We start from the raw sequence: 118,650 nt of genomic DNA, 5'->3' as shown, positions 1-118,650 counted from the left end.
CAAATGCAAAGAGTCTAACTCATTAGTGAGGAAGTAAGATATGGAAGAAATTTGCAGATAAGCAGTATTAGAAAAATGAAGGCAGAACTGAGTTCTTTCATAGTTCAGGTATGAGACAGGACAGAATTACATTCCAATAGACAAGTCATTTTGTTACTGATTACATGTAGCGGTATTGCTCAGAGACAATGGAAGACTAGCATTGGATCAAGAGAATGGTAAGGATGCTCACACCGCCTGAGGACGGTGCTGGGTTTCTCGTGAATTTTTGTCCCCTCAAAATTCTCATGCAATTTTTTTCATATAGTACAGAGAAAAATCAAGAGTCATGCCTCAGCTATGATGGTCACGTTCATATATACCTTTCAAAAAACATGGGACGATATCAGAGGACAACTTAAACTGGTTCTCTCCTTCAGATATGTGGATACCAGGGATGGAACTCAATTGGTTGACAGCAATGAATTTGGCCCACCTTATTGAAATGAATCTGTACATTTATTAAAACTCACTGAGCCAGGGCTGGAGAGATGGCTCAATGTTTAAGACTTCTCTTCCAGAGGTCCTGAGTTCAAATCCCACATGGTGGCTTACAACCCTCTAATGAGATCTGATGCCCTCTTCTAGTATGTCTGTAGAATAAATCTTTTTTTTTAATTAAAAAACCAAACCACAAAAAACTCACTGAGCCATACCGTAAAAATGGATATATTACTTTAATTTTATCTATGTACCTGCATGCATGTCTGTGCACCATGTGCATGCCTAGTGCCCGTTGCAGACCAGAAACGGGTGTCAGATTCCCTAAAATCAGACTTCCAGATGGTTGTATTAGTTTTCTGTCGCTGTGATAAAATACCATGACCAAATTATAGAAGAGTTAAGTTTCTTTGGGGCTTGAAGTTTCAGAGGGATAAGAGTCCACCCTGGCAGGGCACATAGCGGAAGACAGGCTTGGTGCTTCAGCCGCCACTGAGAGATCACATCCTAACCCACAAACAGGAAACAGCACACTGGGAATGCCTTGAGTCTTTTGAAACCTCAAAGCTCTCCGGCAGTAACATACCTCCAAATGCTTTCCAAGTAATTCCGCCAACTAAGGACAAACATGTGCTTGTGACACCAGGTACGAGACCAATGCCTTTAATCTTTGAACTAGAGGTGTAGAGTAGGTGAGAAGGGTGGGGGGAATGGGGTGGTTGTCTCTGTGAGTTCCAGGACAACCAGAGCTACATAGTGAGACCCTATCTCAAAAATAAACAAATAAAAAGAAAAAACACTACAGCTGTGGGTGCTGGTAAGGACAACTGGCACTCTTAACCACTGACTCACCACTCCAGCCCTAAAAATTGATATATTTTATTATATGTAAGCTGTGCCTCAATAAGATTGGTCAAAATAGAAAAGATATCATTTCATGGCAGTGGAAGATGGGAGTAATATGAGATTAGAAGTGGGTGCAGCAAAACCCGTTTGGTTAATACGTCCAGACCAGGGGGAGTGGCTTGGAGTGTAGTAGCAGTTATTGACATGGAGAATGAATGAATGAATGAATGAATGAATGAATGAATGAATGAATGACCGAACAAGCTCTTTAGCTTCAAAATCGCATTTAATCTGGTAGAAAGTGTCAAAAGTATGGCTAAGCCGCAAAATATTGGCGGTAGACGTGAAAAAAAATTAGTCTAGTAAATTTAGCTTGATTTAGAAGCTGCTCACAGGCTAAAATTCTGTTCTCTAACATTTGAGTATTTATTGCATACCAGGCAGGCATCTTAGTTGGATCGTGCGAAATTACCAATATTCAATCCCTTTGACCGGACCTCAGACCCTGGCTGTGACTCAATGCGTCACCATTCAATTCTGCTGCTGTGGAGAGCAGAAGTGACTTCAAAACAAGATGAAATAAAAACAAAACAAGAACAAAACCCAGTGCAGCTCTAAGAGCTCACTCTGCTTCAGGCAGAGAGCAGTTGTAGACCGCAGCTTGGGCATACTGGCCACCCTCTCCTCTGCCCACGGGTTCGCTTCCAGGCTCCCTCCGGCGTCCATCCCAGGTGGGTATCACCTTGATTGCCTTCGGTCCTCCTCGCATCCCTCCACCATTAGGATTCCTGGTCTAAGCCACAACTCCGATATTCTAGCTGCCCAGAGGTCGCCGCTCAGTGGCTTGCTGTGAAGACCCAACCCGAAGGTCTGGCAGAAGGGGCTGGGCCGTCCCAGTGATCAGCGACACCAGCTGCAGGACAGAGCCTCAGACCCCTGCACTCAGGCTTACCCCACCACAACCCACCCGCTGTTCTGGGACTGTGGTTTGCGTGGTCTCCTGGTTCTGACAGAGCTGAAAGGGGACCGGGAGTGGGATCGCAATGTGGCGGCCCGCTCCTCATCCCAGGCAACGCTGAGATCTTGCAAAGCCCCCTCGCAAACCTACCAGGCGGCACGCACGCTTCTGCCTAGGTTCCAAAGATTCCCGCCGCTCGCCGCCGGTCGGTCGCACGTCCCCGCCGGTGAGGCCCCGGCTAGTTTTGACGGCTGTCGCCGCGCCGTCGAGGAGCGCTCCTGTGGCGCCGCAGCCTCCTCGCCCCTCAGCAGTGGCCCGCGCGGGGCGCGCCTCGCGGGGTGGCAACTTCCCCGGACAGGAATTCGCTTGGGGCCGCGACGGCGACAGCGGCGGGGACAGAGGGCGGGGTGACCTCCAGATCAAAGGAGCCGCCCCGCGGAGCCGGGACGAGTCCGCGAGCGCCGAGGGGCCCCTTGGGGAGGGGTGGGGGGAGAGACATCGGGGCCACTGACCACGCTCGCCGACCCATGCTCACCGGCCGCGCGCACCCGAGCGCGCGCTCACGCCGCTCCTCGCGAGCTCCCCGCGCGGCTCGACGGAGCCTGCGCCGCAGCCCGCGCTCCCGCCCCTGGAGGAGACGAGGCCAGGCGCAAACGCGCTCCGGAGCCCCGAGGCTCCGCCAGAGCAAGGCTCGCAGAGACACGATGCGGCCACCGCCGGGCCGAGCGCGGCTCCCGCGCGCCTTGATGCTGCTGGCCGCGCTGCTGGCCGCCGGCCGAGGTCTTCCACTGAAGAAGCGAGGTCCCGGGCCCCACGGCCACTCGAAGATGGTGGAGGTGAGTGATGAGCGGGACTGGAGGGACGGAGCGGGGCGGGCGCCGGACGATGGCCAGGAGCACTGAGCCCACAGGAGTTTATACTCTCCACGCGTGGCCGCGAGCCCTGGCGGTGCTTGTAACGTACTGGCTGCAGAGGGAAAAGTTGAATTTGGTGCCTTGCTCCGCAGTGGCCCGGCTTCCTGCGTCCTACCCACCCCTTCCTCGCCCTGAGCGAATCTCACCTGTTGCGGCGCACCCCTGAGAAATCACGCTAGGGTGGAGGAGAAAGGAGATACCAGAGCTCTGTGGAGTAGTGGCCTGGGGCTACCGACTTGGGCCAGGTGATTCCCCTGCAGCAGCCCCTTAATTCTAACCAACCAAGGATTCCAGTTTTCATTGGGAGTTGAAGCAGGCTGAGGTACTCGAGAACATTCTGCACCTTGCTGGGTGTTGAGCCGTCAGCCAGCATTCTTTCAAAGAATGTGGGGCTTGAGAGGGAAGAGCAAGGTGAAAGAGTGCTGGCTGTGTAAGAAACACCGTTTTAGTCACCAATCTCTGCGCTCCAGCCTAACGGCTGTAGTGGACATTCCCCATCCCGGTCCACATTTCCATGGAGGCTTGTTTGAATGCGAGAACCAGCCTGATTCTTCTTGCCCAGAGCTGTTCTGGAGGAAGACCCCCCCCCCCACATTTCCAAGATGGGGAAACTGAGGGACCAGGACCTGTAGGAAACAGGAGATACTAAATGCAAGACTTGAGCAGGAGTTTGGGACATATTGTTAGAGCCCAGGCTTCTAAAGCCCTTCAGAGGATGGGAAGGCTCCCTTAAGTTTATCCTGTGGCCCTTTTTTCCTTTTTCTCCTCACGTTCCCAGCTTTCCCCCAGTAGGAATGCGTACTGTAAATTATAGGGCTGAAGTAGAGCTGCTGTCATTCTGGGGCCTGGAATTTGTAGTCCTGGGGGCAGTTGTCCTGTGCTTTGCAAGGTGCCTATCACTGTTCCTAGCCACTGCCATCTGGCCAGATGCTGCCAAATGTTTCCTGAGGGATGTGCATCTACCTGGCCATTGTTGAGAAACACCAACGTGGACAAATGCAGGGACTGCTGAACTGGATGTACTATTAAACGCCTGGATTTCTAGCCTTCGGGAGTCCAAAGCAGGACCCCTCATTTGAGGCCAGTATGTGCCAGGTCTCAGGCTAGTCTGAGCTATACAGCCACATTTGTCTCAAAGAAAAAGCAAACAGAACAAAACAATGAAATAACTAGAAACAGCTACCATAGCAACAAGGACAAAACAAAACACCCAAAACTCGGAGGCTTTTAGTCAGTCTCACTACTAACCTGAGGGTAATGATAGTGGTCAAGTTAAATTGGCTTGGTAGGGCATGGTGACACGGGCTTGTAATCCCAGCACTGGGGGGCTTTAGGCATGAGGACAAGCTCAAGGTCACTGTCACTTACATAACAAGTCTGAGGCCAGCCTGGCCCCGTGAGACCCTGTCTCAGAATAAGATAAAATTAATAAAAAAGATAGATTGGCTTCATTTCTGTTCCTTGGCATTAATATTCACTTTAGTGCTCACCCCTTTGTGCTGTAATTATTTTTAGTATATTTTAGTATGAGAGAAAGAGTTACTTTACAGTCAGAACCGTGTCCTTAGGCCCAGGATGGACCCTGGCTGAGAACATGGCTGAGCCCTAAAAAACATATATCTAAACGTAGCTGGGCATGGTGTGTACTTTTAATCAAAGCAGTCAGGAGACAGAGTTGCCTCAAGTTCAAGACCAACTTGGTTTGTATAACTAGTCCTAGACCAGCCAGGGCTACAAAATGAGACTCTGTAACAAAAAAATACCAAAATATGTGGGTCCATGATTTTAATTCCAGTACTCAGGAGTCACAGGCAGAGTGACTTCCAGGACACAGACAAATCCTGTCTCATGGGGAAAAAAAAAAAAAAAAAAAAAAAAAAACAAAGCAATGAATAAATTAAGATTGAAAATTTAAAAAGGGGCTACATCATCTGTTGGGACACATTGATATGTTTCCAAATCTGTGACTTCAAGTCAAGGGTCATATTGAGAAAACGCAGACAGCTATCCCTGGGACCAGGGTGCTAAGTTCAAAATAACTGACCCTCCCAACAACTAGCTCCTTAGTGGATCCTTATAACTAAAACCGGAGGGTATAAACTGAGGCAGGGGAATCATGAATTCAAGGTTATTCCTGGCTATGTGGCAAGATTCCATCTACAACAACAAAAACCAAATCAGAGAGATGCTAAACATATATGGGCTCAAGGTGGGCTACAAAGAGCTGTTCCAGAAAGGTTAGCACACCTTTACATGGTATGGCCCCCAGCTGCTTATCTGATGCTGGCCAGATGTTGTAATGCCAGATGTTACCAAATTGGTTTCTGAAATATATCAAACCCCATGCTTGTATCAGTTTGTTTTGTTTGATGTGGTTATTTCTGGGGATGGGGGTGGGAGGTTGCTTTCTGAGACAAGCTTTTACCCCAAAGTCTAGGCTAGCCTGGAGCTCACTAGCCTAGACAATCCTACCCCAGCCTTTCAACTGCTGGGGTGGTAGATGTGGGCCAGCACACCTGATTTCCCCTGGCCATTATTAAGAAACCCCACTCTTGGCAAATCCAGAGGCCCTTGAGACAGATGTGGTTGAACATTCCTGTGATCCTAACAGTGAGAAGAATCAGGAGCTCTGTGAACCAACTGTGTCACCCTGGACTCCAGCAGGTCTGATGCTGAGCCTCACTGTAATGTCCCTGGCAAAAATAAGTTCAAGAATCTGTTTTGTGAACTGTAGTGCTGAGTAAGAAACCTTGGGACTCAAAGTTACAATTATTCCCAAGGCAGAGGCCAAGCGTGTTGAGAGCTTAGGCACAGTATGACATGGCTCTACTTCCTGCCCCATTGAGACAAAAATGTCACCCACTGAGCCTGGCCTCTCTTGGGCATTGTTTTATTCTCATGTATTGATGCAGCAATGGTTAGTGGATCCAGTAACACACCCAGGAACCAAATTCAACTTTGTGTCTGGGGGGCTGAGGGGGATGAGGACTATTCTAGGCTCAGAGTTCTTGGGAGTGTCCCCAGGACATGGGCAGCGGGTATCTTGTCCCTGTAGTAGGGAGCATTCTGAAGGGCTGGGCTGACAAGGAATTGCTGTGTACAGAGGAAAGACAAACCTGCAGTGTTGTTTACCTGGCAGGAGGCATAATCAGCAGGAGCTCCTCATCCCTTGTCCATAAAATTACAGAAAAGCAAACCCACATGGGCAGGGAGGAGAGAGGATGGGGGGGCAGCCTGGAGATGCAGGTGTTGTCCTAGAGGTGACCCTTCTGTGCCTGCAGCCTTTCTGTTGGGCCAGTCAGGGAGGGAACTATGTGGAACCTCTGTAATACCAAACCTAGGGCTTGTCTTGGCTGCCTCCTCCTGCAGCTAGCTGCCCACCTCCCTGAGCCTTCCTGACCCTCCAGGTTTCCCCTCCCCCTCAGTGGGGAACAAAGGGAGTATGGTTAAGGGAGAGAAGGGGCCTGGGGGATGAGGGGATGGAGGCCTGGATGTGGATCTCAGCAGACTAACCTCAGTAGGTTCCTTTCCCCCTTCCCCCGTCAAGTACTCTTTCAAGGGTCAGAAGCAAGCCTGGAGATATAGCTCAGTTGGTAGAGTTCTTGCTTAGAATGCACAAAACCCTAGATTTCATCCCTAACATAAAGCCGAACGGGGTGCCGAGTGCTAGAGGTTTATGGCTATAAGGGAGAGGCAGCCAGATCTCTGACTTCAAGGCCAGCCTGGTCTACAGAGAGAGTTCCAGGACAGCAAGAACTATACAGAGAAGAGGCCTTGTCTTGAAAGACCAAAAACCAATCAAACAGAAAAACAGACATGGTGATGCATACTTGGCTTTTAATTTTTTTAACTTATGTTTTTGTTTATTTTACGTATTTTATGTATGATTACTCTGCTTCATGTACACCTGCAAGCCAGAAGACGGCATCAGATCCCTTCATAGACGGTCATGAACCATGTGTGTGATGGGAATTGAACTCAGGACTTTTGGTAAGAGCAGGCAGTGCTCTTAACCACTGAACTAACTCCCCAGCCTGTGGTGCATATTTCTAATCTCAATAGCTCTAAAAGCAGAGGCAGGAAGATGAAAAGTTCACTCATTTTTTTTTCTTACATATTGAGTTTGAGGTCTGCCCAGACTACACAAGACCCTTTCTCCAAATAATAATAATAATTGTTATTATTATAATAACCAAAAAGTGACAAGAGATATAAAAGGAGACTATGACAGTGTCCTAATGTCTTGTTCATTCAGCATATAGTGTAGCACACCTGAGGTATAACCCTGTCTGACGTTGGCAAGGCACTAAAGTTCAGAGGACAGACTCCTGCCTGACCTGACGTCTCAGATGCCACTCCCCAGCTTCTTCTCCTTGGCACAGAGTGATGGATGTAGGATCTGCCCAATTGAGGAGACTCGGAGACCCAGGCCATGTAGCTGCTCAGCAGGCCCGACCGCATAGCTGTGAGCCTTGGAATCTCAACAGCAGCAAGAGCAGAGCAGTCAACCCAAGTGGGCCTGTGAGGTACACCATGAGGCCTGACCTGTACTGAGAACACTGCTTTGCCAGCGGTACTCACATGATGCTGAGGAGCTCTGAGTTCCCACCTAGGTGCCAGGGTGCGTGGTAGAACAATCTGTACTAATCAGGAGGGGAGCAGAGAGGGGAAACCTAGTCCCATGCTCCTACCCATAGCATCACGACTAGGTGTCTAGACTTTTTGCAAGGCCAAAGCAACTGAGTGTACAGTCAGGCTCTGTATACATGGGCCTGGGCCTTAGCAGCTGGGGCTTCAAGGAGGGACAGCAGCGACCTACACCTGGGTCCAGATTTGGTATGGGACAAGCTCCTGATCCCTGAGGCACAGAGGAAGTAGAGGGTGGAAACAGGCCAGTGGCCAAGTGTGGCCCTGTGGCAGGGAAGGGGATCAGAATACTGATCCCATCTGGAAGCACTTGGTTCAGTGCTGCCAGGACAAGCCAGGGAACAAGTGAGTGTGTGTGTGTGTGTGTGTGTGTGTGTGTGTGTGTGTGTGTGTGTGTTCGTGTGTGTGAAAGAGAAAGAACTTGCAGCATAGACAGAAAAGGTTTGACGTTGTCTATCAAGAGAATGGAGCTGTGTATTTTGAACATTCACTATGAAAGCAATATGGGAACTTAGCAGAGAAGGGAGGGTATCTTGTAGGGAAGGGCAGGTGATTTATTTGTTTATTGATTGTTGGGATTTTTTCTTCACTAGTGGAGTGTGTCCAAAGCTGTTCCGAGCTATCCTGAAATCTACCAATGCCGGTAGAATTGGTACATAGATACTCCAACTCTTCCCCTATGGAAAACAGGCTCCACCCCTGGACCCCAAGTTGCCAGCTAAGACAGAGCTCCTGATGCCCACTGTGGTCCCAGCTCAGTGATACTTTATTAACCTCCTCCCTTCCCCAGTCCTTCTCTTCCAGTCCCTGCCGTGTCTCCTGGGGGTCACCTTCCAAAAGAACCACCTACATCTAGCTCTTTTTAGGGTAGGCACCTAAAGGACCCCCACATGGGATTTCTCTGTCCCTCTCCAACCCCACAGTGCCCCAGAGGCTGCTTTTCAGTCCAAGAGGTCCCTGGGGTATGTAGGGAAGGAAGGGCAGCGTGGGCAGCTAGGACTCAAGGTTAGAGCTTTCCCTGGCTTTAATTGTCCTTGGGGTTGGCAGAGAAGATGGTGGGGAGGGATGAGAAGCAATTTTCTGTGTGTCTTCAGGATAGCAGGGTCTTAGCTAGGCTATCTGCCATTATTGTTCCCATGTTGTAGGTAAAGGTCAAAGGTCAGAGTTCACATCTGGTAGTTACTGTTCTTTCACTGGTCACTAGGTGCCACCTTTCCTCACCCAACAGTCACTCCAGACTTAGCAAGCTTTTCCCAGTTGAAAACCTGTAGCTTCACCACTGTAACCCACCACCTCCTACTTGTGACAAGGGCATCCACAGCAGCCACTAAAGCCACCCAAGGCCACCTGTATGTGGCTGAGGCTGCAGCAGAGTGGGGGCTCTAAGTAGGGAGTCAGGACAGTCAGGCTATGGTGATGTGCTACAGGGAGGCAGTACCAGAGATGCTCCGGTCTCCAGATGAGTCAGCAGAGGGATGTCTCCACTCTGTACCATCTGTGTGTCCCATGTTGCTTTGACCCATCAAGAGGCTGATCCCAAGGTTGAGAGGGCAGAAGGGTGACCTAGGCTCAAGCGTTTGGTGTCAGAGCCTTGGAAGCAGACATCTCTGAGTCACAGAAAGGGATATCCAAGAGGAAGAGGCAGAGTTTGCATCTCTCTTTGCAACTTTGCAAGAGAAGAAGACTGAGAGAGAAAATATCTAGACTGATTGAGCAGCTAGACTGAGAAAGGAATAGACTCGGTATCCTTAACCTGTAGTTATATCGAACGAAGGCAGAGAGTAGAAACCTGGTCCCAGATGGCCCGGGGTTCAAACCCCGGCTCTGCCGCCCAACGTGTGACTTCAGGAAGGGCATTTGCCTCTCTTTACCTTCATTGTTATTGTTTAGAAAGGCGCAGTGGGAGCTAGTACCTGCCTGTAGACATTGTCAGGAGATGCGTGCATGATGGAGTGTTTAGAATAAGAAACTGGAGGTATGGCTCAGGTAGTGGAGTGCTCAGCTAGCATACATGAAGCCCTGGGATGGATCCCTGGCACCATGTAAAAACAGGTATGGTGGCACACATTTATTAGGTAGAATTAGGAAGGTCAGGTGTTTGAGGCCAGCCTCAGCTACATGAGACCCTCATAGACAAACAAGTATATGTAGAATAATGCCCGGTCGATTGGCAAAGAACTTTATAGGGCTGGGCATGGTGGCATATGCCTTTAATCCCAGCACTCAGGCAGAGGCAGGCAAAACACTCATACTCATAAAATAGAATTTTAATTTTCTTTTTTTTTTCTTTCTGTATTTTTGAGACAGAGTATATCTGTGTGGCTGTCCTGGAATTTACTCTGTAGACCAGGCTGGCCTTGGACTCACAGAGATCTGTCTGCCTCTGCCTCTTGAGTGCTGGGATTAAAGATGCGTGCCACCACTGCCTTGCCTAAAAGCAATTTTTTAAAAGGTGGATGGTATTTGAAGAAGGACAACCAAAGCTGTACTGTAGCCTCCACAGGCATGCGCACATGTGAGTCTGCACACGCAAGCACACGCACACACACACACAAATAGTGTCTGCTACACAGTGCATGCTGTGGACGTGTCTAGTAAGAAAACGATAAGTTTCCTTTTAAGTAGGACAGGGCTCTCACCTCACTGAAGGCCTAGGTAGGAAGCGGAACTGGCCTCTGGGGCCATTCTTACCTGACTCTTCATAAGAAGTTGTCCCGTGCTACACCAGAGATTAGGTGGGAAGGGGCAAGGCTGGGGCCTGGGGAGGACCCACCAAGGTGTCCCTGGAAGGAGCTTCTCCTCCTGCCTTGCTATGGGTACCCAGGGAACAGAAATAGGTAGTGGGCATGGTGCCCAGTGTCTACCATCTGAGGTGAATGCTGAGGAGCTGCTAGGAATACCCAGGGGCTTTTTCCCCTCACCATCTCAGCTGACAAAGGACAATCCTGGCTTAGGCACTGAGGTGATTTGAATAAGAATGTCCCCCCCATAGGCCACATATTTGAATGCTTAGTCATCAGGGAGAAAGATTAGAAAGTGTGGCCTTGTTAGAGGAAGTGTGTCACTGGAGGTGGGCTTTGAGGTTTCAAAAGTCTAAGCCAGGCCCAGTTTCTCTTTCTCTCAGCTTGTGGATTAGGATGTCAGTTCTCAGCTCCTTCTCCAGCACCATGCCTGCCTGGATGCTGCCATGTTCCCTGACATGATGACAATGGACTGAGCCTCTGAAACTGTGAGCCAGCCCCTAGTTAAATGTTTTCCTTTATAAGAGTTGCCTTGGCCCTGGTGTCTCTGCACAGCAATAGAACAGTGACTAAGACAGATACCACGTACAACCTGTGGAGGAGCAGACTAGCTATCAGACAGTCACAAGAGCAGACAAGAAGAACTGAGGCGTAAGGCCCAAGCAGACCAGAGGAGAATTTGCCTTTGAGTAGATTCTGAGGACAGGGCCATATGTCTGGGTTATGTAGAGGGGATGGGAACAGGCCTGCTGCCCACACCCCAATATGACCAGGTTCTTTCCGTGTGTGTGTGTGTGTGTGTGTGTGTGTGTGTGTGTGTGTGTGTGTGTGTAGGATAAGGGGACAAGGACCTGGGATGGGAGGCTAAAAACAGCACTTTGGAGCTACTGGTGCAAGTAGCCGTTTCTTTCTTCTGGGTCTCTTTATCTGTAAGATGAGTAAGCTGGGCTGTGCTGTGTGCGTCCTGGCTTCTGCTGTCAATGCTTTGTGGGCTGGCAAGATGCTCAGTAGATAAGGGCATTGCTGTCAGGCCTGATAATCTGAGCTTCATCCCTCAAACCCATGTGGAAAAGAGAAAGTTCCACATGTTAACTAGAGCCCTATGTGGCATACACAGACACAGGGGGAAAACGGTTTGAAAAAAGACCACTTAGTGAACACAGTTCATTTCTTCTGCTTAGCTGCACCCCTCCTACCCACTAGAGCCATTAAAACCTTCTAAACATATACTCCAGATGCTCACAGTAACAGGCAGGAGTATGGTACAACCAGGCCCAGGCTTCCTGCCTCCAGAAGGTCACTCGCCTTTCCTTCTTCCTAGGCCTCACCTGCCCCAGACCTCAGCTCCCCCAAGGATAAGGAGACAACATCAGGATTCCCTGGAAACCATCTGCTGGCAGACTCATGTCAACCCAGGTGCCAGACAGTCCCTGAGCCAGCAGCTATGAGTCTGGGTACAGCCATTCCTCCCAGAACTCTGGAAAACACCCCTCTGCTGCTGGAGCTGCAGAAGCTGCCAGGGTTGGCTAACACAGACTTGAGCGCACCAAACCCTAATATCCAGGTGAGACTGTAGAATGGTCAATTGTCTAGGGGACCTCTAGGAGGTGCTAGGCTGGCAACTGAGCCTCACTCTTACTCTTCTGCTGGCCATGTGAAGACAGAGGACTCCCAATGCATTGTGGGAAGGGTATCTACCCTTCTACTTGCCAGAAAGTCTCTTGGCTCTAGAGCCTTGACTCTAGATATAGCAGGGGACAAAGGCAGCAGCCTTGTAAGGCTATTGTGAGTACCAAGTACTGGACACCCTGTCCCTGACTCTGCCATGGGTACTAGAATGTGGTGGAGACCTGCTGGAATGTCCCACAGGTGTGACCCCCTGGCCCAAAAAACCTATTGTGAGGAGGAAAAGGGTTCAGTTTGAAATGGGGAGGGCTGGAGCATGAGAAAGCCTACAAAAAATGTTCCAGGAAAGCCAGCCATGAGTCCTGTACTGCCTATCCCAAACCTTCAAGGATAACAGATCTGCCTGTTCATATACTTTTCATGCAAAAGTACAGGACAGTCTGCAGTTGTTTAAAATCTGTCTGCTTGTATTTAAAAAAAAAAAGTGCACATACGCAGACAAGTTGCAAGTGTCCGTCTAGTGATGCTAGTCATTCAGGGGGTGCTCAGCTTCCTTCTCTGGTTTTGTTGTTATTGTTGATGTTGTTGTTTCAAGACAGGGTTTCTCTGTATAGTCTTGTCTGTCCTGGAACTTACTCTGTAGACCAGGCTGGCCTCAAACTCACAGAGATCTGCCTGCCTCTGTGCCCCAAGTGCTGGGATTGAAAGTGAAAGTATCCCCACCACACTCACGTTTCTCTTTGTAGTTTGCTGTCCCCCACCCCAAGCCCTCCTGCCCCTGAATTTTGTCCTGTGACCTCTTCTTATTTGAAAGTGCCTGAGAATAATGTTAAAAGTCACATCCACAGAGATGATTCCATGTACGTGGTCAGTGCAGTTGGAATACTCCTGAGGGTGATCTGGGCATCTGACACAGGACCTTACCTCTCATTCCCACCCCTGCCCTGCTCTGGGCTGATTCTGGATCCTGAGGCCAGACAGCTCATGGATGGCAGTGGCAGAATTCCAAACAGCTTCTCCTAAACCATTGGGTCTGGAACCTGCTGGATTTGCCTCAATGAGTCTACGTTTGGGTGATTCTGAAAGTCCTACCCAGTGTCCCTTGCTCACTGAGAGGCCATGTTGAGGCTTGGTGGCAATGGTGGGACTTGGCTTCTGGTTCATCTTCTCTCTGGAGTCCTCTGCTGAGCCTGCTGCCCTCTCTGGCACATGTCTGTCCTTCCCACAGGTGACCATTGAGGTGGTAGAGGACCCTCAGGCTGAGGTAGAGATGGACCTGCCTTCTGAGCCCAGCAATCTCTGGCCCCTGCATGCCCCTAGCTGGTTGCCCACCAGGGAATTCTTTTGGCCCCTCTTCTGGGGTTACCAGGAAGGTGAAGAAGGAGCCACCAGCTTCAAAGACAAGGCTCCAGGGGAAGCAGAGGAGGAAGAAGGAAAGGACTATGCTACAGAGTATGGCGAGGGTGAGGACCAAGGGGGCACTGAAGAAGATGAGGATGAGGAGCCTTGGTCCAGTGGGGCCGTAGACAACTGGGACTATGGCTGGTTTGGTTCTCAGGACCAGGACTTCCAGGAACCAGACAGCTATGGTGAGTAGTCTGGCTTGGTATCTCCAGCTGCTGCCCTACGAGGTCCAGAGTGGGAGTGAGTTGGAGAGAAGGAGGAGAGCCTCCCAGGCAGGGAGCACTGGGCAGGCCAGCAGCCTAGACCTGTGCAGATTCCACTGAACGTTCAAAAGCGACTCTCGGCATTAAGGGTTAATTTTTCTGCAATATTTGACTTGCACAGCAGCCCCGAGCTCTCACAACGAATCTCATTTTTGGATTGTGAGTGTGAATACCTACTCAGCCCGCTGCTCAGCAGCTGAGTGTTCTCAGGCAAGTCACATACCCTCTTTGTATCTCAGTTCACTCCTTTCTTTTTCTGTTTTTTAAGATTTATTTATTTTATGTATGTGAGTACTGTCACTGTCTTCAGACACATCAGATCCCATTACAGATGGTTGTGAGCTACCATGTGGTTGCTGGGAATTGACCTCAGAACCTCTGGAAGAGTAGTTGGTGCTCTTAATCACTGAGCCATCTCTCCAGCCCAACCTTGGATTTCTTATCCCTCCCTCATGTCCCCACGGCTGGTATTGCTGGCATTCCTCACCGTACCTGGTGCCGGGATGGACCCCAGGGCTGAATTCATGCTAGACAAACATTCTATCGACTCTTCTTCCTTGGTTCCGATGGACATGAAAACACACAGAAATGTAAGTGAATTTCCTAAGGTCACACTGATATTGAGCCAGGGGCCTTCTAGTCCCAAGTTTGTTCTGTCTCCACAGGACCTTTTGACCCATTTGCACAGACTGTTCACTGCACAAGGACCTCTAACTGATGGGACAGGTGCTCCAATCATGCTCCATACATTGGCCAGGGATAAAGGGGTGCCGTTTTGCCAATTCACAACAGTGTGCCCTGGGGGTTGAGAACACTCATCCTGGCCCCTTATTTCAACCCAGACTATGAACCCCAGGAGGAGTGGAGCACCTGGTCTCCCTGCAGCGGCAGCTGCAGCAGCGGTCATCAGCAGAGAACCCGACCCTGCGGCTATGCCTGTACTGCCACAGAGTCCAGAGTCTGCGACCTTCCCCCCTGTCCTGGTGAGAGAAGTTCCTGCCCCTGCACGGGAGTGGCTAATATGGCTCACACTGTGACCATAGTTCCTTGAGACTGTGAAGATGGGATACTTGTAGGAAGGGTGGGCTTTGGAGAGGGGTACGGGAAGCTCATGAATGTGGTGGTCCTGTCCCAGGCCTGTCTCAGCTGCTGTGGGCACCAAGAGCCTAGTGAGGGCTGGGCTTCCCTATTGGGAGCAGAGTGCCCTGAGACACCACCAGCCTGGCCTCCTCTCTTCCCAAAGGCACTGCAGAGGAGAACGAGTTGGGCTTTCCCAGTGAGGGGTGGCAGCCCCTTGCCCACAATGCTACGGATATGCTTGATCCAGGTTAGTTGGGGATTAGACCTTGCTGTTTGGGTCTTGGGGACCCTCTCTCTTGGGAGGATGGGGCATCACTGTATAGCAGGAGTCACTGAGCACATCTTCTGGTGGGAGGGATTGGAGCCAAGTACCCTTGCCAAGCTCCAGGTTCCTACAAGGTCTTGATGGGAAACCCAGGGAAGATGCTGAGGGCAAAGAAAGAGGGGACTTCTGCTTCTCCCTGGCAGGCTCCATCTGAGGAGGACATACTTTTCTCTCCTCCATTGGCTCTCCACATATGTGATATATAAACACACATGTAGTCAAACACCCATGCACATAAAATGAGTTAAAATGAAAAACAAGACAAAAGCTGCGGATTCTTTGTTGGAGACGGAGCTAGCTCAGTTGAGAGAAGGCTTGTCTAGCACTCATTCCCCGCCCCCCTCCTGTTCAATCCCAGCAAGGCTCTACTGGGATGGTAATTCGTGGCTGTAATCTTAGTGCTTGTAAGATGGGAACAGGAGGGTTGAAAGTTCAAAGTCATCCTCAGCTACATCATAAGTTTGAGGCCAGCTTAGAAAATGTGAGACCCTGCCTCACAGAACGGAACAGCAAAAAAGATATCCCCACTTATCCCAGCCCCCCTCTCATGATCCCAGGATCTTTCCCACAGTCCAGAACCTGAAGAATAAATGCCAGTGTCCCTCGGGGGGCTGCCAGCCCAAAGCCAGTATTCTGAACCCTGGAAAGCTTCCTGATTCAGGTGCCTGGATGGTGTGGTGGTATGGGGTATCCCTTATCTGCTCTATATCTTTTTAAATAATTTACTTTTATTTTATGCACATTACTGTTTTGCCTGTTCGAGGGTGTCAGATCTTGGAGTTACAGACAGTTGTGAGCTACCATGTGGATGCTGGGCATTTGAACCCAGGTTCTTTGGATGAACAGCCAGTTCTCTTAACCATCTCTCTTCAGCCCCCTCCATATTTTTCTTGACTCCTACTTCGGCTCCAAAGGCCTTCCCAAGCAATACCTTTGCCCCAGCTGGGGTTTGCACTTTCTCTCCACATGACTGACCTTAATTATAACCAGCCTCCTTGCTCCCAAGGGTCTGGGGGCTGGCCTGCAACTCTGATCAGCACTGTGCTGTGCCTCCTTCCCCTCTGCAGATGTGGACAGCTGTGAGAAATGGCTGAACTGCAAGAGCGACTTCCTGGCTAAGTACCTGAGCCAAGTGCTCAAGGACCTGCCCAGCTGCCCGTGTGCATACCCTCTGGAGGCGGTGTACCGTGCTGTGAGCCTGCAGGACGAACATCAGGGCCGCAGCTTCCAATGGCGGGATGCGAGTGGCCCGCGGGAGCGCCTGGACATCTACCAGCCTACCGCGCGCTTCTGCCTGCGCTCCATGCTGTCTGGCGAGAGCAGCACATTGGCTGCCCAGCACTGCTGCTATGATGAAGGCAGCCGGCTGCTGACCCGTGGCAAAGGGGCAGGAGCTCCGGACCTAGTCAGCACTGACTTTTCACCTGAGCTGCACTTCAAGGTGGATACGCTGCCCTGGATCCTGTGTAAGGGGGACTGGAGCCGCTACCACACTGTGCGCCCCCCCAACAATGGCCGGGCCTGCGCAGACAACCCATCAGAGGAAGAGTACCTGGCTCAACTGCAAGAGGCCAAAGAGTACTGAAGAGGAATTAGAGAATGGCCCTTCTGCCCTTTACCCTGCCCCTGCCCACACTGGGCAAGTATTAGGGCTTATCTGAGAAGCCATCAGGTATGCATACCCACCTCTTGTGATCCTGAGTCAGGATAACCTAGGCATCTCAAGGACTGGTGAGAAGGTTGGAGGGTGTGTCAGACATAAGGCCCCTGGGATGTGTTGGGGATGTGCCTGAAGGAGAGGAGCTATCCCAGTCTGGCCATGAGCCCTCTCCCCTTTCTCTCAGAACAGGGCCCTTCTGCCTTTCCCTGTTTGGGATTGAGCCAGGGTGGTTCAGTTCCCAGGATCTTCTGTGAATCCCTTAGACCCCTACCCTATGTCCAGTTGCAGAAGAACACAGGAAGGGTTGGGACAAGAAAGGACAGTCCTTTCATCTGACCCTATAGCTGCTTTTTGCTGGGCTAGCAGAGTCCGTGTAACACCCTTCCTTGGGGCACACAGCTTCTACTCTGGTCCATTCTGTGAGGTCATCCGTGGGCTCAGGAAGTCAGTGGAGCTGAGGGGAGACTGGTTCCAGTGGAATCACCAGCTGTTTCTGGTCCTTCTCCTTAATTCCGTTCCCAGATGATAGACACGTGCAGGTTGTCACAGCCATGGCAACCTGGCTTGGGATGAGCTCAGTATTCCATGTGGGTGGGCTCAGAAGTATCATGTGCCTGTGTTGAATGTGACAGGGCAGACAGTCCCGATGTCAGATGTGGGCCATTTTGTGGTGTTGGTATCCACATCAGTGGCCCACTTAATGCCCCAGGTGGCACCACTGAAATCACTGGACTTGGAGTTGGGAGCCATGTGCTTTGGTTCCCAGCGTACCCGGACACCTCTCATCCCCAAACCACAAGTCCTTGGTTTCTCTGGAGCTGAAATGTTGTAGACTTTCTGTCTCCATTCACAAATCCTCCAAAAGGCCTTGGTAGGGAACTTGAGTTCCAGCCCCATCCACAGCTGTCCGGAAGCTGTCCCGGGATCCTCAGCAATAAAGCACTTTATTTTCACATACAGTTTGATAAAGGATTTGGGGCCTGGCAGGATGGAGGGTGCAGAGGCCCCTATCGCCCAGCTCAAGCTCCTGTAGGCTGGGTTTGTGATTTCCTGAAGCAGCTGCCCTCTGTGCTTCATGAATACAGAGACTAGACTAACCATTAGTCACACCTTTGAGCAGGTCTAGAAGCTGGCTAGACCTCAGGGGCACAGAATTCCAAGTCTATGACACAGGTAAACTGCATTTACTCCACAGCGAAGTGGAGCCACTTCACTTGATTGGCTTGGAGGGGATCCTACCTGAGATGAGAGGCGGGCCCGTGCCCTCATCAGACACCCTACAGGGAGATTAGAGCCCACCACAGAGAAGGTAGACATTACTGCTGTTGGTCACCTAAGAGCCTGGAGGGCCAGATGTATCTGTGCTCAGAGTACCAAACCCCACCCCATGGTCCTTGTGCAGGAAGGTGTGGCTTCTGGGTCTGGAAATGCTGGGACTCTGGGGGAATAGGAGAGCAGCTTGGAAAGAACAATAGTGCTGGATATGTACCTCAGGGGTAGAGAACCTGCCTAGCATGAACCCTTGGATATGAGCCCCATCCACACCCCCCCCCCCCAGAGGACAAGCATATTTTGTTTTGGGCTGGGTCTTTCTTGCTTGCCTAGGCTGGCTACCAGCTCCCAAGCTCAAGTGATCCCCTTCTTCCAGTCCCTGCATAGCTGCATACCTGTGTATGACTGCCACCTTTTGCTCATTGTTTTAGCAGAAACCTTAAAAAAACGGAGAAGCATCTAGAGTCCCTCCCCTAGGCTCCATCTCCTTTCTAGTAGACACTTGGCACTTCAACATCATCTTAATGCCTTACTAAATTGTCGCCACATCAAGTCCCAGGTAAGAGAAAGGAAAGAAAGAGGAGTTTCAGGGAGTCTCTCAGGGGAGTAGCAGATCAGACAGGAAATCAAGTTTATTCAAGCTTCACAAAGGAGAAAGGACCTGTGCAGGTGGCTACAAGCTGATGGAACACCTGTGCAGGAGGAAAAGCACCAATGGCGGGGTCACTGAACCTCTGAAATGGGAGCTTAAAGAACAGCTAGTGTCAGATACAAGAGGCTTTGAAATCAGAGAAGGCCCTTCCTCTTCAGCTCAGCCTTCTGTCAAGCACCTTTCTGACTAGGCTCCCTGTGTGCACCAAGCAAGGACTACTCCATGAATACTGCTACTATGTAGCTCCAACCACCTAGATAGTTTTGTCTCCTTCTCCCTCAGGCATATAGGCTGTTCCAAACTCTCCTTTACTCTGTTCCTCTTCTTCCTCCATTACAGGTAGGTTTTTCTTTCTATTTGAAGAGGTTCTAAAAATGTGACCCTGACACCAGTGATCTAAGACACTAAAATGCAAATGTGTGGACCCCACATCTACACTTGGGTAAAAATATTCGTAGAGGCCAAGTCTGGGATTCTGCATTGAACATGTTCCCCAGGTGACTCTTGAGTGCAGAAACTACATTGTTCTGGGGGTTACAATATGAGCTAAACCTGTATGTCATATCATGTTTTTGTTTTAGATTTATTTTATTTATGAGTACACTGTAGCTGTCTTCAGACACACCGGAAGAGGGCATCAGATCCCATTACAGATGGTTGTGAGTCACCATGTGGTTGCTGGGATTTGAACTAAGCAGTCAGGGCTCTTAACTGCTGAGCCATCTCTTGAGCGCTTTGGTTTGGTTTTTTGAGACAAGGTTTCACTGGGTAGCCCTGGCTATCTTGGGATGAACTCACACAGATCCACCTGCCTCTGCCTCCCAAGTGCTGGTACTAACGGCATGTGCTCACCCCACCAGTATGAGTTTTCAGGTCCAGAAGTCAGCACAGGCATTACCTAGTGCATCCTTATTTATTCTTAAAAGACAGTCCCCTTCTGTAGCTAGCTCAGCTAACCTGGTGTTTACTCTCTACATAGATGTCTCTAGGACTAGTATGGCTGAGCTTGTGAGAGCTTCAAGAGTAGAGGCGCACACCATCCCATCACCCTACTATGTACCTTGGATAAGTCTCAAAAAAGGTACCCATTAGAGCCATTTTATAGACAAGGAAATTTGCCTGCCTGGCTAGGAAGTGAAGTAAGTATTCATCGCTCAAAACAAGCCCATGGTTTTATTTTCACTGTGGGCATGGTGGCGTCAGATGGCTGACTGAAATGTTACCAAGTGACATAGCAATGGTTGACAGGCTATGAAAAAGCATGTCACCTGATGGGAACATGGCTTTCACTATGGTGTCATCTCTCTACAATTTTTCCTATTCTGGAACTGAGAGACAGGGAAGGCAGGGCTCCCATTTTCTGCCTATATTAGGAGGAGCTCAATGATTTAAGGTGGAGTCCAAGGTCTCTGTCAAAGTATCTTTTAGGTCCCACATAGGCAGATAGAATGCCAAATTAGGGGCAATCTTAGTCCAGTGCTTACCTGAATAATGAACATCAAGATAAATTGATCTTAAAATCTGCCAAATCATGTAGGATTAGACTGCAGGCCCCACCACTGCCTAATGAAATGGAGATGAGTAGATGTCTTTACAGAGTGCTAATTCATGCTGGGGTTGGGGGAAGGGGGACAGAGAGAGGCAGGATCAGCTAGGAGTGACTGCTCCCAAGTACACTTAGTCTGCAGCTCAGTACACTTACATTCCAAACACTAAAAGGTCAGAGATTACTTCCTTTTTTGCGGGGTGGAATACTAAGAGGCCTGGAACTTTCTACTTCAGGAGGGCTATGCTAGCATGCTGGAGACATGGGCTTCTATGGGTTAACAGGGCAAGGCAAGACAGTCCACACAAGGTTAGTACCAGCTCTGTGGTTATGGTCTATTCCAAATGCCAGCCACGTCCAGTATCAGCTGTTGGATTTGGGCTCTTAAACTAATATGCTAGAGGCAAATACATGTCAACATATATTAAAAGGATCACATGTGGCAATATGCCTCTGAAATTCCTGCATTCAAGGCCAGCTGGGTTATATATATAGCAAGACCTTGCCTCAAAAAAAAAAAAAAAAAAAAAGCCCAAGGCTTAATTAAGTTTTGTAAGATGAACAAAGCTGTCACAGGACCCATGAGCCAGTGAGCTGAGGCTGGCATTCAAGAACAGGAGTGCAGCACTCTACAGAGCTACTGGTCATCTTTCTGTGGTCACCTCTTAGCAGAGGGAGTCCAGGACCCACCTCTACCAGGTGCCCACTCCCTGTACTTCTTAGGGATGTATATTCCAAAGAGGACCAGCCTCCCATGTGGTAAGAAGGCAGCCATGTGAAAATAAACCAGCTCAAGAATCCTGCTGTCAGCAACAGCCACACTTCTTGTTTTTCTGTGTATGAGTGCTCTGCCTGTATGTATGTCTATGGAGACCACATGCAGAGGCCAGAGGAGGGCATTAAATCCCTTGGAACTGGATGGTTGTGAGCTGCCATGTGGGCGCTGGGAATTGAATCCAACTTTGCTCCAAGAATAGCTAGTATTCTTAACCACTGAGCCATTTCTCTAGCCCCATTTTTTTGAGGTAGGGTCTTATAGTCCAAGCTAGCCTTGAACCTCCTATGTAGCCAGGGATCACCCACTCAGAAGCTCCTGCTTCCACCTCCTAAGTATGGGATTACAGGAGTATCCTATAGTACTCATCTCGCTCTGTGTGTCTTCATTACCTATAGTTAGAATGAAGCTTTCAAACCCCTTGTATCTATTTAAATTCAAAGCCTTCAAATCAATTGCGGCCAGTCAACAGATTATAAGAAATGCATGCCTTTAAAATTCTGTTTACTTAGTATATGTACACGTAAAAGAGAAATCACCCTCAGATCCCACCCAGCAGAAAACATGCACAAACCCAAGGTATATGTGAAAGGGAGGGCCCCAGCCCCAAGTTAGCAGTTGGGATGGTGCAATCCTGTGAGTCACAAGCCCATCGAGAGAGGGCTGGACTAACGTTTCAACACGGCTAGAACTCTGTTGGCCCTAAAACAAGCGTGCACCATAGCCAAAGGTCTGTTTGATGCCCTCAAAGTAGTACCGCTGCCAGCCTTGCCGCGTCCGCTCTTCCTCGGGAGCAGGGATGCCGCGGCCTTCCATGCACAGCTCTGTCTCTCCGTTCTTGTCAATGAAAGTCAAGGTGATGGTAGCGAAGTGCCCTATGGGAAGGGAGTGTCAGACCCAGAGTTTCTGGACAGCCATAAGCCAGGAAATAAGTGTTTGGGGACCATGAAATCGTTACTTACCCTCCGGCCATGACTTAAACCTCCACTTCATAGCAATGTGTTTCTCGGGGACCTGGAAAAATTGAGTTCAGTCTGCTGGGGCACCATAGTGCACCCAACCCCAGCCAGGTGAAGCATTGGTATTTGTGATTGTGTGAAATTTGCCAGAAAATTCAAATCCCAGCACTGTTTTTAAAAGTATCACAGAGGTGTCAAATTTTACCCATGACATCAAGAAACATCACTAAGCTAACCAATGGAGGCGACAACCTGGGAAGAGATTTACTTACCAGGTCAGTAAACTCCCCAGTGACGTTACCATCGACCATGTGAAACTTCCCACCTCTATCGGCTTCCAAGGCTGCGGGAGCATGGGTAAAGGCCTGAACCAGCTGCATGGAAACAGAAGGCAGAAGACACGGCCTCAGTGGATGCCTGGACACACAGCAGCTGAGACCTGCGAGTCCCGAGTCTTCCTGGAGACCCACTGCCTCCCTGTCCAGTCCTCTACAGACTAAGCTAGGAGCAGAGCACAATTCTGAATCCATGATGCCATGACTTCAGACTCATACTTCTCTCCTTTCCTTCCTTCCTTTCGGTGCTAGAGAGCCAAACTTGGGACCTTGTACATCAGTGCTGTACCACTGAGCTACACCTTAGGTAAGAATGTAGTGGCTCCCACTCACACACATGAAAATCCCCTCCACCTCTGCTGGTGTCAGGAGGCCTTTCGTGCTGAGGCTGAGAGCAGGCTCACTCACCTCCTGCGTGGTAAACACTCTATAGAGCTCCTCTGGAGAGGTCAGGAAGCTTTCTTTAAGGGTGATCTTACAAGTGGGGATTTTGACACCAACAGGTTTGGCCTGGCTTTTTGAAGGAGCAGACTTAGCCTGTAAAAGAGTAGGTAATAAAACAGTAGGTAAAATGTCAATCAAAACAATGCAGACAACTCATTCATGCTCACAAAAGGCTGAGCTTCAAGCTAATTATTCAATGGAGCTAAAGGGAAGTTGTGCATGTTTCAGTCATAGGAGAATTATTCCAGAAAAATCCTCACTGAAAACTTCCACTCATGGAACTTAAAATAAGTGTGCCAATGTGTGAATGTAATGCCACCATGTGGTTCCTGCAGAGGCCCCAAGAGCAGGGAAGGCTCTTATCTGCTGAGCCATCTCCCCAGCTCCTAGGAATACTTTTGCACCCACTGCAAGAGCCACCAAAGAACAAGTCAGTGTTTCTGCATCTCGGGGAGCTCGGTGTCACTCTCAAGCAGAACTACCCTGAAATAACTGGATGGGGGAACTGAAGGTATCTCTCAGCAGTGGAAGTGACCCCTATACACAAGGCCCTGAGATTCACCCCCCAGTACAAGAAAGGAAAGAGAGAAATAAAGGACAGAAAGACAAAGAAATGGAAAGAGAAAGAGAAGGGAAATTTGGTGAAAAGGAAAAAGCAAGCAAGCTGGAAACAGCTCTCCAGTATTCTCAACTGTTGACAAAAGGGTGCCAGGGTTTGAAACCAAGAACTCAGCCAGAACCTAGACTTATCTAGACAAAATAGGTGTTTGCTCCACAAACAGAATGAGATGAATCAGCTTCCTGGTGGGTAAAGTTAGCAACTCATGTGAGATCCTTAATATCAAAGTATAAATGTCAACACTCCAGCTAGAAAGGAAGCCAAGAGCAGGTGACTGGCAGTAAGTCCAATCCAGTCATACCTCAATGTCCCTGATGGCTTCTCTGTGCTCTAGGGGTTCACTACCAACCAATAAAGAACAGGTTAGGGGATGGCAGAGGTGGCTCAGTGGTTAAGAACACTTGCAGCTATTGCAAAGAACTTAGCTTTGATTCCCAGATTAGGGGGCTCACAACTGCCTGCAACGCCAGTTCTAGGAGATCTGACACCCTCTTCTGGGTCTAGACTCAGGGACACCAAAAGGCTGATGTGGCATATAAAGGCACACCTTTTATCTCCCTCTGCAAGTGGCCTGCCCCGTCACTGCTTACCTTGCACACCTCAGTTTTTAGTGCTGGCTGGCCCACTGGGTCTACCGACTCTCCATTCACTGTGGGCAAGATCATGCCCTGAGTAAACTCTGAAAAGACAAAACCCCATTAGTTTCATAGTAGTCAACATAGCACTTAAGACATTCACAGCTACCATAAGCTAGCATTAAGAAAAAGCCTGCATTCTGTTATCTTTACCTTTGGTTTATGCCTGACATCTATAGAACACAGCAGCATTATCTTAAAAAAGTGTAAACCCCTGATGAAACTGGAAACACTACAACTTCCTTAGTCCTTTTTCTTCTATACAAGATTCAGTAGTCAGAACCCTGAGTCCTGGTTCACATTAAAAACAATCAACTTCAAGGCTAGTCAGGATACAAGCGCCAACACTAAGATCAGAAGGATGCGGCAGACATGGACTCTAAGACATCTGGGCTCACCCCTTTAGTTATAACTATCTCAACTTCCTGGAAAAGGAGGACCAGTGATAGTCCGGGAAGAGATTGTCCTCAAATAGTCTCAAATTTAAGATTCTCAGTAGCCATGTTAAAAGTTAATGTAGAAGGTGAAGTTTTACTAGCATACTTAACTTAATACTATCTTAAGTTACTCTAACATCACTATCATTTAATGGCCATTAATCTTTGATTATTGAGGTTTTTTACACTGGCTTCTTTGGGTACTGCCTTCAAAATCCACCATGTATTTCACTCTCAGCACGTCTCGCTTCGGTTGACCACATTTCAAGAGGTAACAGCCAACACCATTAGATAACATAGCTTAAGATCTTTTCCAACTCAGCCTTTAGAATAACTTCAAAATGAAATAAAAACCCTCCTTCCAGAACATTATCCATCTGCTAGAGGAGGGCAGTCCAGGCCCTTAGGCAGGGTCTGGAAGTGAAAGATGCCTCTTCAGTCACAGAGCTCTAAAAGGGTACCTGTCTTGAGGGTGCTGATGTAAATTCCCACTGCTTCTCTTAGAAGTTTCACCCCATCTTCCTTCATTAAGGCCACGAGATTTGTGTCAGGCTCATCTTTGGCAAGGCTCACACTAATCTGAGAGAAATCAAGCATAGGTGATAAATGATTTAAGGGGCCGAGCAATCAAGAGACTGCTGACAGCTGCAAAGGAAAAGTGTACATAACTGGCCATCTGCACAATCCCCAACAATGTTGCTTCTCAACTCTGCTCCACCAGGGCAGAGATGGCTAACATTAGAAACCATTTCCTCAGCTAAAGCAGAGATGCTGATACATACAAGTTGCAATGGCACCATATGGGTAGAAATGCACCCGTTGACTGGTCTTTTGAATCCTCAGCCTAAGCCTCTACTATGTGCGGCATGAATCAAGTTTCTCATCTGGGACGACAGACAGGGAAAACGTAGGAAACACAAACCTCCACTTCATCCACGCTGTTTTCATCAGACAAATTGGGGATTTCCACATGTCCTTTGTATTGTACTCCTGACTTAGAGGTACCTATCAAAAGCAATGCGATTTCATTAGCCATCTCCTTTGCAGGAAAGGTCCTGCCAGAGCAGTATCCTACTCAGGCTTCTTGTGACCCTCTGCTCTGAGAGAATGCCACATGCCAGAAGCACCCCTAATGTCTTTCCTCACCTCACTACTGCAGAGATATGACTTACTATAGCATGGCACTGCAAGCTACACAAACTGGGCAGAAGCTCAGTTCCCCCAGAGCCTGTCTGGGTAGCCACTGGCATTGGTTGTCAGAACACCTGTTCTGAAAATAAGCATGCATCCAAGGTGATGGAGAATTGATTGTGGCAACTTCACATGTGCTTCTGTGTGAGTTCATCTTTGACAAATAAGACACAAGCACAGAAAACAAAAGCTCCTATCTCTGACATCTGTCAGGTAAGGTGTCATCAGTATGTTCTGATCCTTCTGCGATCTCACAAGGACCCTCAAGCTACAACCCCTATGACACCCAAATCACAACACTTCAAGCTTCTTTCAGAGAAAAGAACACCGTACTAATTACAGTATGAATGTATTTCATACTCAGAACATAAATAAAACCCTGGTATCAAGTCTTAGTTTCTGTATTTTAATGTTGTGTGTATGTGTGGAGGTTGAGGGTACACATGCCATGCAAGTGTCCTCAGAGGCCACATCCTTCTCCTGTTGAAGTTATAAATAGTTGCTGGGAACTGAAATCCAGTCTCTCCTCTCCAATTCCTTTACTCTGTCATGTATAACCTTTTTGGATGGAGGATTTCTGTCCCTTTCCCCCTAGAGTTTACAGCCATTTTCCTACCTCAGCTTCCCAAGTGGTGGGACCATAGGCATGTGTTAACAGCATCTGATGGGCACCGGAACTTAATTTTATCCTATCTATCAACTCTGTGGTTGTTAACTGAATGACTATTACATAGTGCGCTGTTTTAGGGATACATGTTAACTGTGACAAAACTGACTGTACCTGTACACCTCAGTTTCTCAGTAGATTATATAAAAATGAAACTAGTAAAGTTATAGATCCTTCCAGGCCATAATACTTCATATATACTTTGAAAAAGCAAAAATTATAAGCAGATCTATCTACTTTGATCTTTACTACTCATTTGGGAAATATTCCATTTGGCCCAATTTTTCCCCTTAAGGGTATTATGGAAGAGATGTTAAATTGTAAGATGGTAAAACAGCCTCAAACTATATTTATAATTAGCTATGCTAGTACAGTGAGCTAAGATTTGCACTGGAATTAGAAAGTGATTGAAGCTAAAAGAGCCCTCCCCCCAATCATTCAAGAGACAAATAATGGAACTGATCAGTGAGAGAAAATAAATATATCTGAGTTTGTTAGTGCTCAGAACCTTTCCAACAAGGATCAAAGCAATGGGAATAGGGCCATAACCTCTTCCCTGACAGCCTGGCAGTCCTTACCTGTCCAGTTCAGTTTGATGGTCCACTCGTAAAAGAAGATAAGTTTGCCTTTCCGGTTGTTAATGGACGCCTCTCCATCAAGCTTGTTCACTTCGGTCACCTCACACTTGCCCTCCTCATTTTCTACTCGAATGGCTAGGAACAGAGTTTTCAGTTTCTCTGTAGACCAATTTGAAGCATCCCTCTCTGTCCTGCAAGACAAAAGCTGAGCTAAGGATAGGCAGTCAAGAGGAGGATGCGCTGTTTCATGCAGCAAGTGAATGAAAGGTTAAAAGAGGCAGAAAACAACAACAAAACCCTCTAAATTCTACCCTAGAATGTCCATAAATATGCTACTCTTAGGAAGCCAAAGGGGTGGAGGCGCTATACAAACCAAGTTATACTTTCCAGTCTCAGCAGGATAATCCAGACCATTAACATGGCGCCCCCATTTGGCCAAGAGGAAAGATGTAACCATACTGCTGAAGTCAGGAGAGCAAAAGACAAGCATTTTGCTAAGAGCCCCAGTTTAAAAACAAAAAACAAAACCAAAACAAAACCAAAAAAACAGCAATGCTAGCCTCATTAACCGTGTTGTCCTGTTCAATGTTCAGACTCTGCCCTACACATTCTACGTCCTCTAGACAGTGTCACAAAGTCCACAAAAAAATTACGTCAAGTATAGTGTTAAAAGGAAACAGGTTGAGATTTTTAAAAAAAGTTTAAAAAAATCAATTATTTGCCCTTCTAGTAAAGATATTAAGAAAACAAAGGGCTACAAAAAAAATAATAAAGTTCAGTGACTCTCCAAATAACATTGTTTCCAGAAGATTTCACTGAGATGAGGCAGCTTCTAAGAACGGTTAGGCTGTAAAATCACGACTGCCCGGCAACCTGGAGTTACAACAGAACTTAACAGTTCCGGGTGAGAGACTGCATTGCGTTCAGCATCCCGAAGCTCCAAGCGCCCAGCAGATCACGTTCCAAAGCGTCTCCCGCTGGACTGAGGCAGCAGTCCCTTATGACTTTTGCTTTCACTGTAACCCGCAAACTAGCAACTACGGTGCCTGGAGCTCCAGACTTCCCCCAGCAGTCTCTCAACACAACTGGCAGGGGTTTGGAGACTCAAGGACGCCTGCGGCCACGTGTAGGAAGTATCACCGGGCTCAGGCTGGATGCAGCAACTAGGGCGCTCTGTTCTCGCTCTGAAATTCCTCCTTGGGGACTCAGCGGTCCGTGTCGAACCCATCGCCCCTAAGACTTGTGAAGGTGGCGAGAGATAGAGAAGACCCTTGCTACAGGAAAGACCCACACCCAACCCCAGGCCAGGGTTGCTTGGGTCCCAGATCTGTACACGCCAAGGTCCCAGGCACCTCCAAACCCTAGTCTGTTAACAGTGCTCCTGCGGCCTGTCTTGCTGGCCCATACCAGTGCCAGTTGTTGACGTTGGTGGCGTCCGCCCGCTCCTCCACGATCCAGCGTGGGTCTCCCTCACCCCACTTGGCCATCAGCTCACTTATCGCACCGCTACCAGCTCCCAAGCAGCCGCAGCCACAGCCACAGCCTGAGGACCGCTCGGTCCCAGCCGCCTGGCAGCGCCTGGAAACTACTAGAAGCAGCACAGCACCTCCTGGCTTGCTTTTCCCTCCACCCCAACCCCCTCCCAGTCTTAACTTCCGGCTCCTCCTCGCTCTTACCGGGTACTTCCGTTCCAGCTCGCCGAACCATAGGTTCCGTAACTTCTGGAGTTCCTTCGAACTCTCTCAGTTTATCTTAAAAGGTCTTTAAGTCTAGGCCCTCAAACTCCTAATCCTCACCGGCAAAGACACAAAATATTCGTCTTTTTGCCTCCTTGGGCCCTAAAACGACCCTGCCGAGCCTGATGGGAGTTGTAGTCTATGAACCAATTCTTCCGATAATTGCGGAAGGTCATGCTGAAAGTAAAGGAAATGACCTAGCACTATGCGCTAGTCTTTCTGGGAATGGTAGTCCAGAGGCCTCGCGGCCCAACGGGAGAATGCTAGGATGGTAGAAGTCAAAGAACTACAATTTCCAGGATGCTTTGCGGGTATTTCTGTCACCTTCTTCAGACTCTCTCGGCTCTCCCCCTTCGGCCCTTCTCTATGCCTTATACCCAATTTAAAAACGCTGGTCCGGCGGCTGAGCCTGGCGCTGTCCTAAGAAGGAGCGCTCGGTGCGGAAGAGGTGAGGGTGTCCCAAGCCCCTGTCTAGGCCGCGTGTCTAGTTGAACCCACCCTCTCCGCACCCTTATTCTTTCCCTGTCTTCTCTGAGGCATCCCTACACTCTCACTCCCGACTTGATTCTTCTGTCCGGACCACTCTTGGGAACCAGTGTATATACTTCGAGATGGGGCTTCCAGTAAGCCTCAAAGCAGCTTCCTCAACATTTGGTTCTGAACCTGTCTTCTCAGGGGCCCTCCAGGCTCTGGTATTTGCCGTAGATGCGTGGCTTCCTGGACATTTCATCGCCTTAAAAATCTAGCCTAACTTCCAGTAGCAGTTTTCTACAATACCCTGAGGCAAGGAACGTCTTGGTTGTAGGGTTTTGGTTTTTTGTTTGTTTGTTTGTTTTGTTTTGTTTTGTTTTTTGTTTTTTTAAGCGGGTCCTGTTTTCCCTACACCATGTTCCTGTTCTCTCGCATCTGTCCCCCTATCTTTGTCAGACTGTCAGTGTACAGGTGACAATAAGATCAAATCTCGAAAGTATTTTAAATTGCGTTGAAGCCACCTTTCTTTGTGCCTTCTTAGAGTTATAAATTATTACCATTTTAGTTACCACGTAAATCACTGTCTCTTTCGTCACTAGAAATACAAATTATATTAATACAATGTATCCACTACTGTAGTCTGGCAAAAGATTCTAGGAATTCTTCGTGAAACATTGTTTGTTATAGACATATTCTTTGCGTATTTCTAGTTACCATTGTAAAGATATGTCTAGTTTTCCCAAAAGTCTAGGATCCAGAAAACCTGGATTGTAGTTAGGAGTAGAAGTGATTGAGTAAAGTTGTTTTGATTTTAATAATTTTGAGCTTTGCTTCCCTGGTCGGTGGGACTCTCCCAGGCTTAACCTTTTAGGATTATTCTAAGGACAAATGAATGACAGTTATTTATTGCACATATGCTAGAGACATGTAAATGTTCTATAGACACCTTCAATATTTGTGACCTGGCTTAGAATTTCTTTTAATCTTTAAGATTGCTTTTAAAATGTCTTTTGGAAGCTGGGAATATAGTTCAGTGGTAGAGAGCTGGCCTAAAACATGTGAGACCCTAAGCTCAGATCCCAGCACTTCAAAAAATAAAGTTCTCTAGTTTTATCTAAGGTAGCATTAAGATTAGGTAATAAACGCTAGTCAGACAGTAAATGTTTGCATATGTTATCTAGTTTTGTCCCAGTTCTTTAGGGCAGGCTGCCTGCTATATCCACTTTACAGACGAGGAAATAAACATCTTGGTAAGGTATCAAATACTAAAGGGATGTAGCCTTAAGTGTTTATTTTATTCCAAGCACTTTGTTAGCTTTTCTGAATACTATTTATTCTTCACTATAAGCCAGAAAGGCAAGATTGCATTTCTCCAAGGCTTAGAAATGGCTACTTATCTTTTGACTTTGAGACCTTACAAGTGGTCATATCTGTGAAAGTCTTGATACTTATTGGGTAAATCACAGTTTTTATTCTTACACAGTTTAGTTTGAAAACCTTGTTGGTTTTTTTTGGTTTTTTTTTTTTGTTTGTTTGTTTGTTTGTTTGCAGAACAATACCTAATTTTAGAGCAGTCATGAGAATGATCTTTTAGGGGATCTTTTAGCTAATATATATTTTCTTTTCTTGGTCATGATTTCAGAAATTGGTCCCATAATTGGTGAAGTAATTAATAAAATAATCATGAGTTGATGATACAGGCAAGATAAGTCTGCTTCTTTTAATTGCTTTTCTTTCATTTATATCAGGCATTTAAAGAGCATACTAGGAGAGAGGGACATTTGTTGTCTGTAGTCAGCTCTGGTGTTCCTAGAGCTTAGAAGCACAGCTCGAGAGCAGCACTCATGAAATATGTGTTAATACCTGAATTTGGTTATTCTGTTTGGGGTGAGCTTTGGCTGACCTTTGTGTGTTCAGAAAAATTATGAATCCTTAGAATCTTTGTCCCTCCTGTAATTTCCCCTTCGCTTGGGTTTCCTAGTTCTTTCTAATGAGATCCTTCAGAAGGAAGACTATAACATGCACTTTTCCTAGTTCTCATAGCATCTGAGTCCTTGGACATAGCAGAGGTTCTAGGAATGATTGTTTGTGGCTTAAGTGGAATATCTACCATGATCTGATGAGCTGGAAATCCAAGACTCGAATGGCAGGTGCTTTACAGATTCCTTTCTGCCTCCCTTATTTCTGGGAGCTATCGGTAGTAGAACACTATTTTGAGACACTGTACCTGTCTTCCTTTTTCTCCAGATGAACCGGACAAAAGGTGATGAGGAGGAATATTGGAACAGCTCCAAGTTCAAGGCGTTCACTTTTGATGATGAAGATGATGAGCTCTCACAGGTAGGCTTCCACAGGTGCTAAGGATCATACCTTACTCTTGGATGCATCTCTAAAGTTTCTTTTCATCTCTAGGAGGCTCGTAATAATTAGGTTAGATCTTCAGAAAAGCCATTGTATTAGTCAGGTTTTTATCAGTATATAAAATACCCAAGGTAATCAACTGATCCAGAGAAAAGCCTCACTTTGGCTCAGTTTTTAAGGTTCTAGATTGCGGTTGGTTAGCTCTGTTGTTTTGGACCTGGGATAGACAGCACTTCATGGTGCAGTCACACTCTAGAACAAAACAGCTTACCACGTGGCTAGAAAGCAAAGAGGAACAGGACATAGCAGGGTCCCATGGTCTCCTTTAAGAAAAGACACCCTTCCAGTAGCACAAGGAACTCCTACTGGGCTCCACTTCTCAAAGGTTATGCTGCCTCCTCACAGGGCTACCCTGAAGACCAAATTTTCAACATGTAGCCTTTTGGAGGACATTCTAAATCCAAACTATATCGTGGCCTATAAAATGGCTCACCAATAAAGGTGCTTGTCACAATCCTGATGACCTGAATTTAGTCCCCTGAGAACACTTCATAAAGTGGTCTTGCCTAGTTAGGTTTCTATTTTGGAAACAAATATGATGACCAACAAGAGCTTGGGGAGGAAATAGTTCATTTCATCTGACAGCTCTCTGATAACATTCCATCACTGGAGGAAGTCAGGGCAGGAACCTAGAGACAGAAACTAAAGCAGAAGAGTGCTGCCTATGGGCTCGCCCATCCTGCTTTCTTATAGCTCCCAGGACCACCAGCTCAGAGAGGAGTAGTACTGCCCACAGGCCAGTCTGGTGAGGACATTTTCTCAACTAAGGTTTTCTTTTCCCAAGCACCTCTAGCTTGTGTCAAATTGACATAAAACTAGCCAGTACCACCTGTGGCCTCCCTTCCTGTACAGTGGAATGGGCACATTTTATATACACATGATGCACGTATGCATACACAATAAAATTAGAAACAGATGCAAATTATAGCAACCTTTATGGAGAGAAACTATTTACCCTTAATTTTACCTTAAAAAAATCACAAATATTTTATTCATGTGTATTTATTTATTTATTTATTTCTATTTAATATATTTATTGTCATTGTTAGTACTGTTTACTTTTTTTGATGTTGTTGAGACAAGGTCTCATGTAGCCAAGGCAAGCCTCAAACTTGATAGTGTATGAAGACCTTGAACTTCCGATATTCCTGCCTCTGTCTCCTTTTTTACTTTTAAAGAATTTTTGTTTATTTATGTGTAAGGTGAACATGTGCCATTGTTAGTATGTGAAGGCCAAAGAACAGCTTGCAGAAGTCAGTTCTCTCCTTCTACCATGTGGGTCATGAGGATTGAACTCTTTGGTGGCAAATGTCTTACCTCCTATACTGGCTGGTTTTGTGTGTCAACCTGACATCAGTTAGTCATCAGACAGGATGACTCTGTCTTAGTGCCTCCATGAGATCCAGCTGAAAGACATTTTCTTGATTAGTGGTTAGTGGCCCATTGTGGGTGGTACCGTCCTTGGATTGGTGGTCTTGGGTTCTATAAGAAAGCAGGCTGAACAAGCCATGGGAAGCTGGCCAGTGAGCAGCACCCCTCAGTGTCCTCTACATCAGCTCCTGTCTTCAGGTTTCAGCCCTGTTTGAGTTGCTGTCCTGACTTTCCTTGGTGATGAACAGCAGTGTAGACGTGTAAATCTAATAAAGCCTTTTCTTCCCAGCTTTTACTAGTCACGGTGTTTCATCACAGCTACTGAAACACTAAGACACCTGCTGAGCCATCCTATAGGGTCCAGTTTTGTTTTGTTTTGTTTTCATTTTCTCCCCTATTTCTCTCTCCATCTTTCTGTTACAGGGTTTCACCATGTAGCCTTAAACTCACAGAGATCTGCCAGCCTTTGTCTCTTGAGTGCTTAAGGGTGTGCTGCTGGGTCCACCATGCCCAGGATTTTTTCCTAATTTTTTTTTCTTTTATTATAGTTGCCTTATTGCAAGAGTGCTGAGATTATAGACATGAGCCACCACACCCAGTTTATATCATTGTCATTTTTGAGATGGAACCTTGTATTTATTTGACAAGTTCTTGGACTCAAGCCACCTTCCCGCTTTTGCCCCTAGCAGCTGGAACTCTAGAAACACACCACTGCACATCCCGGGATCACTTGGTTTTGAAAACTGACCTGTTTGGGAATAGTCATTTTTGGAGAAGTGAGTAAAGTTCATTCAGATTTGCAAACAAGGCATAGTTAGAATATGATAGAATTAAAAAGTGGCTTTGAATCTTGAACTGACTACAGTGGTGTGTGTAGCGGAGTTTGATTTCTAGGCTAGATTAGGACTCCAGATTGTTACTGGCAATCACTGAGAGCAGGAGGGAAGTGAGGACTCCAGACGATTCTGCTTCTCGTCCCTCTACAGTTGAAGGAATCCAAACGGGCAGTGAATAGCCTTCGAGACTTCGTGGATGACGACGATGACGATGACCTGGAGCGAGTCAGCTGGACTGGAGAGCCTGTGGGAAGTAAGCTGAAGAGGCCCTGTGAAGGGTGTGCCTCTCTCCTCAGTGCTTGTCAGAAATAGCTCTGCTGTTCTCAGATGATACAGCCTGGAAGTTAATAGCAGGCAGAGCCATATGGAGACACACAAAAGTAATGCTTAGGTGGCTTCCTGGATCTGCTGTTCTGGAGCCAATGCTTGGATGGCTATTTCAGACTCATGCAGTGTTTGTTAAAATTAGGCTCTACCCTGGAGAGCCTTATTCAGTAGATTTTTGTGGGGGAGGTGTGTGTGTGTGTGTGTGTGTGTGTGTGTGTGTGTGTGTGTGCGTGTGTGTAAGTGAATGCACACTCCACCACTGAGTTAGAGTCTCAGGTAGTTACAGATATGGAGCTGCAGGTAGTCCATATGTGGACATACTTGGGAGTTGTTAACTTAAGTCTTTATAACAGTTTGGCAGAACTACTGTACTTAGCCATCAATTCCTAATTATATGATACCACTTAATTTCTTCAGAGTCTGTCTAATTCTCTTCCTTCCACTTTTCCATCTGATTTTTAAAGTGTTTTTAATTGTTTGTTAGGAGAAAGTAAAGCATGATTTAAAAACAAACAAACAAAAAAAATGGGCATGATGGTGCATACCTTTAATCTCAACACTTGGGAAGTAGAGTAGGTTTGAGTTTGAGAGCATCCTGGTCTACAAACCAAGTTCCAGGGCAGTCAAGACTACCTGCCTCTGAAAGCAAAAACAAACAAAAGAGGAAAAAAACCCTGATATTACACACGATCTGTTAAATAAGTTATTTTAATAATTTCTCAAGAAATGGAGGCAGAACATCTTACCTATTTTAAAGTTGTTTGGATTTTCTTCCTTTTATTCATTCCTTTGTCAGTTTCTCTAATGATTAGCGTATTTGATTACATCTTTCCTGGCCTCTTCCAAGGGTCTGGGGCCTCTGAACAGGTTCAAAGTGAATGAGTGTTGGGGACTGATTTGGAAGAGGCTTACTTAGTTCTTGCCATCCTGCAGGTATCTCGTGGTCCATCAAAGAGACTGCTGGGAATAGCGGGTCAACCCCTGAGAGCCGTGAACAGCTAAAGGGCCGAAACAGCTTCTACACACAGCTACCCAAACCTCCTTCTACCTACTCCCTGAGCAGCTTCTTCAGAGGTAAAGAGTGGTCGGTAAAGGACAGGGATTTTTTTTTCTTTCATCAGGAACATGCTCAGGCTGATGTTTTCATTGACTGTAAAAGAATTCTTATTTGAGCAGGCAGCTTAGTACTAGGATTTGAAGAAATGAAAAATTCCCAGGTATTAACCTGGATTTGTAGAACATAAATGGCATTGAGAGCTGCGTGTCAGGTACTGAAGAAATTTGCCTAGATCAAAATTCTTTCTTGCCTCTCATGCCATCCTGTTGGGAACCTTCGTGTGTCCCTGGTGGGAATGTGTAATTTATGCAGCTGCTATAGAACATAGTGTGGTAGTTTCTAAAAACGAACAAAGGATTAGCAAAGGATGTGAACTAGCATCAAAATTAGGCACCTACCAAAAAGAATCGAATGCAGTGACTTGAGCAGATGCTTTTATGATAATATTTGAAGAAGCGTTATTCAAAAGCTAAAAAGATTAAGACTGTGTCTGTCTACTGTGGGCTAAAAGGATAAGCAAAGCCTGACTGCACATGCAGTAGACTGCTACTTTCTCTTGAAAGAGAATGCAAGATATGTGTTCTAATAGGGATGGACTTCGGGAAGTTACACAGGGTGCAGTGATTTTACAAGAAAAATGCTGCGTGATCCCATTCAGGTGGGTGGACAGTCCATAGAGACAGAGGTAGGACAGCAGTTTCCTCAGGCCTGGGGTGCAGGAAATGGAGAGTTTCTGCTTGGCACAGTCTCCAGGAAGGTGCAAGCTCTGGAACTGGATAGACAGTGTGAGTGTGCTTTGTGACACTGAGTTCTACACCGGAAGACGATGGAGTGTGGTAAATTGTATGCGGTATAGATTTTACCACTCTCAAAGCATTTCTTTCTGATTCATTTTACTAGCACATCAGATATCTGAAGTTGAATAAAGGCTTTTATTTTTATTTTTATTTTATTTTATCTTACTTATGTGTATGAGTATTTTGCCTACATGTATGCTGTGCACTATTTGCATGCCTAGAGACCAGAAAAGGATGTTGCAGCCCTGAAAACTGGAGTTACACGTGGTTGTGAGTCACTGTATGGGTGCTGTAAGAGTAGCCAGTGCTCTTAACTCTGAGACAGCTCCACGGCCCCAAATGAAAGTTTTTTAACACCATTTCACCATATTGCTTAGCAAGGCTCTGTGTGGCCCAGATCCTCAGCCATAGGTGGTCTGACTTGAACTGTTGGCCTCTTTTTGCTCTATTCTTTCCCTCAGGTAGAACTAGACCTGGGAGTTTCCAGTCCCTTTCTGATGGTAAGCATTGACCTTTATCTTTCCTTTTTTTTTTTTTTTTTTTAAGATTTATTTATTTGGGGCTGCTTGCCCCCTCCTCTCTCTCTTGCTCTCCCGCCCCTATCCCTTCTCCTCCCCTTCCCTTCCCCCCCCTCTCCACATACTCATGGCTGGCCTCTACTCCTCTACCCCTTTCTCTGTTCCTCTTTTCTCTCTCTGCCTCTACTACCCTCCTAACTCTCCCATGACCTGAATAAACTCTATTCCATACCAAAAAAAAAAAAAAAAAAAAAGATTTATTTATTTATTATATACACTGAGCTGTCTTCAGACACACCAGAAGAGGTCTTTAGATCTCATTACAGATGTTTGTGAGCCACCATCTGTGGTTGCTGGGAATTGAACTCAGGACCTCTAGAAGAGCAGTCAGTGCTCTTAACCAATTAGCCATCTTTCCAGCCCCAGCATCAGCCCTTTTCTTGATTGCTCTGGGATATGTTAGTGATTTGGTTACAGCCTATAGACCATGGGACAGGTGGTAATTGGTGACTAGAGAAAGTGACTGGTACTGAGGAGGTAGAAGCCATGTAGGCTCCATTGCCAGGGATGACTGCTAGGGCCACAATCAGGAAAGAACAGAGCTCTGCCTTTGGCCATAGAGCTACCCAGGAGACAAAAGATTGGGGTTTTGTTATTTTATTTAAAAAAAAAAGAAAAAAGGTCCCAGTGAGATAGCTCAGTGGGTAGAGGAATTTATACATAGGCTGGTGTCATAGTCAGTGTTCTATTGCTGTGAAAAGTTCCCATGCTGAAGGCAACTATTATAAAAGCATTTAATTGGGAGCTTGCTTACAGTGTCAGAGGGTTAGTTCACTGTCATCATGGCAGGAGTATGGCCGCATACATGGTGCTGGAACAGTAGCTGAGAATTACATTCTGATCCGCAAGCAGAGAGACTCTGGGCTTGGCATGGTCTTTTGAAACCTAAAAGCCTGCCCCAGCGATATACTTCCTCCAACAAGGTCACACCTCCTTATCCTTCTAATCCTTTCCAATAGTGCCACTTCCTGCTGACTAAGCATTCAAATATAGGAGCTTATGGGGACCATTCTTACTCAGACCACCACAGTAAGATGACCCAAGTGTGATCCCTAATCTCAGAGTTGTACTCTACCTCCACACTCTTGGTATGCTGTCACACCCTCACCCATGTGCATGTCCGCACATGAATACACACACATACACGCTCACTTGCTCTCTCATTCACACACACAGCAAGTGGGAAAGAAACAGGAGAGGAAAGGATAAGAAATAGGTTGTACAATGTCTTCTAAACTGGTTTCTGTTTCCTTTTCAGCTCTGTCAGACACACCTGCCAAAAGTTATGCTCCAGAGCTGGGGAGGCCTAAGGGAGAATACAGGGTGAGTTACAGAATTTCTCTCCCCTTTTCCCTCTATTACTTACTTATTTATTTATTTACTTGTGTGTGGTGTATGTGTTTGTGTGTTTGGCCACATGCCAGAAATAAGTATGGCACTTGGAGGACAGTTTGTGGGAGTTGCTTCTCTCTTTCCAACATGTGGGTTCTGGGAATTGAACTTGAGTCATTATGTTTGGCAGCAAATGTCTCCCCCTGAAAAATCATGTCACCGGCCCTCATTTTGTTGTTTTGAAATTGGGTCTCCCTCTGTAGCCCAGGCTAGAGCCTGGCACCCATCAGATAGTCCATTCTTGTCTGGAACTTAAGGTAATTCTCCTGCCTCAGTCCTTTGAGTGTTGACATTATAGTTGTGAGCCACCATGTTCAGCTTGAGTTGCATCTTAATATCGGTGTGACACTTATACAGTATAAAAGTACTTTGCTTATTGTTCCCAACTGTTTGAGCAGCTGTTACAGTCATTTGTCACTGAATGGAAGGGATGCATTCTGAGAAATGTGTTGCTAGGTCATTTCAACTTTGTGCCAAAGGATGTGTTCACACAACCCTAGATGTGATAGCTTGTATTCTACATCCATTACTTTAGGATGTGAACTCGTTTGCCTGTTACTTACCCATGGGACATAATGACAAGTGTTTGTATATCTAAATGTAGAAAAGGTATAGTACAAGCCTAGGCTGGAGAGTCAGCTCAGTGGGTAACAAGTGCCTGCTGCACAAGCTTGAGGACCTGCATTTGGATCCCCGGTGCCACATAAAAAGCAGGCATGACTGCGTGCTTCTGTAACCTCAGTGCTGCAGGGCAGGAAGACTGCTGAGCTCTGCTGGCCACCATCAGAGCTGAAAAACAGCAAGTTCCAGGTTCACTGAGAGACACTGCCTCAAGACAATGTATGGAGAGCTGATAGGGCAGGACATCCTCCTTTGGCTTCCACATGCACATACATGAGTGTATAACATGTACACACCCCCTAGACAACAGAAAACTTCAGCTCCATTAAGTCTTTGGGATTGTCATTGTTCATGCATTAGCCAGAATGTCATTATGCAGCGCATGACCTCTCTTACAGGTGAGAAAACTAAGCTGGTCTTTTAACAGTAGTCCTTTGTTGGGTCCACACAGCCAGGAAAGGATAGAACTAGGACTCAAAATCTGTGTTTTCTAACACATGCCCCATGTTTTTGTAGTCCGACTGTCATTTGAGAGTTTAATGTGAAACTGAATGATTGTCACTGTGATCTGGGATGGTAAAGGTCAGATTCCCACAAAGCATCCTAAACAAGCAAATTGACTCAAAGGGAAGAAACTATATTCTAAGATCAAAAGGGGGCTTTGTGTAAAGTCTTTCCTTTTCTTGGCTGATGGTACTGAGTATTAGGGGTCTGGTTGCAAGAGTTCGGAATCCTGAACTAGTAGGCAGGGGTTCTGGGCTTTGTTATTGGTCCATCCCTCCTGGGTCTGTGTCACCCTTGCTCTAGTTCCTTCAGAAACTCAAACCAAGGCCAGGTGGTGGTAGTGCACACCTTTAATCCCAGCATCAGGAAGCAGAGACAGGCTCTCTGTGAGTTTGAGGCCAGCCTGTCTACAGAGTGAGTTCCAGGACAGCCAGAGCTACACAGAGAAACCCTGTCCCAGAAAACTTAAAAGAAGGAAAGAAGAAAAAGAGGATGGAAAGAAAGCAATGAAGGAAGAAAAGAAACACAAACCAAGACCAAATTCAAAACAGGACTATTCCAGTTTTATTTTTTAATCAATTGTTTCCCACAGACTATTTCTCTTAAGGGGGCAAAGACTGAATTCGAGGCATCGAGCTGGTTCACTAGCAGTTCTGAGCCCTTAACGTATGATCCATCTGTTGCTAATATTCCAGGATTACAGCAATGACTGGAGCCTCAGTGATACAGTGCGACGCCTTCGCCAGGGCAAGGTGAGGTATCTGAGGAGGAAAACCCACAGGATTCTTTAGCAAGATGAGTAGTGTGTTCCCACGGGAAGGATTTCTTGACATTCTTTCCAGTTCCCATTCCTGAAATGGAGTGATTCTCAGGAGCAAAGCAAATCCACTACAGTTAGAAGCCAGCTGTGAAATCTTTGACTCTGGGTTTAGAGTTGCTTTGCTGCATAGGGGGAAACAGTGGCGGGAAAGAGTTGCTCTGTGTGGAAGTGCATGGTTGTAAGCCCAGCACTGGGGAGACCAAGGCATGAAAATAACATGTGTAAAGCCATGCACAGCAAGTTTGAGGCCAGCCTGGGTGCATAGTGGAGGAGGCCCTCTTTCAAGGCTGCTCTAACCCTACAGAAAAAGAGAGTCATACATTGTCAGCTAATATTTGTATGTGGTGTGGGGTGAGTGTAGAGGTTAATTTTTTTCTGATTTTTTAAGATCCCAATCTTTGCATTGTTGAGAAAAAAACTTCTTTTTCATTGAAATTTGGAAGCACTTTTTTGAAAATTGGTGGATTATTTAGTGATGGTCTTCTTGTGTGAAATTCTAGGGAAGACAGAGCTACCATGACTGAGAGCAGACGAGCAGTTGGTGGCCAGAAACAGGAGGGCATTCACCTCACCATGGACAGAGGGACGGTGTAAGGGGATAGGAGTGTAGTGTGTGTCACTGGGATGTAGGCACTGTCACAGCTCAGCTGTACACTTGCATAGGGTAGGCTTTATCATATGGAAATACACATGAAGGAAAAATAAGTGACGATGTGCTGGCTTGGCCCAGACTTGAAGGCATCGCTTTGCTAGATAGCGTATGGAGGACTGCAGCCTCACTGAGCAGAGACCAGTGTGCCGTATAGATGTGCTCTCTGGCCGCTTCCTTTGTTGCCCGTCTCTCACTATCCAGTGACAAGGAATATGGGCAGTGGTTCATCCTCACACACTTTGTGCTCTCACTCTGCAGGTCTGCTCACTAGAGCGATTCCGCTCCCTCCAGGACAAGCTGCAGCTCCTAGAGGAGGCTGTGGGCATGCATGATGGAAACGTCATCACTGCAGTAAGTGACAGGTTTGCTGTCAACCATTCAGTAGGTTTCGTGACTGACTGAAAAGTCTGGCTCTCGCTCTGAGGCATAGGGCTCTCACAGAGCTGTGCTCCTGCCTCAGGTGGGGGAGCATGCATTCTGTGTGGAACTGTTAGTCACAACCAGGAGGCAGGAGGCTGAGTATCATGGAACCAGCACAGCGGGAGTTGTTTCTCAGCAGACAGGAGGTCGTGTGGACACAGTGGACACGAGCGTGTAGACACTAGGATATGGCTCAGTTCCAGAAGTCCATCCTTTCTTTGTCCACAGAAGGGGTGTGTCTGCCTGCAGTGGTCCCTAACACATTGCTGGCCTCATTCCAGGATGTGAGGTGATCAGGGCAGCCTTTGTGAAAGGATACACACTCTTTGTCTCCTTTCCTCAAGGTTCTGATCTTCCTGAAGAGGACCCTGAGCAAAGGTAAGAATGGTTTGAAGGAAGTCTCCACTCAGCAGCACATGTGACTTTTTGAGCAGAATTCACCAGGATTAAGTCTGGTTCAGAGACAACTGGGGCGGCCTGGAGCACATAACACATCACACCCTTAAGGGTAGCTTGTAGGGTGGGGGCTGTATAAGCCTCCTTAGGAACATATGGGCTGTGTGTTTGAGGATATGAGAAGTGCTGCTGTTAGTGTTAATTAAGAATTAAAAAGCAAGGGGCTGGAGAGGTGGCTCAGTGGTTAGAGCACTGACTGCTCTTCCAGAGGTCCTGAGTTCAATTCCCACCAAACACATGGTGGCTCACAGCCATCTGTAATGGGATCTGGTGCCCTCTTCTGGCATGTCTGGGCTTTCAGTTGACAATGCTTAGGGTGTATGAGTGGAGAGGCCACACTCAGACTTGAGTGCTAGGAAACTTTACTTCTTTCTCTATCTAATGTGCCAGAGATCCTTTTCCGAGAGCTGGAAGTACGCCAGGTCGCGCTGAGACATCTCATTCATTTCCTTAAAGAAATAGGGGACCAAAAGCTGCTTTTAGATCTCTTCAGGTAAGAACTGGGCTTTGGGTCTATAACGTTTATTAGGTACATTTTCAGAGCACTCTGGGGTAGAGGAGGGTTGTGGAAAAAAAAAAAATTAAAGACACTGTCCTTTTCTAGAATCACTTAGAAAGGAAGATCTTGATCTTGAAATGTCTTGGGATAATTATACCGTGCAGTCTGGTGGGGTGGCAGGGCGTCCAGGCCCCGCGTTCGGATATATCTGGACTGTACGGTTGTTACTTGCTACTCTGTTATTTTGACCAAGTCACTAGACTTCCTGAGAGTGGCCTTTTCCCCTGAAGATGGTGATGTCTATCACATAGGCTCACGAAGACTGACTGGAGCAGGCTAGCATTAATGTATTAATCAGTGATGCTAAGCATTTTCTTATCCAGCCCTTGATTAAAGGTGCCCTCCTCCTATTCAAGTGATCTGGGCTGCACGGGAAGGGAGGTGAGAGGGGGTCTGTCGCTCGGTGGCCTACCACCTTTCCCTTCTGTTTCATTCCAGTAAATGGGGTGATGTTTGCCCTTGAATTAAACTGTGTGCATGTTTTATCCTTTCCTCGATGTCAGAGAAGGCATGAGGACCTCTGTGTAGGTTTTGTGGCCCAGAGTAACTCATTTACCCTGCGGCCAGAACAGTGATGAGCTGCCCCACAGACTGATGTGGGAAAACTGTTACCTGGTTAAGTCAGGAGTTTGCTAAAGAAGACATGCTCACAGAGGCAGGCTGTTTGCTCTCTCTGGCTTTCCTATCCAGTCAAGCATCCTTCTGTGCCAGGGCAGTGTTGTTAATTATGGTCTATTCAAAATAAGGAGGAAACAGAAGACGATGTTTTAATTTTGAGTTAAGAAACAAGCATACAGGTAGGTTATCATTGGCTAGGGCAGGCTGTATTTAAGTTCTTAATGCCCTGCTCTGCCTGTTTTACTTTAGTTAGCATAGGACAGGGGACAGTAGGTGTGAAAGTCAGCAGGTGTTTGAAGGGTAGAGGTGGTAGGAAGTGTGTCGGGTTTACCTCAGTGTGTAGAGACGATGAGAAACTGTTTCTTCTGGAGCTTGTCTCTCATTCGAGGAATACTGGGAAAATCAACTGATTAAACTCTCCTGCTCTTTTGCTTTTCCCCAGGTTCCTAGATAGAACAGAAGAGCTGGCGGTAAGTGTGGCATTTGTTTCTGTTGGCACTCTATTGACCAGGCACCTAAGTCGGAGCCCAGCCCAGCAGCCAAGCCCTGCTGCTGATTGTCTTCTGTTCTTTGTTGATTAGATCTAGAAGATCTAGGAAGTGACACTGCCTAGCTTAGTACCCTCGTGTACACACAATAGTCTATAGTCCAGGAGGAATCTGAGACTAAAGAATTTCAGTTTTTAGATCACATAAAGTCTAATTATAATCTGGGGAGAGGTGGTTCAGTGGATAGTGCTAGCATGAGACCCTTATTTTGGATCCCCAAGACCCATATAAAAATTGAGTGCACTGGGTTTGCTTCTGCAAGCCCAGTGCTGAGGCAGGGGAGACGAGCGGATCCCAGAGGCTGCCGGCCAGACAGTCTGCCTTCAGGTGCAGTGAGAGACCGAGGCTCAGAAGACAAGGTGGACTTGTCTGGACTGACGAGATGGCTCAGTAGTTAAGAGTGTGTATTGCTCTTGCAGAGGACTGGGATTCCATTCTCAGCACCTATATCAGTCAGCTCATAACTACCTGTAACTCCAGCTTCAGGGGATCCGATATTTTCTGGCTCCTCAGGCATCTGTACTCAAACCCATACACAGTTAAATCTGTAAAGAGATAATGCACAGAGCAATAGAAAAAGAACCAGATACTTGCTCCTGGCTCTTATACATACACAATCACAGGCAAGTGTGTACACACCATACATACACACAAACACACACACATCCACTTACTGTTCTCTCTTCCTCTTTTTCTCTCCTCCTCCCTCCTCTGTGTGTCTGTGTGTATGTGCACTCATGCGCATATATATGCCTTTTTATGCTCAAATGTGTGCTTAGACAAGTGCTATACCTCTTAGTGATATCCCTCTCTCTTTTAAGGATATGCGATAGCTCAAAACAAAAAAAATTTTTTTTGTAGCTATCCCATTATCGAGAGCATTTAAACATTCAGGACCCTGAAAAACGCAAAGAATTTCTTAAGACTTGCATTGGGTAAGTATGGGCAAAAGTAGTTTTATGGACGTAGTAAGAGAAGAAAAGAGGGATGGAAGGATGGTTCAGAAGTGAAGGCCAACAATGAATCACATGGGCACTATTTATAGGTCATCTGCCTCAGTGGCTCCCAAATCTTAATCTCCAACAGAGTTTTCACTGACTGGAGGAAACCTGAAAAAAATGGAGCAAGATAGGATCTTTCCTAAAGCTAAACATATCGAAATAGAAAGACTGTCTTTGTTCTTGAACTTTGATTCTCACATATCCCCTCGTTTTGGCAATAAAATTGTGGTAATTGTTTAAGGATTTATTTATTATTTATAAGTACACTGTAGACACACAAGAAAGGTCATCAGATCCCATTACAGATGGTTGTGAGCCACCATGTGGATTTGAACTCAGGACTTCTGGAAGAGCAGCCAGTGCTCTTGACCTCTGCAGCCCTGGTGGCATTTTTTTTTATGATTTACTATAATAAGAAGGTGAAACGGTTTATGGACCTTGAGCATCTTTCTTGTTGAGTCATGAAGCCCCAAGTCTCAGGACTTTAGTGCCAGATTGCATCCACACACAAGTCCTCAGTAAAAACAAGCAGACAACGCTGCAGATAGATCTGTTCTGACAGTGCTCACTGCTCTTGGAAGGAACTCATTTTATTGGTGACATCCCTTCATTATGGGAAAGTGCTTCCATAGGTTAAGCTGAAGTGTGCTTCTCAGTATCTATCCATACACAGCTACATGGCCTCTCATTCCCCTGCTTCTCAAGGTTCATTGTGTCAGCCATTCCTCATGGAAGGATTTCTAGGGTCACATTTAGAATTCACTTGTGTATGAAATTCCTAATTGTAATGTTACCAGAAGAGAGCTGGGGTTCACACTTTCCTGGGTTAATGTAATTGATTTCAGAATTCTTTCTGTAATGAGTATAGGAACAGGTATCATTGTCTAAAGGATAGAGGTCTGGGGCTGGAAAGATGGCTCAGAGGTTAAGAGCACTGACTGCTTTTCCAGAGGTTCTGAGTTCAAATCCCATGTATCTATCCATGGGATACATGGTGGCTCATAACCATCTGTCATGAGATCTGATTCCCTCTTCTGGCGTGTCTGAAGACAGCCACAGTATACTTATAATAAATAAATAAAAAATTTTTTGAAAAGGATAGAGGTCTGAACTGAAGGTTAAAGATGCCTTCTACTGTTGTGTACCCAGACTGGCTTTGAACTTGCTATGTAATCAAGAACTCCTAAACCTCCTGGCTTCTCAGAAGTGCTGGAGTTACAGGCTTGTGCCCCCATATCTAGCTAAAGACATAGTTTTGAAGATGGAGTCCTAGATATATAGATCTATATTTCTATAGATCAGTGTAATCTTTAATTTCCCAACCTACACTATGCTATATAATTTAATTTGCTTTTTACTACTCTGCTCTAAAAGTAGTTAACAGGTTTAGTAGATTCAGCAAGTTCTGTGGGCATGTTGACAATGGGTAGTTGTCTGGCTCTCTAGCTTTGTGACCCACTCACCAAATAATTACCTCCCCAAACAAGCTGATTCTTACTCATTCCACAGCAAATCACTTACAAGTGTGCATTTCATGGACTTTGAGAAGATTTCTTTTGAGTTTTCAAAGTCTCGGTGCCTCCCCTCACCCCCTAAAGAGGTGGGATCCAGGCTGACATGGGCTTCACCTATACCACCTCACCTGGCCTATGCAGTGCTGGCGATTGGATCTGGAGCTTTGTGCATGCTAGGCCAGCACTGTGCAAACTGAGCTACATGCCCAGCTCCAGTCAGCAAACCTCAAATATAATATCCAGACCAAAGTCTATACCCTAGCTTTTCTGTCTGCCGTAAAGGATCCTGAGAACAAACTTGTTAAAAACCATGAGCTCGGAAGGTTTAGTGATCATTTAATTTGGTTGGGTTTGTTTTGCTTTTCACATAGAAAAACGTACTAACCTTGTGGCCTTTTACCAGTTTGCCATTTTCAGCAGAAGACTCTGCACATGTACAGGACCATTACACGCTGCTGGAGCGCCAGATCATCATTGAGGTGAGACTCTGCCTCTGCTCTCTGGTTCTGTGCCCAGGCTCAGAGCCATTCAGCATCCAAGCCCCTCCTTAGCTGTCTTTCTGGCACAGCCTATTTCCTGAGTTTTTCTTGGTTGTCTTTAGGCGTCCCTTCCTCTAGGCGTCCCTTCCTCTCTTACCTGCTACCAGCCTCTAAGTATTTACTGTGTCCTCAAGTCCAGATTTCTTGTGTCATTTTTACTTCCAAAATTTCTTCACTCCCTCCCCTCCCTCCCTCCTTTCTCTCCCTCCCTTCCTTTCTTTCTTTTCTTTTTCTTTTCTTTTTTTGGATTTTTTTCCTTTCATTTTGTTTGGAGACAGGATGTCATAGAGCCCAGACTGGACTGTGTAATGAAGCAGTGAACTCCTGATCTTCCTTCTTCCCCTCTCAAGTGCTATGATTATAGGCATGCAACACCAAGCTGAGCTGTTGAAATCTTAGTTAAAAATCTATGACTGGCTTATGAATTTTAGCCCTCTCTGGGATATCCTAAGCAACTGCTGTAGTGGTGTGGGTATTTCCTGCTTCTCCCTGTGGACACTGTTTCTTTTCCCATTGGCCGACTCCACCACAGGCAAATGACCGACACCTGGAGTCTGCAGGGCAGACGGAGATCTTCCGGAAGCACCCCCGGAAAGCCTCCATTCTCAACATGCCCCTAGTGACGACGCTCTTCTACGCCTGCTTCTATCACTACACGGAGTCCGAGGTACAGGCTGAGTAAGAATGGAGCATTATTCAAATACAGTACTGTGAGGTATTGTCAGTGGGCTTGTGTGATCTTCAGAAACTTCTCAGCAAGAGTGAGCCAAAAGGGGCAACGGTTTATGAGGGTTTGTGTGACCATATGTGGTTGGCTCCCTTAGCAGCAATAGCATGGAGTAGTGTCAGATGGCATGGATAGCTCATTTTTCCTAAAAAGAATTCTTAATTTTATGGGTACGAGTGGGTTTGTCTGTTTGTTTGTCTTGCTTTGAGTTTTTTTTTTTTTTTTAAGATTTTTTTTTTTTTTTAATTTGAGTACACTGTTGTTGTCTTCAGACACAGCAGAAGGAGACATCGGGTCCCATTACAGTTGGTTGTGAGCTACCATGTGGTTGCTAGGAATTTAACTCAAAACCTCTGGAAGAGCAGTCAGCACCCTCAACCACTGAGCCATCCCTCCAGCCCTGTTTTGGTTTTTCAAGACAAGATTTCTCTGTGTAGCCCTGTCTTGAGATCCTGGCACTTGCTCTACAGTCCAGGTTGGCTTCAAAATCAGAAATAGCTGCCCACCTCTGCCTCCTAAGTGCTGGGATCAAAGACATGTGCAGGGCTGGAGAGATGGCTCAGTGGTTAAGAGCACCGACTGCTCTTCCAGAGGTCCTGAGTTCAATTCCCAGGAACCACATGGTGGCTCACAACCATCTGTAATGAGATCTGATGCCCTCTTCTTCTGTGTCTGAAGACAGCTATAGTGTACTTATATATAATAAATAAATAAATCTTAAAAAAAAAAAAGACATGTGAATAGGTGTTTTGCCTGCATGTTTACCTGGGTACTGATGATGCCTGGTATCCATGGAGACCCAACAGGGTATCTAATCTCCTAGGACTGGGATTACAGATGGTTGTAAGATGGCATCTGGATGCTAAGAATTGTAGCCAGATCCTCTGAAAGAGCAGACAGTGCTCTTAACCACTGAGTCATCTCTGCGTTCTTTTTCTTTTTTTTTAAAAAAAGTGTGAACTTGTCCTAACCCTCACAAGTATGCTTTTCTCTTAACTTGGATTAGCAGAAAAACAACAACAACAAAACAGAAAGAGAAAGAAAGAAAGGAAGAAAGAAAGAAAGAATCTGAAAAAGCAAAGATAGGAAGGGAGGAGAAAGGAGAAGAGAAGGAGGGAAGGAAGAAGGAAGGAAAGACATTTTGGAAGTGGAAATGACACACGACCTTTGGACTAGAGGACAAAGTGTTATACTCACTGGTCTTCCTGATGCAGTGGGGTGTGTGGTATTCCATCCGACCTAATGAGCCTTTCTCATAAAGTGACTTCTGGGTTTAAATGATTTATACTTTACACAGAGAGTTTGTGTAATAAAGAAGGAAATGAAGAATTGGGGGAGTTTACTAAAGTTTTTTTCTCCCATTTTATTTAGGGGACCTTCAGCAGTCCCATCAACCTGAAGAAAACATTCAAGGTAGCATTGCATTGGCTGTTTTGTGAAATAGTACTCTGGTACTGCTTGGAGTGTGTGTTACTTGGTAACCTATACACTGTGGTTCCTGATGTCAGGGTTAATGGTAGAAAGTTGTGAGTCGTCAGTGGGAAGTAAGAGAAAACCTCAGTGTAATGCTGGACATCAGTGTGGGGCTTGGAAGATAAAGGGTCTTTGATGATTGCAAACCTGGTTGCTTTTAAGGGTCAGGATCAGTATCAGCAAATATATATGCTTTGCTAAAATTTTAAAGCATTTAGTGAATGCATTTCTATATCCTTTTACTGTTTCCTGGTTTCTTCTCTTCAGATCCCAGACAAACAGTATGTGCTGACAGCCTTGGCTGCACGTGCCAAGCTTAGAGTCTGGAATGATGTTGATGCCCTGTTCACCACAAAGGTGGGTGCTCTGATCCTTGTGCTTCTGAGGCCTTTGGAGAGAGAAGGCTTTCATAAGTCTCGTACGTTCCCGTTGCTGATGAAGCTTCTCCCAGTCCCTGTTCCAAAGTTTTAGTGAAAGGAAAAATTGAAAGAAGAATATAGTGACCACTGTTCCTACTTACTAATTTATTAACATTTTGGTGTATTATTTAGCTGCTTTAAAAAATAGTTTTTTTTTCCTAGAACCATTTGAAAGTAAACTGTAAATGCAACACTTTCCCCTTTAATATTAGCATTAGTCTCATAAGTATTACATCTCAATAAATTTATTTATTTATCTATCTATCTTGAAGTGTATGAATCACAGTGAGGAATTTTTTTCTAAGATTTGCTTTTATTCTATGTGTATGACATTAGCCTGCATGCCTAGGGAGGTAGGAAGAGGCAGTTGAGTCCCCTAGAACTGGAATTATAGATGGTGCTGGGAATTGAACCCAGGTCCTCTGGAAAACCAGCAAGTGCTCTTCACTACTGAGCCATCTCTCCAGCCCCAGGAAATTGGCAGTGGCAGTGGAGTACACAGGTAGCATGCACAGAGTCTGTTCCAACCTCATTCACGGGAAGCCCGGTTGTCAGTAGCTTCCCAGATCCTACTGTATGAGTTTACAAATAAACAATTCCATATGGGTGTAAAGATGGAGAAGTGGAACTCTTTTGTACTGACAAACGTATGATGCATATGTCATTCATTACTTACTACATTTTGGAACATTTCACAAACTGTTTTTCATGCATTATTGCTAAGATCAAAAACCTTATTTTATTTTATACATCTTACTCTTTTCTACCCTCTATATTCCTTGGCTTTTCTAAAAAATTCATCTCTCACTGTTTCTCTACGCCTCACCTCATCCTCTCTGTCTACCATGCTTCTCTGATATGACTGTGAACTGCACATGAGGTGAGGCCAGTGTATTAATGATGTCTGGCCTAACTGTGTCCTTTCTTTCAGAACTGGTTGGGTTACACCAAGAAGAGAGCACCCATTGGCTTTCATCGAGTTGTGGAGATTTTGCACAAGAACAGTGCCCCTGTCCAGGTAATGGCTCTGAAAAAGAACAGTGGTGAGACGTGAGCTATCCTCATTTTCTTAATGGTGGCACTTTGTGGAGCCTGAGATAGAAAAGAGCAAGAAGGAACATAGTAATTTCAGATGCTCTTTGGTGAACAGCTACTGTGTTTAGCCATATAGAGAACTATGTACTGTTCAGATGATTCAGAAGAATTCCATGTAGGCCTAGAGCCATAAGCACACCCTGGACCATGTCTAGAGCACTGTGCATCTGGCTGCAGGGTAAGGGGGACTGCTCTTCCCTATTCTCCTCAGGTAGCAGGAAAGTGCTACTGAGCATCCCTTCATTTCCCACCTCAAAACCATGGTTTATCATGGCTTTGCAGACGTTGGGTACTGAATTCTTCCTTGTTTAGAACTTATTTTTCTACCCTGTGTTTTTATCATTAATCAGAGTACTTTTTCCCCTACAGATATTGCAGGAATATGTCAATCTGGTGGAAGATGTGGACACAAAGTTGAACTTAGCCACTAAGTTCAAGTGCCATGATGTTGTCATTGATGTGAGTCTCTAAGTAGTAAGAACCCTGAGTTAGGTTGTGGGTGGGGAGTCAGGGAGATAACCTTTTGGCCTAGATCTTGAAATGTTTTCAGTGGCTTTGACTAAATAGAATAAGTCTGGCAAGAATTATTTTGGACACCAACACTCTTATATTGTTTTGTTTTCCCAGTCTCCAGACTGAATTCTCAGCTTTTAGGTTTTTGGTGTCCTTAGAACTGAATGATGCTATATAAGTTCTGTAACCATCCCTCCGGTTTTGGGCTCTATAGTGCTTTCTTTATACATCATCTTTTTCTTGAGCCCAGGGGCAAAGAAACAGTGGCAGAAAAAATGTGTTCCTTATAGAGAAGACTGAGTAGGAAATTGATTGTGTTTTTGTGTACAGACTTGCCGAGACCTGAAGGATCGTCAGCAGTTGCTTGCATACAGGAGCAAAGTAGATAAAGGATCTGCTGAGGAAGAGAAAATTGATGTCATTCTCAGCAGCTCGGTAAATTACTCTCCCAGTCAGCCTAGGTTCACAAAGTAGCATGAAGACCTAGGCTCACTTAGCTGAGCCACATGGATACAAAACTCACCTGTGGGCTGAAGGAGCAAAAGTACTATTTTTGAACAGTAGAAGTCACTTTTGAGATATGAATTAGCAAGTTCCAGGCTAATAAGAGACCCTATTTCAAAAAACAAGGTAGATAGCATCTAGTACGTGAGGTTGATCTGTCCTTAGCCCATGTGTGACTGCACACATACACACAGAATTAAAAAATACTGAAGTGAGATATGAAGACCTCAGCATGGAGCGTAACTGCACTGCACTGATCATCATTAGACCTAGTAGAGAGTAGGAACGACAGAGATAGAGACTCGATAGCCAGGCTTACGATCCCTCTGGAACATGGCTGTGACCTGCTTGTTGGAAACAAGAAAAGAATGAAACAGAATTAGCTATTTCGGAAGTCCTGGTTATGTATGAAATCACTGAGCTTTTCATTAGCGTAGAACTTAATATTAGGTATTTGATACCTGTGCTTAAGTCACCTAATACTAGTGAATCTCAGGACTAAGGGCAAAGCCAGACTAATGCTCTAAACTGACAATCTGTAAAACATAGAACAGGTATTTAATCTTTTTCTGAATAAATGAACTCCCACATACTAAAAAGAAAAGTCTTCTCAGGGCCAGGGGTGATGGTTAATTAATAAAATACTTGCCACACAAGGATCTGAGTTTTGTCCCCAGCACCCACATAAAGGCTGGACATGATAGCATGTGCTTGAATTCCCAGCACTGGGGAGGCAGAGGCAGACAGATCCCTGGGGCTCACTGGTCAGCTCAGCCTAAAAACGTCTGATACGTGAGGTTGACCTCTACACACATACACAGATGAAAATAATTCTTTGCTGGTGCATGTCCACAATCCCTCAGACGTGGAAGCTAAGGCAGGGAGATCAGGAATTTGAGGTTAGCCTGGAATTTATACATAGAGGCACACTGCCCCAAACAGACAAAGGAACTCAACAGCTCCTAATTCAATCCTGATCTTCATTTCCTCTCCCTCACTGTAGTGATACAGGACAACTGACACCTTCCTCATCTGCTTTTTTCACAGCAAATTCGATGGAAGAACTAAGGATCCTTTGCTACCCTGAAACCTGCCTCACTTCTTATTTTCTCAGCCTATGAAAACAGAGCTCTCTTGGGAGAGTCACTGCATTCTACCACTTGAGCCTGTCATTCACAGGCAGTGCCTGCTGGTTTGGGGACAGAAAACAGCCTTTGAGCACATGTATCTTCAGACTGATCTTCCTAGGGACATGATCTACAGGCCAGTAGCTAAAAGCTTTGACTCTCAAGATGCTCTGCATCTGGTGCTTGTGGAAAGGTGGCAGCCATCCTGGGAAGATGTCTCCTGGTCAGAGGAAAGTGACTGCTACAGAAGTGCATCTGGACTGAGAACCACAGGTGTCTCAGAATGGTTGTGACATTCCTGTCCTTTCAGCTGTTACTACCCAGAACGTGGTGTTGGACATGAACATTTCTGCTCTAAAGGGAGTCAGAACAGAATTAAATTGACTCTTCAGGGCCTCGGGATGGGATATCAGTATTGCTCAGGACCTGCTGGAAACCAGACCCAAGTTCTCAAGGAACAGGGCCACACATCTATGACAAACACTTCCTAGACATTATGTACCTTCAGCCAGTATCCATCTGCTATTTCTGTCAACTTTGTGTAGGGACATGTAAGAGACATAGGGTTCCTCTCACCTGCACACTGGGTGGTAAGCCATCTGCTTCAACATGTCCTGTTTCTGTGTCAGACACAGTCTTACATGGAATTCAGATTCACCAGTGCTGGAGCACTCTACTTTTAGTCAAAAATCATTTCACCAGAAACAGCCACAAGTCTCACCTGGGCTACCGTGGTAGTACTTCCACTTAGATATCTCAACAGAGGCCCTGTTGGCGTGCTGTGGACTTGAGCAATGTTCCATTCTGCCCTGAGCCTCCCTGAACTGGATTTTCCCAACAAATTACACTCCTAATAAAACTGTTGCATTCCTGGTGCCTCCTCTTCCCCATCTGGCTACTTAGTGCATGATGGTCACATGATTTGCACCTCTACTGTCAACAGCTTGTCATCACACAACATAGTGTCACAGCAAGGCAGGAAGATATGGTTAATAGCACTAGTCCAAGACACAAAAGACCTGAGTTCTTGCCTCAGCTCTCTTGCTGACAAACCAGTGCCAGGGAGGGGGCCCTTATCCTGTGACTGGCATTTTACACTCATGACAAGTGTGTGAAGGGGAAGGAAAACAAGTAATATGCACAGCATGAAGCATGCTCTAGGCTAAGACTCTACTTAGCTAGAGGCAGTCTGAGCTGTGGGAAACATTTGGCAATGTCTGAATGCACTTTTTACTGCCAAACTTGGGAGTGTGTTGGTGACTATCCTGTTGTGCACAGGACAGATCCCCATAGCAAGAATTGTTCTTCTGAAAACATGAGTAACAGTGTTTAATCCTCTTTAGGGATGGGTCCATGGGTAAAAGTGCTTGCTACCAAGTATGAAGACCCAAGTTTGACCATTAGACCCCACCATGGTAGAATTGAGAACTGACTCTCAAAGTGTCTTTTGACCTTCACATGTCAGTATACAGTTATGTATACAAATGTTGAAGATTTCTACTTTAAAGGGATCTGCATTTCTTGGTCATCTACAATTCCAGGTAGCCTCATACTTCATTACTTTCCTCAAAATCATTTCTTACTGTTGAAGAAGTGGGTTAATTTGTTTTATCAGACTTAGTGGAGAAGCAGAGCCACTAGGGGTGCAGATAGTTATCTCTCCAACCTCCTGGTATACCTTGTTACAGGGATTCCACCCAAGTCAAGATGGTGGCTAACAGTCAGTATAAACAATTGCTTTTGTGTCTAGTGATAGACTTTGAATTTTACGGGGAGAGAGGTGAGGGAGGGAAGATAACTATAAAGCGAGGGACACACGGTTTGGCTAGAACTGAAAGTTACTGTCTTGGGGTTACTATTGTGATAAAACACCATGACCAAAGCAAATTGGGGAGGACAGGGTTTATCTAGATTATACTTCCATATCACTGTTCATCAATGAAGTCAGGGCAGGAACTCAAACAGCAGGAACCTAGAGGCAGGAGCTGATGCAGAGTTCATGCAGAGTTCACTGGTTTGCTTCCCATGGCTTGCTCAGCCTACTTAAAAAACCCAGGACCATCAACCCAGGGATGGCACCACGCACAATGGGCTGGGCCAGCTCTCGTCAATCACTAATTAATAAAATACCTTACAGCTGAATCTTATAGTTCCCTCCCTCTAGATTATCGTGTCAAGTTTACATAAAACCACCCAGCACAGGTACAGACTAGGATGCATGCCTGCAACCTCGGGAGAGTAATATGCTGCAGGAGCAGTTGGTGGTCTTTGTCATGGAGTTGAATATGACCTGCCCAGGAGTGAGTCCCTAAAGGAGGGTCAGGAACAGGTGGATCAGCTGCTGAGCTGCACCAAGGCAGCCAACCAGCTAAGTAACGATGTGGCATTGCAACCCCAAACAGGAACCAGTTACAATTTCATTTCCACATTCTAGATTCTTCAGGACAACCCTGTGGTTCTCTCTAACCAGAAACATTCAAAGAAGGGATTCTGGAAAGCATTTTGGTCTAACCAAGTTTGCCATGTTACAAAGCTGTGACACTGAATTTTTGAAAACAAACATACAAATATGTGTCTAGAATTGATGTCTGCAGGATGCTGTATTAGTCATGCAGGTCTGGCAGGTTTTGAGTTCCTCTTTCCTTTAGAACAGGAAACATCACTTGCAAGAGTAGGGTGTGACCTCCCACTATGTCCATTCCCGTAAGAGGGGACTAGAGAAGCCAAACATAAAAGGTGACAAAAGGTACAATTTATTTTTTATGAATTATCTGAAACACCTAAATCCATATGTAGGAATCAATAGTGGGTCCAGGAGGTTGGAAGTGGAACAGGGAGTCAACTCTTAATACATATAGGATTTCTTTTTGTGGGTATAAAAATGAGATAGGGCTGGATAGATAGCTCAGTGGTTTAGAACACCTCTTGTGATGGTTTGTATATGCTTGGCCCAGAGAGTGGCACTATTAGATGAGGCTTTGTTGAAGTAGGTGTGTCACTGTGGGTGTGGGTTTTAAGACCCTTGCCCTAGGTGCCTGGGAGCCAGTCTTTTATTTGCCTTTGGGATGAGATGTAGAATTCTCAGCTCCTGCACCATGCCTGCCTGGATGCTGCCATGTTTCTGCCTTGATGATAATGGACTAAAGCTCTGAACCTGTAAGTCCCAATTAAATGTTGTCTTGGTCATGGTATCTGTTCACAGCAGTAAAAGCCTACGACACAGTTTTTCTAGAGGTTGAGAGTTCAGTTCCCAGCAACTACATGGTGGCTCACAGCCATCTGTAATGTGATCCAATGCCTTCTTCTGGTATATCTGAAGACAACTACAGTGTACTCATATATATAAAATAAATAAATCCTAGAGAAAAAATGAGATAGTCACACAGCATTCTGAATGTATTACTGAATTGTTCATTTTCAAATGAATAATTTTATGTTACATGAATTTCACCAACTTTTTTTTTAACATGAAGAGATTTAGAAACTGGGTAGTTTAAAACTTTGATTTCAGCCTCAATTGCTACAAGATTGACTATTGAACGTAAAGAGAAAGGGTGGTACAAAGGGCTAGAGAGTAGTTGTGAGGTAGAGTGCTTGCCCAGCCTCTGCAAGGCTTCAGGTGCAGCCCTTAACACCTCAGGCTCCCTTTAGAGTTACAGTGCATCTCTATAGTCTCGGTTTCACAGGACACTGAACCAGGGGATCATATTTAATGAGTCACTGTCTCGGAGAGGGGCTGGCAGTATTGCCCAGCATGCAAATGTCCTGGTTCTGTCCTAGGTACTACAGGGGAAAAACATTAAAAGTATCTGGGTTTATTGTTATTTTGATTGTGTGTGTGAGGGTGCAGGGAGATTGAGAGAGGGGGCACAACATTTATGGAGGATTCTCATTTTCACCTTTAGGTGGGTTTTGGAAATTGAACCCAGACCACTAGGCTTGCTTGTAAAGCACCTTTACCCACTTAGCATCTCACTGGTCCTATCGATTTCTTTTTTTAAAGCAGTGCTCAGATCTACATGATACTCCCATCTGCAAGAAAATATAGAATCTTCTGTAGGAAAAACAAGACCCACCCTGGCCTGCTTTAGCATTCTTACAATGAAAGGAACCATGTTCTCCTGGCATCCAGGCCAGGAAAGTTTGCAGGATGTCTTGCCCCTTTAAGACCAGAAGCGAGAATGAACTGGTTGCTAAGGAGTCATAATGACACTTCTCTTGGGTGGTTCCTTCCTTACGTATCTTGCACCTGCACAGACAAGAAAATCTGAGGAGTAAAGCATGTCTCTGTAGTGAGAGATGTATGTAGATGGGATTGTATATGTCTAGACTTAGGTTCTAGGCTCAGAGTGCCCATGCTGTAAATAAGGGATTAGTGATACCCAGATTGAGCACTTTTCTACCCTACAGGGAACACAGAGTTTACTGGAAATGGAGGTTTACCTAGAAATGAGATCCTGTGTGATCACCAGTATTTCCGAAGTTCAATAGAAGGAAAACGCTTCCAGCTGAGAACAGCTGTGAAACCTGTTGCTTTCATAACTCCTACTGAAAAATGTACCTGTAGTCAGTACAATTAAATATTAATGTGAATCCCTTTTGTCAGTACAGTTAAATATTACTGTGAACCCCTTTTTAGGTTTCATGAATCCAGGATAGAGATTAGGAAGTAATCAGGAAGCCTCAGTGGCCCCATTCCAACAGAGATGTGAACTCCCAAGTTCAGGATCTGGAAGGAGAATGGTGCTGAATCCCACCACCACAAGGAGCTAGTCACACACCACCTACTGAAGCCCTTCTGCCTGAACCTCTGCTCTTCAGAATGGGGAGTCATGTTTGGTATCTGCTACTGCAGGAACTGGTGCTTTGGAAATGGAAATGCTAGAAGACCTTGAGTCGCTGAGGTTTGAGTATGGGGTTCCAGAGGAAGAACGTTACTGGCTGTATTTACAGGGCCGTTATCGGGGACTGATGATCAAGGGCTGTGCCCATGCAATCTTCTTTTGCAAACTGTTCTCTACTTTGAGGTAAGCTACTTGAAGGAGAGAGACAAGCATCACTGCTCGGAACCCAAGGGACTTGTGCCTTTTATATGGGAGGTTCAATATTTTGGGAGAATTGTTTGTCTACCCTTTCCAATCCATATTCTGTCACTTTTGGTCTGAAATGGTCAGAAAAAATCCATACTGGAGTATATTGTATATACATAGTAAAGCTGGACTAGTGTGAGTTCTATTAAGAGGGTGGGGTGATTTATATCATTCATTTATTTATACCAGCTTGCATTCCTTTCACAGCACTAGTGACCAGTCATTATTGGCCTGTTGCTTCAAAGAGAGGCAATTATTTCTTCCGGAGACTGACCTAACTAGCAGTGGCTGACAGGAAAGCCACGTGGGACTTTGCTGTTCCTACAAGCCAGATAACTTGCTAGAAACCAAGAATATTGGCCCGTATATTATAGCTCATGCCTTTAATCCCAACACTTGGGAGGCAGAGGCAAGAGGATCTCTAAATTCAAGGCCAGCCTGGTCTACCGAGGAGTTCTGGGATAGCTACAGCTACACAGAGAAACACTACCTCAAAAAAACAAAACAAAACAAAAAAACAAAACAAAACAAAAAAACAGAACATCAACAAAGGGTTAAAGAGATGGCTCAGTGGTTAAGTGTACTAGCTGGTCTTTCAGAGGTCTTGAGTTCAATTCCCAGCAACCACATGGTGGCTCACAACCATCTGTAATGAGATCTGATACCTTCGGTCATGCAGGCACACATGAGAACAGAGCACCCTAAATAAATCATAAAAAAAATAAATAAAAGCATAAAATTGGCAAACCCTATCTAAACTAAGAAGAAATAAACCAAGTAATAATCAGACATGGAAGAGAGGCTGTGACAGCCAGTGGCTCAAGAAAGGATTGTCAAGTGATTGCCTAACATCCAAACATTAGAAAATCTTAACACTTGTAAAGACTAATCATAAAGGCAAAAAACAACAAACAAACAAACAAAAATGAACAGACCTTTAACCAGCAAGGAGATTGATCTGGTAATCAAAACCTTCTAACCAAGAAAGTCCCTGACCAGATAGCTTAAACCTTAAAGATTTAACAGTTTCAGCCCAGATGGTTCGGCAGATGAAGTACAGCTGGGTTATGAGTTCAGATCCCCCACAATCAAGTAAATGTGAAATAGAAGTTTGCCTGGCAGCCTGCCCATTATCTCTGCTTTCAAGAGGCATAGACAATATGGTGATTTGAATGATTATGGACCCAATAGGCGCACAAGGAGTGGCTTTATTAGAAGATATTGCCTTGTAGGTATGACTTTTTTGGGTCTCTGGAGTTGAGTTTTGTGGTCTCAGATGCTCAAGCCAGGCCCAGCGTGGCATTCTCTTCATCATGTCTGCTCATATGAATGTAGAACTCTCAGCTGTCTCTCCAGCACCATGTCTACCTGCATGCTGCCATGTTTCCCAACATGATGATAATGGACTACACCTCTGAACCTGTAAGCCAGCCCCAATTAAAGGCTTTCCTTTATAAGAGTTGCTGTGGTCTAAGACAGTAAGTTGACTTAGCTGACTGCTCACTAAGATTCTGGGGTCACTCAGAGACTTTCTCTCATTAAGGTGAAGGTCAACCAAGGAAGATACCCAACATCAACCTTGGTGCACAAACAAGCATCTGTATATGCAGCACACACACACACACACACACACACACACATCCTGCACATGCAGTACACATGAAAAAAGTAACAATTCCTTTCAAACTCTAGCAAAAAATTAAAGAACTAGGGAACATTTTCAAACTTATTTTAGAGGCTAGAATTACCTTAATAATGAAATCAAGGATACTATGAAAAAGGTACCAACCAGTATCCTTCATGGTTGAGTACTGATGTGAAAATCTTCAACTGTTAAGTAGCTGAATTCAAGGTTACATTAAAAAGATTATGCACTGCTCAGCAGTGGTGGCACTGAGGAGGTAAAGGCAGGTGGATCTCTGAATCTACAGAGAGAGCTCCAGGACAGGCAGGGTTGTTACACAAAAACCTTGTCTGGAAACAACCAGAAGACAGTAGATGTAGGTAGGTAGGTAGGTAGGTAGGTAGGTAGGTAGGTAGGTAGGTAGGTAGGTAAGTAGGTAGAACCCAATAAACAAATAAATGAATAATAGGAAAAGAGGTTATGTACCATGAACAAATGAAATTCATTATTCCTGGAAGGTAAGAATGTTTCAACATGCACATTCAGTTAGTGTGTGATGTCTGGAAGGTTAACTGAGGTAAGATTTCTTTAATCCAGGTTTTTGTTTCCAATGAGGAAAGAATTTATAGATGTAGACAAAAGACTAGGGAGCAAAGATTCATTTGGAAAAGGAAGTACTTGAGAAAGTATGTGGGCAACCTCTCATGGGGGGACCACACTGGGAGCTAGCTGTTGCTGTGCTGTTTTTTATAGACTGAAGATAAAGACAAGAGGGGAATGTTATGCAGATCATTTGACAGGTTCACCTTTTAGGATACTTAACTCATATAACCTTTTCTGGGGTCTACTACTGTATCTCCCACCTTACTGTTCTCATCATAACAAACAGGTGATGACTAATCCTGGTCGCCTGCTGAGGTATTATCTTAATCAAATGGTTGGAAGCAGGAAGACCCACCCTACACCTGGGCCAATCTGGTGGCTGAGCTCTAAGAAGAAACCGGAAGAGGGATACTTATACTTTGCTTTTTTTGTCTGATTGCCCTTTTTCTCGGTTTATTCATCCTGGTGCTGTTGCCAGTATTTAAATCCAACTTCTTCAGGATTCCTTTGTAGATCAGCCGCTCAGCAGGAATCCTCTCCAGTTTCTGATTGGACGGTGGAGATACCTCACTGATATCTCCTCATGGACTGAATAGCTCTTAAATTCTCAGCCATTGTTGGACTACCAAGGCCATCATGTTCTCTAAATTAGTCTAATAAGTCACACATATGTACATGTGCAAGCACACACATGTGCATGCAGACACACACACACTTTATCAGTTCTGTTCCTTTAGAGACCCCTGATAGAAAATATATTAGTGATCTGAAGCCATAGAACTTACACAGTGTGTCAGTTTTCTTTAAATCACCCTTACTGGTTGAGTACCAGTAGGGGAAGGTCATGTCTGCAGGAGAGCATATTAGGGAACTGTACGTGCTCAGGAGTTTTGCTGTTTATGGTGATTTTCTTAAAATCCAGGAGAACATCAGAGAGGTGAAGTCTCTTTCTTTTCTGTTTACATGACATAGAGAGTGGCTTGCCTTCATTTTGTGTAAAATAAAGGAGAGGCGGTGTAACAAGAGAGTTTGTCAGTCTCCGATGTCTGACTTTCTGCCTAGAGACCATTTGCAATACCACATCAACTGAAGGAAAGACCGATGTCACGTGATTTTAGTCTCTGTAGAAAGCTTAGTAAACGAAAGTAAATATTTTGCCAGGATCACAATAATCATCATCTGGAGGTAATGACTTCCATGTACTAACAGCCATATATGGAAAGCCCAAAGTGACATTATATTCAAAGCTGTACTGAAAAACAGAAACAAGCTTTCAGTACCTCTATTCACTATAGTCCTGGGAGTCATAACTGATGCAATTAGGTTTAAAAAGAAATGGGCAGTGGTGGTACATGCTTTTCTTTTCAGTACTCAGGAGGCAGAGGCAGGTGGATCTCTGTGAGTTCAGAGCAGGCCTTGTCAACATAGTGAGTCCCAGGACAGCCAAGACTACACAGAGAATCCTTGTCTTGAAAAACAAGACAACAACAAAATAATCAGTATATATAAAGGCTTCCTGCAAGTCACCAGTAGTCAGTAACCTGATTTTTAAGCTAAGACTCCTTAAAAAATGTATAGAAATGACCAAAAAGTATATGAAAGAATGCTTGATATTGACAACCGCCACAAAAACAAAACAACAACAACAAAAAAAAAAAAAACAAATCACAACTACAATGAGCTATTTTTTCATACCTATTATCAATTTGACAGGACCAAGAATAATATAGATTATCTAGATTAGGTCGATTGTGGTGGGAAGACCCAGTTTTCCTGTGAGTGGTGCCATTCCATGGGCTTGGACCCTAGGAGGAATAAAAACAAGAAAGTGAACTGTGCACTAGCATTCATTGCTCTGACTACTGACTGCAGACACAATGTGACCATCTCTGCAAGCTTCTGCCTCCAAAAGTTCTTCACCATGATGGACTATACACCCAACTATGAGGGGGGGAAAATCAACCATGTGATTTGAGTGAAAATGGCCCTTATAGGCTCATATGTTTGAATGCTTGGCCTCCAGTTGATAAAACTGTTTAAGAAGGATTAGGAGGTGTGGCCTTGTTGGAGAAGTTGTGTCACTGGGATGGACTTTGAGATTTCAAAAGACCCACTCTCCTCCTGGTTAGCTTTCTTTGTCTCAGCTACTGTTCCAGTGCCTGCTTGCCTACTGCTGCCATGCTCCCCACCATGATAAGATTGTGCTCCAATCCTCTGGAACCATGAGCCAAGTTAAATTCTTTTATAAGTTGCTATGGTCAGAGCATTTTGCCATAGCAATAGAAAAGTAGCTAAGACCCTTAAGATACTTTCTGTAGGTGTCAGAGTAACAAGACAACCTACTAATGGATAAACCCACTGTACCATGTCTTGTCAAGAGTGGTGGCTCATAACCTCAGCACTCAGAAAGCAGAGGCAGGGAAATCAGAAATTTAAGGCTAGCCTGGGCTACGTGAGACTCTTTACAACACAAACCACTTTTATACACATACAGTGAAATAATACTACTAGGCTTCAAGAAAATTGGATGAAGCTTGAGGATACAATCCTACAGGCAAAATGCTGCTGCTGCATGATTCCACTTACCTGATGGAGCCAAAGAAGCTAGAAAACAAAGGGTAAAAATGGTAACTGCCAGATGTGGGGAGGGGAATGCAGCTGTTCAGAAATACAAAGTTTCTGTTTTGCAAGGATGCAAAGGGCCTCGATATCTGTTACACAGCAATATGCACAGACTCAAACACACTGTGTACTTAAGCTGGTGATTAAGCATTCTAGCTGACAACTGTCTGCCCAGAACACAGACCAGAAAGTTCAGAGAATTAGTCCAGTGTGCTATACATCACCATATGATGCATAACAATCATAGTGATGTTTAAAGTTAATGGAATAAGAAATATACAGACTTCATGTTTAAGGATCCAGAAAAAGGCAAGAAACAAAAAACAATATTTTCATCCAGTTTTGGTCCCTTGGAAAAGAAATGTACTTTTTCAGGACAACACTTTTATTCCCTAGTAAGGCCGTATAAACAGCTTCCAATCCAAATGTCTTGTTTCTGAAGTATTACATTGCCGTTAGGTTTCCACTTGGAAAAAAATAAGAACCCGAAATACTGCTGCAGAAAACTGTAGCACGTACATGCATTTATGTGTGTCTCTTTATTCTCCAGCAAGTTATTGCAGGCGTTGCCACGCACAATACATCCCCGGACTGTATCTTTTGATGTCACCACTACTGAGGATGAGAAGCTAGCCGTGGGCATCATTGGATGTGGCCACCTTGGAAAGCAGCTGGCTAATGTACTGCTGAGAGTTGTCCCTATCCCTGCAGAGAACCTGCAGATCTCCACTCGGAGGCCAGACTCCCTGGGTGAGGACCAGTGAGGGCTAGACAGTGGGTAGCATTAACAAAGCCGGCTTAAAAGGTGCCTTTAAAGCAGGCTCCCTGCTGGCTGGCCCTTAATTGTCCATTAAGATGCCTTTTCTCCATTTATTATAACTGTCTCTCCCTGGTGCAAAGTACCTTTCAGGGTAGGAGACACAGGGGTGGGTTTCATATAGTATTCAAATCGCACTGGAATGTTGGTCTAGAAAAAAAAGTTACCAAATATTTACATTTTGCCTTATATATTTTTTAAAAAGTCACATGAGTACAAAAAAATATTTACAGTGATTCTAGGTATTAACCAATATGATAGAAACAAGAACAGTGATTGCTTTTGAGGAAGTGGAGTGAAGAAGGAGCCCAAAGAACATTCTGGGGAGAAGGTAATATTTTACGTCTAGGGTAGTGGTTCTCAACTTGTAGGTCATTGTCTTAGTCAGGGTTTCTATTCCTGCACAAACATCATGATCAAGAAGCAAGATGGGGAGAAAAGGGTTTATTCAGCTTACACTTCCATATCAATGTTCATCACCAGAGGAAGTCAGGACTGGAACTCAAGCAGGTCAGGAAGCAGGAGCTGATGCAGAGGCCATGGAGGGATGTCACTTACTGGCTTGCTTCCCCTGGCTTGCTCAGCCTGCTTTCTTATAGAACCCAGGTCTACCAGCCCAGGGATGGCACCACCTACAATGGGCTGGGCCCTCCCCCTTGATCACTAGTTGAGAAAATGCCTTACAGCTGGATCTCATGGAGGCATTTCCCCAACTGAGGATCCTTTCTCTGTGATAACTCCAGCGTGTGTCAAGTTGACACAAAACTAGCCAGTACAGTCATGATCCCTTTGGAGGGTCAAATGACCATTTCATATGAATTGCCTAAGACCATCAGAAAACACAGATACTTACATTACAATTCATGACTGTAGCAAAATTACAGTTAGGAAGTAGCAACAAAAATAATTTTATGGCCAGATATGGTGGCACTTGCTTTTAATCCCTGCACTTGGGAGGCAGAGACAAGGCAGATCCCTATGAGTTTGAGTTTAATGCCAGACTGGTCTACAAAGTGAGTTCAAAGACAACCAGGGCTGGTACAGAGAGAAACCCTATCTCAAAAAAAAAACAAAACAACAACAACAACGATGATGATGATGGTAATAATAATAAATTTTATGATTTGGATCACACAACATGAGGGACTATATTAAAGAGTTGCAGCAGGCTGGAGAGATGGCTCAGAAGTTAAGAGCACTGACTGCTCTTCCCGAGGTCCTGAGTTCAATTTCCAGCAACCACATGGTGGCTCACAATCATCTGTAATGAGATCTGATGCCCTCTTCTGGTGTGTCTGAAAACAGCTACAGTGCACTTATATATAATAAATAAATAAATCTTAAAAAAAAAAAAGGGTTGCAGCATTAGGAAGGTTGAGACCTAGACAGAGCTATGGGCTACATGCATTTATGCCCTTATTAAAACTGTTCAAGCTGTACACTTCAGAATTCCATGCGGTACTGTATGTAAATGCAAAATAACAGTGTGAAGCAGTCTGCATACTGCAGAACAATTACCGGTGAAGGAGGAATGACCACTGCACTCTAACCAGCCTATTGCTTTTTCCCTGTAACCCCCTTTTTTGAAGTATATGTGTACTGAAGTATATTTTTTTACTTCATGCATTGGAAGTGCATTTTGTATCATTTCACATTCTTTAAAATAAAGATTTTAAGCCCTTTCACTGCCTCAGGGTTGGCTTTGAGAGCACTCCTTGGCGTGTCTGACCTTAGGAGGGTGTGCTTGCTGTCCCGGTGTCTGGGAGTTCTGAGGAGGAGATGGGGCGGAGCTGCAGTTGTGAGTGAAGGATACTTTGTGCCCCCCCTTTATTTTCTTCTCAGGATTTGAAATTTATTTCCATGAAAAATTAATCTTCTTACAAAAAGGTGGTCTCAAGATCATGCTACATTCCTATTCTATGCCCATTAGCGATAAGATTCCAAGCCCGGTGGAGGCACATACCACCGTTCCCAACACTCAGGAGGCCGAGGCAGTTGAATCCCGAGCTCGAGGCCAGCTTGGTCTACAGAGCAAGTTCCAGGACAGCCAGGGCTACACAGAGAAACTAAAAAGAAAAAAACCAATTGGATTCTAGCTGCACCTCTGGGCACCATGTAAGGGAACGATATGAGTGCTGTCAACTTCTGTACCAGCCGTTCTCAACCTTCCTAATGCTGTGACCCTTTAATACAGTTCTTCACATTGTCACCCCCCAACCATAAGATTATTTTTGTGGCTACTTCATAACTACTACTACTGTCTGCTACTGTTATGAATCAAAGAATAAATATCTGACATGCAGATATCTGATATTTGACCCCTGTGAAAGGGTTGTTTGATCCCCCAAAGGATCCCAACCCAAAGATTGAGAATCACAACCATACTATCAAAGAATGATGGCCGCCTGTTCTCTAAGCACGCCGTGTCTTGTCCTTGAGAAGCCATGTACAAGATGAGCTTACCTCTTCGGTATCCTTGCTGTTTTTCAGTGATGCTTAGAGCATACCAGATGGAGGTATCCATTTTAAATCCTTACTTTTGAAAATCCACATCGTAGTAACGATAATCAAATAATTAAGCACCTGTGTGTTGGATGCAGTTGTCTGAGTTATCACATATTCAGAGACTTTTGTCTCTACCTTGATGAGTATCTTACTCTTGCTACGTATATGTTACAAAAACTGTTAAACCTTCCACAGCTCCTCCCAGTTTCTGTGGCACATTCTTTCACTAACTAACTAAAATTCTTCTGATTTTACCCACTAACTCAAGCCAGTGGGCTATATAACTTTCAGTGAGTCACATAACATCTGTAATACAGGAACCTCAGAAGAAAGGAGCTCTTTGTGAGAGTCACCTTAAACAATACATGGAAGTCACTGTGTGTATTGTCTGGCCGGTTCTAATTCTTCTGTAAATGGAGCTAGGATGCTTCTTAGAGATTCTTTTTCTAGCTTACATTAAAAAATCAAAATAAAAACGCTCAGCATTTATTTGTTCCGAAATCAAGACAACAGGAATAAGCCCAAGCTCTGCCACAAAGACACCTTTCCAAAAGGGGTTGGGGGCGGGGTGGGGCTTCTCTGCCTAGCTCCCTGAGGCTTCCAGGAACCAGCGTCTGGTTTCTGTGGCAACATGACTTGGATTGCTTCCTGAAACGCGGGGAAGACCGCTATCCTCTCCCCACAACTGATTTGCAGGTCAAACTTCTCTTCATTATTACGCTCTTTCTCCCTCCCAGGTGAGTTACGGAAACGAGGGGTCCGGTGTGTCTATGACAACGCGGCTGTGGCAAGCTGGGCCAAAGTGTTGTTCCTCTGCTGTTTGCCGTCACAGCTGCCTAATATCTGTCTGGAAATTCAATCCAAACTCGAGAAGTCCTGCACCGTGTACAGCCTTGTATCCGCCATTCCGCTACCCAGGTATCTTGTCAGGGCGAGAACAGAACTCATAGCCCTACCTCTTGGAGTTAGTCATCCTCAGTAATAAGAAGGAGGCAGAAAGACCCCGCCAGTCTTTCTAGTTCTACCTCCCCCCAGTTTTACACAAACAACACTCAGGATTGGGATGATTTTTCCCTGCCTGTTGTTTTCCAGTACTCCATTCCTACTTGGGGCATCAATGAGAAAACACCAGAGAATAACATAAAAACCTACTGAAAATACATGTCAGATATTGTGGGGGTTTTTTTGTTTGTTTGTTTGTTTGTTTGTTTTTGTTTTGTTTGTTTTGTTTTGTTTTGTTGGTTTTTTGTACTCAAGAGCTAGGCACCTGATAACATTCAGTAAATATTAAGTGGATGGTTGAACAATCTAATTAATCAGTGCCCTGCGCCCACAGTGGGCCCACATCCTGTTGCAAGCAATGGCTTGCAGGGGGAGGGGCTGTGGTCTGGCTTGGGTTCAGATGCAGTAGATTGGATAGCCATTTATTCCAGTCTGGTACTGTATTCCCTGTCTTTGTGGCTTCTAGGTTGAAAACTTTACTGAACCATACCAATATTTTGCGGCCCCAGTACCAATTTGTTGAAGATTTTGACAACATCTGGGGAGAGAATGAGGAGATCTCAGCTGCTCTCCAAGATTCACTGGTTATCCGGGGTACCTGCCCTTACAGTAGTCTCGGTAAAGGCACGACTGTGTAACTACTTCTGACAGTCCTTAGACAGTTACCTTCCATAACTCACTATCTCTGTCTCTCTGACTGTATCTGTGTCTGTCTGTCTGTCTGTCTCTCTCTCTCTCTCTCTCTCTCTCTGTATCTGTGTCTTTCTGTCTGTCTGTCTGTCTGTCTCTCTCTCTCTCTGTATCTGTGTCTGTCTGTCTTGTCTGTCTGTCTGTCTGTCTGTCTGTCTCTCTCTCTCTCTCTCTCTCAGGGTGTGTGTGTGTGTGTGTGTGTGTGTGTGTGTGTGTGTAAAGCACAAAGCAAATGCATTCTTATTCATTTGAGTTTGGTATGCCAAGAGCTTAGTAGGAAAAAGCAACCTTTCTCAGGCAGAACAGAGGAGCCTAATTTTTGGATCCTTAAATCTGGGGTAGAAACCACCAGGGAAATGGCTTATGTGAACAAGAAAGTGAGCTGGGCTTGGTGGTGCATGCCTTTAACTCCAACCTCAGAGAGGAGGAGACCGGAGGGTCAGGTAGAGAGCCAGTTTGAGGACAGCTAAAGCTACATGTGAACCTGTCTCTAAAAAACAAGACCAAAACCAACTAAAACAAAACAAAAAACAAAACCCCAGGAGAACGCAAAGTCTGGGATGATAAAAGGTGGGAGGTGTTCTCCTCTAATATAGTATTCCCAGTTTCTCCCTGCTCTGGGCAGGGACCTTTGTGTTGGTCCTTCTGTCATTAGCACTGTTCTGCCTTAGGCCTATCTGCTCCCCTTCGCTGTGATCCACACACGATGTGTTGTATAGGGCAAGTGGCCTCTTAGTCAGGGAGTAAAGAGTGTCCCCTTCATCTCCTGTCATACTGACAACCAAATAGGAGAAAAGATGGCTGTGCGGTCACTCTCTGGGTTTCTTCCTGGTTCCTTGCAACGTACTGTTGTGCGTGCTCATTGTGACTTTCCTTCTGTCTAGGGGGAGTGATCCTCAATGTTAAGTGGCTGGAGGGGCTGTTCTATGCTGTCATCAATGCCTGCACGTCACGGAGCGTGTTTCACACACAGGTGCTAAAGCTTCTGAACAAACTGTTTCTCTCTGAGCACTTAGAAAGCTGCAAGACAGACCCAACCTCCTGCCCCAAATTTCAGCTAACAGATTTTATGAACAAAAGCTACGTCAAGAACTTGTATCATAAAAGGTAACGTGTCAAACATCTGGATCTTTCCCACAGCTTTGTTTTAACCTATGTTGTTGTCCACTCGGTCCTTTCTTTATAACACAGGGTTTCTCTGTATAGCCCTGGCTGTGCTGGAACTCACTCTGTAGAACAGGTTGGCCTTGAAGGCAGAGATCTACCAGCCTCTGCCTCCCAAGTTCTGGGATTAAAGGCATGCAGCACCACTGCCCAGGTAACAAATACTTTTCTTTTTAAATACCTTTTTAAAAGCATTATTATGTATACTGTTCTTCCTGCATGTATGCCTACAGGACAGAAGAGGAAAATAGTTCTCATTACAGATGGTTCTGAGCCACCACGTGGTTGCTGAGAGCAGTCAGTGCTCTTAACCACTGAGCCATCTCTCCAGCCTGTAGCAGATAGCTTTAAAAACACATTCTTTGTGAGGGGATTTACAGAGACAGAATTAACCTGTAGGAGTCAGGTTTCTCTTTTTCACTATGGGGATTCTAGGATCAAACTCAGATTTGGCCACAAGCTCCTTTACCTGCTGAGCCCTCTCTTCTGCCTCACACACACTTTCCTTTCATCCTTTCATGGTCTTCTCCTGTCTCAGGTTTCCTTTCCTTTTCTTCTTTTCTTTATTTGTTTATTTAGCATATATATGTACACTGTCACTGTCTTCGGACGCACCAGGACATCAAATCCCATGACAGATGGTTGTGAGCCACCATGTGGTTGCTGGGATTTGAACTCAGGACCTCTGGAAGAGCAGTCAGTGCTCTTAACCACTAAGCCATCTCTCCAGTCCCTGTATTCTCTTTTAAAATCCACATAAATAATACATTTTTGGAAAAATAATTTAAATAGTAAAAACCAAGACAGCAAACTCAAAAGCTCCCCTGCCTTTTAAATACCGTTTCATAGAGAGTTGGTTAATAGACCATGTATTTGTCATATTATCTAGGCACCAACAGACATTTATATTGTCACTGTATTGTAATATGTATGTAAAACTGTTCCCACACCGTTAGAAACGCTGAGGCAGAATACCACTTTTGTTTCTGCATTCCACTAGAATTCTGTGTGATGCTAGTGTTGCCTATTAGGAACAGCAGTCACACAGGCAAATTCCATTTCTCCCCGTCTGACACGTGACACAGCGTAACTCCTTCGTCTTCCTCAGCTTTGCACAGCGGGTTGCTAGAACATCCGTGCTCTGACTTTGAATACTTGGACTGATATTTCTGCTGGGTAAATGTGAATGTGTGAGTTAGAAGACACACACATCGCCACCAACGCCATGTTTGAATGTCATTTCTCTGCAGTGTGGTAATGAAAATGTCAACCTTTCTAGTCTTTGTTAATCCAATGTGCAAAGTTTGCTGTTGCCATCTCAAGTGACTTCCGTGCCTCTACTTCGGTGGACACTCTGGACTCCTTTTCTTCAGGGACCACTGGGCACGCCATCCTCTTCAAGCAGTTGTTCCTCCTGGTTTGCATGGTCCCTGACATTCCTCTCCTTTGATAGCTCTCCTCCTCAGATCTGAGAGTTCTGAGTAAACTAATGCTGGACTCCCCTCCCCTCCCTTCCTCTTCCCTCCCCTCCCCTTCCTTCCCCTCCCCTCCCCTCCTCTCCTCTCCTCTCTCCTCCCCTCCTCTCCTCTCCTCTCCCTTCCCCTCCCCTCCCCTCCTCTCCTCCCCTCCCTTCCCTCCCCTCCCTTCCCCTCCTTTCCCTCCCCTCCCCTCCCCTCCTCTCCTCTCTCCTTCCCTCCTCTCCCCTCCCCTCTTCTCCTCTCTCCTCCCCTCCTCTCCTCTCCTCTCCTCTCCTCTCCTCTCCTCCCTTCCCTCCCCTCCCTTCCCCTCCCTTCCCTCTCCTCCCTTCCCCTCCCTTCCCTCCCCTCCCTTCCCCTCCCTTCCCTCCCCTCCCTTCCCCTCCCTTCCCTCCCCTCCCCTCCCTTCCCTCCCCTCCCCTCCCCTCCCTTCCCTCCCCTCCCCTCCCCTCCCCTCCTTTCCTCTCTCCTTCCCTCCTCTCCCCTCCCCTCCTCTCCTCTCCCCTCCCTTCCCCTCCCCTCCCCTCCCCTCCCCTCCTCTCAGTTCTTCCTACATTTGCTCCTGGGTGTTCTTTTCCAGTCTGGGGATCAGGTTGCCATTTTTACTCTACATAAAGCATAAGACTCTACATTGGTGCTGTACATATTCGCTTAGAGGCATAGAGTCACATTTCCTCTCTAATCCAACAGGAGCAGAAGCATCCCTGTTTCTGTGGGGTCTTGTCTAATTTCTGCTTCACCAGGTGCTTCTGGCAGAACCCTAGGACCCCAGACATAATCATTGATTCCAGTTTCTCCTTTCCACCCCATATCTTCTTCTTCAGCAGATGATTCAGTTTGAGAATTTCCCTCACTTTTCTGTTGTTTGGTTTCTTGGGTCTCTTAGTTTATTTTTCGTTGTGTTTTGTTAAGTTTTAGTGGACCATATAGCCTATAATAACTTATTGAGGAAAGGGTACATTGGGGGGAATTTTGTTTGAAAATGTGTGTCCTCTAACCTACAGTTTTACTGAGAACGTGGTTAAACAGCAGGCTCTAGATTAGAAATCATTCTCCTGTAGTGTTGTGAGCAGGGTTCCGTTGTCTTCAGCTTTTAAACTTGCAGTTGGGAGTGATGGTGTCCTTCTAACTCATCTTCTTGTAGTTTTGTTTTTGCCAACGGTCTTCTCTGGCCCACTGGCCTCAGGCTCATTATGTGGGCTGGGCTGCCCGTGAGTGGCTTGGGCTTCTAGCCAAATCCCAGGGGCTGGGCTGGTTTACCCTTCTATGTCAACCAGGTCAGCCTTGAATAAAAGGTGTGTGCCACCATGCCTGACTCAAAGTCCTCATTCTTGAGTGGCAAGCACTTAACTGATTGAACTACTTCCCAAGTTTCCTACCCCAGTTAATTTTTAAAAATATTATGAAATATGATACATGTAGAGAAGAAGTTCGTATTCTGTTTGTAAATATACTGCTGTGTGAAGGATTGTGAGGCAAATGCCGTCCCACCCCACCCTGGAGAAGTGTGTTTAATGGCTGGACTTTGCAGTCCGAGTTTTCCAGTTTTCCTTAATCATGACTTTTCGACTTCCCACCTCCTCCTTTCTTGGTTCTTCTCTTTTCCTTTTGGACCTCTTGGATGGGTCTTTTGATTTTCTGCTTCCCATCCCTAACATCCTTGCCCCGCCCCTCTGCTTCTCAGTGCCTTGCCTTTTCTAACATGCTTTAGAAGCCCATTTTTATGTTCACCGTATTTTGAACTGAGGAGCTTTGACATCCTCGTGTATTGTTCTTTTGATACGTCCCTGCTGTGTCGTTTCCTCGAACAGTATCTTGTTTTGAGAATACAAACAATTGTAGTGTTTTTCTCCTCTAATGGATCTTTTCTTCCAATTTTTAAAATATACATTTTTGAAGTTTATTTTTTATATATATGCTTGTTTTGCCTCCATGTATGTCTATGCACCAAATGTGTGTTCATGGCAGTTTCAGGCATAATTACCAAAACTTGAAAGCAACCGTAATATCCTTAGCTGGTAGTCACTGAGCATCTCCAGCCCCCTAAGTTGATTGATAATTGTTTATTTTGGAACTTAGCGGCTGTACTGGCTGGTTTTGTGTCAATTTGACACAAGCTGAAGTTATCACAGAATAAGGAGCCTCAGTTGAGAAATGCCTCCTAGTGATCAAGGGGGGAGGGCCCAGCCCATTGTAGGTGGTGCCATCCCTGGGCTGGTAGACCTGGATTCTATAAGAAAGCAGGCTGAGCAAGACAGGGGAAGCAAGCCAGTAAGTAACATCCTTCCACGGCCTCTGCATCAGCTCCTGCTTCCTGACCTGCTTGTGTTCCAGTCCTGACTTCCTTTGGTGATGAACAGCAATATGGAAGTGTGAGCTAAATAAACCTCTTTCTCCCAAACCTGCTTCTTGGTCATGAAGGAATAGAAACCCTGACTTAGACAGAAGCCTTCTTCTCTCATGTAAGCAAAACAAACCTTATAAAGAGCTATGATTCTGGGTTGATGATTTAAGTATTTCACTCCACTGTCTTTCTGTTGGCACGAACTCTGAGACATTGGTTTCTTGCCTCTGTAAGACCACTGCTTAATGAAATGGTTTCTCTAGCTTCCCTCAGCATTTTGTCATTATCTTGGGATTTTCTGTAGTTTTAGGATGTGTCTGGATGTAGCTTTTGTAGTCATTTTCATTATTGGAATTTGTCCTGCTTGGTTTTCTTAGCTTGCCGCTGGGACCTATAACTTGGTATATATTAATTTATGGAAATTTCCAATCATTATTTCAAGTATTTTGCACCTTTCTCTCTTTCCCTTCTAGTATTATCTGTTGGTTGGTATGTCTGTCAGTCTATCTATACCTACCACCTGATACATATATATATCCTATCAGTTTATTTGATGTATATATATGATTTATATAAATCATAAACACATAAAACATATAGATATATATATATAAAATACAAGTGTATATAATATATATATTATCACACACACACACATACACACACACAAAACATCTTCTGTGCTCTGGTCCATACAGCTCTGTCATTGCTATTCTCCTTTTTACTTTTTGTGTCTAGAAATCTCTATAGTGATATAGTCAAGTTCAGAGATTCTTGCTTCATTCTGGTGTTTCCCACTCAAGATATATGTATTAGATAGACTCAGAGAAAGTAATGCTATCCCTTTTCCCACACAGGCCTTTCCCCTGGTTTGATCTGACTACTGTGCAGCTTAAGGAAACACCTTTTAGCCAGCACATCTCGGCCACTCGTACTCTTCAGGACCACATCAGTCTTGTGTACTGTGAATCGTTTGGCCTCTCCATCAGCGAAGGAGAACTGCCTTATGTTTCCACAGTTATCCGACCCTTAGAAGAAAACCAGGATTGACAGAGAGCCATGTGCTGTGTTTGACACTTGAGTGAAGAATAAAATATGAGGCCCGCCTGTATATGTCAGTGTACGTGGGTGTATCTAGTTTTCAGAAACGACCTAGTACATTGCTTCCCCTAAAAGCCTGTTAATACAAACTAATTGCCTTAATTAGACAAACAGCACAACATCTTTTCCTGTGATGATATAAAACTAGAAAATGTTAAAGTTTGATTCTCCTACTTTTTTTGGATAGACAAGTAAATGTTGGGTGAGCAATCTTAGTTATGATTAATTCATGTTTTTTTTAGTTATAGTTGACTATTCTAGGATGGTTATTTAAAGTTATTTCTATTTAAACCATTTAAAACCATTTAAACCCATAAAAACTACAGAAATATTACTGGTGAAGGTGTAGCTCACTGGTTTGGGGTGCTTGTCTAGGATGCCCAGAACTGTGTGTTTTTATTCATTAGTACCTCATAAATTTGGTGAAATGGTACCTACTTGCAATCCTAGCACTTAGAAGGTAGAGGCAGAGAAGCACTGGACGTTGAAGGTTATCCTTGTCTACACTGTGAATTTGTGCCAGCCTCAACCACTGGCAACCATGTCACAGAAAAACTATGAAAGAAACAAAACAAACCACCAGTCCCAACAGCAACGGGAACCAACTGGAGTTGAGTGTGTGACAGTTTCCTAATGCCAGGAATCTGCAACAGGAAGATAGAAAGTTCCAGGCCAGTCTCTGACCTCAGGTGAGACCGCCTTAAAACAGACAGATAAAAACAACAAAAGCACATCCAAACCTGGCATGCACTTCCATTAAATTCTAAAAAAAAAAAAAAAAAAAAAAAAATTACAAAATAAAGATCTTATTTCTATAGTGTACATTTGTTTCATGTTTTACAAAAAAAAAATTGTCAATTATAATAGGGCTGAAAACAAAATTGGTGGGCCCAACAAGGCCGGAAATGACGTTCCCAGCTTTGCCACTAGATGCTCCAGATGCTCAAAGGGTTTTAAGCAGAGCCTTTTGCTACACATGGAAATCACCAGGACCTCAAATTGATCATTTGCATTTTTTATTTTGCATAATCATACACTAAGTAAATTTAATGGTTCCAGAATGCTTTTTTTTTTTTTTTTTTTTTTTTTTTTGACAGTTTCTGGTCGAGAGGAGGTGCTGGATGCCTTTAATCCCAGTAGTTGGGAGACAGTGGATCTCTGTGAGGTTGAGGCCAGCTTGGTCTACAGAGCAAGTTCCAAGGCACCTAGAGCTTCACAGAGAAACCTTGTACTGCCTAGGTAGGTGGAAGCGGTGGGAAGAAGAGAAAAATAGTAAGGAAAAGGACGGTTTCTGATAAAACTTTCTAGTTTGGAGAAGATGTTGGTTTTCATCCGACACTGATGTGTAGCCTAGATACAGATTTACTCCACTCCACTCAGGTGTGTACTTAGACAAGCACATCACTGCACTTCTGTGCTGTATTAGCCTCCTGGGATTCAGAAGTGTGACCAAGGTGCTGAGGAGATTGCTCAGTGGGTAAAGGGCTCATTGCACAAGCAAGAAGACACAAGTTTGGACCAGAGCCAGAGGAAAGCTGGACTGGTGGTAGGCCTGGTGGTTGTTTGTAATCTGAGAGGGGAGATGGGAGACAGGAATTCCTCATAGGGCGAGTTGGCTACCTAGACTAACCAAGCAGATCTGAGAGTCCCTGCATGTAAGTAATGTGGGCAGTGATGGGGAAGATACTGGATATCAACTTCTGACCTCCAAACTGCCCCACACATGTGTGTCCCCACTAGCAGGCACAAGCACACATGTACACACCATCATTAACAAAACACACACAGAAATTTAAAAAATGAAAAAGACAAAATGGCTCAGGGATTGCTAACCCATTAGACAACCTGAGTTGATTACCCAGAATCCCTTGAAAAAGAGGAAGGAGAGTTAGTTCCAGGTGTCTTTTTACCTTCACATGTGTTTCATAGTATGTGAGCCCATGTGCATCATTTACATGTTTTGTTTTAAATTTAAAAGAAGAACAAGAGGAAAAGATAACAGCTGAGCTTGTATAGCTAGATAAGCAGCCAGGTGTGGGAGGTGGAGGCCAGGTGTGGGAGGTAGAATTGCAGTCCTTCCTAAACTACATAGTAAGTTCCAGGCAGTCTGGGCTACATAAGATCCTGTCACAGAGCAAACAAGCAAAGGAAGATGGGAGTCTGAGTTATTTAAGCAACAAAAGTATTTAGTATTTTTTAAACATTGAGACATAAGTTAAATTTCATTTTGTGGTCTGTGAGTTATCCCAGAGAGTCCTCCCCATCTCTGTCAATTTCTTTCACCTCTGATGTCTAAAGGAAGACATGTCACCTCTTTTTCCTTAGAAAATGTAATAGTTAGGGCTGGGGATATAGCTCAGTCAATATGGCACCTCTACATGATGTCTAACTTGTCAACTCTTTGGGATTTACAACCATCATGGATACAAGCCTCTGGAAGTATTTCTAGGATACATGCCTGTGAGGTGTTCCTAGGCTAATAGACTTGAGAATTGGAGTAGCAAAGGTCCCTACATTTGTGCAGCTCCATGGAATGGGCTGGGGTTCTGGATGAATACAACCTCTCTCTTCCTGATTTAAGATGCAATATGACCAGCTGCTGTGTCTTCTCCAACATAATAGACTGTATCCCCAAACTGTGAGCCAAAAATGAACTCTTTCTTCTTCAGGCTACTTTTGTCAAGTATTTTGTCCCAGCAATCAAAAAATCAATTTATGGTACAATCATAGGAACCTTATTCTGTTGGACCCGCGTGGCCCAACGACCAGGGTGTTCACTCCCACAGAAACACAGAGGCTGAGATTAATGCAATAAACAAGAGGTTTAATGGTTCCAGTGCACTGGGGCTATCCTGCAAGCAGGGCAGAGGCAACCCCAAGGTTTCAAAGTACACATTTTTTAATACAGTTCTGAGGGCAGATTTCAGCAACAGCATGGGGTGGTGACATTTCAATGATGGGTCTCAGTGACTCTTGGATTCTTTGAATGAGGGGGCTTAGGTTGATGATAATGCATATTTGGGGCTTTTCCATGAGACCCTGTGGCTCTCAGCCAATAAATTCTATGGGGTTTTGTCCTTGTTTTGTTTCTCAGAACTGGGTATTTTGAAAAAGTCTCAGAGCAGGGGCAACTTAACCTGGCCAAGAGCCTCATATTCTTGGGTGTTTTGGAAAGTCCCAGGAAGGGGGGGGCAACTTGTCCCTAGGTGGCCTGGCCAAGAGCCTCACAGTTCAATCCCCAAAACCCACATACAATCCCAATTGTAGTGGGGCAGACTTGTAATCCTAGTGCATGAATGATAGAAACCAGCCAATTTAACCTATTTGGTGAGCCCTGGTCCAGGGAGAAACCCTGTCCTTAATAATAAGGTGCATATGAGACTGGAGGGATGGCTCAGTGGTTAAAAACACTTTTTGCTTGCATAAAGCCTGGGTTTGGTTCCAAGCTCCTAAGTGATGGCTCTCGATCATTTTTAGCTACAGTTCTAGGGAATCTAATGCCCTCTTCTAGATTCTGTGGGCACTGCATACAAGTAGTATACAGAAATAGACACACCCACACACCCCACAATTTCAGATCTTTAGTTTTGAAGGCATGTAAATCTTACAAAAAGTTGCATAAGCCTCTTACCAACTTTGTAGCTCAGGACAGTTTTTTTTGGGGAGCCTTGGAGACATTAAAGTGTGAGTAATAAAGTAGATGGTGACACTGTCTTATCTGTAGGAAGTTAGCCTAGGGAGCTTGGTGCCAATTAGTAACTTCTTATTTGTGTTGAAGATACAAGCGTTTCCCCTCCATTTGCATACAGATATTGACCCGTATGTAACAGATTGTGTCTATTCTAAAGAGGACAGTTCCTTTGGCTTCCCAAATTCCTTGGTTGCCTGCAGATGCTGTGTTGCCTCAGTTCCATGCTTGTTTAAAAATAAAGTGGGTCTCTTTTTTAGCTAATTAACGAGTTTAATTACCATTATTTACAAAAGCATAGGTGAGGGGCTATTTCTTGTGCATGGACAACTTTATCAATGGCTACACCACTGAAGGAAATGCTCCCTCCTCAGCCACAGTAAATATTAACTGCCTACAGAAACCTTAGGGAGAGGTGAGGCTTCCCCCATAGCAATGATATAGGCCTATACATTCTCAGAGAGAGATGGAGTCTTCTGGGCAATGGCTACCTCATCCCCCAACTCTCACGACTCCATGATGGAAAGTTGACAGACATCTGCTCCTTTTAAAAGATGAATCCAGCTAGGCTGTGGCGGTGCACGCCTTTAATCCCAACACTTGGGAAGCAGAGGCAGATGGGTCTCTGTGAGTTAGTGGCTAGCCTGGTCCACAGAGCAAGTTCCAGGACATCCAGAACTACATAGTTCTCAAAACAAAGTAAAAAACAAAAGAAAATGATGAATTTTAGCTTTCTCCATGACCAGGGTTTTTGTAACACATTGGGGACATTGCTATAGCTTTGTCTTGCTGTCCTCAATTCTTCATTTAGACATATTTCTGGTGTTCTGTCACCATGTGGAAAACAACTGCCATGTTCTAATTCAGGCTTCCCACATTTATAGTTGTACTGCAGATGTGGGATGGCCGCTGGCATACGGCCCGATTTGGTTTTGTTTCTTGGTGAAGTGTAGAAATACTGTCCTTTCCCTTCAGTCATATGGTTTCTTTCCTTCCAAGTGGGTAAACCTTTTGGCTCACAAAACTTCGGTATGCTTTATAGCAGTTTCCATGTGGTAGCATTTTCGTTCCAACTGTTTCCTGTTTACTCATCAAATGCATGTGCATCTTTGAACCGTATCTGCTTCTAAGATCTTTTTCTTTTTCTTTTTTTTAACTTTGTGTATTATAGAAATTCCCTCCAAATACATTTAAAGCATGACTCACTGGTTTTGTTATTTTCTAAGCCTAACTTACTGCCTCTTAAGCCTTAGAAAGATGATTGGTACACACTTTCCAGGAATCACGGTCACCTGAAAGATGCTTTCAAAACTGGGTTCTTTTCCAGGAAAGGTGGGCAGTAGCGCAGACAGGCGTTTCACAACCAAGTTTCTCCTCACAACCATTACTTATTAAACTAGGAGACACTTAAAAAATGGTGTGTGTGTGTGTGTGTGCTTGTGTGTGTGCTTGTGTGTGTGCATGTTAGCATTTGCTGGGTTGTTTGCAGATGCCCTTGGAGGCTGTGGGGTTTGAATATGCTTGGCCCAGGGAATGGCACTATTAGGGGGTATGACCTTGTTGGAGTGTGGTCTTGTTGGAGGCAGTGTGTCACTGTGGCTGTGGGCTTTGAGAAAGCTTCCTCCTAGCTGCCTGGAAGCCAGTCTTCTAGCAGCCTTCAGATGAAGGTGAAGCTCCTCCTGCACCATGCCTGCCTGGATGCTGCCATGTTCCGGCCTTGATGATAGTGGACTGAAGCTCTGAACCTGTAAGCCAACACCAATGAAATGTTGTCCTTATAAGAGTTGCCATAGTCAGTGATTGTTCATAGCAGTAAAACCCTAAGACAGAGGCCAGAACAGTATTAGACCCTTGGAGCTGGAGTTGTGCTTAACCATCTCGCCAGCCCCAGAAGGTATTTATTTTTTTATGATTTTTTTTTTGTATGTATGAATTGTTTGCCTACCTGCATGTGCACATGAGGTCAGAAGAGGGGGTCAGAGGGTTAGATCCTCTGGAACTGGAGTTATCTATGTTGGTGTTGGGAACTTAACCCAGGCCCTCTACAGAGTAGCTCTTAACCACTGAGCCCAGAAGTGCTCTGTCTTTGGAGTTACAGTGACCCTTCCTTGGAAAAAACAATTTTTGGTTTTTTTGGAGAATCTTTATGAGCAATTTTTGACAGGCTTGTCATTTTGTTTAATATTTTCTAACACTTCTGCAAAAACAGATGCCCTAAATGAGTACATAGTTTCTCACAAATGTGTGTGTGATGAATAGAGGTGCAGGATACACTTAGAGTCAATGGGTTCTCTCCTGCTGCCGTGGCTCTAAGGATCTAACTGGGGTCACCAGGCGCACGCTGCGGCAGCCTTTACCCGCCGATTATCACAGCCAGGTTGTATGTACCTTCTCTCCACCTCTCTCACCAGCGCTGGCTCTCTAGTCATTTCCTGAGCTGCCTTTTCTGTCAGAGTGTGTGCCTGAGCCTTCTGCACTTGTTCCAAGCCTGGTTCTACTGATCTGAATGTTGCACATCCTTGATTCCTTCTCCCTGGTTTGGAACGAGGCTGCAACAAAGCTGTTTCCCACTCTCTTCTGACGCTTGTCTGCTTACTCTATTTTTTTTTTAAGATTTATTAATTTTATGTATGTGAGTACACTGTAGCTGTCTTCAGACACACCAGACGAGTGCATTGGATCCCATTACAGATGGTTGTGAGCTACCGTGTAGTTGCTGAGAATTGAACTTAGGACCTCTGGGAGAGCAGTCAGTGCCGTTAACTGCTCATCTTAACATCTCTCCAGCCCAATGCCATATGTAGCTGATCTTCCTGTCTCTCTCTGACTTCCAAAGGTTGAGATTAAAGGTGGGTACCATCACACCTAGCATGGCAGCCATCATGGTATGCAAACTTTTTATTTATGTATATGAGTACACTGTAGCCAGTTGTGAACAACCATGTGGTTGCTGGGAACTGAACTCAGGACCTCTGGAAGAGCAGTCAGTGCTCTTAACCACCGAGCCATCTCTCCAGCCCGTGATATTTCATTAACTCCAGTGTAGGTGAGTGGAAGGCCTCCGGTCCACTCACAGTCCCATGCTCATTCTCATCACTTCCTGGGCTCTGCTCTTCCTTCCTGAAGCTCCTTATGTCCACTGTCCCCTGGCTGCCTTTGTCTTTCACCGACATCACTGGTTACCTGGTTCATGTTCTCTCTTCCAGTTCCTGGCTCCATTGTGCTGTCCTTTGGGTCAGATGGTAAACTGGGAAGACAAACACTCTGGAAACTGACTGATATTTTGGGATGTGTTTAAGCTCCACTTCATAGTCTTACGTATTGTGCATGCATGCCATCTGCATGATCTTGTGTGCACCACAGTTGTAGATGCTCATGGGCACTAGAAGAGGGCAGGGGGGGAGCAGGCAGCACTCCGAACTGCTACGTTGGCTCTCTAGCCTCTATCTTCATTTTTATTCTCAGAATGATTGCAATCAGACTAAGACGTGTTCTTATCTGATGTAGGCCAGGGGTCATCAGGCCCAGGCAGTTCAACACACAGGAGTGTGGGTGACCCCAGATCAGCCGCATTACTGCCAAGCCCCACCCCATCTTGTAAGTGGCATCATAGAGTTCCTGCAAGAGACTTTAAAAAACATTTTATTTATGCGGCTTCCTGAGACTTATTAGGACCTCGGACTAGCCTCGGATTCCTGATCATCCGTGCCTCCATATGCTTAGTGCTAGGATTAAAGCTGTGTACTATGCCTGAGATCGTATTTTCAATTATAATTTCCCCTAACAAATCTTAGTACTAGGTGTATTAGAATTTAACACATCTAAAAATTATCAAGGAAGGTAGACATACTGCTATCTTTAACAGAGGGAGATGCTGTGTGTCGCAAAGAAGATGGAGCCAGCAGTTCTAACTCTCACCCTTAATGAAAAGGAGAGAAAGAAAACAGGAAAGACCACACCTCTATCCCAAGGGAATGTATTTTGATCTTTCTTTCTTTTTGCAAAAATAATAATAATAATAATTTATTTTTATTTTATGTGCATCGGGGTTTTTCCTGCATGTGTGTCTGCATGAGGGTGTTGGATCCCCTGGAACTAGAGTTAGAGACAGTTGTCAGCTGCCATGAGGGTGCTAGGAATTGAACCTTGTGGTCCGATTGGTCTTAACCACTGAGCCATCTCTCCAGCCCTAGTGAAATGGTCCCCACTGCGCCTTGTCTAGCAATGCCTCACTTGTTCAAATGTTTGATTGCCTCATTTTCTTCCCGGCTGTTTTCCGGCACCGAGTGTTTATTCTTGTCCACGGCTTTTATTTCTGGACTACACTCCTGTAATCCTGACGCTTCGACAAATGCTGACAAGGTCAAAGAATCAGACTTTACTCCACTATACCCTTTTCGCTCTAAGAATAAGCCAATATTGTCCCTGTAGGGAAGCCTGATGCTGCGGCTGAACAGCGGCTCTTCGATTCCCAGAAGCACTCGGGTATGATAGGATATTACCTGAAATAAAAGGAATATTTTTAGTGGGAATAACTTGAAAATACAAGGAAATCAAAGCTTAATTCAGTTTCCTATGTCTTTTGAACACAAATACTTAAGTTATTTCAATGAGAGAATAAAGTGATAAGAAAGCTTTAATAAGCTAAATGGCATTAGAAAATGAAATTCTTAAGTGCTGCATCCTCTTGAGTGATGGGCCAGCATGTGTGAGACACACCCACTGGCTGTTTATGCACCATTTTGGAAAAAAACAAAATGAATAGGGGCAAATAGATTATTGCCAAGATTCAGAGACTAGGGATGAGCTGATGGTAATGGGGACCCAGAAGTTTGAATTTAGGGGAACTGATTGATATGGTTCTTTGGGGGTAGATACATGCTGCTACACATTTATTAACATCCACAGAATTGCACAGAACAAAGAATGACTTTACTGCATGAAACTACGAAAAGTCGAGTGTTGGGCCAATAGGCTGGACTATAGATGAGGACCATTACAAACTTACAGTATAATTACTCTAAAGTGGTAGGAAGGAAGGAGGCTAACATGGGTTACTTTACCTTTGGAGAGTAGAGCTTCGTATAGATACTACGTAAGTCTTAGAGTCAAAACCAAGTGTTCATAAACATTGTCCTTTATTTGGTAAAATTGTCTCTTAAGGCATATGTTTATAGATGGGAAGAGCCAGGTTTCTCACTGTCATAGAAAGTTACAAATAAGACTTGGGTTCATGGCACTAGGGACTCAGTGTGCTTGTGTCTCATCCTCGATGATGCCCAGCCCTCCAATGTCGGCCAGGCCCACTGCAAGATGAGCCTGCAAGAGGTGGATGAGTGGCCCCAGAGCATGCTGGAGGTGGATGAGCTGGACCAAGTGGGCCCATTCAGGTGAAGAATAGGCCCAGGAGCATTCCATGGGATGGCCTTGATCCAGAGAAACTCTACACCCTGGTCCTCACAGACTGGATGCTCCCAGTGGGAAGGACCCTAAATTCAGCGAGTGGCACCACTTTCTGGTGGTCAACATGAGGGCAATGACATTATCAGTGGTGTGGTCCTCTCAGATTATGTACCTGCTCCATGCACTCTTACTGCCAGGGGCCCAGAGCACCTTCAGGAAACTAGGAGTCTGGAAGAGCAGGAAACGGTTCAGCTGAGTGCACCACCAGAGGATTTGCTTGGGCCTACACAGGTACCTTCAGCCTTTCCAGTCTTTGGGCAGCGTAGGCCTGCTAATGACGGTAATCCTGGCTATAATGAACTGACCTGATGTCCAATACAAATGCTAGATCTGAGGAATTTCAAGGAGGCTGTGGTATTGTATGGTTTGCACTCTTTATTTGCTAAAGAAAAGCTAAATACTTGGGCTATGCAGAATACGGTTATCCCCCAAGATTGGAAAGGGTTGGCGTCAGCAATTCTAGAGCTGGACAACAATTACAGTGGTTGTTGTGGTGGAAGCACAAAGCCACAAAAGTGGAACAACAGAATATAGTGAGTGGGGTTGGGGGGTAAATGTTACTGGAGACCAGCTGCTTGGTGAAGGGTGTTGCGCTGCTTTGGGAGAACAAATCCGATCCTATGATGACATTACTGGACAATGTTGTGCTATGGCTTTAAGGGCCTAGGGTCTAATTAAAAAGCCACGGTGACAATCTACCTAATGTATGATGGTAATGCAGGGATCTGCGGAAGCATTTACCAAAGTCTTACAGAGATGGGGCTTAGCTGTAATAGAGCTATATCAGATCCTGAAACCAAACAGTCATTGGTAGAAATATTGGCCTTTGAAAACACAAATACGGAATGTAGGAGAGCAATCCGACCATGGAAGGCACGAGGAGCCCCAGTAGATGAGTGGACAAGAGAGATAACTGGTGTTGGCTCCCAAGAACATCATGCTAACATCCTAGGGCAAGCCATGTTAGACGTCTTAGAAATCAAAATGCCTGATGCTTTCATTGTGAGTCTGGACATTTCCAAAACATTGCAAGACTAGAAGATTCAGATCTTATAATAGCAGGTACATTTGACTCTAGAGAATAGGGTGTTCAGAAAGAGAATAAGCAGGTTCTGGCTGTTTTGAGAAACAAAGCTTTCCAGGGTATTGTAGCTGCCTTGGAAAGGGCAAACATTAGTCAAAGGATTGCTGGTCCAAGAGGGACATATGAGGTAACCTCTTGCCCTCAGAAACAGAGGGGACTGTCAGTTCCAGGCCCCGCAATAAACAATACTACCATCTTCCTTTGGCCAGCCAGAAAGTACCAAGTAGGCAAGAAAATGAAAATTAAGAATTTTTGATCTTTTATATGCTACAGAAGGGAGTGAAGCTTTGGGTTTGGCCACAGATATGCCCTTTTCTCTATCCCCAAAAGCTGAATGTTACAAGTTAACTACTGGCGTGTCTGGTCTTTTACCCTCGGGAACAGTGGGCATAGTCTTTGGAGAAAATAGATCAACTTCTCAAGGATTTACTGTGCATCCAGGGGTAGTAGAAGAGGACAGCAAGGAGGACATGAGCATCATGGCCCATGTAAGGAAGGAGATGCGCACTGATGCCGGAGATAGAAGTGCTCAGCTGTTGTTTCCTTACATTAAGGGCGAGGCCACTCTGGTAGAAAGGACAGGAGCTTTTGGGAGTCCTGGAAAATGTGTGTTCTGGTAAACAATGGTTAATGATCAAAGACTCAACAGTAAATGAATGTTGTTGACATAGAAGGTTTGGTGGATACAGGAGCTGATGTTAGTAGACTCTCCCAAAAGTCTTGGAATCCAGTTTGGCCACTTCTGAAGGTTTATGCACATTCATAGGAATTAGAAAATTATCAGAAATAAGACAACATGTCCAATGGATTACCTGTGTGGGACCAAAGAGGCAAAAGGGAAATTGAAACCTTATGTGGATGACATACTTATAAATTTATGGGGAAGGAATATTTTACAACAAAAGTATGCAAATTAATATTCTTGCGATTCCAGGGACAGCAAGTCAGGAAATTAAGTGTGACATGGTAGACATTCCTGGGAAGTTATTGATATGAGTGATCGAAAAAAATCACAAGCTGTGCCCATGGTCCAAAAACAGGACATCAAAGGGATTGAATTTCCAAATTTATGAAAGGGGCCACTGCCAATATACCAACAGCCTTGCCCCTAAAATGATTATCAAACAAGCCTGTGTTGGCAAGAGCAGTAGCACATAACAAGAGAAAAATTGCAGGCACTTGAACAACTGGTACAAGAATAGCTGGAGGCTCAACATATAGAAGAATCTGCCAGCCCGTGGAATCCCCTATGTTTGTTGTAAAAAATAAATCAGGTAAATGGAGAATGATAGTGGACTTAAGAGTAGTTAACAATGACCTATAATAATTGACTTGAAAGACTGCTTTTTCACGATACCCTTGAATGAAGAGGATAGAGAAAGGTTTGTCTTCTCAGTACCTACTCTGAATAGTAGTTATCCACTAAAGAGATACCACTGGAAGGTACTTCCACAGGGAATGTTAAACAGTCCAACTTTATGTCAGTATTTTGTGCAACAACCATTAGAAATAATCCATAAGCAATTTCCTTAGGCTATCATTTGTCATTATATAGATGACATTGTGTTGGCTAATTCTGACAAAGATATTTTAGAGCATATGTTTAAGGTAACACAAAGAGTTCTCTCATGCTGAGGATTACAGATTGCTCCAGAAAAATACAAAGAGAATATTCACTTACTTATTTGGGTTATAAAATGAATCAAAAAACATTTGACCATGAAGGACCCTAGGGGCTTTGGCCAGCCTTACACCCACTGCCTCAGGTCAAGGCTAGGCCAAGTACCAGCTTTCCACCTCAGGTCAAGGCTAGGCCAAGTTCCATTCTCCACTCACGGTTCTTGGGAGGAGTAGAAACATTCTTGAAAAACTGCAGAATGTACTGACTGATAGTCATCTTTCCCTATGGTCCCAGATAGAATTCGAAAGCGTGTCATATGCTTGCTAGCCAATAGATTCCAAGGTCAATATGCTTAGCCAATACACTTGAACTGTAACCTTGCTGATGTAACCTGTACCCCTAAAAAGTATAAAAACTGCTTGTTATAGCCATTCAGGTCACCTTCCAGTCACAAACCACAAGGGGCTATTTGAGGGACACCTGACACACTAGAAAATTAACCTCTTACATTTGCATAGAACTCCATTCTCGTGTGTCATTTGGTGGGGGGGTCTCCCAGTAGTTAAGACTCACTTCAAGTCTTACAGCTACAAAAGGTACAGATATGTAGGGACCAATTAAAAATAATGATTTTCAAAAATTAATGGGAGATATTAACTGGCTGAGGCCTACAATTGGATTAGGTACATATAAGTTAAGTAATTTGTTTCAAACATTACAAGGAGATTCAAATTTAAACAGTCTAACATGTCCAAGATGTCTAACAGATGAATTAGAAAAAGAATTAATTCTTGTCAAACAAAGATTGCAAGAGGCACATGTGTATCAAATTGATCCTAAACTTTCTTATATTTTGGTCATTTTTTCTTCAACTCATTCTCCTACTGGTCTCATTATGAAAAAAGAAGATGGTATTATGAGTGGGTTTTCTTAGCTCATAAAGTATAAAATTGAGGTCATACATAGAAAAGATTTCTGAGTTAGTTATAAAAAGGTAGAATTGTCAGGAACAGGTCCAGCTGAAATTATGGCACCTCTTACAGACGCTGAGATTGTGTCATGATCAATGAGGATTGGCAAAGAGCCTGTAGCGAATTTCACTTGGGTGAAATTAGTAACAAATATCTGAGAAGCAAACACATACACTTTGTAAAAATAACCAACTGGATTCTTTCACACATCGTAAAGAGAACATCAATTCCAGGGGCAACAATGTTCTACACACATGCAAACAAGATGAGGATCTCAGGCTATAAATCAGAAAAAATAAGCAAAGTGCTCCAAAGTCACTACACCTCAGCTCACAAGTTGGAATTATATGCAATCCTTGTAGTATTATTAGATTACCCTGAATTTTTTTAACATAGTCAATGACTCTTCATATGCAGAAAGTTATTTCCATATATACACTGCTGAATTTGTACCTGATAACTCAGAATTAACATGGTTATTTATGCAACTGCAACAGGCCATTAAAGTAGAAATTATCTATTATGTATTATTACTCGTATTCAGTCTCGTACAGATTTCCCTGGTCTATTAGCTCAAGGAAATGGCAAAATTGACCAATTACTAACAGGAGATGTATTAGAAGCCCCCAAAAGTTCATGAAAAACATGCGCCAGTAGGCTATGAGTTAGTCTGGGAGTTAGACCTGGCAGGCTGGAGAAGGCTCAGGTGGAGGAGTGGTGCCAGGAAAGAATGGTGGTTGGACCTGGAATCCTTATCCAAGGGTTGGGGCTGTCTTGCACCAGGGAGATCAGAAAGGATTTTTAAAAAATGGTTTCTAAGTAGTTGGAAACCAAGAGCCGAGTCCCATAGGCTTGCTGAGAAGGGCTAAAGGCAGGAAGGAGGAAAGTTAGTGTGGTAGGAGGCAGTAAAACACCAGACAGTTGGTATTCAAAAATCATTATGTTTAATCTATACACACCAAGAAAACTTTGACTGTTTCCATGTTACGTTCTGTTCTACATGTACTTTATGCTCATTGTAACTAGTATGATTTCAACGCAGACTATCAAACGTTTAAAAGAATCAAGTACTGACAAACATATATTCATATAGTTTTATGCCAAAATGCTTTTAAAAATCTGTACATGTATCTATCTTTTTAAAATAAAGTTGTAAGAGAAAAAAAAAAAATCCACCAGACAGTGCAAGTGCTACAGGAGGAAGTGAGGCTCAAGACAGAGGGAGGAAGCGACTCAGTGAGTCTGAGGGTTGAGCGTATGATGACAGAATGGACCAGAGCAGGGAAAGATGGGGCAGGCAGCAAGTAGCATTGCCCTAGCACATAGCACAAGGAAACCTGATGTACAACTCACCTTCATGTCTTCAAAATCAGTTATTCCTATCTGAGGCAGGTTGGAGCAGTTGACGTGGATGAGTTTTGGACCACTGATGAAGTTTTCAGTAAAACATTCCTGTCAGTGCAAGAACATCCCTTAAACATGTATCATGTGGACTGGAAGGAACACAACCATATTTTTGCCTATTGATTTTTTTTATAGAAGTGTTGGCTTACATTTCATGCTGTGGCTTCAATCTACTTTTGCATGTTGTATGTTGTGACCGTTTTTTTCTTCCTAAGACAGTGGCTTTTGAATGTGTGTGTGTGTGAGGGCAGGGTTGAGGACAGCTGTCACTGTGTTCCAGCTGGAACACAGTTTATAACCCAGGCTGGCCTCCAACTCCTGATGATCTTCCTGTCTTTGTCTCCTGAGTGCTAGCATTACAAGAACATTTTTAAATACAGAAGGCACAAAAGGTTTCAGATCCTTTTTCTGTGACAACCTAATGCCATAGTCGGCATCAATTAATTCAGAAGGAATACTTTTTTTTTTTTCTGATAAAACCAATTTCGGCGGATAGCTAATATGCATTAATACTCTAACGTGCTCATGATACATATGACATATTTGGGCAGATAGCTAAAAACAGTATAAATTCTGGGTGAGGGCATTGCCACTGAGACATTTTGACAGAAGGGCAGAAAGACCTAATTTTGACAAAATATGTTAAAACTATAGATTTCTATGCAAAGGGGATGCTACACATTTTTTTAACCTTTATAAGAAATGAAGAGAATTATAATAAATGGGATAAATAGAAAAATCAAATATAACTTTTTCTTCTAAAATAATATATATAATACATATGTACATATATATAAACATGTATATTTAATATGTGATAATATACTAGGTCCAATCTTCACTATCACACACACAAGACAGAAAAAGACACACACAATCAAAATTGACTTCCCCCACAGTCTAGGACTTCCTTAGAGGCAAGAGAATATGTCAGTATAGAGTAAACTGGGATTGGAGGACAAGACTTCAAAAACATTGCTTTTGTATATATATACCTTGTATTGAGGGAAACCGAGATCACTAATCCACTCTGCAACCCTTTCTGGGCTCCAGGTAAGGTGCTCAAATTGTGACCCAAGATTTGGATCGGTCTTAGATTCTTTACATCCTAGATTCTCCAACTCCTGGGGTAAAACTATAGAATCCCTCAGTTCTATGGGAGTCTCTAAAGCAGGAATGACTGGAAACAGTTCACTCATATCAGCTTGAGGGTCTCTGAGAACGTTATGGGCTTCATAAACTGTACTGAAGGATTCTACACTTTCTCTAGGAGATGCTACTTGATACTCATTATAACTCTTTGTAGGCTTTATTTCTGACAACTTTTTGGGATATTCAGACAATACTAGCTCATTCTTGCCTAGAGGGTACTTAGGTTTGCTCGGCTCTGAACTGTCTTCCTTGGGAAATTCTCTCTCCTCTCTTGGTTTGGGTATATTTGGTAACTCTAAATTTTTCTTGTTGGTTAGTTCAGGCTGTGACTTCTCTGAAATTTCAGAAGTAGTAATCTGTAGTAGCTTGTGATCGGTTTTCTCAGCTGATTTTATTAGTTTCTCCTCTGGAAGTTCTGGCTCAGTCTGTGTTTGCAGTACTGGATCCTTCTCCTTACTTGGCTCCATTAATGTGTCCTTTAATTTAGGCTGCCCACTTGATCTTCTCCGCTTGTACTTTTGAGTTGTTAGTTTCCTGTCATCTGATGGCCCTGGACCTTTCTCCTTAATTGACTTTTCTTGTGTCTCCTCTTCAACATCTGGGTTTATCTCATCTAGTAGTCCTAGAGTAATCTCTTCTAGCATCTCTGGAAATTTTTCGTCAAAAGAGCTTTTTTGTGCTTTCTTTGAAGCGCTTAATTTTCTTTTTTCTGAGAGTTCTAGACTTGCTTCATCAATTGATCTTCTTGATTTTTCTCCAAAATGTTCTAGTTTGAGTTCCTCCACTGGCTCTGAGACTTTTTCTTTAGTTGACCGTCTTCGTTTCTTGTCTGGGATTTTAATCTGCTCAGGTTGCTCATCGCCTAACGGCTCTGTGGACTTGACTTGAATCTCCTCTGGAGGTTTGAGATCTGCTTTCTCAGTAGTCTTTCTTAGCTTCTGGTCTGGGAACTCAGATTTAGTTACCTCAGATGGCGCTGTACTTTTTTCTTCAGCTGACTCTTTTTGTTTCTTCTTCGATTTGGTCATCTTGGATTGAGGTAGATCTTCCTCTTCAAACTGATTTTCTTTGAAAATCTGGTGTCTTCTGCTTTGCATCTATTTCTGTTGGTAGCCGTGTATCTGTTTCCGTAGCATTTTGTAATTGACCAGATTTAGTTCTTTTAGGGTGAAGATTCAGACTCTCATCGGTGTCAGAATCATAATCTTCTGGGACTTTTTAGCCTTGTCAGTCGATGCGCCCAAGGCCTCCTAGCAACCTCAACTTCCGACAGCGTCTCTATGGATACCACGATTTCCGGCGGTGTTTTCCTGAATTTTCCCGAGATTTTGTTGATCCTTGCGAGTGCCGACCTTAAAAACTGGCGACCAAAAGCACGTAGTTACCTCCCCGCCCCCGCCCCCCTCCCGTGTCAGGCCAGAGCTACGGCGGCTACCCCTCCGCCGCCTCGCCGCTCCTTCCGGCCGCGGGCTCCTCTCGGCTCCGCTCGGCTCTCCTCTGCCGCGCTCGCTTCGCCTTCGGCTGTTTCCGGAGCCGCGAGCGGCTAGCTGCGGAGACGCTCCCCGCGCGGGCTGCAGATGTCGGACGGGCAGGCAGCTGAGGGGCCGGCCTTCTGGAGCCCCGCAGCTCGCCGAGGGTCGGCGGGCGGCGTCGGGGACCGACGGGGAGCGGAGGAGAGCCAGGCGGCTGCCTCAGGTACGCAAGGCCCGGGCGCTGGAAGGGTGGGTGCCTCTTGGCTCCGGGCCGCGCACCTCGGGCGACCCGCGTCCCCACCGCCGCGGGGGCCACGGCTGCGCTCGAGGTCGTTTTCTACTCCGCTTGAAAAAAAAAAAAAGAAATGCCCGGGTTCCAGTCCCGCTTCCTTTCTCGGCGCACCCGGGTTGGCAGTCCGGCTTCTTCCGCCGCGCCTCTTCGGCGTCAGTCGGGGTCCTCATCCCACCTCCGTTCCCGGCGCGCACACTCCCGCCCCTGTCTTTGGCTCCCTGCGCGACCCTACCTCTGTCCCCCACGCTAGCCTCTCCGCGCGCTCCTGCCGGCGTCTGCCAGGGCGCCCGCCTTCCTCTCAGAACCCCGCTTTGCCCTAGCGTAGCCCCCCACCCCACACCGTCCCCTGCATCCTTCAGAGTGGGAGAAATGGAAAGCAGCCAGAATAGGGAGGCTTTGAGGTCTCGAAGCCTCGTAGTGAAAAGCAAAGGCAGGAACTAGAGGCTGCAGTAGAAATTTTGGTGATCTCTCTCGTTCTCTGAGAACCACCCTCCTCTTGCTTGAGCTAGTGTCTCCATTTCAGACCACACAAGTTCCTTCGTGTGAATTTACTTAAGTGTCCAAAGACTGATAATGGCACAGTCTGTCACGCGGTTACCTTTTAGTCTTGTGAGCATCACGGGTGTGCGACTAAAAGGATACTTTAGAGGGGAGAGATCTGGTCTCAGTAAGTAGTAAGTAACTGGTTTTCGAGATCTCAAAGTAGACATCATACCGTAGTACAGTGACTGAGGCATCGCTATGGATCCCGGATGCTTGGTTGGAATGTGAATAGTTACTTTTGGTGACCTTGGATAATTGGTTTAACGTCTCTAAACATATTTGTTTTCTCTTTTATAAGATGTGGATATTAAAAGTACTTACAGCTTTGGTGGGAAGATTGTGAGCCACTGGGACTAAAGTACTTGATGTGAAACCCAAGATGCCCGCTGTACAAAGCCGTTGTCTAGGAGGAGATTAAAGTCTGATTTAGCACAGCTAAATTACTAGAAAAGGTACTCCTGGTTGTATCTTTCAACATAATGGCTTTTCTACATGCCCCTTGTATTTGATGGTGCACGAGCACCCCTCCCCCCAGCTGTGACTCACTGAACTCTTACTGGTGACTATATTTTTATTGAAAACATTCTAACATATTTTGTCTTTCCTATTTTTAAGTTTTTGTGCTCTATGGTAAACAATGCTAACATGTATTTGATATTATGGTAATAGAAATTCTAATTACGGTGGGATGTAGCTCAGTGGTAGGATTCTAAAGATTAAGCACATAAGCCCTTGTAGAGGTGAGGTATATGTTATATAAGCACCTGTCCCCTATATGTGCCAAGATTTATAAATTACATACACTTTAACTTGTCTTTTTATTTCTTCGTGTGCTTGTGGTGAACGTACCCGAGTGTCTTTGTTTATATCAGATCTATTTTCTAACATATTCCTGGAGTGCTCTTAACACCTTATATTTAAAATGTTCGTTGGGCGGGAAGTTCTGCAAGTATCTGGCCAAATCTGAAGGTGAAGGTCATATCGAAAAGATTTGACTGAACATCCAATAATACTGGTGATAACGAAGGATTCTCCTTGGATTAGAGTGGTGGATCTTAACCAGGAGCATTTTGACATCCCTGGGGACATCTAGTAAGATCTGGAAACATTTTGCTTCCGTTGAGCTGGAAGCAGCTATTGCTGCCAAACTATAAGCCACACAGGCTGTTAAAAACGTCCTTGTCCTGCAGGTCTGCTTCACATGTTAGGAATGCTGCCTCTGAGAGAAACTCGGGCCTAGACTAAAGCTTTGTCCAAAGTAGGAATGCTACTTTTGACAGATTGTCTTACAGACTTGGGAGTAAAACTTTAAAGCTGCTCAAAAATGGAGAATTGGCTGTCACTGTCCCGGAGAAAGTAAACAGAGTTAACAGAGACACTAAAAAGGGGAGGAGACAGAAAGAGTTTTGCCATCTTAGAAAACAGCAGGGGAAAATGAGTGGATATTCACTTATTATTGAACTGAGGACTTGAGCCTTTCAGAGTACTTTATTCCTTCAGGAATTTGTCAGTGTGCAGAATAACAGGAATGTGTTTTTACTGTGCAACCTTGGTATTTGTTGTTGAGGTTCTGGTAAAAAGGAAGGGTGTGTGTTTGTGTAAGCAAAAGTCTCTAGTGGTCATACTGTCTTTAGTGTCTTAGGAACTGTGATTATTTTCAATATATATATATATATATTTAATTTGGGGACACCTGGGTTCTTTATTTCCCCAGAGGAGAGAGAATCATTCCTGATATCGTAAAAGTCTCTGAGGAATACTTATTACATCACTTAAAGGCAGGTCCTTTTTGAAGTCTACTGAGCTCTGGGGTATTGGGGGATGGTTTTGTGCACTGTGTATTCAGATGCTGATTTCTGTGCCCGGAGATCTGGATGCAGTCTGGATGTTAGCGTTGTTGTGATATTTGGAACAACCCATCTCAGTGGTGTGTAAAAATTATTTTCCATCACCTTGGATTGCTTAATAAAGAGCTGATTCAGCCGGTAGCCGAGCAGAAGAAGGTAGGGCAAAAAAAAAAAAAAAAAAAAAAAAAAAAAAAAAAAAAAAAAAAAAAGAGAGAGAGAGAGAGAGAGAGAGAGAATAAGAGGGGAGACGGACCAGGAGGGAAGACCATCAGGGAAGTCATGAGGATACACTTGGGACAGAGGGAGCCAGGGCAAGACCTGGCTAGGAAGTGGGCTGCCATAGAGGGTTAGAATAGATGAGTGCCTGCCCAGCCTATGCCTGCAGCTTGTTCATAAATTTATTAGATCTCCATGTCATTTTTTCAGAAGCTAAAATTGGGATCTAAAATCCTTCCACAGGGATGGAGTGTTTCATATCTGTGACTGTTTTCATGTTAAGTCAGTTAGGACTTGAAATTTGGTGACTCCCTTTTGGATGGTACAGCATGCTGGCTGGAAGCTTATGCTAAGAAGACTTTTTGTTTTTATTTCTTAATCTCTTTTCTGATTTTTAAACTGACATGCTAATAATTTGCTTGCGGCTTTTTGAAAAGAATAGTTGTGTTTTTACAATGTTGATGGTTGGTTATCATGTTATAGTTCCGTTCATGAGGTATAGTACATTGAGTGTTATCTGAATAACCCCGGAGGAGCCTCACCAACTCACTCTTGGGGTCCTGAAGAGAAATTGGGCCGAATGGTCACTGGGTTCAGTTGAAGCATCACCTGATTGATGTGCTTTCCTGTAAGCCTCTCAGTTCTAACCACATCACCTGCTTTTGGGTCCTCTGCTCTGAAAAAAAAAAAAAAAAAAAAAGCTAGGCTAATTATTTCTGCACTGTCTGGTGAAGGGGAAGTCTTAGAAAATGAGTTCTAAAGAAACCTTGACCTACTATTCAGACACTTTAGGGAAAACCTGCCTTTTTTGGCTTTCTTGTCAAGAGACAGTAAGCTCAATCAAATCTGAAGCATGATCGGTGTCCTAGCCACACTCACTAACCTGAGAAGAAAATCATAGTTTGAAAAAGGTCAAGAGCTGGGTGGTGGTGACATGAACACCTCTAACCCCAGCATTTAGCAGCAAAATTTGAGGCCAACCTAGTCTACAAAGCAAGCTTCAGGACAGCTAGAAGAAACTGTCTCAAAACAAAGAAACAAAAAAATAACCAAGCAACAAAACAAAAACAAAGACAAAACAACAACACAAACCAAAAAAAGAGGGACTGGAGAGATGGCACAGTGGTTAAGAGCACTGACTGCTCTTCTAGAAGTCCTGAGTTCAATTCCCAGCAACCACATGGTGACTCACAACCATCTGTAATGGGATCTGATGCCCTCCTCTGGTGAGTTTGAAAGACAGCAACAGTGTATTCATACATAAATAAGTCTTTTTAAAAAAAGAATGAAATACAGAGTATTTGAAGAAGGCTGTGGTTTTATGCCTCACTGGGGTGTTGAGACCATCAGTTACAAATCGTTACTGTCCAGCTTCCATTTCTCCTCCTCCACTCAGTGTTCCCAAGATTTTGGCTAGTTAGGAACCATAACAATGATCTTGTCACAGTAGAGAATACCATATTCTACTATTATTTGGTTACTATTTAATATTTTTATTTCAGTTGTGATGTTATACATGATATTACTAGGTTGAGAAATTAAACTTTTATAATCATATTAAGATAAACAAATACACACTCATGAAAAAGAATAATAAAAGCCTTTCTCCGCTGTCTTCTAATTTGTAAAAACTTGTCCTGTTTTCTCTAGAAATAACCAGAGAATTAACTCGTATTTGGCTGGCCTATTAAAATCTGCACTACTGAAAAATTGGCTTTTTCTTGTTTCTAGTGCTTTAGATTTCAGAAACCTAAAAGGATGTGTTTACATTTGTTTTTTTCCTGTCTCTCTCACACGAGATTCCATCTTCCCACACTGTATACCTCAGGAAATAAACTTATGTTTTTCTTTCCTCCTTACACTTCCTGCCGAATCCAGCTACAGTTGTGTTGCCAGCAGTTCTCCAGTAAGTTAGGGCATTCCTTTAAACTTAGAAGAATAAAATACCGTCTACCTTTTCTCTGTATACATTATGCTGTTTGGAAAAAAAGATACTCTGAGAAGTGACTCTTTGATATCCGAAGTTTGTGTAGCCTGACTGGAAATGACTTACTGTTGTTACAGGTACACACAGAACATGGCCATGCCTTACTCCAGGGGGCCTGAATTACACTGTTGGCATCCATCACAATTAGAACATATTTTCCACTGAACCATTTCTTTGCAGTGTCTATTTTATATAGGTTCACTCCTGTTTAAGAATGTAGATACAGGGTTACTATAGCACCATTTAGAGTGGTAAAAAATCTGGGGAAAATGTTTATCTATAGAGACCTCATAAATTAATGACTCATTTTTTTATTAAATGAAATATTTGCTGTAGAAAAGAATGAGAAAGCCTTTTGTGTGAAGCTTCATAAGGTATCCTGAAGTGTAGCTAGAGAAAAGAAAAACTTCAGTCATGTGTCTAATGTTCCGGTAGTGTAGAAAATATGAAACTCATATGTATATGTTATATCCTTTCCTGTACTAAGACAAACATACACATTACCTTTATGTGCATATATGGAAGACTACATAAAGCCCAGTAGTGTTGATTGCCTTTGGAGATGGAGAGCTAACATAGAATAAAGCCTTTGTGGTAGAGTTTTGACACTCTAGAATTTTGAATAACAAGAATCTACCTATTCAGAAAAAGAAATACATGTAAAACAATCACGTGCCAGAATGTTCTCCACTGTGGCCTGTTTTTTCTTTCTTTCTAAAATTGGAGTCTTTCTGCATATCAGGGACAGATCTTTTCTTAAAACTTAAAAATACAGGTTAGCAATATCTTTGAGGACTGACTTTGTGTTATAGTATATATTTTATTGTCTTAAAGGGATTCATTATTAACTTAAGACTATATTAAGTTTTATTTAAAAAGAAAAAGTTACCTACTTTCATAATGTACCATTGCCAACAAAATCATTCAGTAGTATATTTTGATATACACTTAAAGATTTCATTTCTTTAATTTTTATTTTAATTTTAAGATAAGAGTCTCTCTGCGTAGTCCTGGCTGGTGTGGAACTTGCTATGTAGACTTGGCTGGCCTCAAATTTACAGAGATCTGTCTGCCTCTGCCTCCCAAGTGCTGGGATCAAAGGCATGGGCCACCAAAGCTTTATTTTATTTTTAACTATGTGTATGTATGGTCTGACTTTGTACATGTGCATGCTTACAGAGGTGAAGAGTGTGTGGGACATCCTGGAACTGGAGTTACAGGCAATTGTGAGTCCCTCACCCAACATGAGAGCTCTGCAAGTGTAGTGCAAGTGTAGTGCGCTCTCTTAACTGTTACACTCTCTCTCTTTAGCACCTTATTTTTTCCATATTTTTCTATTTACTTACTATTTATTTTAAATAATAGTACATTTACTATTAAATAATTTACTATTTTCATTATGGTTTACTATTATTTTTTAAGGTGCCTGTGTGAGTGCCTGCATGCATGTCTTTGTACCACGAGTGCCTGGTGCACGCGGAAGCCAGAAGAAGGTGTTGAGCCACAGTGTGGGTGCTGAGACACCTCTCCATCCAGCCCCATGTGTCTTAATTAATGTTAGAGTACCTCATCTTATTTACTCTGTGCTCTCTCATTGTTCCTGCCCCTCTCCTGCTGCTCTTTCCCCCAGAATAGTCTCCATTCCGTTCACATGTGCGTGTACAGGTGCAGACTCCATGTGTGAGAGAAAAATGTAATCTTTGTTTTTCTTGCCCCTATTTCTACACTTCCTCCTCTCTGAGCTCCTTTCTCTTCCCACATAGTTCCTCTTTCATATGTGTTCGTGTATGCATACACATATGTACGTCATGCACATACAAAGTAACAAAAGCTCTCGGGCGCATGGCCGAGGTGCCTGTCACTTGCACACTTTATCTTTCTGTGGTGTCTGTGGTGGTGTGCCTGTACTACACAATGTCTGATGCCTGACAGCTCACTTCATTTGAGCTTCACTTTCTTGGGGCACAGGGCCCTTGCTGTTCCCTCTTAGCTTTGTGGCTTATGGAATGGTTCTCTCACCCTCCTGAAATCCCCTCTTGAGGCTGGCATTTCCTCCCGAGTGTCCTCCCATGTGAGTTAGGAGTCTGGGGGAAGCACACACAGTCTTCCTACTTTATAAATGAGCTGAGCTTTAATATTGTGTTAGAGGTATGTGGCTGCCAATTTCTCATAGTCCACTGGAGACCCAGAATTCTTACCTCTGCAGCAGCAAACATCATAGCAAATGTTTGCTGCCCTCACCCACAAGCTCTGGCCCAAGGTTATCCAGCTCCAAAGTAATTTTCTGATGATGAGGTTAGCCTTGGCCATTGCTTGCAGAGGCTGTAGCCCTTTCCCCCAACCCCCAGTCTCAAACTAAACTTCTAAACTTCCTAGATGGTTGGAGCCTCCTGTTTGCTTCTTTCTATTTGCTTGTGAGAGTCTGGCCTCCTATTTTCCTGCTCTCCAGGACTGCCCCCCCCACCAGTTGTCTCTCAGTCTAAGGCTTCCTGAATGGTTATTGTTTTCTGTACCCCAGGCAGGGTAGCTGAGCTTTAAATAACAGGTTTTCTTTCTGATCATACTCAGTACACTGAGGCACATTAAATGACAAAAAGAAAGTCCTTTCTGCAGCTGACCTGTCCTACCAGAGGACTCACTAGGTCACCAAGACACACAGCTGGATTTGAAGCTTGTGTGGGTGTGGTTGTCATTACGTGGCGGAACTGCCCCCCCCCCATCTTTGGGATGAGGCCTCTGCTTCCCTTCCCCCAGCTTCTAGCTGTGAGACCTGAGGTCTGTGCGCCTTCTTTTCTTTTCTTTGGCTGTTTTTCTACACTTTTAGTGGTTCTGGCGTTCTCTTTGTAGACCAGAAACTGCTCTCACATGATTGTAGGAAAGAAAAGAAAACAAAAACCAAAGCACATACCTCCCCAAATCTATGGCCACCCCACTCAGTCCCACTTCAAGAAGGTCTACTCACCTTCCAAGGCCTTCACTCTGGGGTGCAAGTTCCTTACGCATGAACCTGTACACAGACATAACCATATCCAGACCATAGCAGTTACCACAGAGTGACTAGCTCAAATATGCATACAAAACCTTATTCAGATTGTATATATTATTGAGAGAAAATAAAGGGCATCTACACAAATAAAAGGCCTTGGTTATGTAAGGAGTTGGAGACCAGCCTGGCAAGAGTCAGTCTTTCTGTCATATATACAAGTACACGGAAGCATGTTTCTTATTTAGTGGAATACTAAGATTATAACGACGCCATTTAGTCCCCAGGTTGCTTGTGACTGAAATGCAGCATCAGGAGCAATCCCAGAAGAGTTTTGGTGTTTTCTTCAGGGGTGGAAATGGACAGGTGTACACATAAGTGAATCATGTCAAGCAGCGAAAGGCTTGCTTCGCAGAGTAGCTGGATCCTAAGCAGTATGAGAAGGCTTACCGTGTTTTACTCTATTCCATTTCGTCACAGTTCACAGATAATGGCAGCCTTTACAAATAGAAATCTGAGCAAGCGTGTCAGCACCATTTCTGTAGTCCTGGGTGCTCACGTCTTACTGTGGTTACACTCTGGTAATTCTCTCACAGTGGCCCAAGAATTTATTGTTACATGTTAGTGGTGATCTGTGATCAGCGGTCATTGATGCTAATATGAAACTTGTTCTGGGGCATCACAAATGGCTCTCATGTAACCTGACAGTCTTATACAAACAGATGTCTTAAGTGAGGCCAAGGGTGGCTGGTGTATGGAAATGACTCAGAGAGCAGAACAAGTTATCAAGTCTCTGCTGGAGCAATAAGGATGATCAGGATGAGGCCAGGATGCCATGGGCGCTCCTAAGTTTAAATTTTGAATGCAGACAAATCCTATCTAGGGGTTTTTGGTGAATTTGTTGTTTCAAGCAGCAGAAGCCAATTCTGATTGCTTTAAGCAGAGAGAGGATTTGTTAGAAGGATAAGGAAGATTCACTAGATTGAGGGGGGACAGAGGGAGGGATGGAGGTGTCCAGAGGCCAGAGAAGACCCATGCAGCCAGTGCTCTAGATGATGCTAGAATTCTGCTCGTATGCCAAACCTGTTTCAGGTCCCAGGCAGGGGATATTAGGTTATGTGCCTGTCTCCTGACATCTTTACAGTGTATGAAATAGCCAGTCTCCTTCAGGGGGATGGTTGGGTGTTTGAAAGCCAAAAGGCTGACAAATGACTCCTGCATTTGCTGTCCTGAGGGACCTGCAGATAGAATTTATATAAGCACTGAGGTCTGTTGAGGTCAGCTGTAGATGTACCTACCAGCTATTCTACAAGGGAAGACGGGGACTTCAGATCCGCACCATCAAATTAGACGTGAGTCCTCAGCAAGGCTCCAGGGCATGTCACACAGGTAGTTTTTTAGCCCTTAGGAAAGAAAATAAATGGTGCTTAGAAGCCTGCACCATTGTATCAAAAACAAATTTGGCCACCTAGTTATTGCCCAATTGTGGCCTCCAAAATCTGTCTCAAATATCTATTAGTTAGGTCCTCTGTCTTCTGTGAGTTTCTGCAGAAGCCTTCTGTCTGATCTGGTATCCACCCTTACTGAAGGCTTACCCAAATTTGACCACTCTAACATTTCAGGGCTGGAAAGGTGGCTCAGTGGTTAAGAATACTTACTGCTCTTCTAAAGGTCTTGAGTTGAGTTCCCAGCATGTATATGGCATCTCACAACAGTCATACCATTTTCTGGTATGCAGATGTACTTGCAGGAAAAGTTTGCATATACATAAAATAAATAAATAAATAAGTATAAAAGTAAATAAATAAAATGCACTTTGTTTTTTTAAAAAAAGTCAGGAAGAACTGAATGAAATTAATGAAATCTACTTTCTCAAGGTCTTTTAGTGGATGGTTGGACGGGTGTTGAACCCATGGCTTGATACATGCTAGGTAGATGATCTGCCACTGAGTGTCTCAGTTACCTGTTTGTATCTTTGCTATGGCTTCTAGCCATACTACTAAACTGCAGAGATAGTGTGTGTGTGTGTGTGTGTGTGTGTGTGTGTGTGCGCGTGTGCGCGTGTGCGTGCGTGTGTGCACACTTTGGCTTATTTCATTTCCTTTGCCTGCAGTGTCCTTTCCATTTGACTTGGCTGGGTCCTATTACTCATTAAGACAGTTAATTTTCATCTGTTTCAGGAAGCCTTTGATACTTGTCCTCTTTGTTAAGTGTTTAATCTAGTTAATTATTCTGTCTAGATAATATGCATTTACAGTTACCTGCTTGCCAGTTTTCATTATCTGAGTCTTTGAAGGCACACATTTAACTCTGTTCACGGCATGGGACATAGTATCTGGCACGTAGCAAGGGCCTAGTAAAGGTCTGTCGAATAGAGGTAGTCATTAACTCAAGTTCTTTCCTTTTTTTTAAAATTCAATTTATGTGACTCCTGTGTATTATACAAAATGTCTGCTGGAGTGATGTCTGAAGGACAGACTCTGTGCTTTATTCTAAGTGGATGAAAGAGCAGAGCTGGGGAGATTACCTAGGAAAGTGCTTGCTGTGTGATTAGGAGGACCTGAGTTCAGATCCCTAATACCATGGCATTAATACCAGGTATGTTGACATACAACTGTAAACCCCAGTGCTGGGAAAGAGGAGATAGGTTTGCTGGCCAGCCAGTCCAGCGAAACTGATGAACTACAGTAAGAGCCTATCTCAAAAAGTCAGGTAGAAGCCAGAGAGATGGCTCATGGGTAAAAGCATTTGTCCCATAAGCATGATGATAGAATCCGCAGAACCCAGGTACAAAGCGGATGCAGCGGCGCACGTCGATATCCCAGGACTTCTGTGCTGTGGTCCGTGGCAGGTGTGGGAGAATTACCCAGAAGCTCCAGGGCCAGCCAACCTGGAGTACACAGCACAGCAGGAAGCAGCAGCAGGAGGCACCTCCCCTCAAAACAAGGTGGAGGGCAAGAACCACTCCTGAGAGATTTCCTCTGACCACCACACTTCCTCAGGAGCATACATACATGTACTCACATGTCATACACACATACATATGTACAAACACACAAATTAAAAAAAGGTAGAGGACTGAGTTTGGTGGTGGATATCTTTAATCCCAGCACTTGGGAGGTAGAAGCAGGTAGATCTCTGTGAGTTCGAGGCCATTCTGGTCTACTTAGCGAGTTCCAGGCCATCTAGTAGTACTTAGAGGGACCCTATCTCAAAAAATAAAAGGTGATTGAATACACTTGATGTTGACTTCTGTTCTCCACATACACATATACATGCATGAACCTGCACACATCCATTTGCACACATGCAAACACCTACACACATAACACACACATACACAAAAGAGTTGCTGTCATTGCTGAGTGAGAAGGTAGGCTAATGTTATGGTATAAGCTTTTTTTTTTTTTTAAGGCAAATTATTTTATATGTATTAAGGGTTTGTTTTCATGTAATTTATCAAAAGATTGTAAGTTAAAATAGTGTGTCATAATTTGTCTAGCAGATTGGTAAAGATTATGTACATATTATGATATGGAAAATGGTCACATTTATTTCCTGCTAACAGAAGTGAAATCTGGAGGGAAACTGAATAGTGGGTATGAAAATTTTATTTCCAAGGATTGCTAATAAAGAAGTAAAAGATAGATATATGCATCCATGTGCTCTAACTTAATAAAATAAACACAAATGAAAAATATATGAGTTCTTTATCTTGTTGCTGTGATAAAAGACCCTTATGTGAGAAAGAATTTATTTTTGCTTACAATTCAATGGTACAAGTCTATCATGGTGAGTTTCTTAGTTACTTTTCTATTGCTGTAAAGAAATATTATGACCAAGGCAACTTACAAAGGAAAACATTTAATTTGGGGGCTTGCTTACAGTTTCAGAGGGTAAGTCTATGGATGTCATGTTGTGGAGCATGAAAGCAAGCAGGCACTGGAGAAGTAGCTGAGAGCTTACATCTGACCCACAAGCCTGAGACAGAGAAAGAAGGGTGTGTGTAGGTAACTGGGAATGACACAAATCTTTTGAAACATCAAAGCCCACCCCCATTGACACATTTCCTCCAACAAGATCACACCCCCTAATTCTTCCCAAACAATTCCACCTGCTGTGGACCAAGCATTCAAGCCTATGAGTCTATGGGGCCATTTCATTCATATCATCATAGGGAGGACGTTGTAGTGGCAGGAGCTTGAGGTGCTGGTCAAGTGGTCAAGTTGCATCCAGAGTCAGGAAACAAGGCAATGAATGCTCAGTATTTTAAAATGCAGTTTATGATTCAAACCCAGGGGACAGTGACACATATTTTTAGAGTGGGCCTTTTCACTCCAGCTAACACAACCAAGATAATCCTTCCCAGACAAACCCAGAGACTAACCTAATCTAGATAATTCCTCATTGGCTTTCACAGATGCTTGTCTCACAGGTGATTCTAGATAAGTTTTATCGGATACAAATGTATCAACTTATCAAGTTAACAATCAGGAATAACTCACAGATACCAAGTTGGGTCGATGGTAAACAAATGCAGTCCCAGCAATTCAAGAAGCTGGGGTCAGATGAGTACTTGAGTCCAAAAGCTGAAGACCAGCCTGGTCAACATAATGAGACCCTGTCTCACAGAAAGAAAAATAAGGAAACAGTCATCATGTGTTGAATTCTATCAATTTCCTAAATGGTTTGCAAACTGGATTCTGATGTTGAATTGTGGGAAAACAGGTATCCTCTTATTGTTGCCACAAAAGCAAAATGATGGGTGATCCCTGCCAAAGATGGCAGCCTGGCAAAAATGTGAAATATACACAAGGCACTATAGCATTAATGGTGAAAAATTGGAAATATCACTGATGTGCCACATTAGGGATGAGAGTATGTTATATATGCCCATTGTCTTAGTTAGAGTTTCTATTGCTGTGAAGAAACATCATGACCAAGGCAACTCTTATAAAGGACAACATTTTTCTTGGGTCTGGCTTACAGGTTCAGAGGTTCAGTCCATTATCAAGGTGGGAGCATGGCAGCATCCAGGCAGGCATGGTGCAGGAGGAGCTGAGGGTTCTACATCTTGATCCTAAGGCAGCCAGGAGGAGACTCTAATTCCATATTGGGTAGAGTCTGAATATAGGAGCCTCAAAGCCTAGTAACATACTTTCTCCAACAAGGCCACACCTACTCCAATAAAGCCACATTTTCTAATAGTGCCACTTCCAGGGCCAAGCATATTCAAACTACCACATTAATCAACTATTTCATTTTAAAACACACATGAAATAATATTAGGCTCTTGAAATACTGTTACTTGTTTTGTTTTTGTGGCTTTTTTGAGACAGGGTCATCCTATGACTTCAGTCCAGCCTCAAGTTCTTGATTCTCCTGCCTTAGCCTCCCAAATTAGTATGTTTTCATGAATGACTGACTTCTTTATCATTAAGTAATAGTCTTGGTTGTCCTTTGTGATACCTTTGGCTTGATATTTGTATGCTTATATGTGTGTGTTTGATCGATTAATTCTTGGTTTTATAGTCTTGTGGGTTTTTGAAACAAGGTCTTGTTGTGACCCAGGCTGGTGTTGAATTTACAACAGTCCTTGACATCCCAAATGTGGGGATTATAGGAGTTCACCACCATGTCCAGCTCGAATCCATGTCATCTCCTACAGGTCTAGCCAGCTGCATTCTCTCGGTTACCATTTGCACAAGGTATCCTTTCTCACCCTTTTACCTCCAGCCTACGTAGTTCATGCATCTGAGGTGTAGCACTTGTGAAGACCACGATGTGAATGTCTTTATGTATGCCTCAGTCCAGTTTGTGCTACGGTAACCAGGTTGGATAATATATACTCCCAGTTTTTCAGCATTTAAAATTTAACCCATTTCAGGCATATGAGGCAGGGTCTCTATTTTTGAGCTTCTCCTGTCTGCCTTGCCATGCCAGATTGAATCCAGGGCCCTGTTCACTCTAGGCAAGCATTCTGTCTTCCTCAGCCTGAGATTGGATCATTTATAGTGAACAAAGCTTTATTTCTTACAGTTCTATAGGAAATCCAAGGTCACATGCAGCAAGGGCCTTCTTGCTGATGGACACAGGCCAAAGTACAAAAGAACAGGTGATAAAAAAGTTGGGGGAAGGGAAACTGAACTCATTCTTTCACCAGCAGCTCATGCACTCTAGAGCTAATGGAGTCATCCCATTCCTGAGCGGCCCAAGAAAAAGAGCTGGTGCTCATTAGAGTGGTGTCTGCCTCCAGGTCTGAGTGGGGCAGTGGTAAAGTGAGCCTACAACTTAAGCTGTAAGCACGGCTGATGGGTCCCGTCGAAGGGGAACACAGGAGCCCCTTTAAGGAGCTATCACTGGCAAGGTTAGCAAAATGCAGTCATTGTTCACCCATTTTTCTAATTACTTTGCCAATCGGTACAGAATTAACCCTTTGTCTTCCTCTTTTTCTCTCCCTTTGTTTATTTTTATTGTACCCTGTGTAGCCCAGGCTGGCCTTAGTTCAAGATCCTCAGCCTCTTGAAAGCATCAAGCATACCTGGTTCTGCCTTTCTTTTATGAGTCTCCCATGCAATTTATGAGTAGCCATGTAATGCATGTGGGGAATCTTTTCTGGTAGAAGAATTCTTCTCACTTATACACATTCAAAGTGCTAGTCTAAGGAAAAAGCGTTTTTTAGTTTCTAATGGAATTAGACAGTTTTAGACACTGATCATGGACATTTTCCAAAGTCATTAGATGAAAGATACAATCATTTAGAGCAATGGTATGTCTCTTTTTTTAATCAACCACAAACCAAGTTCATGACCAATGCTCACTAGCATTTGATGCCTGTCTTCTTTTAGGAATAGACACTGAAGGGCATAGCAAATGTGCCCATATAGGCACATGTACATGCTACATACAAGCCTGTTTATATGTATGAATACATTTCTGAAATGCTTTGTATCAAATAGTTAACAGTGGTTGTCTTGGTTTAGTAGATTTATGCTTGATTGCTGTTGCTTTGTGGTTATTTTGCTTATCTGTATGTTTTGGTTTTCCTAAAGTAAATAATAGAATATATTAAAATGTTTTAAAGAAAACAAATTAGAAAGATGAATGAAAATTTGTATCTGTATTTTATTATACAATAAACAGTTATGAGTATAACTTAAATTAATTTGAATTAATAATATGGGTGTATAAAATCTAAATTCAAGTTTAAAATTCCATTATTTTTCCAAAGTTTATCTCAAAAATAGAGCATAAGAGGGAGTAGACTTAGAGAAAATTTATGTTTAGAAGCTAAGGGAAACCTGGTTGATGTATTTAGAACAAATTTGCAGTTTAAGAACAAAACTAGTGTCTGGATAGTGTTATTCTCAGAAATATGAGATTAGTGAACTCCACAGGGATTAGGAGATCCTGGGGTGGTGTAGGGGGGAGCTGTGTGTTTTAGTTCCTTCCTTTGAGGGAACAGTGGGAAAGCAGACTCAGCTGAGGTGGAGACCGCAGCCTGGGGAGAGGGGCTGAGTGGGCAACTGGAGTAGGACTCATTCTGAAGCAGCTTTCCAAGTCTGCACAGGGGAGACACTTGTGAGCCTGATACCTCAGCAGAGTTGAGCTGCAGGTGGGAGCATCAGGGGGGCTCTTCCTGTCAGCTTCTTTAGTGGGAGGAATTTGGGGTGACGTGGACTGAGCAGTTTTTCTGGGGATGAGATTGCCAGCCAACATAAAGAACAATGAGATCATGTCATGGAGAAATGAGACTGGGTCAAGGTTAGATCATGGACACTTCCCTTGTCTTCACTTTTATGTTTCTACAAATGCTCAGCGCTTAAGACATACTTTGTTACACTGTATTTTTTTTTTATTAGGAAGTAGACTTGGGGCTTTAGTTTCTTTGACCTTAAGTAGAGGGGCTTAGAATAGGGAATGTGTAAATGCACTGACCTGTGTGCACAAGGAGAGTCTCAAGGAGTGAGCCAGAAAGATGATTAAGAATCCTAAATAAATAGTGGAGAGCAACCTAGGAAGACACCTGATGTTAACTTAAGATGTCCACACTCATGCATACACATGCATGTGTCCACACATGTGAATACAGGCTCATCCACGCACAAACACTATACATATATACACATGGAAAAAAGAAGAAAATCAACTGTATGTGTCTTTGTGTGTCATGTTTTCTTTATTCATCTGATGGGCATCCAGTTCTATGACTTGGATAGTTTTATAGTAAGTGTGTGCAGGTATCCCCAGAATGTGCTTAGATTCCTGTGGGTCAGTTACCCCATGGTACTTTATCTAGAACATATAATAGTTGGACTTTTAGTTAGTTAGTTGGTTAGTTAATTAGTTAGTTAATTTAAATGTCTGTGTATGTATGTGTTCTATGTGTGTGAACAGAGGCCAGAAGAGAGTAAAATGTCCTTTGTTACACTCTATCTGTTTTTTTTTTTCTTCATTAGAATCTCTCCCTGAACCTGGAGCTCTTGTTTTCTTGGCTAGGATGAAGCCAGAAAGTCCCAGAAATGTTCCTGTCTCCATCTTCCTTGGAGCCAGAATTACAGGGGTACATAGGATGCCTGGCTTGTTATATGGGAGCTGAGATCCAGACTCTAGTCCTCCTCTTGAGTTTGCAGCAAGAGCTCGTAACCACTCCAGCCCTTCTATTTTGCATTGTTTGAAGACTCATTGATTTCCATAGTGGTTTTATTATTTTCTAATCTTATCAGCAATATATAAACAAACCACCTGCCTCCTCACAAGCTTTTGTTATTTTGTGGGGATTTTTGATAATCTCAATTTCAATCTGGAAGAAATCAAATCTCATTGTAGTTTTGATTTGCATTTTCCTGATGGCTAAAGTGTTGTACATTTTTTTTTTCTTTACTGGCTATGTGTGCCTCTTGTCTTAAGAACTATCTATTCATTTGTCCATGTACTATTTAGATTATTTCTCTCTCTCTCTCTCTCTCTCTCTCTCTCTTTCTGTGTGTGTATGTGTGTGTGTGTGTCTGTCTGTCTGTCTGTTTGTATGTTCTAGACATTAATCCCCTCTTGGTAGGCTGTCTCTTTACTGTGAAAATTGTCTCTTTGCTGTGTTGAAGCTTTTTCATTCCTTGCAGCTCCATTTGTTAGTTCTTGCTAGCATTCCCTGGGCTGTTGAGCCTTTTCAGAAAACTGTTGCCACACCTGTATCTTGAACCATTTTCCCTTTGCTTCCTGTAGCAATTTCAAATTTTTCATTCTTGTATAATCTTTGAACTGTTTCTAATTGATTTTTAAAAAGATTTTGTTCTTATTTTACATATATGAATGTTAATGCCAGTGTGTATGGAAGTGCACCATGCGTGTGCAGTGCCCGGGAGCTGGAGTTTCAGACATTTGTGACCTGCCATGTGGGTGTTGGGAACCAAACCCAGGTGCTCTGGAAGATCGGCCAGTGCTTTTAACCTCTGAGCCATCTCTCCAGCCCCTTGAAGTGATTTTTATAAACGGTGAGATATAGATATATGCTTGACACAATGACTTTTTTTAGACAGTGTCTTAGGTATCCCAGGCTGGCCTTGAACTCTTTATGTAGCTAAGGCTGGCCTTGAACTCCTGATCTTCCTGCTTCGGCCTGTCAAGAACTGAATTATAGGTGTGTGTTAGTGTTTCCTCTTACATATCAAATTCTTTCCGTGGTTTTCTAGAGAAGGAAGATCTGGAAAACACCAAAATCAACTCTCGGCTGACTTCTGCCTCTGATCCAGCACCCCAGGCCTCACCCTACAGGTAGGGACAAGCAACTGCTTGGGATAAAATGCTGCTGGAAGATTTGTCCTGACACTGAAGGAACTGGTGAGGAAGGTGGCAGTAGCTCTAAGGGGTGAGGCATTCGCAGGTTTTTAAATGTCATTTTTCAGGTTAAACATTTAGGTTGCCAATCTTTTTTATACTGTGTATATTTTATTTTACATGTATGTGTGAGTGCCTTCGAGTACATATGTGTACATGTTCATGTGCATATCTAATGCCTACAGGAGCCACAAGAGGGACTCACATTCCCTGCAGTCAGGGTTCTAGGTAGTTGTGAGCTGCCTGAGCTGGGTGCTGGGAACCAAACTGAGTTCCTGTGAAGGAGCAGCTCTTAACCGACTCATTTCTCCAGCCACTCGGTTTTCTTCTCTGTCCATCTCATCCACCCACTGTTGCTGCTATGCATGTAGTAGAAAGGAAGGGTCATATTGGGTCGTAGCATTTCAGGAAGCCATGAGTCACCGTGGAACACAGAAGTCTGCCTTCACTAAGTATCCCAACCCAGTAGCTCAGTTTCTGTGCAGTGCTGCCTGGTAGAGCCTGTGGTCTCTGCCCTGTGCAAACACCAGACATGGCTGGGGATTCAAAAGAGTTAAACATCTCATGCTTCCAGAGCTGTATTCAGTTCTTTCTCTTCTGCATATGAAATGATTTATAATGTAGTTGGGGATAATGTAATAAGTAACCATGCTTTGTTTGAATGCTCTCAATAATAATAGAAATGATGTTTTATGAAATAGTTGTTTGCTAAATATCATGGTTTAAAATGCATTATCTTCAATTCTTATAACTCAATAAAACAGGTATCGTTCCCTGTTGTTAAAGTGAGGAGAGTGAAATGGTGAGATCTGTGCTTGGTGCCGGGCCCCACAGCTGTAGCTCCTCATCATGACCGATAGTAGAGACTTAAGTTCTGCACTTAGGAAGGCTACGCTGTTATATGCAGAAGTCTTCCTTGAGGCTTTCTTTTGCTGTGTGTTTTGTCTATATGTATATCTGTGCACCATAAGGCCTGCCTGGAGTCCACAGAGTCTAGAAGAAGGTACTGGAGTGACAGACAGTTGTGAGCCACCATGTGAGCCCTAGGAATCACACCTGGGTCTTCTGCAAGAGTGGCCAGTGCTCTTAACCACTGAGCCATCTCTCCATCCCCTCAAGGTTTTAATGACATGGAGTAAGTAGCTTATGCTCTTGACCTTCCCTAAGGTGAGGGACTTTTCATCTTCCTGTTACAGTCTCTTAGGTATGAGGGGGTCTTTAAAGGATGGGTCTAGAGCAGAGAACTGTTGAAAGTAAGTTTCTTGAAAATCATATGACATTCTTAGACAAAATGGTTTAATTTTAAAGTTTTGTTTATAAATGTGGGAGCTAAGAAGCCCTGCACCTGTGTTTCATGTCTGGAAAATAGAAACAATGGTTTTCTAGCTTTTCTGGTGAGGCTGTGTGCCTGGCCAGCTTCTCCCCATCCCTCAGGTTAGTCTCCCTGGTCTGGGGCAGTATAAGCTACAAGATTTAATTAACTTAGAAGGGTTTTTAAAACATAGTCTATCACTGGCATCAACTAGAAACTTCTCTTTCCCAAAATAACCTTTGCTAATTCTTTAGACCATAAAATTCTAATGTGAGAGCTGGAGAGATGGTTCAGTGGTTAAGAGCACTGACTGCTCTTCCAGAGGTCCTGAGTTCAAATTCCAGCAACCACATGGTGGCTCACAACCATCTGTAATGGGATCTGATGCCCTCTTCTGGTGTGTTTGAAGGAAGACATAGTGTACTCACATACATAAAATAAATATTTAAAAAATTCTAATGTGAATATTAAATTCACATGGATATTACAAGCCTTCTTCAAAGTATTTTTAAATTGGTATTAGGTGGCTTAGTGGTTAAGAGCACTTGCTTGCTCTATAGTCATGAAGTCTGGGGTTGAGATCCCAGCATCCACATAACACTTTGGGCATGTCTGCCAATAAGGGAACAGAGGGAAGAGGATCTGCTGGGCTTGCTGGCTTTCAGCCTACCTGAAATGTGAGCCACGGCTTCAGGTAGAGACTCTGCCTTAAAGGAACATGCAGAGAGTAATTGAGAAGGTCACATGTCACATCTGACACTCTCTTCTGGCTGCTGTGCACACATAAGCGCACCTGCACAGCACATGCATATGAACTCACATAGTACACACAAATAAATACATATATGTACATAAAAGAAAGCTTAAAAATATTTTATAAGTAAAACTGTTCGTCCAAGGTAGCATATACTCAGGCAAAGAAGAGGCTTGTTGGTTTTAGATGCAACATATAATAATATTAGGTTAATAATTCTGCTGAGCTCTGAGAGTGTCAGTCTTCCCAGTAGTACAAATGATAGGCTGATCCAAGATTACTACTGTTCCCCTTTAACTCTTCAGCAGGCAGGAGATGGCTGCTGTTTGCTCACCCCACAGACATTCGTTGTCCACCTGAGACTCTCCTTGGTTCCAAAACCTGAAGATGAACTGAATAGTCCAGGGCACTGTGTCATGGATCTGCTGAGGGTGGCAAGCAGAAAACAAACGTGTAGCTTGTTTCATTACCTGTGAAATGTGCTATTATATATATAACCGAGAAAGGGGAAAAGTCCTCCAGCTAGAGTGTAATGGGGTCCCCAACACTAGGATATCAGAAGCCTGCACCGTCAATGAGAAGATAAGCAAAACCAGAATTACCCCCCAGCAAAAAATAACTGCAAGAAAACATGAATGTCTCTAATCTGGCACTGTGTCAGGGCTAAAAAAAACCCTGAGAATAGGAACCTCACCCTGTAGGTATGTTTTCTGACTAGTGTGGTCTAGACAGAACACTTGAACAGTTTTCCCCAGTTTATAGTATTCCACACATCGGCTGAAGCCCACACAGACCAGTGAGAGAGCTTGGTACACGCTTTGATATTGTACCTTTATTATACCCTGTGTTTCAGCTGTAGTAAATTTTAAGACAAATGTGTATCTTGCAGTCAACAAAAAGTGGTTCATATGATGTCAGCTCATGGCAAGTGCAGTGGAGGATGCTGGGAAGTCATTCAAACAGGGGCATGGAGGAACCCTCTCAGAAAGCGATCCTCAAGGGAAGAGCTGAGGGGAGCATGCAGTAAGTTATCCAGAGGAAACTTCTTGTGTCTGAAGCTACAGTGTGTGCAAAGGCTCCCCTAGGAGTTGCTTGACATGCTGAGGTCTGTTAAAGATCCAAGCAGTCACTGTTGGTGAGTGACTTGGGCAGAGTGGTTCAGGTGATAAGGTCAGAGTTCCGAGAATCTTAAGTTCCATATTCACGGTTGGTTTGGGAGACCAAAACATCTTGCCTTCTAGTAAAGGGACAACAAAAAACCAAAACAAACAAACAAAAAAAAGGGTTGAGGTATCTGGGTTTCTAAGAATTAAAATGGGTTCACCCATTTCCCGTGTACACTAGATGATTTAAGCAAGCTTGATTTTGAGTCATATTTCTCAGTTGTTCTGAGGTGGGCTGGCATGACTTGGGTATTCTAAAAGATACCTATTTTTATTTGAAGAAGACATAATCTAGAAATTAAAAAAATGATTTTTTTATTTATACAATTGAGGAAAACTGATATTCTGAAAGCCAGGATCTCTTGAATGTTTACACTTTTAATAATTAGTGAAGACTTCAAGAATTTATTTTTTACTGTATTAGAGCTAAATGCGGTGGCGCACACCTATCATCCTGGCATTCAGGAGGCTGAGACAGGAGGATCGCTACAAGTTCGGGGTCAATGTAGGCTACAGTATAAAACATGGTCTTAAAAGACCTCCAGATTTTTAAAAATCATATTAGAAATTAAGACCTAAAGTTATAATATTGTTATTTTACTCATTTGAAAACAGTAATTAACTTATTACATAGTAGTATAAATAGTATGTTTTTAATGAAAAATAATCAACTTCAAAAGCAAATATAGTACAGTAAGTCAGTATAAATCCTTTTACTGTCTGGCTTAATAAAAGCCAATTGAATTTTTACCTCCGCATCTTGACTTGCTCTGCTGTATTGTTGCACGGCAGGAAGTTTCTGGAAAATTCCACTGACTACTTCAGAAAATGAAGAAAATAAAATGGTATTAGTATTCTGAAAAGTTTTAATGTGTCAGACTCTCCCAAGGGGTTCTAAGTACTGCAGGGGTCCCCAGACTGTGCTATAAAAATAAAATTTGTTATGTCTTATCAGCAGTAGATTTTCAGAGTGTCTGGGGACTGTGCTGCTGCCCTGGCTAGTTACTTTCTGGTCTGTCTAAAGCCAGCAGAAATGAAAGGCAGCACAACTCACCCGTTTCATGACCTTGTCCTCAGGAGACATGAACACACCCATCTGCTCACCCCTGGTCCAGCACCAAGGACACAAACAGTCCTGCCCAAGTGTAGCCACTGAGTTTAGCTGGAACGTGGAGATGGGCAACCAGTGCAGAAACGGTCTCAGTCCTCCAGCTCTTGTTAATTTCCCATCTGCCCTTGCAATCAACCAGCACTTTCTGTTCAGTGGCCAGTGTCTGGCCCAGGTAGCCTCATCTCTGTGACTTTTGTGTAGAAACAACTGGGAGTCCCAACTGTGTATAAGAATTCTGGTTGGAGCAAGTAGCGAGTGAAGAATAAAGCCATCCCAAAGAAGAGGAGAGCAGGGGGCTGAATGCTGAAGAGTGGAGACTAGAGTTTGCGTGCCACTCGTCCTGCAAATGCTTCAACCTACGTTCGCAGGGGTCTGATGCCCTCTTCTGGCCTCTGTATGAACACAGGTGCCCTGTGTACAAACATACACACACACACCACACACACTATACACACACACACCACACACACACTATACACACACACACCACACACACACTATACACACACTATACACACACACACCACACATACACTATACACATACACACCACACACACTATACACACACACACCACACACACACTATACACACACACACCACACATACACTATACACACACACACACACGCGCGCACACACACGAGAGAGAGAGAGAGAGAGAGAGAGAGAGAGAGAGAGAGAGAGAGAGAGAGCAGAATGATGATTACCAGGAGTTGGCACACAGGGAGTAGAATGTTGACAGAATAAATAAGATCAAGAGGTCTCTGCCAGCATGGTCACTATACTTAATAATGATACATTTATACTCAAAAAATATGAAGAGTAAATTAGAATGTACTTATACTACAAAAAGTAAGTATGTGGAGTAATGAATATATTGACTCCTTTAATCATTTTACAAAACCTACATATATTACAGCATCATACTATATGCCACAAACATGTTGAGCCAACCCTGAGTGCATCTGATGACTGAGCTGTGTTTGCTGTGGCTCTGGGGCCTGGGGCCTGGCTTTTCCAGTTCGTGCCCTCACTGAGAGTCAGTGGTCAGCTAAAGTGACAGGGGTCTAAGTGCAGAACTCAGGAGGGGTTGGGTGTCTTTTGAATGCTGTTTATTTCAGGGTTCCTCCAGAAGAATTATGACTCTTTAAAGACCCCTTGAACTGACATGTTTTCTTCCTCTGAGAGGCCACAGATGGTATCTCCAGTGAGTAAGGATACCACAGAAGAACTACAGAAAGCGGCTGGTGCTTCAGAGGTTCAGGCTCCGGGGGAGCAGGCGTCACTGCCAGCGGGCCAGACCCAGGTTCTCAGTGAGGTAGGGCATACTCAGGCTCACTCTTAGGGAAAAGGCCAGCTTCTGGCACCCACACTTAGGCACGTACTGGGTGGGTTGGAAGAAGCACTATCGAGACTGTGGCTCTCAGAATTCACTGTCACTCCCAGCAGGCATGTCCAACTTTTGGGCATTGGAACATATCATCATCTATAAAGTTCACACTTGAGAACTGCATTGTTAGGTTACAGAAAATGTTTTTTGGAAAAAACCTCAGTGTTTTAAGTAACTTTGGGCTTCATGCAGCCCAGGGGACATGGGCTAGGCACTCCTGTAAGGCATTTCCTTTTTAATTGTTTGGAGAATAATTACTGTCTCTCCCGCATAGCCTGTCACACAAAAAATGAAGTGTCAGAACAGATATCTCATGTTCTCTAAGACCTTAACGTGAACAGCCTGAAATCATTGACTTTAGCTGCATTATGGAGTCTCCTCTATTTCTGTGGAGTCTATAGGAGTGGTGTCATACTGGTGATTCCTTGGACCTAGGCAGGGCAGGTGGGGATGGTTTATGTTAGTATTTGCATTGTTAGTGAGATGTAATTAGAATTTTTACCAATAAAGGCATCAAGCATTATACCTTTCACATAATGCTTGGTAGTTTAAACTTTATTTACTGCTGATCACACCCCATTGAGATAAACACTAGTGTCCTTATTTAGCAATTGTGGAAACTAAGGCTAAAAGCTTTACTAAGACTCTGCTGCTAATTAAGTGGTAAATTACATCTACAGTGTTAACTGAAGGGTTCCTTTAAACTTGGTAGCCAAGGTCTGGTTTGCTTTACTTAGCTGTGTGGATGAGAAGGAGAGGGTTTGGCCTCTGAAACAGATCTTGTGAGAACACAGCCTGGGAGGATTACAACTTGATTTACTTGAACAAGTACAATTCCAGTCTCTCTGATGGGATTGCTGACTCACTGGTGTGCTCTCCCCCGGCGGGCAGCAGGTATAGATTTCTTGTTGAGTTGCCTACCAGCTGGGAAGGAACAGGAAATAAAGGCAAAAGGACATGAAACAAGGAACACAACATAAGAGATTAAGAGGGAAATCATTCTAGATTGCAAGAGGGCTGTTTGCATCCCGTTTGTATCCTTTTATGCAAGTTGGGTATCTGGCAGCAAATACACTGTTCAAACAGAACAGTGCTATGGCTGGCTTAAGGTGAAATTGTAGTTTATATGAGAACATTGTTGAGCTAGAGAGATGGCTCCCTGATTCAGTAGTTAAAGTGGTTTCTGCTTTTCCAGAGGACCTGTGTTTGGTTCTCAGCATTCATATCAGGTGGCTCACGAATGCCTGTAACTCTTGCTCCAGTGTATCTAATGTCCTCTTCTGTCCTCTGCAGGTGTCCATACATAGGTGACAGCATACACACACACACACACACACCTTGAAGAACATTGCTAGTGAAATGGGGAGGGGGCAACTTATAACCTGAAGGGTAAATTAGGGAGAAATAGGAAAAGGATACAGAGGGATGGAAAGAACATGGAAGGAAGAGAACCTTTGATATAAAATGATGCTTGCAATTGGGAATGTGTCGGAAACATTGATGTAGGATAAGCTGTGAGAATATTTGTGGGGAAGATTTTGTAGATGGTCTGGAGAAAAACAAAACAACACTTTTTCTAAAGTTGCAAACACAGGGAAGAAAAATCTTTAGGGGACATTTTGGTGATGTTAAAAAGTAGAATTCAGGGTTATCTTGCACTTGGCAGAAAGAATGTTGATTAGCACACTTAACTTTCTGAATGCAGCATCAGGGAAGAGGCGGGGCAGCCTGCATTTGGAAAGATGCTAATTGGAATCTGACATCATAAGCCCTCTAACCAGAATTCTGTTGTGTAGATGGCCAAGTACCAAGCTCCACAGCGACCTGAAGACACGGTTATGATCCAGTCTGAGCACACTGGGGCTATAGATGTTCTTTCCTCAGACTTGGAATCTGCAGATCTTCTGGGGGACCACCGGAAAGGTGAGACCCTTGGAAGCATAGAAAATAGTTTCTTCATTTCCAGTAGATGCTTGAAGGATGGAAGACAGAAAGAAGGAAAGAAAACTAGTGAAGGGCAGTGGTAGAAGCCCTTAGAAAGAATATTGTATGTTAACATAGCAAAATGCTGGGCCAGGGGCGTTTCCCCATCTTCTCAGTAGTAAGCTGTCTGTCCTTTCAGTCTCTCCACCTCTGATGGCTCCTCCGTGCATCTGGACCTTTGCCAAAGTGAAGGAGTTCAAAAGCAAGCTGGGCAAGGAGAAGAACAGCCGTCTGGTAGTGAAGCGGGGAGAAGTCGTCACCATCCGGGTCCCCACCCATCCTGAGGGAAAGCGCGTCTGCTGGGAATTCGCAACTGATGACTATGATATTGGTTTTGGAGTTTATTTTGACTGGACCCCAGTAACCAGCACTGATATAACTGTGCAGGTCAGTGATTCCAGTGAGGACGAGGATGAGGAAGAGGAGGAAGAGGAGGAAATTGAAGGTAAGTTTAATTTTCATTCATTTTCCTCTACCTAATTGCTAGTGGCTTCTTCATGGATTGTAGCATTTCTCTTCCCACTAAGAATGCAAGGCAGCATTGCAGGCTGATGGGTCTGTAGTGATGCTTTAGTGGACCCTTTCCCTTTTCCCCTCCCCTCTACTCCCTCTTTTAACAAGTATCTAGTTATTTCCCCTTTCTCCATGTGTGTGAATGGGCAGAAGCGTTTTCAGATCACATTGGAACTCAAGATGATTTTTTTTTTCTCTGTTTGTAATATTTATTCTTGACTTTAAGCCACACCCTGTGGCTTAAGCTAAAAGTACCCCACTCTTCTTTCTCCCTTCTTTCTTCCAAACTGCCATTGCTAGCTGGATGCAAATTCTTTGCTTCATGTTAAGAGTAGTGGTCTCTGTTTCATTCTTTAATCCTCTAAAAACATTTTTTTAACTATTGTGTTTTATGTGCATATTTTGCCTACTCATATGTCTGTGTACCTGCCTGTGGAGGTCAGAAGAGGGCATCAGATCCATTGGACCTGAAGTTTTAGATGGTTGTGAACCACCACATGGGTGCTGGGACTTGAGCTCTCTGGAAGAGCAGCCAGTGCTCTTAAGCACTGAGCCATTGTTCAAGGCCCGCCCTGCTCCGTTCTTGTTATGTGTTGTGTCTACTCAAGATGTGACAAATAGAGAGGAATCTAGAAGTAACCTCTAAGCTTTTGTTGTAGTCCTTGGCTTTGATGTATGACCATGAATCATTTTCTTTACTTGCTTTTTCAAGTTTTCCAGGAAGTACATATGATTTAGGGATGAGGGGAACTTTTTTTTTTCTTACTTGCTACTTTTCAGGACACTGGAAGTTTTAGAGTTACATTATACAATGTGTCTATCTGCATTTCCTTTCTGTTAGCTACTCCTTTCATGTACTGTAAGGATTTCCAGGTTTTTATTCTCTTAAGTAGCTTTTCTGCATTGGAAACTAGACACTTGTAAGGTTATTGGGCTGGATCATGGTTTCTCAAAGGAGGTACTGCTGTTTGTTTATTATTGGACTCTGGGCTACTGGATGCCAGTTTCATTCCACAGTCATGTTGATAACCAAGATCTCTGGACTTTCCCTAGTGCATGTAGGAAGACAATAGAGTTCCCATGTGAGAACCACTCTCTTACCTTCAGGCAGGATGTATTCAGTCTATAAACTCATATCTAAACTCTGCCCTTGGGGACTAGAGAGATGGCTCGGTGGTTAAGATCACTGACTGCAAACAACTCACAGACTGTAGGAAGTCCAAGAAATAAAGAAAACAAAACAAAACAAAAAAATCTTTACACAACAAGAAAACTTTGACTATTTTCATGTTACATTTTGTTTTGCATGTACTTTGTGCTCATTGTAACTATTGGGTTTTCGATGCATACTGTCAAACCTTTAAAAAGACCAAGTACTGACTATTCATATAGATGTATGTAAAAATTATTTTAAAATCTGAAAAAAAAGTACTGACAAAAATGTATTGTATAATTTTATGCAAAAATGCTTGAAATCTGTACATTTATCTTTGTTTTGTAAAATAAAGATGTTAAAAAAAAAAGAAAAATGAACCTCTTAAGACTAATAAATATAAAACCATAAATATGTTGGATAAAATTTCCAAGTATGGTATAATTATGAGGAATATTTTAGGTTTCTTGCTTCTGTTCTTTTCTCTTCAGATAGGTAATTGTTATATGCTAATTTATAAGAATGATTTAGAGGAAAATTACTGGAATTGTTATGATGAAAGTAGAAATCCAAATCAACATTGAAAAATTAGAGTTAAGTTCATTACAAATGACGAGTGAACACAAAAGTAAAGCTCTAACATATGTCTAAAGACATTGTCAATAGAAACCAAACTTTTGTTTTTCTAATAATAGCAAAGTAGACATAAGGCTATGTTTGGAAAACGACTCTGTAGCTGACACAGTACATGCCAAGATTTTGAAAATGAGCTGTTATTTATCTCTGGTCTTTTTAATGCTATTTAACTCTATTAACAAGTGTCATTAAATCATTCAACCCTCAAATCTATTTTGACATTAACAGACCTGAAAGAATGGAGAAAAAAAAAATCACTGACTGCTCTTCTAGAAGTCCTGAGATCAATTCCCAGCAATCACATGGTGGCTCACGACCATCTGTGATGAGATCTGATGCCCTCTTTTGGTGTGTCTGAGGACAGCTACACTGTACTCATATAAATAAATAAATAAATCTTAAAAAAACAAAACAAAAAACTAGACTCTGCCCTTTTGCTCCTACAGAACCCGTTCCTGTGGGAGATGTAGAGAGAGGCTCCAGAAGTTCTCTACGAGGCCGCTACGGGGAGGTCATGCCTGTGTACCGGCGGGACAGCCACCGAGATGTGCAAGCTGGCAGCCATGACTACCCTGGGGAGGGTATCTACTTGCTCAAGTTTGATAACTCGTACTCCTTGCTACGCAACAAGACTCTCTACTTCCATATCTATTACACTAGCTGAAGGATGCTGGGCTAGGGCAGGCTGTGTTTGCTGGCTGAAGCGGGCTGCCAGCTGGTGCCTCTTGTGTATAAGCAAGAGCCTAAAGTTCTGTGTGGGGGCTCTGAGGCCTCGTGCCCTGCCTGGCATGCCTGACTATTGACCCCATGTAGCTTTCCCCTTTCTTGGCTTCTGCAGATGGTGGTGTAGTGCTCCTGTTCTGTGGTCCCTGACTCACACTCTTGTTT

At 44.0% G+C, this 118,650-nt stretch overlaps 6 protein-coding genes across 7 annotated transcripts; 4 read left to right on the top strand and 2 right to left on the bottom strand.

Annotated features, from left to right (window-relative positions):
• Window positions 1–2,988: 2,988 nt before the first annotated feature.
• ISM2 (isthmin 2) lies at window positions 2,989–16,869 on the top strand (the record flags this gene model as incomplete). The annotated part of the gene is made up of 6 exons (XM_080909276.1): window positions 2,989–3,120; window positions 11,908–12,150; window positions 13,441–13,801; window positions 14,722–14,862; window positions 15,123–15,206; window positions 16,352–16,869. The coding sequence occupies 6 exons, from the start codon at window positions 2,989–2,991 to the stop codon at window positions 16,867–16,869; spliced, it is 1,479 nt and encodes a 492-aa protein (XP_080765402.1).
• Window positions 16,870–21,676: 4,807 nt separating this feature from the next.
• On the bottom strand, window positions 21,677–28,679 carry AHSA1 (activator of HSP90 ATPase activity 1). Its single transcript, XM_080938887.1, has 9 exons — window positions 28,462–28,679; window positions 27,055–27,245; window positions 25,541–25,623; window positions 25,080–25,197; window positions 24,137–24,225; window positions 22,892–23,020; window positions 22,421–22,522; window positions 22,152–22,203; window positions 21,677–22,064 (listed from the first exon to the last, which is right to left on the bottom strand). The coding sequence occupies exons 1-9, from the start codon at window positions 28,539–28,541 to the stop codon at window positions 21,892–21,894; spliced, it is 1,017 nt and encodes a 338-aa protein (XP_080795013.1). The 5' UTR covers window positions 28,542–28,679; the 3' UTR covers window positions 21,677–21,891.
• Window positions 28,680–29,114: 435 nt separating this feature from the next.
• VIPAS39 (VPS33B interacting protein, apical-basolateral polarity regulator, spe-39 homolog) lies at window positions 29,115–53,020 on the top strand. The gene is made up of 20 exons (XM_080919089.1): window positions 29,115–29,238; window positions 31,509–31,601; window positions 34,040–34,142; window positions 35,150–35,290; window positions 36,532–36,570; window positions 37,907–37,971; window positions 39,861–39,917; window positions 40,896–40,988; window positions 41,402–41,435; window positions 41,904–42,006; window positions 43,133–43,160; window positions 44,100–44,173; window positions 46,157–46,232; window positions 46,825–46,959; window positions 48,391–48,432; window positions 48,760–48,849; window positions 49,843–49,929; window positions 50,376–50,465; window positions 50,850–50,954; window positions 52,071–53,020. Exons 2-20 carry the CDS (start codon window positions 31,509–31,511, stop codon window positions 52,089–52,091), a joined length of 1,476 nt encoding a protein of 491 aa, XP_080775215.1. The 5' UTR covers window positions 29,115–29,238; the 3' UTR covers window positions 52,092–53,020.
• A 3,987-nt stretch (window positions 53,021–57,007) lies between these two features.
• NOXRED1 (NADP dependent oxidoreductase domain containing 1) lies at window positions 57,008–73,136 on the top strand (the record flags this gene model as incomplete). Its single annotated transcript, XM_080913016.1, has 6 exons — window positions 57,008–57,177; window positions 62,640–62,839; window positions 66,149–66,329; window positions 66,880–67,031; window positions 67,988–68,210; window positions 72,944–73,136. The coding sequence occupies exons 1-6, from the start codon at window positions 57,023–57,025 to the stop codon at window positions 73,134–73,136; spliced, it is 1,104 nt and encodes a 367-aa protein (XP_080769142.1). The 5' UTR covers window positions 57,008–57,022.
• Window positions 73,137–81,104: 7,968 nt separating this feature from the next.
• Window positions 81,105–89,788, bottom strand: SAMD15 (sterile alpha motif domain containing 15; the record flags this gene model as incomplete). Its single annotated transcript, XM_080913006.1, is given in 4 exon segments — window positions 81,105–81,377; window positions 87,368–87,466; window positions 88,414–89,625; window positions 89,627–89,788. Coding segments are annotated over 4 exon segments (1,746 nt in total), but the record flags the coding sequence as incomplete, so codon positions are not given.
• Window positions 89,789–90,147: 359 nt separating this feature from the next.
• Window positions 90,148–118,426, top strand: TMED8 (transmembrane p24 trafficking protein family member 8; the record flags this gene model as incomplete). 2 transcript variants are annotated; one of them, XM_080941765.1, is made up of 6 exons in its annotated part: window positions 90,148–90,265; window positions 107,600–107,681; window positions 113,276–113,405; window positions 115,274–115,400; window positions 115,600–115,905; window positions 118,209–118,426. In XM_080941765.1, the coding sequence occupies 6 exons, from the start codon at window positions 90,148–90,150 to the stop codon at window positions 118,424–118,426; spliced, it is 981 nt and encodes a 326-aa protein (XP_080797891.1). The 2 variants fall into 2 exon arrangements, with proteins under 2 accessions (XP_080797891.1, XP_080797890.1); XM_080941764.1 differs by having other exon boundaries at window positions 113,258–113,405.
• Window positions 118,427–118,650: the final 224 nt, after the last annotated feature.

The sequence above is a fragment of the Micromys minutus genome (genome assembly GCF_963924665.1).
Source record: "Micromys minutus genome assembly, chromosome: 1".
Classification (NCBI taxonomy): domain Eukaryota; kingdom Metazoa; phylum Chordata; class Mammalia; order Rodentia; family Muridae; genus Micromys; species Micromys minutus.
The sequence above is the reverse complement of the archived record's forward strand: the minus strand, read 5'-3'. Positions and strand labels throughout refer to the sequence as shown.

Excerpts from the sequence above, each read along its gene's own strand:
- AHSA1 (XM_080938887.1), bottom strand. The coding sequence starts at position 28,541 with ATGGCCAAGTGGGGTGAGGGAGACCCACGCTGGATCGTGGAGGAGCGG. Across the intron at positions 27,246-28,461 it reads AACGTCAACAACTGGCACTG|GACAGAGAGGGATGCTTCAA; the intron begins GTATGGGCCAGC and ends TTTGTCTTGCAG. Across the intron at positions 23,021-24,136 it reads TAAAAACTGAGGTGTGCAAG|GCTAAGTCTGCTCCTTCAAA; the intron begins GTAAGCAGTGAC and ends ACTCTTTTACAG.
- VIPAS39 (XM_080919089.1), top strand. The coding sequence starts at position 31,509 with ATGAACCGGACAAAAGGTGATGAGGAGGAATATTGGAACAGCTCCAAG. Across the intron at positions 42,007-43,132 it reads CTGCTTTTAGATCTCTTCAG|GTTCCTAGATAGAACAGAAG; the intron begins GTAAGAACTGGG and ends GCTTTTCCCCAG. Across the intron at positions 46,233-46,824 it reads AGCGCCAGATCATCATTGAG|GCAAATGACCGACACCTGGA; the intron begins GTGAGACTCTGC and ends ACTCCACCACAG.